At 33.1% G+C, this 127992-nt stretch overlaps 3 protein-coding genes across 15 annotated transcripts; 1 reads left to right on the top strand and 2 right to left on the bottom strand.

The window, feature by feature from the left end:
• Positions 1–20452: 20452 nt before the first annotated feature.
• Positions 20453–66670, bottom strand: LOC148610480 (uncharacterized). The gene is made up of 13 exons (XM_088595518.1): positions 66601–66670; positions 59275–59357; positions 53262–53485; positions 52154–52288; positions 43036–43152; positions 40738–40901; positions 37325–37571; positions 36449–36574; positions 35768–35959; positions 30394–30626; positions 23718–24926; positions 22537–22639; positions 20453–20849 (listed from the first exon to the last, which is right to left on the bottom strand). The coding sequence occupies exons 2-13, from the start codon at positions 59336–59338 to the stop codon at positions 20508–20510; spliced, it is 3156 nt and encodes a 1051-aa protein (XP_088451644.1). The 5' UTR covers positions 59339–59357; positions 66601–66670; the 3' UTR covers positions 20453–20507.
• A 1737-nt stretch (positions 66671–68407) lies between these two features.
• LOC148610479 (liprin-alpha-1-like) lies at positions 68408–121448 on the bottom strand. Of its 12 annotated transcripts, XM_088595513.1 has the most exons (26): positions 120882–121448; positions 116738–116842; positions 114498–114662; positions 107634–107708; positions 105685–105810; positions 104632–104853; positions 103211–103357; positions 102201–102419; positions 101166–101360; positions 100002–100078; positions 98933–99026; positions 98203–98414; positions 93116–93296; positions 89682–89774; positions 87812–87975; positions 86956–87134; positions 85627–85720; positions 85255–85336; positions 84238–84438; positions 83442–83617; positions 81903–82000; positions 80404–80579; positions 78161–78229; positions 76562–76577; positions 76207–76252; positions 72965–73105 (listed from the first exon to the last, which is right to left on the bottom strand). In XM_088595513.1, exons 1-25 carry the CDS (start codon positions 121119–121121, stop codon positions 76221–76223), a joined length of 3438 nt encoding a protein of 1145 aa, XP_088451639.1. In that variant the 5' UTR covers positions 121122–121448; the 3' UTR covers positions 72965–73105; positions 76207–76220. The 12 variants fall into 12 exon arrangements, with proteins under 12 accessions (XP_088451635.1, XP_088451631.1, XP_088451634.1 ...); XM_088595509.1 differs by lacking the exons at positions 76207–76252; positions 76562–76577 and adding an exon at positions 96378–96407 and having other exon boundaries at positions 68408–73105; positions 93239–93296; positions 105676–105810; XM_088595505.1 differs by lacking the exons at positions 76207–76252; positions 76562–76577 and adding an exon at positions 96378–96407 and having other exon boundaries at positions 68408–73105.
• A 1495-nt stretch (positions 121449–122943) lies between these two features.
• On the top strand, positions 122944–127038 carry LOC148610478 (uncharacterized). Of its 2 annotated transcripts, XM_088595524.1 has the most exons (4): positions 122986–123073; positions 124938–125077; positions 125702–125895; positions 126763–127038. In XM_088595524.1, the coding sequence occupies exons 2-4, from the start codon at positions 124957–124959 to the stop codon at positions 126859–126861; spliced, it is 414 nt and encodes a 137-aa protein (XP_088451650.1). In that variant the 5' UTR covers positions 122986–123073; positions 124938–124956; the 3' UTR covers positions 126862–127038. The 2 variants fall into 2 exon arrangements, with proteins under 2 accessions (XP_088451651.1, XP_088451650.1); XM_088595525.1 differs by lacking the exon at positions 124938–125077 and having other exon boundaries at positions 122944–123073.
• The last annotated feature ends 954 nt before the right edge of the window (positions 127039–127992 follow it).

The raw sequence follows: 127992 nt of genomic DNA, 5'->3' as shown, positions 1-127992 counted from the left end.
AATCTTCAACTTTCTGTTCCAATCAGAATCTAAATAGTCAAGGATTTCAAAACGATCATAAATAAAAAGCCAACATATTGTACAATAGACGATGGATAATAAATTCCTGACCAGTAACATCAGCTTAAAACAAATACATGATTAATTCGCAGGAAATGAACTTTAAACTTCGTCTTGACATCTAATCGTAGAACACATAGACGTAAGTTGAAGTACCACATAACGAAAACAAAAAAACAGTTTATGAATTTTTTCCTCATAAACTTCATTGTTTTTTGTAGTATATACCATTAAATGGCTGATGTTAAGAAACTAAAAGAATTGACACGTCAAGGCTCACTCTATCACACCTTAAAAAAGACACGAATATTATTATACCATTTTGATATCTTAGTAAACGAGTGAAGATTTGCTTTGCAAGGCCTTATATGCTGTGTTACAAAACGATATCTAATTCAAAGGACAGCAGTCTTAAAGAAAGACGTAATGTTGTCCAATAATGTATTCTTTTTATGAGGAATCAATACATAAACTTGCTCCCTTGTAATAGATACAATGATAACACTCATAGCAATATTGTAACTTTCGGTATGCTGTACACTTGTGTCTAGAAATTACCTCTCATCAACAGCATAAAACTAAACACATGGAAAGATACTACAAAAATGAATTATATAAAGAAGTATTCAAAACCAAAATTCTCGATATGTGAAGCTTAATCCATCTAAGAGATTTTTTTATTATAATACAAAACAAGGCATGAATCCTCCGTGTGTTAGCGCCTTTGAATTTTGAAATACTGCAAATTCGGTAACAAAATTGATGACGTAAATCGTGTCATGTACGTCTGACTACTTTGTTGGTGAGTACTTTCGAGGACATGTGGCCTTTAAAAAGAACACAGCAACGCTTGTAAGTTTACTGAAGGATTGTTTTTTTTCCAAAATATGCGAATAAACCAACCCTAAAACAGTGTGTGCCTTTTGAAACGCGAATTCAATTAAGGAGGTAGTTTTAGGATAAGGGACACAACTCTTACAAATCATTGGAACGTATGTATTCCCCATTTTACATCAATCTCAAGTAAGCATGAAAGTAACCTGGACGAATTTCATTCTGTTTCAAATGAAAGCTTGAAACGATTTGGTGATATTAAATATGAAACAAATATATCACTGATTTCAAGGGTTATGTCCCTTATCCTAGGTCTACCCCCTTAATTCAAACGAAAATCTATATACAAACATAACATACAGTTCACAGAAAGAGTAATCAAGGGAACCAAGGTAATCAAAATAATGTAATCCAGGGACAAAGACCAGACATGGAAAACAGACACACACAACAATGAACATAAAGTAACTAAAATCATACATACAAAGTAACAAAAGTAAATCAGCAACTCGGACTCCACTAAAACTGGGAGCATAGACCAGGTGCACCGGTAGGGAAAGCATCCTCTGCTTTTCTAGAAACACCCTTCGAGTTGCTCATAAAAAGTCAAGTCCGGGGTAGACAAATGAGGAAAGGAAAACTTTGAGTTGTGATATGAACACTCCATACGCAGGTGCTGAAGGGATGTTGCCACAGATGAAAGGAAAGTTGACAGTTCTGAATGAAAAGTCATCACGTTTGTCGTAAAGTTTGGTCAATAGTTTTCCTTTACTATCGATTTCTAAGTGTAGGTCAAGATATGAGGCCGACCTCACAGTGTCTGTAGTATCCTTTATCTCAAGTTCCTTGGAGAAGATGCGATGTATCAAATCCCCGAACTTAGGATTGTTTAAAGATAATACGTCATCTATATAGCGGAAACTGAGATAAAAGACGTCAAGCGACAATTTGTTATATTATGCAATATTTTTGGTGAAGCCTGAAAACCTAGCCAAGACAAATTATACATAACGAAACTATCAAAATATGTGTTGTAATGCAAATATGAAACTGAATCCTTAAACATGTTAAAAGCACATTATCTTAATTCCAAAACTACGATGGTGTATCCCGTTTGACCAATTCTTCAAGCTGGTTGATTGGTAGGAAAGGACTACAGATGAATGCATGGAAATCGAGGTTTCCTTGTAACAAATTAAACTAGTACAGAATTATTGTCTGTATCAGTCATTAGTGAAAAAATATATTTTAAGCATTGTTGTCAATTCAATTTCCTTCAACTTTAAAATTAATGAGTACTATTCTAGGATTACTCAGAGCAAATTTTTATGTGTGACTGGAAATAATTGAGACACAACGGAGGGTAAAGTTATATCTAAATTCTTTGCATAAATAATGTGCAGCCCTTAATCAACGTAGGATAATTAGGGTCGGTGAAATATTTGCAGCAGTCTCATGCAGAAGGCAAGCGCCTTTCATATGATTGAATTAAGCAATCAAAAATACACTTTCTTTCTTTTATAATTGTTTGCAGATTTTCTCTTTCCTCTACCCCTGACTTGACTTTTTATGCTCTTTGTTGTGTGTGTCTGTTTTCAATGTCTGGTCTTTGTCCCTGGATTACATTCTTTTGATCTCCGCTATAACCTTGGTTCCCTTGATTACTCTTCCATACACTAGACATCTAGAAACATTTTGGCTAACATTTTCTACATATTTTATTGAGTGAAAACACGATTGCAGACAATGTTTTTGTGTGTGAAAAGATAACCATGTTGAATTTCTCCTTATACTAAATCTGTAATAAGATATTGTGGTTAAATGAGTTTATGGTATAAACAAATAATTAGGATTGCGACATACATTTCCTACTCTAAGGCTTTATGAAGACTCTTGTGAAGAGTTTTGGATATCCAATTGAGGTTCTGTTTTCTGTCATTTCTTAATTGTTCTGTGTTTGTTATCTGTTCAAGTTTTAGGCGTTGGTCTTACAAATATCCATTACTGTTTAAAAGTGGGTTTTTTTCTTATTGTAATCGAAATTATTTTCGATGATACTGTGTAACAATTTCAAATCACTTATTTCTTACATCATATCTTTATGAAATGCAATGTATGCGTCTATGTCGCGATTCGGATTCGCTTTCTTGTCCACAACTCCACTATCAAACACTTAAATAAAGGGGTATGGTGTTTTATTAACAATCAAATGCATGCAGAAGAGTTTAAAAGTCAGGTTTACCAGGAAGAATAGTCTAATATTAAACGTTGAAAAGATAGTTGTTGACATTGTGTAATTTTATGTGCGTTGCCGTTTAAGTACCAGTCCATATAACATTCAGACATTGTCTGAGTAAAGGACATTTATGGTATTTAACAAAACAACCCACAAAACATACGAAGCTTATACAATCCACATATGCTATATTTTCATGTAACGATAGTCCTTTCTAAATGCAGATCTGTATTTTTGAAGAGGCCATACATTCATCTCCCATTGATATCTGCCAAATCAAGCCGAAACTAAACCAAACTAAACCAAACTTCTTGCAACGTGCCTATTTCATAGACTATCTATATACTTTTATCTTGGGAGTGCAAAAACTGAATATAAAACGAAGACTGGTTGTGCAGTCTGTAAACCTTTCTGAATTAGAAATAAGACCGAGTTTGGTGAAAGTTTGATAAGCATGATTCGGCTCTTGACTGGTTTTTATTAAGACTGGTATTTCAGTATCCAGCCTGTATTCATTTCACAAGAAAAGGTTAATAAAATTATATCCTTATGGAATTGATGGTAAACTATTATAGCTCGTTATTACTCTATCAAATACAGAGCTTGGTTGTAAAGGAGAGGGATTTTATTTCCAAAGGCGTATTATTTGCCCATATTAATTCGATTTATTTCCTATTGTGGACTGCAGAGTATTTTTCTTCGAATGAAAACTAATGACTCCCTAAACGTAGTTAATCTTTCGAATTATTTGAAAATAAATACAATTTTGCATTCTGTATTCATGTAACTAGATAGGCGTTACGGTGTAATTTTAAAGCTATTCTATTTGAGCTATTGCTAAAGCAAGCCTGTTCATTACGAAAAAGTTCATAAAGCATTTGCCACGTGTATCTGCATATGCTCTTAGACCGTACTTTGTATTCAAAATTAAAGCTAGGAGTAATTAGTATCAGTTCGACGGCTCTCAATCTCATTTTTTCATTTATCTATCAGACAAAACTATTTCATTTTTCCATACATAAACGGACTTAAAAATGGGAAGTTTTGCAATTAAACACTTTCACAATCAAACATTAGAAGTTATTAATATAAATATGTTTCTCTGATCGTAATTTTTATATTTTGTGAAAGTCAAATTGATCCCATTTTTTCTATACAAAACAGATAAATAAAAGTGGGGCGTTTTTGCAATTAATCAATTTAACAAGCAAATGTAAGAAGTCATTATATCAGTAACTCGGCTTTCCCTGCGTATTTTTCATGTTTTTTAGAATCAAAATGATTTAATTTTTCCATGCAGTATTGAAATAATTAGTGGTACGTATTTTGCCATTGTCAAGTCTTCTGGGCCCTAAATTTCTATTTAATGATTGTAATAAATATGGATAGAAGTTTTAATTACTATACCACGGCAATACATTAAACGTCATTTATTTATTGAAATATAGACACCCTGAAATCAGTAATACAGACATCTAAGGAAATACAACAATAAATCATGGTGAAAAATAGATATATCAGACACAAAAATCCTGCATTTTTCATGATACATGCTTTTAATTCTAATATCTTGTAACATTTATTATGTTAAACTTTTCGGTGATTTACGGTTTCAGTAGCAGGCTATAGGAGTGTCTTATGCATGCCAAAACAAACAGAAATCCCTTTTATTCTAAATTTCAAAGTTACGGACCGACCTTGGTTTGACATTATGTTGTTGCACTTTTAAGATGCGAATTATTTAGATCGTACATGGATTTTTGCACTGTACAAGAATTATCGTTCTTGATTGGATGATTAAGGTGAGAAATAGATGTTAAGTTTTCCAAAAGAAATTCAGATCTATTTGCAGAAATGACTATAGTCCATAAAAAATATTGCATATGTTGATTGCAAGAACACTGGATTGTAACATATACCATTTCAGTGTCTGCACTTGAAGTGTATTGATACTTAAATAAAAGACAATAAATCAATATTGTACAAACTGTTAAAGTATGAAAGGCATTATCAATATTTTATTTATTTATTTATTTTATCATTTTTATTTTATTTTTGCTCTTTGTCATTTCAAGATATTATGTTATTAGGAATCGCCGCCATCTTAGCGTCGGTGGTGACCTGAATTTTAAGTTTGAAAAAAAAGAGTACCTACATTTATCTTTGATGGAAACAAAAATGGGTTTTATAACTTAGGAAAACTGTTTATCTTTGTTTGAAAATGTTTTAAATTTTAATGGATGAAACTTTCTTATCAGTTTGGAATTCAATGAAGTCATTACCACGCTATTAAAGTAGGCTTAAATAGATAAAAAAAAAACCTCAAATGTTGGAAAATTGAACGTCTAGAGAACAATTAAATTGTTTAGCATCATTAATTTACTATAGTTGTGTAAATTTTCATAAAAAATCTACGTTACGCAATTTAACGAGTAAACGAGCAATGAGAATGTATAATTAAACCGAGGCTAAATAAGACACATGTCATTCCAAATCGAGGCTTGGTGTTGACAACGCCAGAAATATCTTATTAAGCAAATTTTCTGTTGAAAATGTAGATATAATGTTTTCGCTTTTAATATAATTGTAAACCAACTAGAAACAGGATCTTAAACTTGTCAGGTTTTGTATTACAAAGCTCTGCGATTCAAAATTTAATCAAAATCTGCGCGTGATGGGTAATAGAGAAAATTGACTTGTGAAATTCAAGCCAGACTCATATAAATTTCAATTTATTCCAAATTTCTTCTGATAGGGGAGATTTTAATTGAATTTTCCTCTGCCATGCATTAAATTTGAAGACCTTTACGCTACATTTTTGTGAAAATAATTTCCGATTTGATTTAGCATGTCATCAGGACTGTTCAGCTAATTGTCGCTGACATGCTTTTTCAAATGTCTTGACATCGATGTGTTTCCTCACACATTTCAAACACAGATTATTAATTTACAAAAGTGCCAATGTCCTTTATTAGTTAGTTGGAAAATCAGTCGCAAAACTCGAGAAGATAGTATTTTCCACGAACAGGAATACTATTATTTTTATTTCAGAAAAAAAAACAAATATATACAATATTTTGAAATCACGGGATTTGACATACTTCACAAAATAGCATTCAGTTCAATCGTTACTACCAGAAGTAACTCTCATGACTACATGCCAAATTGATCGTATTATTTGTATTTCAAGATAATCGTTGTATGAAAATGTACCCCTGGTAACATAGAAATGCATTTCCATCGCAGAAACATCACGGTCTAAATAAAAATGATCCAATGGGGGTAAAAACCAAATTTACTCCTCCTTTACTTATATTATTATGTTATTTTGTATGTTTTTTTGTTTTGTTTTGTTTTGTTTTTGTTTTTGTTTTTGTTTTTTATTTATTTTTTTTATTTTATTTTATTTTATTTTTTTTTTTGCTATTTTGTTCTTTGTTGTCTTTGTCTGTTTTCTATGCCTGGTCTTTGTCCCTGGATTTCATTCTTATAATTTCCACTAGAATCTTAGTTCCCTGGATTACTCTTGATCAATTTTATACATTATGAAATTGTTTTACTTGTAAAATTTGATTTTCTCAATTTGCACTATCAATATCAGTATTTTAGGCCTTCCGAAAAGTTTTCATTCACACTATTTTTTTTTATTAAAGAAAAATGTGATTCTGAGATATTACTTAAGGAGTTAGACCTAAGATAATGGATACAACTCTTACAAATCATTTGAACGCATGTATTTTGTAACTCATGGAAGCATCAAAGTAACTTGGATTGATTTCATTCTGTTTAAAATGAAAGCTTGATAGGCTTTAATAAAATTGAATATGAAACATATCACTGATTTCAAGAGTTACGTCCCTTACACTAGGTCTACCTCTTTAATACATATATATGTAGTTTTAATACCACACAGAAACTGGATGCTAATATACAGAAACATGACGCAAATGTTCCACCTCAATTCTACCTCAAATTTGAATTTATTTTCAGGTACTCTTGTACGGTTCCAATTTGTATCATGTCGAAATTAAAATTGAATTGTAACTTCGACATACGTTTCGTAATGGACCGATTCAGAAGCTGTATGGAATTCTGTAATTGCTATTTGGTGATACCTAACAAATGCACCAATTTTTATAAAAAATAGTACCACTTACAGCGATCATCAAAAGGTCTTCAATAAGTGTAAACACACCTTTATGTAAGCTCTTAAAGGCCCCGATGACAAAAGTAATGAAATCCATGGTAACAGAACGACTTCTTGAATGACACTTCTTCAAAATCAACTAAAAAGTCAAATAAAGACACAAAAACGCATTAATGACCAACATCTCCTAACTGTAGACAGACGCGTGCGATGGGGTTAAACTAGTTTTAAAATGCCATGAACATCTCCCGTTCTTTGTAAGGTCAAAAATGAACTGTAACAACGAAAACCTTGAAGGACGAATTTTATTTTAGAAGCAACACTCAACTGAGGTTACACATCTTGAGTGGAATTAAAACTGAATTTGAAAGTCTTGAGTGGAATTAAAACTGAATTTGAAAGTCACTTAGGAGGAAGACCTAGATTTAGGAACATCACTCTTACTCTTACAAATCATTGGAACGTTTGTGTAAAGCATTTTACATCCAGTTCATCTAAACATCAAATTAACTTTAATTTCATTCTATTTCAAATGAAAGCTTGATTGGCTTTGATGAAATTGAATATGAATGATGCAAACTTATCACTGACTTCAAGAGTTATGTCCCTTAAGACATGTTTCACTATACATTATCACAGGAGTTTAGTAACATTAACATGTCGCCAATTTTCTTTCAATGCCATATCCACCCCATTAATTTCAATCTCGTAGACACCCATTTATTTTGTAACCTTTATTATATTACATGCATTAAATAGTACACATTGAAACCACAATTAACCGAAAATTGTTTTTTTTCTAGAATGGTAATGAATTCGTTAGTCACAACGATACCTTGTTAATTAGATCATGTGTCGATGAAATATGCCTTACATCCTTTTCATAACGTATAAACAATGTTGTATATGTCCAATTAGCAAACCAATCATGAGATCTAACTTAAAACTGATCATGCATTGTAACAAACACAAATCAGTGCTTTCATCACAGTAACCGTGACCTAGTTTTAGTTTCTGAGGTCCTAATATTTGATCTGCATAATTAGTGAGATGGACAAAAATAATTTCTAATATTTTTTATACAGTAATTCACGATATCCAATCCAAGCTACAATATGCATTTAAAACTGCACCGGAGTACACGATACCCTCTTTTATGTCCCATCAAACTATTTTAAGGAAACTTCGAAAAGCAATAAAAAAAAGAACTTGATCTTTTTTTACCATGTTTTAAAGTCAAACATGGCGTCAGACGGACGGACATCGGTACACTATAAAAAGTCCATCAAAGGATATACATATAAGGACGTCTTATCTTCTTTTGTTTACATGACTGGTTCAACATAGCTCTAAAAAGAAACCAAATCTAAAAGGAATGTAAATGCCAGTCTCTGTAAAAGTCTGGCAGTGAGTGAAACACGGTATAAGATAATGCATCAAATAAAGACGAGATTTTCCATTTCATTTTGGTAGCATGGGTTCTAATTTCATTGAAATGGACTGCCTACAAACATTTTCGAGGCACAAAACTCATAAATTTTTTGACATATTTTTATGAAAAAATAGACATACAAATCATCTGATACAGAGATTAAATGGTGATCATTCAAAATAGAGAAAACTTCTTCGATTAAAAGAATATTGACTGATCAATGGGTTTTTAACATGCACATATCATGGATTTTCCCCATAACAAAAGTTTATACGCAGTCGCGAGAGGTCACTCCTAGACAATTAGCGACATCTATTATATTTCCGCCATTGTTGATGTGCAACATACAATTTTCTTACTTTCAGACGGAACCGATTAATGACAAATTGATTTGTAATCACAATAAAATTGCCCGTAATCTAATTGCTAAGATGGTTTAAGTGTTAGTATTTGCAAGAATCAGGCAACATGGGAAACATCAGAATCATTCATGTCAAACCCCACCCATCTGACAATATAATTTCACTCAAGGATGCCTTCTCTATTTGAAAAGATCATCATTTGATCTCTGCATCATTGGATTTGCACGTAATTTTTTGAATAGAATTTTAGAAAAATGAAGTTATTGACAGAGATATCTGCCCTTTAAATGTTCTTGTACAATGCATTTCAATGAAATAATATCTCAATGCAACAACATGATATGGAAAATCTTGTTGTTTTCCCTTTGTTTCTGATCATACAAATTGTCAAATTACACTATTAAAATGATGGGTTTTTCTCATACCACTGCTTGATTTTTACAAAGACTGACATCTAGTACTTTTTCGTATAGCATACTTGTCAATGCACTTGGTCAGGTTCAAATCAAATCTTCTTCAATGATTGTGATTACCGTTTAGGATTTTTATAGCTTATTTTTTTTAAATGTGTATCTTGGCATGGGTTTAAAGTTTTTTGTTTCCATTCTTTTTTCTTACATCGGCAATAATCTTATTAAGAAAACTTAAAAACATCGGTATAATGTCTTTATCAATTCAGTAGATTAATATTGTTTTTTTTTTTTTTTCATCTAGTCAGACGTGAAGTCATGGAATTCAAATGTTTCAATGCTCTATTGATTTAAAAATGAAATTAATTTCGTTCTTCATTTGTTAAATTTTCTGTGATCTATAGCTTATATCTTGTATCATCATTATTCACCATTGGATATCCTTTATTTTACAACCTTTACTCACCATCGAATATACCTATTAAACATGTTCAGGTACAGTGTTGCTTCAATGTAGAGTATACATTGACTTTTGCAGAGAAGGATTGATCGGCGAATTTAAAGTCATACGCAGATGTTTCATACATTTAAGGAGATAGACCTGGGGTAAGGGACATAACTCTTCAAATCAGTTATATATTTGTATCATATACAATTTCACGAAAGCCTTTCAAGCTTCCCTTTGAAACAGAATGAAATCAGACCAAGTTTCTTTGATGCATGAGATGGGTATAAAATGGTGGATACAAACGTTCCAATGATTTTAAAGAGTTGTGTCTCTTACCCCAGGTCTACTACCTTAAGGACGAGAGCATGTGATCAAACAAACAAACTGTGCTTTATACTGGTCCGACACGTTAAGTCGTATCTTTATTTTGCTTGCTCATAAAAGTAACGGCCTGCAGATATGCATGTCACATAACTCAGACACTTAATTCTGAATACGTTTTAATATTCAAATTTAAAGAAAAACACGTTGAAATATTTTTTCAAGTCATCTTTCGATGTAAATGCACAACTATAACGATAATTTATTTAATCTCATCTTTGTTTTTATTTTATTTTATAAGCTGCAATTTACTCATATAATTTGCATATCCGTTCTGGTGACCTGAGTCTATATTTTTAGCGATCCTATGGTCGCTTACGATATTGACCAGGAAACCGGATTACAAAGAGGACAAGTATTGAAAATTGCTGACTTTTTACACTAACATGAAGACGAAGTATCTTTAGTAAAACGCATTTCAATATAATATCTAAATATATAAACCACAAAGGCAACAAAAATGAATTAAATAACGTAAAAACTAGACAAATAATTGCATTAACTCTTAGTAAAATCGTCTATAAAAACAGGATACGCTGCAGCAAAGATTGATACTATCATTATGTAAAATAATATCAAATCATTGGAGTTCTTTTACCCGTTAGGTACAAATCTAATGAATTCGAAGAAGAAAACTAGAAATAGAAAGGCTAAAAATGTGATTTATCCCGACCTTAATTTCCGTCTTGCTTTTAAGACGCACAATTATTTTATTCGAGTTATGATAGACGAAATATTTTATAACCAAAGGAAAAGAGAAATGGAGACCGTAATTGATCCTGCAATTATTGAACACAATTCCAACCTAGCTTCCGGTGACTGTTTCGAATTATACAACTGAACATTCACTATTTAACGAAAGAGACATCTTATGTCTGTAGAGTGAAAGTAAACTAAAAATAGGCCACTTTTCTCATCCAAAATACATGTGTTACCAGTCCATAATGTTTGAATTTGTCTCAAATTCGCTAACCTCATAAATAAGCCAGAAACAAATACAAAAAATATTGAAAATCTTCAGACAGCAGTGGTTGTTTTTGAAAAAAAACGAGTTCTAGAGAAAAAAAACTATAATCCAGGAATAAAGTCTAGAAAAGGAAAACTGAAATAAACAAAATAAGGCGTACAAAGAAACAGAAGTAAAGGAGCAACTCGGACTCAAATTAAACAACGATCATGGACAATGTGCACTGATAAAATAAGCGTCCTCTACTGTTCTCGAAACAAAAAAATTCAGATAGTGCATTTTAATCTACAGTTGAAGAAGGTAGAAATACTGAAATGGGAATACACAAGATACAAAATCACCAGTCGAATATCAGATTACAAAACACCAATACAAGGGTCTAAAAATACACAGATAAACAAAAGATAGTGATGTGGAAAACACATTGATAAAGCAAAGTATCAAAGTATCAAACTGCTCGATCACAACTAAACCCGAGATGAACTCAGATGCAGTGAAATTACATAAAGTTCATTTTGATTTTTTTTTCGTGGAGGGTTGACCCTAGTTGCTTAGTTCAAATAATATTATGTTGAATTGCTTAAGACAATGATAATATGACACTGCAATAAAGAAGTAAAATTTTGCATAAAGTTTAAGCATTTGAATATGTACACCTGAAACATTCCTTTGACATTCCAAGCCTCAATAAATGATGGGTTATAACAAAATTACCGAGTTGATAAACTTTAGTTTAAGTAGAACTCCAGCTAAGGATCGTGTAAAATGTGATTCATGGGTAAAAAGCCTACATATTTTTATTTTTAATATTTTGTTTGAAATGTCATAGTAAACAGAAATAAGCATGTGGTTTTTCATATAAACCGTGCTCTTAGGAGATAAAAATTATATAGAATACACTGTAGATTTCAAAATTAAGGGAGATAACTCTGTAAATGGCATTCAAATACAATAGAATCTATTGGATTTTCAATGTTGATTATCTCCTAAGAGCAGGCAGATTTGAATGAATAATTACACATTTCATAGTATAGACCCATAACACAACTTAATTATAAAATAAAAATATGTAGCCTTTTTTGGGGTGTATCACATTTTTCAGATTTTGCATGATTCTTACAAAGACAACTGCTTAAATAGTCAAAAGTAAAAATTATAAGAAAATTCCGTAATACAAAAGACAATATCAGGGTTAAAACCTCCGCAATGGTCCTGATTGATACAGGCATTTCCGATAAGAATAGTGGGTTCACGAAATATCTAAAGCATTTAACCTCTCGCTTCTTTTCTGCTTATTTATGTCCGGCATATTTCAGCACAAACGGGTAGTCAAGAAAAGAGGTGTCTTAATTTTCAGACATTTGAATCACAAACTCAGTGAATATAAGCTTATTTTACTTTTCCTTACAGTTTTACCTCAGATTATGGATACGGCTTATTATTACACATAACATTGTATGAATTTTAATCTTGTTCATTATCATTGGAAAGGTTTTTGACTGAGATGAATAGTATGATCCAACTTTCCCTGTATTTTCTATATCCATACGGTCACAATCGCATCATGCTTCCTCCTGCCTTTAAGTACCATTCTGTGTAAGAATCAGGCAATGGCTGGCACATCGTATTTCTCAATTTGGTCTTTTTTCTCTCGAATACAGTCAATACATCTAGAAATTAACTGAACAACTATTTAAATTTATCCTGAAGTATTGGTGATATAGATAATTTTTGACTACTTAGTTTTTTCCATAGTGCATGTCAACTAAATTTGTCCTATCAATATCTTAAAAAGGCAAACTTTTCAAAAACTTTGACAGTAATTTCTTGAGGTAATGAGGTATAAGTGCTTGGATTATGCAGTAAAATGTGTGTATTTTATCTTCATGCGCCACACCTTATACACATTTTGCCTGATTCTTAGGCCGAGAAGTACTTAAATTTTCTTTCATTCTTGTCAACAGCCCATCAAAGTATTGGGGCCTTATAAAACTATGATAATGCGCGTTTGTCCACAGTCATGACATGTGGGTCATTAATGTGTCTTTGTGCGGTTATTTTACTTTTTAGTTTTATTTTGAAGAATTGTTATGTTTTCTGTGTATTGTATTACCTCTGTTGTCCTTTCATATCTATTTTGTATTTAGGTTATATGTTACTGCATTTGTTGCGTTTAAATACTATTCCTTCTTTTTTATCTATGATTACGTAAGCTCAAGAATACTTTTGGTAACTAGTCTGTGCGCTGAGTTGCTCATTTAAGGAACTAGATTGAGTTTCACTTTCTCATTTATAACAAGTCAATCATTTGATCTGTACTTAATACATAAATCCCCGAAAGTTCCGTTTTCCGTTTATCGTAACTTCCTGTCACACTGACATCACCCTCTCAATGCATGTAAGATTAAATTTTAAATTCCTGTTTATTACTGTTATGAGATCTTCGTCCTCTACAATGAGTTTATTTCTTACATTGCTCAATGGCGATATAAAGCGTTAATCATATTTTTAAATCTTAATTAGAATAAAGAGTAAAACTATAGGTCAGGTAAAAATGAAAAAGCAAGATAACCATAACGTGTGAATTTATGAAACACAAAAGGGGTAAATGGGCATGTTTTTTTATGAACAACTCGGCGGGTGTTTCTAGAAAAGTAGAGGATGCTTACCCTACCGGTGCACTGGTCCATGCTCCCAGTTTTAAATGGAGTCCGGGTTGCTCATTTGCTTTTTTTACTTTGTATTTATGATTTTAGTTACTTTATGTTTTTTGTTTACTCTTCTACAAGTCATTTAAGATCTGATGTAAAAGTAAAAGATGATATCATTGCGCAACTACCTATTAGATTAAAAGTAAGACGATCATTTTTAACTGGACATGGATTTTATCGTGTATTCATATAATAGTGCACTAGTAAAACTATAGCAAATTATTTTCACACAAATTTCATAAAGATTAATATGTGGTGGGCAAGTGAAATGTGTGACAAGAGTTCGCGTTGTCTTGTAGATCGAGCTATGAAGTGAATAGAAAATCACGTTAATTCCATGTGAAGCCTCATTCTTATTTTCATGTGAAGCTCGATTCACAAAAAATTCATGTAAACAATATTTGCTTTTGTACACAGCCAAATGTGCCACACACAAGAATCATATAATTTGCAACTTATATCCAAATATCCATATGATTATCGTATGATTGCCATATGATAATCATATGCTTTTCACAACCGAGCCAAAATTAACCATATAAAAATAATCATCATATGACTATCATACATTTTTGTATATAAATTAACATATGATTATCATATGTGGCACATTTGGTTGTGTACAGATTTTACTCTTCATTATCATACCATTTTATATGAATGCGACTGATCAAGAATATTTTGTTAAATTTATTTTTTTCCCTGTAAAATGCAAGAAAGGCGGAACGGTCAGTTCATGATAATTTTCTGTCTTCGTATGTACTTAATAAGAACTGTAGATAAATTGAAAAATTCCTTCCTATTTAATTAGAACGTGTATAATTCAAATGTTTCGAACTGTGAAAACAAGAAATTGAATATAAATGAATAGGTAATTTTTGAGTAATTAACTTTGAATAATAAACAATTAACAGTCAATTCTGCACTTGGCGTACCATAACTCAAGTTTGCCTAGAATGTTTTCTTTTAATAATAGTTTCGATTGCGTTTAGTTATTTTCATAGGTAAGCTTTATTTTATGCCTTTATGCACCACGAGTGTGGAAAATGCATAATTTACATTCCAATTGATCTCAAAATATTAAGTGTCAGTTCCCAAAATATTCATGTAGTCGGTGAAACATGTTATGAAAAGAAACCTATCATTTTAATAGTGTAATTTGACTATTTGCACCATCAGAATCAGGATTTCTAAGATTCTGTTTAAAGATTTCTGCGCAAAGCCAGTGATGCAGAGATCAAATTATGGTCTCTCCAAATAGAAGAAGTATCCTTGAGTGATATTACATTGTCAGATCAGTGGGATGTTAACATGCATGTTTCTGATTTTTCCCATTTTGCCTGATTCTTACGAACACTTACACTTAAAAAGCTTAAATAAAATATGACCTGAATTAAGAGGATTGAAAACGTAACGTTGGCTGCTGAATGGTTTTGAAGTTGTGTGTGTGTGTGTGTGTGTGTGTGTGTGTGTGTGTGTGTGTGTGTGTGTGTGTGTGTGTGTTGGAGGTACAACATTTTGATATACTTGTTTATGAAAAAGGATAAGTTTTCATTGTTACTCGACTGACTGAAATTTCAAATTATAAAAAAGGTACTCATTGTCAACATTCATTGCGTAGCATTGAACGAAATATATGCATAAGATTGGAACTAGAAAGAAAGAAACCAAACTTTAACATCAATAGTGTATTGGGACATCAAAATTAATCAAACCTTCTTTTTTTAACTTAGTCTTTTTTACATATAACACAGTACAAAAACCTCTCGCATAGTTAATGATATTTACGTAATTACATGAGTAGATTTGCTATCTGAGAGATACATGGAATCAAAAAACTTTTTTTTTTCATTTACTCTTAAATCTAAGTAGAGGAATTTGTAGTACGTCTACTAATCATAAAACCTGACCAAGGTTCCTTTGTAACCCAACCGGTGCACCTTACATATGCTTTAAGTTTTTCGTCGTCAGGGTTGTTTATTTACTATCACAATGAGGCTTCATTTCTTGTATTGCATACGGTAGAACCTCTCGGTGATGGATTTGATTTCTTACGTCGATAGTTTTGAGTTTTGATAGTTCAGATACTTCTTGTAAACAAATGTTTTGTTTTTGTTTTTTTTGTTTTTTTTTTTGTTTTTTTGTTTTTTTTTGGGGGGGGGTATTCAGATCTTCCTACATATTTTATTATAATGCTGCTAAAGAGAGATAACTCCTTGAAACACGTGAACAGCATATCGAAATTTGCAATACATATGATTGGAATTTTTACATTTATTTTTTTTTTGTTCGTGTTTTCCAAAAGCAAACAACCCATTGAACGTTATAAGATTGTTTAACCACTTGTATATACAATATACAATTTCATCAATGTACATTTGTTTAAAACATTACTGTATTGATATAATCATTTCCTAGTGGAATTAAATTAAGAATTAACCTAGTTACGTACCATGTCATATTATTAAAATCACAAGCTTTTCATAAACAAAACGAACCAACTTACTGTAATTCTACTTCCGGTTCGTCAAGATTGTCGTCTTTAACGATGGTCAGGAACAAATAACACGAATCTGCTGTTCCTGTAGAACGAATCGTATAATGGAAGGCATTCTACCTTCCCTTAATTATGACTAAATATGTCGTGTATATGTTAAAGGTGCTACTATGAATGTTAGGCCGAATTTTTACAAGTATGAATGAAGTAGTCTTTATGCTGTGTCGAAAATGAAATCAGACGAATTGTTTCGTTTAGTGCTGACGTTTGTAGCACAATTTAACTTGTTTAAATCGAACACAGAATTCAAAAACCTATTTAAACTAAACACTCTTGAAATCAATGATATGTTTGTATCATATTTGATTATACCAAAGTCCCTCAAGCTTTCGTTTGAAACTGAATAAAATCAATCCAAGTTAGATGCTTACATAAGATTGATGTAAAATGCTAAATGATTTTAAGAGTTGTGTCCCTTATCCTAGGATATAAGTTAAAATGAATTTGAAACTTGATTAACATCTAACAACTATCTAAACCTAACCAATTTTTAAATCTAAAGGGGGTTGGTTGAAACAGTTGAGAAAACTTCAATATCCTTAATTTTGACCCCAGTAGAATCGGGTTTACCACATTTTACAATAACACTTTTTATTTTTGGGCTCCAACAGAATGAAAAAATAAAATTACATTTTAAAACGTCAAAGGCTTAATTATGTATTAATTTTATAGATAAAGATATTAATCAATGAGAGAGAGAGAGAGAGAGAGAGAGATAATAGTTATAAAAGTTTATACTTTACTTATTTACTCTTATGTCAATGCCAGTGGTATTTTGGTTATTTCGTGTCGTGTCTTTCTATTCGTATATTATTTTATTTATTTATTTATTTATTTATTCTTTTTGATTGTCTAATCAGTATTTTTGTAATATTTTCTTTTTTATTTTACTGTTCGATTCCTGGTTTCCTTGATTTTTAAACAGTTATTGTTTCACGATTTCATAACAAGAAGCAAAGAAGGAGTCACTTTGCTTACGATGCCGTTTGAATAAATCACAAGTGTATTCTATGAATATAGTGCATTGTCGCTGCATACCCCTTTCATCTTTTCACAATTTTTAATCAAATGTTAAAATAAATGAAGTTTGTGTGTATGCATGTCATCACTTAGTCCTTATTGAATAAATATTTTTGAAAAGTGAAGTAAATCTGGATTTGTTGTTTTAAATTGGATCGGGAACGGCTCTGAAAACAATGCTTGACGTTATCTTCGTTAACCATCTGATTAAAATTCACTCGAAGACTGTTCGAGTGTTTTTGCAGATCCATAGAAATGGCAGAAAAATTAATGGCAAACATTCTAATCAAGTACATGTATTTTGACACTTCAACATTAAGGATAGTTGGCGTTGGCTACGTAACTTTCATTAATACAGGTTAGGTTAGAATTACATCTGAACTGGTTGGAAAGGATCAAATACCAAGATTTATATGAAATGATATAATCATTTGAAAATTGTTTTGAATTTGTGGTTAGATTATGGAATTTAGACTACTTTGGTCGGTTTACATTGCATAAACCGCGCAGCGTAAACAGACCTAAAGTCGTTTATATCCCATTATCTAACCAACAATTGAAAACAATTCTTATATTTTAATTTAAAACTCCATATAACAGATATATGATATAACAGTATTATAAATTTTAAAATATTATAAACTCTGATCAATACTGTAAACTGTCAATCGATATCGCCATTTGCGGTTTACACGCATTTTTGGGATACCCCTTGAAGTATTTCCGTAGTTACGGGGCGTGGCTATAACACCATGTTAGGATATACGAAATGATAACGCTGAACTATTCAGAATTTCACAAAAAATTAAATATTAAATGATAAGCAACCACCACTTTGGGCATTAACCACAGGAGGCTAATGACGAACTTGAATTTAGGAAATTTATGAAACAGGGGATTAATGAGATATTAAGGCAGCTTTTATCTAATCTTTCTAGTACAATATGTATAGATTTTACGTCTTTCTCAGAAATGACTTTGAATACACATACTTTAGAATTCAAATGTAAAAAACACAGGTCTCCGAACTTAATATGGAAATATTTAAGCCTTTACAATGCATTTTTTACAGCATTTTATATGAATTATGTAGGGAATTTTCATTAATTTACAAAATATTAAAAATAACTTGTTTATAGATTTTTTTAATTATATAAACATCACTTAACTGACATTCTTTTATACCTCAAAAAGAAATTTGGGTCAACGAACCCTTTTCCATGTAATGTTAACAAAATTAAAATTATAATTGTATTTCTATAGACCATTTCCTCGCCAATAACTCCCCTTGAAAAAGGATTTTTACAATTACTGTTTGTAGTTTTACCATTCAAATTGCTGTCACAAATTGTTTTAAAATAATTTACTAGTAAATATTTTATCTTTACATCATATCAAACACTACTAGTTGATTAAAGATATCTATATGTCTGTATGTCTGTATGTTTTTGCAAGATGACAGAAAGGATGCTCCGTGTAATAAGTATGATTTGTCTGTACAGCAATTACTTGTATGACCTCAATACTCAGATTTGACCTTGTCTGAATTTTAAAACTTGTGAATATTAAATATACCAGAAATGTTGAGCTTCATCAAGTAGTAAGAGCAAATACCTACACCTATTATAACCACCAAAAGAATTTTTTTTGCTTATTTTAATTAGTTTTATATTGGAAACTACAAAGAAAAATGGATTTCATTGTAATTTTCATGACAATGTAAACTTTTAGCATTTGCCGAAATTATATTTCTTCAATACCCCTGATTTTTGTTAAACACCAGAATACAACAGTTATATCCAAAAAAAAACACTTGAACTGTTGAATACGACAATTTTAGTTTAACGATCTAATTTTCTTACTTGATTAGTTTTATGTGAATGTTTTATATTTTTTTTGTTTTATGTGTGTTTGCAAACCATTTAGTTTTTGAAGAGAAGTCTTTGTAAAAATTCAGACACGAGGTGATTCATGCATGTCACCGAATTCTTATTCAGACACTCACAGAACAAGTAATCTTAGTTCCTCTTCCGGTAAATGACTGTCAAAATAAACTGTATATAGATTCATTGTGTATAAAATTGACAATGCTCAAGAGCTGTCGTTCGTTGATTTGAGTTGTAGGTCAATGCATGTTTTTATTTTCTCTAAAATATCAATTTGTCAGAAAGAACAGTGGTTACATGAACAAGCAAATATTACATACGTTTGAAGATTGGAAAAAATATCGTTTTATTGAGTGGAATTTTTTTCACACCATGAATCACCTATACCAATGCCATTTACAAAATTTGATTTTTACATAATACGAAAGATATTTGCATACACATATTCTGCCGCCTTTTAGCCATTTGATTACCTGGATGGAAATGATACTTTTAATACGAAAAGAAAATATCGATTTCGAAAGTCTTTTCCATTTCACTTAATTGCCAAGCAAACCAAGACAAAGGTCACCTTTGTAAAAAATAGACATTATATCCCTCATAATTGTCTTCTTTTTATTAGGTCAAATTAACAGCGCTATTATAAAAACGTTTGTGGTGAATGTTATCATATACTAAAATAGCATTTTTCTATGTCAAAATCACCACTTCGAACAGCATGCAAAAATATAATTGTTCAGTGCAGTTAGGCAATATTGAACAAAAGCTAAGGACTCCTCGACAATGCCTAACGCTGCGCTAAAAAATATAAAGCGGTGAGTTAACATATTGTTTTCGATGTGCTAATTTATGTGTATATCTTGAACTTTCGGAGAACGTTTATCCTATTAGTGACTCTTTCCGGTTTGTTGCTCTTGCTAGGAATTTCTCCTTCTGACTTTCACGTTTCATGCGTTTCCTTGCAATTCACTTTCTAAACATATAAAAACGTTAATAAAATATTAGATCTACATATCTTTTTTATTTGATGAAAAACTCCAGCAGTATACATGTTGTTCAAACTTTATATTCCTTAAATTGATCTTTATTTACAGAGACCAATTGACTGTCAGCCTCCGTTGATGTCGAACGACGCAAGCGAAGAGCATTGGTACCACATGTGATAGAATGACGTCGGTCACGTGGTCCTTGAGCAGACGATAATACATCTCTTGACCCAAGGTCATCAGTATGCCCGTGGTCATTCTGGCTATCATATCCAAGATCAGTTGAAAGACTCAGCATTGACTTCCTTGGGGCACTTCCGAAGATCCCATTGGAAAAGTCGAGATTATTTAACGATATTGCCTTCCCAGTTTGTCCTTGACTCAGGCCAGCTTTGTGGTGTGATATGTGTGGCTATAAACAATTGATGAGAAAAAGAAGTTTATGTAGAATAAACACCAGTTTAAATGGATTTACTTTAGTAGATAAATTAAAATCGAACATCGACAAACCTAACTTAATTTGATTGGAACTATACAAACATGTTTAATAATTTAATAATTAAGTATAGAATAAAAAAAAACAGTCAGCGAAAAGTAAAGGATACCAAAAAATTTAATTCTACTATTGACAAAATGTACAGCAGATAAATCGTTGTTAACTAAGAATAATAATTCACTGATGACAAAATGAATTCATTTTTTTAAACATATTTAAAATAGATTTGTACACGAACAGAATGAGTTTTGGAACAGTTACAATTTCTATTACTTCCATTATTGGTTCAAAGTTTACCAAATACGTTGAACATATGAGCGATAAATATGAGCGAAAAATTAAACCATATAACATGTATGAGTTGTTAACTAAAGATTTGCTCACGTTAGTTTTGATATAATTGGTACGCTAGATTACGTATTATCGTTATACAATCTTGTTTCGGGGATTCGAAACATCGCATCTACCCCAAAGAACTTGAGATAAAAAGATACTGCAGACACTGTGAAGTCAGCCTCATATCTTGATCTACACTTAGAAATCGATGGTAAAGGAATACTACTGACCAAAGTTTACGACACACGTAATGACCTTTCATTCAGAATTGTCAACTTTCCTTTCATCCGTAGCAACATCTCTTCAGCCCCTGCGTATGGAGTTTCATATCACAACTCATACGTTATGCCAGAACTTGCCGTAATTACGGAGACTTTTTGTATCGCGCTAGACTTCTGACAATTGGGCTTCTGGAACTGGGTTATGTTGCTACAAGTTTGAAGTCATCACTACAGAAGTTGTATGGTCGTCATCATGAACTCGTGGATCGTTACGGTGTTTCCATCTGCACCATGAAAACTGATTTGTTCAACGTGTCATAGTTTTTCTTTCACTACCCCGGACTTGACTTTTTATCAGCAACTCGGCGGATGTTTCGAGAAAAGCAGAGAATGCTTACCCTATCGGTGCACCTGGTCCATGCTCCTAGTTTTTAGTGGAGTCCGATATGCTCATTTACTTTTGTTACTTTTTATGTATTATTTTAGTTACTTTATGTTCTTTGTCGTGTTTGTTTGCCATGTCTGGTCTTTGTCCCTGGATTACATTCTTTTGATTACCGCTATAACCTTGGTTCCCTTGATTACTCTTAAAGTAACTTCTGTTTTTCTTGTCGTTTATATTTAGGTTAAGTTGTTGTTGGTTTTTGTACCAATATAATGGTCTGGATGGAGCATCAGTGACGTCATATATATGCAGTTGCTAAAAAAAAATCGTTCGGTCAGCTGTGACGCATTTCGAAAACAATTACGTACTGCCGACACATTTCAAAAACAATTACGTATTGTAGACACATTCCGGAAACAATAGCGTATTGAAGATGGGAAGTGAATGTTTCAACTTTTAACAAAGACAAACAGCGTATGATGAAGGTGATGAAGGAAGTTTCACACATTCCGGATGGTCGAGACATCGGCGATATAACAAAGTACCGGTGAATTATCAACAAAGCCAAATGATATTTTTATACAGATTCCGTCCTTTATTCAAAGCTTAAAACCATATTAATATTTAATGTCGCGGTCTACAAATTAAAAGTAGAACATACTTTGGTTTGAGAATTCAACAGCCCTTCAGTTGCAGTCTCTACACCAGGTGAGCCTGCTTCTAACTCTATTGTCTCTGGGGAGTTTGATAGATTCCATGACCTTCTGCAATAAAAATGATGCTATTACCACAAAGCACTCAACTAAAATTATGTCGTTCACATTGTCTTTAGTTTTTATTAAGCAACTCGTGTGAAAACGTCTTAATTAGGTTGAAGGTTTTTTTTTTCTCTTTTTTCATCAAGGTTATGTCTTTGCGAAATGAATAAGACAATTGGATGTATCTTGACCTTTGTTGAAGTCTTTTTGTTTTAATGAAGGCGTAGATCACATTTTTAATTAGAATATTGCTTAATTTCATGGGAATTTACAGAAATTGCAAGAAAAAAAAACAATGCCTTCACAATAAAACACAAGTATATTGTGACACACAAGTGCTTATAAGAATAAGCTGCAGCAGACGGACAATAAACAATGATAAATCGTTGTGCAAAAAATCATGGCCGTCTAAACAAGTGCAAGGGGTGCAATTACATCCCTTATCCAGAATATCGAATTCATAAATTTCAAAAGCCGGCAGAAGTGCCCAAATTTATTTCAGTTGTCAAAAACGATTTTAACATCTTGGAGCGGGGTGTTTCCCTCCTCCGCACCCCTTTTGCAAAAACTTTGCAAAAAGTGCAGACTTTTTGGCGATTAATTACCTGAGATAATATACGTTTAGAGTAAAAAAGGGAGACTACTCTACTTGTACAAATGCTTTGTACTTTATAGCTTATGATGCTTATATTGAAATATATTTAGGTTGGAAAGCCTACATATTTTTTTTATTTTTGATATCTTGTTTAAAATGCTTTAGTAAACAGAAATTAACATATGGTTTTTCATATAACACGTGCTCATAGGAGATAACAATTGTATAGAATGCACTACAGAATTCAAAATTAAGGGAGATAACTTTGTAAATGACACTCAAATACAATAGAATCAATTGGATTTTCAATGTTGATTATCTCCTAAGAGCAGGCAGATTTGAATGAATAATGACACATTTCATAATATAGACCCATAAAACAATTTAATTACAAAAATAAAAATATGTAGCCTTTTTTGGGGTGTATCACATTTTTCAGATTTTGCATGATTCTTACAAAGACGGCTACTTAAAAATAGGAATACAAACCTATTTTTGTATTTACTAGCTATTCTTGTTACCGACCGTCGATTGAAACTGTCTCTTTCTTGTCTTCTTGGCTTCGAACTACCTTCTTGAATAAGTAGATCCTGACTTCTTTTTTCGTCATTTTCCGGATTTGGGTCGTCTTTGAATAAACAATCGATACTTCTTTCTCTTGAATGTTTGTTGTAAACAATAAAATCTTGAGACGTTTTCTGAAAACCTGACGTACCAACTTCTCCTTCTTGTGTGCTGTTGCATGGTTGGTCTGATTTTATATCAGCATCTTCAACTCGATAATTGTCTTTAACATCAAAACACGATGGGCCTCCATCTGCAACGGTAGAATCAATGCTTTCCCTTGAAGACATTTCACTTGTTTCAGGAACAACGGAGATTTCATCATCCTTCTTTAAATTCATCCGACTGCGTAGATGGGCGTTTGGGATATACAACAACGACTTCGATTGGTCAAATGAGTCGAAGTTCGTTCCCTTTATATTAAGGTCAATATCTAAGATGTTATCGAGGGAACGACATAGTCTCCGATTAAGCTCAGCTATGTTTGCTGAAGGCTTCTTTTCGACTGCAGAGTTTTTGCGAGATAGTTTCCGAATAACCTTAGCGGAAGGTGAATACCGCCTTTTGGGGCGTTTCGGAACATAATTCTTTTCAGTGATATCATCGAGATCCAAATTAAGTAAAAGTTCAGACACATAATGGAGCTTCTTTTCGCTGCTCATGGAACGTGAAGATGTTAACTTTTGAATAAATTCTATGACATTATCCAAATCATTGTCCTTACTGACTTTAGGAGCATGGTTCAATGAAATCTCACTGAAACACTTGCAATTCGACTTCTTCAAAGTTTGATTAGCAAACGAATCATTCGTGGTGTTTGTATCTACTTCCGCTGATGACGTTCTTCTGAGTACTTCATGTTGTCTAGGTTTGTGATACATAACAGATCCTCCTTCTCTGCGACTAAATGCAGACCTATCTGGGTGAGTAACTCTACCGGCTCTTCTTTTAGGAGGTACATTACCGTGTTGAAGTCGTCGGTTAGACTGCAGATTAAAATCACCTATTTCGTAGTCTTCTGTAATATATAATTCTCCGGTGTTTGACATTTTCTCTATTTTCCAGTCATAAACGTGACAGAGAAGATTAGCTTCTAGTCTACTGTTACGGAGTATTGAAATTATTAGTCGTAACCTAAAATATACAAACATAGCATCAATAATTTGCAGTCAATCTTGCTTTAGGTTAAAAATAAAATGTATAAAACATGCAATCTCGCAAAAAACGTTTGATATGTCTTAACGTGTATTGCATGCAAGTATGGATCTGCCTGAAAGAGTAAAGAAGGGAACCAGTATAGCAGTAATCAAAAGAATGTAATCCGACATGGAAAACAGACATACACAACAAAGAACATAAAGTAGCTAAAATCAAACATACAAAATAAAAAAGCAAATAAGCAACTCGGACGCCACTAAAAACTGGGAGCATGGACCAGGTGCACCGGTAAGGTAAGCGTCCTAAAACAGGCAGGAGGTGACTCATCATATCTTTAGATAATCCATGAAACTGTATTAATACATTTGTTCTAAAAAGTCTTCCTATGTTCATATGGTTGGATGTGCTACTTATCGTGAAATATTTTTTGACGGGTTATAGTGTAAAAGTTCTGACGGGAAGTATTCCGGTGCTTTTTCTGTAGTAGACCATAACCAAACTCTAAGTGGTAAAATCTCCAGAGGGCAACTTTCGCACTTTTATTTTCAAATACAATTTCTCTAAGGTCTACTGAAGGATTACCTAACAAAAAATAATTGAGATCTGCTATTTAATATCTCCAGTAGACTAGTTTTATTTGCACTTATATTTCCTAATACAATTTCTGTGGGGCCTACAGAAGGATTTCCAAAAAAAACAAAAATGGAATTAAGAAATGCATGATTCACTTAATATAAGATTCTGTCTGGTTTTTAGGCAGAGCCGTACTTAAATATTCAATTCTAAATAGGTTCATCACGAATGCTCAGACTTTCAGTTGACAAGGACTTGAGCATCAGGTGTAGCTTACAAATCTTAAATTATAAGTGGTTCGTCTTGAGTATGAATGCCAGAGCTAACTTTCCTTGCGCAGTATATCAAAATAAGTCGAAAATCTAACTAGTTCATCTTCGAAACAGTAAGTAATTTTTTTTATGATTTGTGATTATTCGTTTCCGGTCCATTTGCTCAAAATCTGTATCTTGGTAACAAACCAAAAGAAATGAGATGGTATATAATAAATAAATTAAGGAGTTAGATCTAGGGTAAGGGATACAACTCATACTAGTCATTGGAACGTTTGTATTCAGTATTTCACATCAACCTCATGTAAGCATCAAAGTAACTTGGACTGATCGCATTCTGTTTCAAAGGAAAGCTTAAAAGGCTTTGGTGAATATGAATATGATTCAAACATATCACTGATTTCAAGAGTTATGTCCCTTGCCATATGTCTACCTCCTTAAATGTTTCCACTCAACTCGTGTTTGCAACTTTTGATTTGTACCTCACAATACATATTTTTTCTTCCGAATCTTTAGACGTCAGAGCGACCGACCACGTTTTTTACTGTTTCTATTTCCAACTAGACAAATTGATGTTTTTAATGATGTTCTTTTATACCTTTTATGTTTCATACTTTTAATTCGAAAAAAAAGATGCCAATCAGCAACACAAAAAGCGTTTTATTTAGAAGTATCTTGAGGATATAAAATCTAAGAGGCACTAATTTTGTCTGAAGTTATTTCAATTTCTTTAATAATGTAATTGCTCAATTGTGTCAATTGTGTTTTCGAAGTATCTTGTTTTTCCTTTTCAAACGACATCTTTATTACTACCGCCACAGTGCACACTTTTTGTAATAGTTTCAAAACTTTGATTACAAATGATGTCTACACTGAACCCTGAATACACCAAAAACCTGTGTAAACCATGCATCTAATAAAGTGATTTAAAGGCGTTTTTTACATGTATAAACCAAACTCTGTGTGGTAACCAAACAAAAGCTTGGTTCCAAGAGGGTTTCGCTTGAGACAGGTTTCAATGTGGTATAAATCATTCTTGAGGATCTATACAATCTATTCATCTCGTTCTCGTTTTCCTTACCGGAATTTCTGGTGTAGAACGTATTGAAATCCAAAGACCGATCTGCCTTTTATTATTTCTTCCGGGATATAGAAACACTACATTACAATGCACAATTTTCTATTTCATTCTTTTTCCTTACACTTTTATCATGTAGAAATAGATATTTGTCATTTTTATCGGTACTTTTCTTCACGAAATAATGCTGTGCTTTTAATACGGAACCCATCGCTCTATAAATAATAAATCTCTATGCATTTGAATGATAGAGTAGTACCCATTCTCGTGAAATCACGAAGTCACATGACGAGACTTTCATACCCTGTCCTAAATATATATAACCGTATAAAAAAACAACAACACGTGATTGCTTTGCATTTACAGGTCTTACAGTCAGACGTGTGTAATATGCTTGTCTGCGAATTTAGCTACGATCATATACTGATGTTTAGTATTTTGGTTTTGTCTGACGTCTAACGCCACACAGTTATGTCCAGCATACGCTGTAAAAATGTGAACACACTAATCAGCCATTTCTTAAAACGTGATTTCAAACTATATCAAAGGTATTTCTTAATAACCATTAAATAAACTAGGCTATATATCTGTAACGTACAGTCAGAGTATGTCAGGAAAGTGTGATGTAAAACTTAATTACCTATTATCAATAAAAGTGTGTCAAACGTTACATGACAGAATATTTCGTATCGAATTGAAGAAATAGTAATACCGTATAACGGTTAAGTTTCGCAGGTACCAAATTGCACGATTTGCTCTATGAATACGGGTGTCAAATTTTCGTCGTCTTTTTTTCTTGCGTATTCAGATTTAATGGAATTAAAGTTAATACATAAAACATGGACTTGAATTTGGCGAGAATTTATATTCGCTTGGGTTTAACCCGGATTCTAAGCCAAATTCGTGTATGTGTGTATTGTTTCTATTCCAAGTCAAAATACTATCATTGTCAATTATAATGCCTATAAATGGTGCATATGATTCTCCTTCATTTACAACTGGTTTAAATTATTTGTCAACTCTAAACAGTGGAGAAATAGTTTAAGTGTCAGTCCCTGAAAAAAAATCAGGCAGTCGGTGAAACATGGTATGAAAAAACTATCATTTTGACAATGTAATTTGGCTATTTGCACCATCAGAATCAAGAAAAACAGACAAGATTTTCAATATCATGCTGGACCGTTGAGTCAAAATTTCATTGAAATACACTGAAAATGAACATTTCAATGGCAGATGGTTTTGACATGCATGTTTCTGATTTTTCCAATTTTGCCTGATTCTTACAAACACTTCCCTAAAATCAAGAAAATGCTACTCCCATGAAACCTGCAAAAAATGGTCACCAGTGGAGAACCCATGCAGAAATTTATTCACCATACGGTGTTTATAGGAAGAACGGTACTATTTCTCATTATTTTAGGTTGGCCTTTTGTGTACCCTACTTCCGGACACTGTGATTGGACAGTGTGCTGATACCCAAATTGTTTGATGAATTCAAGACTCTAACATTATAATACTTTTAAATAATTGCATTATATTTTTGAAAACCGTTTTATATAAATTATGATTATTTTTAAAATTTATGTGCCATTCGCAGAAAAAGGGAGAAAATTTGACCCAAAACATCATCTGCTTAAAATACCAAAGAATCGAGACGGTTATGCTATGACTTTGATCACAATTTTAGTTAGAGAATTGAAGATATGACTGGAAGCTTATCGATCCGTCATTGTTTTAAAGGGGTGAATTTTTCAAAAGTTTTACAATTGTCGCCTATGGAAAATAAATAGTACCGTTCTGCCTTAAACGTCATCTAGCTGATTTTTGTGTATACTGGAATAGAATGAGAGATAATCTTTTAACGTATGGTGAACTGTGAATATAAATGATTTTGTACGAGTTTAAGGACGATTGGCTTTTTTTACAATCCATCCTTTAAGAACTATTTATTCTTTTGATTCCTATTGTTGTATTTCAGACTAGACAAATCATTCATTTCAAAAAGTGGTTTTAATATTTATTGATTTGATTGCTTTATAGTTTGACTTTTAATATTGAAATGACATAAAACTTGCATTTTACGGATGTCTTCCGGATCGCAAACCTACCAGCCATGACATTTTATGTCGTAATTTACAACTTCCTTTCAATTTAGTGTTTAGCGAATATTTGGCTTAGAATCGTTTCAGTTTTTATTGTTTCTTTATTGTTCATAACAATGGTGTTAAACATAACGATTGGACATTAGTGAATTATTACTCTTTTGTAGGGCTTATAAGTCTCGTCACGTGGCTATGTGAATTCACGAGAATTGGTGTTTTACTCCCACTCAAAAGTATAGAATATGCTACAAACTTATCAACAAAAACGTCTTCTACCTGAATAAGATAATCTACGACGCTTAATTTTTTCTGCGTTATAAAATTTAGGGAATGACACAAAATAGAAAACTATAAAAAAAAAATAATAATAATAATCATATTGATGTACCCGGAAATTACAAACAAATTCGGTTTTGAATGCTGTTAACAACAGAAATTCAGGATCAAAAATAATTCTAGATCAAAGCAAAACCTATGTGTTCGTTCAAAGGTGATAGATTTTACTATATCATTATATATAAAATAATGCATTTTAAGTAAGGAATCATTTCAACGGGAAAACATGTGTAATGTGTCAAATATATGTTTAAAATGCCTGGTATTACTTTTTTTTTCGGTGTGTAGGACTAAAAGATGTCAAAAACACTTTCTCAAGAATTCAAATCATTTCTTGAACTTTTTTATGTTTAATTTATTCATTATATTTGTCAGAAACAACCATACCGGGAAGCAAAATAGCCAAAGCTGTCCTCGTAAGTATCATTCTTTGTAAGAATCGGGCAGAGATTGAAACAAGGTATGACCAAAAAAACTATTTTGAATGCGTAATTTGACTTTTTATACTATCAGAATCAAGGGAAAAAAGACAGGATCATCCTTATCATTTTAATAAATTGAATTATGATGTCATTGAAATGCACTTGACATGAACATTTCAAGGGCAGATAACTTTGTCAAAAAACTCATTTTCTAGCATTCTATTGACATAAAATCTGAGCAAATCTTGTGATGATGAGATAAAATAACGGTCTTTTCAAATAGAGAAAGTATCCTTGAGTGTAATTATATTGTCAGATCGGTGGATTTTCGACATGCAAGTTTCTGATTTTTTTTCCTTATTTTGCCTGATTCATACAAGAACTTACACTTAATATCATAATAAAGTTATCTGGTCATTTTCATGTCAAATACAAATCAAAAGATCCATTTCATGTGTAAAATGAAGCTTTCAAGACTGTTGCTGGTATGAAATATTTCACATTTCATATTCATATACACCTGCATTGGAGGCGCTTTACCTTTCATATACTTAGTTGGGTGAATTTGATGAACTTCGAACCCACGACTTCGTGGACTTCAGGAGTGAAAATCGACCTTGAGACTAACAGTAATAATACAGTGTTAGAGTAGAAACTTACCTGTCTGCCAGTACTTTAGCTTGATGAATAGTCGTCCTGTCTACTATGTCAGGGATATTTACATCAATGTGGGCAATATGGTCATCTCTTGGTGGTGGATTCTTTCTCAGAAATGTCTGAGTTGACAATTTCCAGCCTGCTGGGAGAGTCAAGATGATGCTGTCACCATTGGCAGCACGACTACAGAGTGACGTTGGTATGGTATCAAGAGCCTTTTGGTACCATGCCAAAGCCTAAAAAAAATACGTATAGTTTCATATATTTGCACCCCGACACTGTCAAGTACATGTATATGTTAAACCAAGCATAACGCAAAGGTAGGGTTTTGTTTCCTCTTTTCAAGCCGCTGCAGACAAGCCTTACGAAATTCTTCAGAGCTTGAAGTTTTACGCAAAATTAATATGTAAACACGTGTACCAGGTTTCGATATATCATTATTAAAACAATAGTGAAGCCATTTGCTACACTTTTAATAGCAATACCTTTCAAGCCAAAACCAGAACCGATAACACAATAGTTTCGGTGCATTTTCCTCCAGACATTTTAAAGGTTTTGTGTACATTTTTGTTAAATGCAAATATTCAGTTATAGAGTATTTACTGTGATGCTGATGCACAGGGTATTCCCATTAACCTTGTTTGCTCTATTCGATTTTGTTCTATGCGATAGATAGTAGATATTTCATTTTGATATATAGACTCAACAACTCAAGCATTGTTGTTGACAACTGTTTTCCGTTCATCAACTTCTTATTCTCTGCATGCCTCACAAGTCTCGTCACGTGACACAAGATTTCATGTCAATGTGTCCCTAACCGTAATCCAAACGTACGGGAAACAAGTATTCATTCATAGAATAAAGACTAAGGTCTTATCAATGAAATCCTCTCATGCTTAAATACAGTAATGAAAATATGAGGCTTAACTTTTCTACACTTAAATTTGTTCGGTAATAAAACTGAAAATTCTTATAACAGTACATCATATCGATGTACCCGCAAATTGCGAACTAAATACAGAAAGGTGTTCGATTTTGATTGTTTTTAACAAAAATTCCGGATACAAATTACTTGTAAATCGAGACCAAGATTTAAAGAAACCTTATTCTCTGGCCAACTTCGCCTAATGAACAATGCTGCATGTATCGAATCAACTCGATTAAACATTGCAACATCATTTATTACTACATGTATAAAAATTTAATATTTGTTTTGTATAATTTTCATATTTGCAATATGGTTTTCGTAATCCAATTTAATTCAAAGGAATGATACAAGAGTTTTCATAACAACAGGCAGAGGGATTGGAAAGAAATTAATGACAAAAACAAATTATAACATATAGCTGCTACAAGTAGGAATAAGGATAGATGAAAACTGACTTCATTCAGTGCATGCTCGGCCTTTAAATGATAAATTTCTTATGTCATATCACGTAGTTAGTTTTTTTTTTTGACACGGAAGTGATAAAAATAAAACATCTTCAAGACAAAAGCGAAAAACCATGAAAATATACCTTGATGCCCATGCATTGCCCAGTACAATATACCTTTTGTGCAATCTTTCAAAAAATCTTCATTTCATTCTGCATAATCCCGTTAATTTGTCCCATCGCCACCCTTTTTCATTCCTCTTTTCCTTTAAAACCAAAATTTTCGTTCCCATGTCCTCTTTCCATCCATTTCTGTTCGCCGTTCCCCTGTCCCCTTACCACCCATTTCCATTTCCCTTCTCTTATTTGTGTACACAATTGTTGAAGACCTTTTGGTGAAGGCTGACAATTTTGTTTTAAGATTACACTTTTCACCATATCCATTCTTTTTATTACTAGTGTTATTCTCATTTCCAGCATTCCTTTTTTTCCTATCCTCGTTTTCGAGATTATTTCTTTCCTTATATCCATTCCCGCCATTTTTTTTACTTCCACGTTCACATTCCCAGTATTCTCAATATCTTTCCCGCCATTCCCTATCCATGACATGCAATCGACCTCCCCTTTTAAAAAAATACTGAACGAAACATGAATTTGGTTTCCCTTTCAAGGAACGTTTTAACATGGCATACTCCATGTTCACCTCATGTAGCCCTATTTCTCTAGCAAAAATTTCTTATTCTTATAATGTCAAATATTATGATATAAACAATCACTTTAATGTTTTGTAAAGATCAATATATCATTAAAATTGATGGCTGCAGTTTCCTGTTGATTTCACGTGACAAAAATACAAAACTCAGGGTGTTATTTTTTCATCAATTTTGTCTCAATCTAAAGTTCTATACACGTCTTCCTTTTGTTAACAAGATGATGCAATATTACTTTGCTTTGATAATAACTTTAAATGAGCAACAGTGTTTACAAATACTCATCGAGTTACCAAACGAGAGGAGTTAATTTCCTCAATCAATGTGATTTATATGTGCACAAATATATAGTTTCTATTTATATTCGTAATAGAATAATTATTTACATTATGTCGTAAAAGCAACATTTATAGACCACAAATACATCCTTTTGTTTCCTTTATAACCAATTTTAAGATTTTAATACAAAATTTGCGTGCACACTACGGATCTTACTTTTTAAGAAGAGCTAAGAAAACTTTTACATTAACTGAAAGATTTCATAATATCCTTATTTCCCTAAAAATCAAAGAAATAAATTTGGATGTCTCCATCTAACCTATTTCATAGTGTTAATTTTGGTCAATTTTTGTTAATTTTGTTAATTTCGCTGCGATGTATCCATCTGCGCCATGAAAATGTGTTTAATGTGTCATAGTTTTCCTTTCCTCTTTCGTCTATTCCGGACTGACTTTTTATGAACAACTCGGCATGTGTTTCTAGAAAAGCAGAGGCCGCTTACCCTACCGGTGCACCTGTTCCATGCTCCCAATTTTTAGTGGAGTCCGAGTTGCTCATTTGCTTTTGTTACTTTGTATGTATGATTTTAGTTACTTTATGTATAACTGTTTTCCATGTCTGGTCTTTGTCCCTGGATTACATTCTTTTGATTACCGCTATAACCTTGGTTCCTTTGATTACTCTCTCATAGTACCTCATGAATACAAATTTCTCAAAATTCAAAAATAATACTAATATCAATATTGCAAAATTTCTTGTACTGTACATGTATCTCAAACATCTCATCGACAACAATAGAAGAAAATACATAGGAAAATTCTTAATCCATAAATAAATTAAGTGTCAGTCTTTGTAAGAATCAGGCAGTAGGTGAAATATGACATGAAAAAAAAAACATTTTGATAATGTCATATGACTATTTGCACAACCAGAATCAAGGGGAAAAAACAAGATTTTCTATATCAAGTTGGTGCATTGAGATAAAATTTCATTGAAATGCACTGTAAATGAACATTTCAAGGGCAGTTAACTCTATCAAAAACGTTATTTTACTAACATTCTATTGAATAAAGTACGAGCAAATCCAATGATGCAGAGATCAAAAACTGATCTTTTCAAATAGAGAAAGCATCCTGAAGTGAAATTATATTGTCAGATCGGTGAGGTTTTGACATACATGTTTCTGATTTTTCCCATTTTGCCTGTTTCTTACAAATACTTATACTTGATATATGATATACCCAAAACCATTATATCCGAAATAGGAAGCCAAATCCAGAATCAAAAAGTTCTACTAAATGCAATACAACAAATGAAGCCTCGGTATTTTAGCGCTTTGATTCTTTTAATACTGCCAATTTTGTTAAAATGACCTATTACTATAAAACGGGTAAGACAAGTCTGACTACTAGGCTGGTGAATATCCTCGGGGACCTTTGATCCACCAGCAGCGGCATCGGCACAGTGGTTGCTAAATACAAAATTACCACTAATATCAGTATTGCAAATCCTGAAAGCTTTACACGTGTTTCAATGAGTAACCTCTTGACAGCAGCAATAGAGCTAAATACATAGAAATACCAAAATCCAAAAAAAAAAAAAAAAACGATTGCAAACAGGACGAGGCAGCACCACCATATTGCAAGTAAAGCTCAGTACCAAATAATAAAAATACCTGACTGAAAAATATATGAAGAACCAGATTCATTAAAAACACGTGTTTTCCACTAGAGTGTGAATAGTGTTTGAAACGTGTCGCGGAGCTACAATATCGTTGTAAGATTATTATCGGGTTATACTCGCTTGCAATATGGTATGGCGTGTGTCGCTTGCAAAGCAGGACATGCTTCCTCGTCCTGAGCACTTGATGTCACTCCCGTTTTTTGTTTCTTTTTTTTTTTTTTTTTTTTTTTTTTTTTTTTTTTTTATTTTCTGGTTTTTTTTTGTTGTTTTTTTTTGGTATTTTTTTGTTGTTGTTGTGTGTTTTATGTGGTGAGTTCATATTACTAGTGCTTCATTTTTTTTTTGTTTGACGTATGGTTTTCCTGGTCTGCAGTTTTTATTTTAATAGTTTTCATTCGGTTCGCTACTATGTGTTTGTAGATTGTCTATGTTTTATGTGTTCATATTTAGGCCATGGTTTGGGATTTTGACATATTTTCCCCGTGCTGAGGCTTCGGCATTTTTTTGCAATTATATTGTGACTCAGGTGGTTCCATTGACGTTTCCTCGATAGTTTCCGTTTTGTTCGACAATAACCAGAACATAATTAAATTTAAATTGTCAATTTTAATCCTTTTTATGCTGTTCGCTTGTAGAAAATAACTTTAACTTTAAAGGAAGATGTGTCAGTGGGCAATACTTATACATTTTTTCTTACTCTGTGAAATATTCTTCTAAATATTCATTGACAGAGTTGCAAGGTTGCATAGGTTGAATAACAAGCGATAAATAAAATATCAATACGGAATGTTTTCATAACCCCCCCCCCCCCCCCAAAAAAAAAAAAAAAAAAAAAAAATAATCCTTTAATTCAAATTTTTATCACTCCATAACCCAAAAAGAGTGTAAATGGGTCATTCAAAAACTGACGGCGGTATCAAAGGGCTGTCTGAGGAGAGTTGATCAAGGGGAGGTAACTCCATAACAAATCACTGATCATGTGATAGGATTTCCAATACAATGCTCAGTGATAATTTATGAGTTTAACCTAGACAATTGTATCAAACAACTCTCAAAACTTTCAAAAGTTCTGTGTTATTACTTACTTGAAGTCGTTCTTTCAAAGTTTTTTACAGTTTTTGCGATTTTAAGAGCCGCTGGTGTCACTAACCCCGTGGATGCCACAAGAAGTCACGCAACGCATACTTGATCGGGATAAATCAGTAACGAATATCCACCGAGTTTCTTGCCTTGTACAAAAATGAATGATTTATTTCATGCGTCACTATATATTTGTTATGCATAATTAACTAAAATTCGATACCGTCCAGCCATAAAAAAATATATATTTACCTTTTCAAATACTAGAAAGAATACATGCATTTCGACATAAATTTGGTTGATTTCATTGAGCTGAGAGGCGAATGGGTGAATTGTATTGGTCAACCTCTCAACAATGTTCTTAATGCTGTCCTGTTGGTCGGTATCGCTGACATGCATTCTTTGTAAAGTTTCCAATATACTCGTTGCGTCACCTATTATATCCTACAAAACATAAACAAATCATTGAACAGTGTTAAAGTATTATTTTACCAAAATCAAAGAACCATAATATTAGACCATTAAAAGAACAATTACAGTAAATTGTCTGATTCGTCAATCCCGGGTTTCCCTAAAACAAATCTAAAATTGAGAATTTCCTCAAATATTGGATTTCAAACGACCTATTTAGTTAAAATTTGACTCGGAAGAAAGTTTTGAAGAAAATCTCAACTATTTTTTCTTATGAAACTGGGATTTAACCCTATCAATCTGGAACTATACTCAGAAATACTTACTGATTATTCTTTTAAAATTACTAACAATTTATAATCATAATTATGTGGAATTTTGAATGTAAGGGTTTTGATTGAACACCAATAGTTTGGCCTTGAGCTGACATTTTTCATACCGTGTCGGGTTGTTTTCTCTTTGGAAAAGTCACAATATTCATTTTCGTTATATTTTCATTTTTTCGTGAGTGAAAATTAATACCTTTGCAGGATCGTACATCGTAGACTTGAAGTGAGCCCTGTATAACTCGGCTTGGTTGAGACTGGTTCCCACATTTGGATGTTGAGCCATCGAAGGCCAGAATCGTTCAGTTATTTCCATGCATAACTATCAAAAAAGTAATAAATAATTGATTAACTGATTTATCTTTTTATTGACCAGTTTCAGGAGGTAGACCTAGGGTAAGGGATACAACTCTTACAGATCATTGGAACGTTTGTATTCAGCATTTTACATCAATCTCATTTTAGCATCGAAGTTACTTGGACTGATTTCATTCTCGTTTTTGAAAACAGCACGTGAGTGACATGTAAACTAAAATTGACATAAAATGAATGGAAATATATTTGATGAAAATTAGCTTATATTAAATTTTAAAATATTTACAACAAATGGTATCATTAACTTATGAATTTTGCAGTATTGGATATTAAATTTCCCCACCATTACTATCGTAAACTCATCTGCATATAAGGTTTGTAAATCTTGTCACGTTACTCTGAGAAGGCGTCGTAATATTCCATTCAAATGCATTGAAATTTGTCATTTATAGAGCTTTGAGTTCAATATTAAAAAAAAACATTTGTTTGTTTAAGAATACAGTTAAAAAAGACAAATCTCTATTTACATGATAAAAGTGTTAAGAAAATGCATAAAACAGGAGATTTTGCATTGTAATTCTCCAGAATTCAGTACGGTCTACATCAGACATTCTGAAAAAGAAAATGAAACTAGAACGAGACTTACAAATCCTATTAACATTAGTTTGTATTACAGTATAACGTTTCTTTCAATTCGAACAACAACAAAATCAAAAGAGTGCGGTTATCAAGTCGAATACACTACGTCAGAAATCACCTTGTCAGCTTCTTCTTTGTTTTCCTTTAAACTGATTTGTTTCTTGAATTCTATATCCACCGATTTCCATGCCTCCTCAAGCTCAAAATGCGTCGTTGAAAGTTCTGTAAACGCACTCCTGATTTGGGATATTATTTGGAATAGTAAAGTCGGATGTACTTTAACGACAGGGCTATCCTCATCCGGGTCATCAAGATGGTGCAATGTTTGTTTACATTTTTCTACAGTAAATTCGATGTCACTGTGTCTGTAATTGAAATTGAATAAATATAACAACGTTTTTACAATTTCTAAAAATGATCATTTGTACTTTAAATGACTCTCGTGCATTAAGCATTTATTCTATGAAATACAGGAAGTTGTTATGTATGGTCATTTGATACACGTGCTTTTTTGTTTTTAAACAGATGAATTTCTGTTATTCTCATTATGCTTTTTTTCAAATTGGAACGTGATTATTTTTGTGACAAGAACTTCTGATTATTTTTAATGATCAAGAAATTCTAAATATAGTAATATATGGCTGGATGGAATGGTAACCTATTATAAAATTACGTAATAAATTTTTAAAAAATAATGACATTTGTTTTTTATAATCAAACTAGTTTTTCCGAAGATTTAATTCAAGTAACATGTATGACAAGAGATAAGTCAATCCTTCAGGACGGAAAGAACGGAATTTATTCAATTAATTCCTGTTGAGCATTAATTTCTAAGACATCTACGTGGTACCTTGCATACATTTAATAAACAGATCGTTGTGTTGCAGTTGATCGAAAAAAAGTTACCAAAAAGCGGAAGAAAACGCAAAAAAAAAAGAGAAACTATCTGAAAAATGACAAGAAAAATAGAAATTTTGATGACAAACCTTGTCCCATTTCGATTCAAACGTGCTTTAATCAAAAAGAGTGAAATAATAGCCTACTAGCATATCTAAAGTGGTGCACATGCATTTGTATAAGACAAATCACGTATATGACAACAGATATTAAACGTGGGTTGTTAAAAAGCTCGTTTTAATGATACTTTCTGCAAATTTTCTTTAGAAAATATACAAATATAGCAGTGCTCAATTACAACGTCACCTTCAAGTAATGTATGTCATAGAAATACACAATCTTTGTAAACTCAAGTTCACCCAGATCAGATTTGATACAGTATGCAATCTATGTGAATCCGAGAAAGAAGCGACGAAAAGACCTTTATAGTAATATAAAGCTCTTGGCAATCATGTAACACACATCACATATACAAATTTAACTTAAATAAAGGGCCTACGTCCAGCTTCCAACGTCCAACCTTACACTCACTACCCAAGAACAATAATAGATGAAAAGATAATAGGAACAGAGTCTAGAAACTCGGTAATTAATGTTCGCATTCTCTACTTGTAAAGAAACATGCACCCACCGAGAAATAAGCACGGTACCATTGCAATCTAAAGCGTCAATTACTTACAGGTGCATTTATAAACAGCTGGGTTTTGGAATCATGTTTAGTGACATTAACTTACATGTACTTGATCATATATTTGACCTGCATTTTTGTTTTCGAACAGAAATACACAACGAAGAACATAGAGTAACTAAAATCATACATACAAAGTAACAAAAGCAAATAGCAACTCGGACTCCACTAAAAATTGGGAGCATGGACCAGGTGCACCGGTAAGGTAAGCGTCCTCTGCTTTTCTAGAAACTCCCACCGAGTTGCTCATCAAAAGTCAAGTCCGGAGTAGAAGCATATTCCATTTTAGTTTTCAGCTAGAGTTACGTCACACTATTTTTTTTGGTTTCATAATGACTACCAGTATCACACGGTTATTAAATCGTGTAACTATGTTTTAGATGAATAATATTCACTAAGTTCAATATTGCCTCGTTTGGAATTCAGAAGCATCAAGCACCATCTTTGTTCACTTTTCTCAATCCGGTATTTGGTCAGACCTGAATTTCTGCGGAAATGAATACATTTAATGTACTGTTGAACTTACAACCAACCATTCAAAAAATCCAAATGCCTAACATTTTCACAAATTGGTATATTTTATGCTTTCAGTAAAAGCATCACAAAGCATGTTTGCAGAAATAACGGAAGTATTTATCCACCATATTTTGTGCCAACTATCTGAAATCCGGAAAGAGACTCAACAATGACCACAAATTTAAACTCACATTCGGGTGCAACACGTGATTATTTACTATAGGTACATGAAAACTAGTAATTTCTACGTGTAAATAGCGTGTTTCTGTAGGTCCACTTTCTGTATCTATGAAACACAGCACGGACAAAGACAACGATAGTTTCTTTCAGTAACTTGAAGTAAGCTTGTACACTCACTGTCTTAAATTAACTATACGCAACCTTATTTGCTAACGTTGCCCGATCCCTTAAGGTCATATTATTGTGTTTTCTGTATATTAAACAGACGTCACACACATTACAAGCAAATTCTAATGGAATGGTCACTTCCCAAAGTAAGCTGTGAAAAGTTACTATGCAGAATAATAAACAGCTAAAATCACTAGGTTTTTTTCAACCGTGACTATTAACCTACCCCTTTATTGATAACTATATTTGAATATGTAGAAAAAAACAGCTCTTTTACATATGTAAGTCCGATTTTCCTTTTTGTTCGTAATTTCATTTTAGTATGTTTGTTTATTAATGTTTCAGTATTTTTTCTCTCACTATTCTCGTTTCTTCTGAACGTTCTCATAGAATTTTTCACATCTTTTCGACCTAACTGATGTGAAATCAGACCATAAATAAACTCTTGAACAAAAAATGATTCGTTTTGAGAAAGAAATCAAGTAACCAAGATTTTAGCAAAAATTAAAGAAATATATTCCAAGATAAAGACTAGACAGGGAAAAAGACATACACAATATAGAACATATGAAATATCCAAATAAACTCGTACAAAGAAACAAAAGTAAATGAGCAACCTGGACTACACTAAAAACTGGGAGCATGGAACAACTACATCGGAGGGGTAAGTATCCTCTGCTTTTTTTTTAAACATCCGCCGACATGCTCATAAAATATCACGCCCGGAGGAGACAACACTATGATAATGAGTGAATTGGTTATCATGGTGCAGACGGTTACACCATAAAGAGTCATGAGTTTATGATGAGGACCATACAACTTTTGTAATGATAACTTTAATCTTGTAGCAACATAATCCTGTTCCAGAAGTTTAATTATAAGAAATGCACGTTACAAAAAGTCTGCGTAGTTACGGCAAGCTCTGGAATAACGTATGGGTTGTTATATGAAAACTTAATACTGAAGGGATATTGCCACATATGAAAGGAAAGTTGACAATACGGAATGACAATTATCGCGTTTGTTTCATGGTTTAAATTGCTCGTGAGTTTCCCTTTTCCGCCGATCCTACACCTCCCTACCGTATCAGAGAGTTGAACTGATCTTCAAGTTCACAGTGAAGTGTTTTAAGAACTTCTGCAGGTTGACCAACAGTGTCGTAGTCCGCCATTAAAAGTACTTTATCTTTGACATCACGGAGCCTGTCCTTTACATCCTCTGACTGAGCTAGAGTGGGTAAAATTTTCTGCAAAATATCGAATGCACGCATTCAGTTTATCATGAGAAATTAGGTGGTTACTTAAATGTAAGGAGACAGTACGTCCAACAAGTGCATCTTCTTGTTCTTCAGCGTTATATTTTTTGCAATGACAATGATTTAAGCAGATAATATTTGTTTAGTTTTCAGCGGTATTGCATCAACCAAATTTGCTATCTAAAAGCTTATACATCTATGAAACACTACTAAAAAATGAAGCAGATTTAGATGTGTAGTGTTCACCCCTACTCTTGTGAAACAATTAGTACTACTTATCCATTCGCCTTACAAAAAAGAAAAACCTAGTATGCAAAAGATGGAAGATTCTGCCCGGAATGTATCCGATCTGATTCTAAAAAATAATATGAGAAAGGTGAAACTTTAAACATGAAAACTGATTTATTCAACGGGTCATGGTTTTACTTTCCTCGTTTGTCTACCCGGACTGACTTTTTATGAGCAACTCGGCGGGTGTTTCTAGAAAAGCAGAGGACACTTACCCTACCGGTGCACGTGGTCCATGCTCCCAGTTTTTAGTGGAGTCCGAATTGCTCATTTGCTTTTGTTACTTTGTATGTATGATTTTAGTTAGTTTATGTTCTTTGTTGTATATGTCTGTTTTCCATGTCTGGTCTTTGTCCCTGGATTACATTCTTTTGATTACCGCTATAACCTTGGTTCCCTTGATTACTCTCAAACGCTCCCGAAGAAACATATGAATTCCAATACCTATGTCTTTTCATAATTTGGTCAGCCCTGTTGTCAATAACTTCCAAATTGATCAAATATGTCATGATATACGGTTTTTATTGTCCCTATGCATTCTCCTATTGCAATGGTCTGAAATTTTTATGGGCCAAATGTCCAGCTTTCGGTAAGGAACTGCGGTTTGTCATTGTCCTTAATGTCTTTGGGTCGAATTGTCCGGTGTTGATAAGCTGATTACGTAATTTTCGTAAACATTCGGGTGCTATGTTTGACCATACTTTTAGAAAAAGCTCAGATTCGATTTGTATTTAGTCATCAAAGCTAGTTAATGTTTCTTAAACCGGTGTGGTCCTCAATCGCATTAACATGTATACGAAAATGAAGCTGACATTATACTGTTTTTAAGCTCCCGATTTTACATGCACAAACCGGATATTGATGCTTTTTTTCTACCCATAAATATGGAGCGCCCAGCTGATAACACAGACATTTACACTCCATCCAGGAGCGCATTATAACTGGACGATTTTTTTACCATAATTACTAATTTTCTTACATCCTTACTTCGCGCTAAAGTTCTTACTTAAGGCTAGTAAAACATAACTAAAATGTTTAGAACCACCTGGTAGATGGACTAATCACTACAACTCAAGCATGTTTCACCTCTCTGTATCCGAGGTTTTCCTTTTGTGTAATGAGAATGGCCGAGTAGTTCCGGTTGTGACGGAGTGATACATAGTTAAGCAAGAAGCAGTTATTTGGTCTTCGCTGGCAATTGCTGAAATGAGTTCAGCCAGTTTCTAGTTGACTACACGTTGAGTAATCCACCGACATGTTCAACCAGACATCATCATCTGATGGTTGAAAAGTATTCATCAACCATTTTTATTGCTTCCTTAAGGAGGTTGATCTAGGGTAAGGGACACAACTCTTAAAAATCATTGGAACGTTAATTTGTATTCAGCATTTTACACCAATCTCATGTAAGCATTAAATTTGTGGACTGATTTTATTCTGTCTCAAATGAAGGTTTGATAAGTTTTGGTGAAATCGAATATAATACAAACATATCACTGATTTCAAGAGTTATGACTCTTACTCTAGGTCTACCTCCTTAAGTGAGAGACAGGGATTGAAAGACTCTACTGCACTCACAACTCCAAAACGAACTAATAATAATAGATACTTTCAATATCCTTCGCTTACCTATAACCGCTTCCTGACTTATTATATATCACTTCGCTAGCTATTTAGGATGTAAAAAAATCACAAAGCACGATCACAACTCATTACAAAACTGTTTCCGGTGTACTGTACTCATTTGCATAAAGGGTAGGGTTTAGTACCGAGTATGACAGAGGTGTAAAGCTTTGAAATAGCGCGTACATATCCTCTGCGCAGGGGGTTTACATACTTTATGTAGATACATCCAAGACTGGTGGTTATATAGTAGGTGTCCACCATAATCTGTTGTCAGTTCTTTAGAATCTATCTGTGTCAATAATTCAGCTGGAGACTTCACCATTATCGTCTAGATTTTAAAAAAAAATGTTACAGTGTAAACAACCACTTCTACCCGTTATCAATGTCTCCTTGTTAATTTATAAAAATTGATAAAAAGAAAATGGAACGAGTATGGTGGAACGAAACAAATGCAACAGTGTAAAATACTTCCAGAGATCACCAAAACGTTTTAAACAAGTGAAAAGACACCTTCAAAACAAAAGGTTTTCTGTTATGTCAATTGATTATTGAATATGACAAATAATTTATTTATATTCAAAGAATGCGTCTACTGTTTTAGCCGATCTGTTCAAAAATGAAGAACATTCTTTATAATTTTAATCGATTTGAGTCCAAATAATAGTAATTGACCTGTTATCAAACCTTATTTTTGAATCGCACCAATCGGCGACAACGATGTCACAGTACCAAGCAAGATTATACAAAATAACCTGGTTTGCTCAAAGGGAACCATCCAATCAGAAACCTTGTTAAATGTGCAAATCAAATTAAATGTCTTATATTACGTAAGCAAATCCGAAACCAATATCAAAGATTTTCGAGTTCATCGTTGAAACACGTTTACTTACTATTAAAAACAACAGTTTTGAATTTTCATATGACCATTATGTATAAAAGCTTCAAAAAAACTTATTTGATTATTTGGTCATACAAATTAACATTGTACGATTTTTATTCAGGATACCTCATGACCATGCCTTTGGCAGTGCATTATCATTGAAATTAGTGGTTTCATACTTCCATAAACTTTCAACGAGTCAACGTGTTACTTTTTAGCAGTTTCAAACACAATTTGAAGCAACTATTATTATCATAAAGCTGTATAACGAATGCTCTTAGGTCTGGTTGGCTCTGCACTTGATTTTGGTTATTCTGTGTTCTTTGTTGTGTGTGTCTGTTTTCCATGTCTGGTCTTTGTCCCAGGATTACATTATTTTGAGTTCCGCTAGAATCTTTTATAGGATTTAATGTATTTTTTTTTTCTCTTTTTGAAATTTCTTTTCTCTGAGTCGACAATTTTGTATTCCTGTGTTCCAGAAAAATGTTTTCTGCAATCCCATATTCATTCACACCTACAATCTGATGATCTTACTGAAAATATTATGTACCCCATCTGCTGGGCGTCTTGTAAATGATGATAATCACGAAAATAACAGCAAGTCACTTTGTCAGCATTTCAATTAACTTGTGTAAGGTGATTGAACGGATTCCTTAATGTTGCCATATTTACGTTCTGTTCATGCTGACCAATCACGTGCCACTTTCAATTATTCCACATGCCCAATGCTATGTCCAAGGACCAATCAATTATTTTGTTAACCAATCAAATTAGTTGATACTTGAGTGGTCATACCGAATTAAAACTGCGTGTTACCTTTCCTTATGTTCAATTATTGCAAATTGCCAATGTAAATGGGGGCGTCTATTAAGGAAAACAATTTAAAATATCGTTGCAACGATACAAAGAGTGACGCACTCAGTTAAATCGATTACAATTAAAACTAATCTTGTTTCCTTCTTAATAATTCATAAGTATGGCCTAAACATCTTAATTGAGGGGCTGTCTTTGTGCAAAGTATATACTTCCTCGACGAAACTTCTTTTGTTCTTACCAAGCCATTCCTGACGGAAGTGTTTGTCACGCATGCCCACCATCTACCCCGCAGTTTAGACAATAGAGTATACTTATAAAGCTAACCCGTTTACACCATGTCGAAGCATTCTCCAAGAAGTGCATCACAACAGTTTTTTTTCTCATTAATGTCAAGCACTTGTTAGTCTCTATAAGAGAGTGTATCCGAAGCGAAATCTCGAACGGAAGACATCATAGCCTTTCTATCAGAACCTAATTAAAGTATACCCCGGTCGTTCCCACTCAATGTTCGAGAAAGCCTTTACAAGGACTGTCCTTCTGTGTAAAATGTATAAACAGACATCGGGGACACAAGTGCATCATATTTTGATGTAGTACAAACATCTCAAAGCTTGTATTTTAGGATGATTTTTTAGATATCTTCTATACAAAAAGTATTCCGATTAATTCAATATGCGCAAGCATATTCCATTTGTAAATAGTTTAAATTTGTTTGTAATTATACACGTTCTGATTGGTTGGTTCTCTTTGGGCAACAAGGATTACTTTGTAATAAAATAATCTGGCACTATGATGTCATAAACGTCGATTGGTCAGCACTCTGCGATTCAAACTAAAAACTATTTTGATTAAGGATCGAATCTTAATTTAGATTGAAACACTTGAGAAATTAGAGCAATAGGATTTTTTTGGATATTTTGCCCAAGATAATTATGCTTGCATAACTTACTTTGGGCCAACATGTTTACGCTTGATGATACCGGTAAACCACTTTGCGGTTCATAAAGCGTAATTAAGGAGATAGACCTAGGTTAAGGGACATAACTCTTGAAATCAGTGAAATGTTTGTATCATATTCAATGTTACCAAGCCTATCAAGCTTTCATTTGAAACAGAATGAAGTTAATCCGAGTTACTTTGATGCTTACATGAGATTGATGTCAAATGCTGGTTACAAACGTTCAAATGATTTGTAAGAGTTATGTCTCTTTACCCTAAGCTTACCTCCTTAAACTACCCTAATGTTTGGTATAAATAATTGCATAACTTTATTGAAATTTCTTTAAAAATAATCCGAAATCGAAAATATTCATGGCATTGTTGTATTTGTTGCTCCGTCAATACATATAAACTTTTCGCTGAATACGATAAAAAAGAACTTGAGATATGTTTCTGGTGCTAACCTGATTTTTAAGAAAACCTGTATACCACAATCCTTTTTGGTATTTAGGAAAGTCCCGACTTTTGCCCACTATGTTCATTATCTGTATTCAACTTTTGAAATTATATTTTTAGGTTATTTTTTAAAGTGTTAGCGCTTCAATAGGTTGTCAGTTTCTTCCTCAATTTACTAGTATCAAATACTTCAGGTTTGAGTCTTTGGGTCTAATTACTTACATCTTTTAAATATCTTTCAGTCATAAGATCCATTTCTGCTATGTTATGGTCGATATAAGTACATGTACATTTTTATTGTGGTGATGTCATGATATTGTTTGTCTTTTCCATGTTTCTATAAATTTGTAATTATTTGTTCACCAGAAAAATCTTATAGGCGAAGCCACTTTAATTCTGAGGAAAAATGTAGGCTTAATATTGTTTTAAATTATTTCTTAAAACTACGAAGTTCATATAATATTTACGGTGCTTTGCTGTGGTAGCAGTAGTAGTGTGTGAATTGAATGACACGTTGCCATTCAGAAAAAAAACACATACTACTTGAAATAAATTACTTCAAATCATGTTTGTTGGTGTACAATTAATATGATTTTATGCTTTGCCTACAAGGAACAGAGCTATTTGTACTCGAGTAACATTTGACTTAGTTGATAATGCACTGCTATGATATTATCTCAACCAACGTGAATGTGATACTTTCTTATAGGAAGTTCCTATAACACACGCTGAGGGCCTGCGTCAATTACTTTCTTACTGCATACGTCATTTCCGAAATATGTCACTTCCGATAGAGCACGATTTTGACCCATTCATGTTTCAGAGCATCTACATATGGAATGTCGCTCCGTCACCATTATTTAAGTTACTATCAAGTAATTTATTTAGTGTCTTACGTACCACTAACTTTTAATTATAAAAATTATGATAAACGCCTGTATGAAAGCCAACTTTACGCATGACCCCTTTTTCCGGGCTTGTAAAAATACTTAAGACCCCTGAAACGAATAACCAAGAAACAATGAAAATCTATCACAGAGACAACAGTACTACCAAATCATTTCTTAACCCCAACGACCGTTTGGGTAAATAGTGTTACAAGACGTGTGTATGAGCCCGCGAAAACGATTGGGACTCATTTGGATACAAGTAACAATCGGGAATGTCGCAAAACATGAATAAGCAGGGGTCGATCCAGAACTTTTAAAGAGGGTTCCGATACAGATTCCAATCCCTGAAACCCCACTAGATTCAGCACTGAATAAGGAATATTTTATCGAAATATAATATAATTTGAAATGTTCGGCACCGAAGTCCTAAGATCTAAAAAATATGAAGTGGTATTAAAAGCACTTGACCAACAAAGGACAGTGACAAGTACTCCGTAAGGATGGCCACTGAAAAACACTTGACCAATATCTGACATTGAAAATTACTTGACAAACCTTAAATTAGACCGAGAAAAGCGCTCGTTTGGATATTCTTTAAGTATGACGCCTTTTAAGAAATTGTTACAACAGTATACAAGTACAAAAACATTCAAGGATTGAAGCAAGAAGCGTACAAAGCAAGTCTGTCAATTTATATTATCTTTTAAAAATCTAAATCCCGAAACAACAAGTATGATTGCTAAGATTGTTTTTATTGGAATTTTTAGGAGATAAAAATTATATTTCTTCGACAGCTAGGGCCCAGTTCTTTAAAAAAAAATAGTTTTCTGGGCAAAACTTATCCACTGGATAAGTTCTCTTCAACCTAATCTATACAAGTTATCCAGAGGATAAAAGATTGACAGAGAGGGCTCAGGGGACGGAGTCATGTTGCCTATAAAAGCTCAATCTGCAGGACAAAAGTTATCCATTTGGTAAGTGTAGTACAATCAGTGGATTAAGTAGTTTTGAACAATCGTCCACTGATATACCAGATTTTTCACGAATTGATTTTAAGTGCAAACTTTGCCTCATCCATATAAAGACTGGTATTTTGTTATAAATTGTCCATTGCGACTTATTTTCAAGAAAACGGCCAGCAGCACAGGTTTTCCTGTCTGACTATTCTAGTAAACACCTCCTCTTCACGTACAATAATTGCGTTTAAGGTGATGGTAGGCGTTAATGGTTGCACTATGAATACACTGAAATATTTGGATTTTTTTTTAAAGTACTTTTAAATCAGTACGTAATCTTTTTCTTCTTGATTATAGGCATACTTGTCGGGAGAACAACAGTGAGTTCTATGCGAGTATGTAATTACAACAACATTGACTGTAACAGGCGCGGATTCAAGTGCGGGCATGTCGGGTATACGCCCTCCCCCCTTTAAATTTGGGGATGCAAACATATCTTGCATGATTTTTACAGAGTCAATCACCTAAAATTGTCTTGCCTCGCTTCTATCGGCATTTAATTCTATCAACGCCAAATTTAAGCTAAAATCCTGGATCCTCCTCTGTATATAATGAGTAGAACACTATGGCACCCCTCTAGGATAATTTCACCTCATAATAACAGTTAAAAGCTTCAACCAAACCTTAGGCTTACACACGTATATGAATATATAAATAGACAGGGGGACAAACTGAAGAAATTACATTGTAGTCCAATAAGAGTTCCGATCAAGTTCAATAAATTCCAAAGCAGGACTGCGTCAAAGAAAGCTGATTTATGGCGTTATCTGACAGAGGTGTAAGGGTATAAGGCTATGGATATTGCCTAAAATATTAATAGTGATGTAAAAACATAAAAATTGTTCATAACATAGTAAAACATATAAATATAAAGAAAAGTCATTTTTTGTGACATAAGTTCGTTGTAATGACGTCATAACTATGCCGCAACTAATAAAACACTGCAGAGAATTTTGGTAACCTTCAAGCAATTCTTTTCTCCTTTTAATGCAAGAATTATTAAAAGTTGTTATGTTTTCTCATTTGTCATGAATTCAAGTTTCCAATTGATCTTTCAACACTTTATGATTAATTTTCAGTTGTATTATAAGTGGCGTAAATGGAATTTTACATGCCGAGCAAAGCGAAGCAAAAAAATTTTGGGAGGTAGAATTTGTGAAAAATCAAGATTGAATTAAATAAACCCTTATTTCCCCCAATTTTAGGGGGTACGACTGCGGTACGCCCGTTCTTGAATTCGTCTCTGATACAGTCAACATTTTTGTCATTACATACTTTCATAAAACACAAGATTGTTTTCTCAATAAGCATACCAATAACAAGATTATTATTTTCGGGGTATAGAGTTTGTGAAAAATCATGTTTCGTGCAAAAAAATAACCTCCCAATTTTAAGGGGGCGTATGCCCGGCACGCCCGTCATTGGGTCCGCATCTGTTTTATAATGATGTACACCTTTGAAAAATTAAAATACAACAAAGAAAAAATTATATCAACTTAATCTTTTCTTCTTATCAATATCACTATTTTCATTGTTCTTGCTTATTTGTATTCGTTTAAAATTACAAAACTTGTTTTTCAATGGAATTCATTGGGTTTTTTTTCTAAATGATATTCCAGCCAATGGGATACATGGCATAGGTGTAACTAGAATAAGATGCTCGCTGCATAAATTCATCCAGAGAACCATGTATAGTTGCGAAATTCATTCATGTAATTATGAAAATGTTTTAAGTAGTTAAGTTATCATTGCCGTGGCCATTTTTTTTTTAAATTTGCTTTCTGAGCATGGTCCAAATGAGGTATTGGGTGAAAAAAATCATTTTTAATGCTTTAGTAAATGATATCGCAAAAAATAATTGTTCATAAATTCGTTACTAAACTTCATGTTATTTTTTTTTTCAAAAACTCTCACTGATTTAGAATAAACTTTGGGGGCCTTGAACTGACATTTTTCATCCCGGTGGCGTTTTTGTTTGTTTGACATATTCACTATATCCATTCTTGTTATATTTAGTTCACAATGTGCATAGTTATTAGAAATACGTTCAAAAGTTTTGCTAGCAACAGACCAATATTCCTATAATAGAAAAACAACTCAAAAAGATGATGTCATTTTTGTGTACATGAAATGGTCATAATTTTTCGTAACATTTATTTATGTATATCCTACTTTCCGGCAACTACTTCCGGTAAGGATGTTTTGTCTGTCAAGGAGTATAAAAGCCATGTCAATTTCCGGTAGAAATATCTACGTCAGACTTTGAGGTGGGAGGATAAATATTCATATGTCGGTCATTTATCCTTGAGAAACACCAGTACAGTAAAATACAGCGAAACCAATTGAAACTTCATTGCGTTCAACTTAAATTAGCACATGATAAAACATTACAAATATTTAGAACTGCATCTACTCTACATAAACTTTTGATACGGATGGTCCCCCTTTGAGTATGTATATCGCGTAGTAGTGTTTCTTTAACTTTTTTTAGATAATCCAAGGAACATGGAATTAATTATACGATGGTGCATTTGTTGCTTTTCACCATTTCTGTTCCTCTTTCTTTCGTTCCATTAATTGCATACGTTTTTTTTTTATTTTTATAAATATTCCTTGAGTATTCATTACAAAAATCATGATTCTGTGTCTTAATAAATAAAAAAAGTAATCGATTTGGGCGATAACTAACAGCATACCTGAAGCAGACCGGTAAAACTAACTTACAACTTTCTTGAAAATGTGTGGTACAACTTAAAACTTGAACGGTAAAACTAACAGCTGATCTTAAAGTATAGCGTCATTTAATAGCTGATCTCAAAGTGAACGGTAAAACTAACAGCTGACCATTAAGTGAACGGTAAAACTAACAGCTGGCCATTAGGTGAACGGTAAAACTAACAGCTGGTCTTAAAGTGAACGGTAAAACTAACAGCTGGCCTTAAAGTGAACGGTAAAACTAACAGCTGGCCTTAAAGTGAACGGTAAAACTAACGGCTGGCCATTAGGTGAACGGTAAAACTAACAGCTGGTCTTAAAGTGAACGGTAAAACTAACAGCTGGCCTTAAAGTGAACGGTAAAACTAACAGCTGGCCTTAAAGTGAACGGTAAAACTAACAGCTAGCCATTACATGAACGGTAAAACTAACAGCTGACCTTAAAGTGAACCTTAAAATGACCCGGTAGAACTAACAGCTGACATTAAAGTGAGGGGTAAAACTAACAGCTAACCAGAAAAAGATTGTAAAAACTAACAGCTGATCACGACCATAAAGTAAGTGGTAAAACTTCTGATCATGACCTTAAACTGAGTGGTAAAATTAAAATCTGATCTTAAAATGAAAGTTAAAGTGAACGATAAAACTAACATCTGATCTTAAAGTGAATCGGTAGAACTAACAGTTGGCCATTAAGTGAGTGGTAAAACCAACAGCAGATCTTAAAGTGAGTCGGTAAAACTTACAGCTGACCTTAAAGTGAATCTGTAGACCTAACAGCTGACCTTAAAGGTAACCGATGATCGCCACCATAAACTGAGTGGTAAAACTAAAAGCTGACCTTAGAGAGAACCGTAAAACTAACAACTGATCTTAAAGTGAGTGGTAAAACTAACAGCTGATCATGATTTTAAACTGAGTGGTAAACTAACAGTTGACCAGAAAGTGAAATGGTAAAACTTACAGCAGACCTTAAAGTGAACAGTAAAACTAACAACTGACCTTAAAGTGAACAGTAAAAGTGGGCGGTAAAACTAACAGCTGACCTTTAACTGAGCGGCAAAAACTAACAGCTGAACTTAAAAGAACGGGAACTCTAACAACTGACCTTAAGGTGAGTGGTGTGGTGAAACGAACAGTTTAGTTTAGACTGGTAGAGGTAAATAAACAAATGAACTCAAATCCGGAGGTAAAATAACACTTAACTTTAACTCGTGGATCGTTATGGTGTATCCATCTGCACCATGAAAACTGATTTATTCAACGGGTCATAGTTTTCCTTTCCTCGTTTGTCTACCTAGGACTTAATTTTTTATGAGCAACTCGGCGGGTGTTTCTAGAAAAGCAGAGCACGCTTACCCTACCGGTGCACCTGGTCCATGCTCCCAGTTTTTAGTGGAGTCCGAGTTGCTCATTTGCTTTTGTTACCTTGTATGTATGATTTTAGTTACTTTATGTTCTTTGTTGTGTATGTCTGTTTTCTATGTCTGGTCTTTGTCCTTGGATTACATTCTTTTGATTACCGCTATAACCTTGGTTCCCTTGATTATTCTTTAACTGAGTGGTACCGGTAGAATTAACAACATTATCATATTCCGCCTTTGAGGTAAGGCTTACCTTGAACTGTGTGGTAAAACTAATCGAGTCTTTCTTTGGTGTCCTGAGTCCCAGTAGCTTTTTAACCAGATTTGTTTTGACTCGTGATTTGGGTTTAACGACGTAAAATACAGCAACAGCGCCATGTCTTTCCATCTGTAACATTAAATAGAATTGAATAGACGAATGAAAACTTCTAAGGGCGACAATTCGATTTTGAGGGGGATTACTCGAAAGAATTTTATATGACCTTAAGCTGACATTTTTCCTCCCTGTGGGGTTGTTTCTTTAATATGTTCTCATTATATAAGAAATGTTTTGACTCAGTGGCCGTTTTCACAAAAAATCCTAAGAGTAAAATTAGTCGTAAGTTATGACGTCACAATACTTTTATTTACTACGACGTCATAACTTACGACTAATTTTACACTTACGCTTTTTTGTGAAAAGGACCACAGATCTTTTTGAAAATACGTATTTTGATCTTGAAGATGGGAGAATTTGTTTTTATCCTTTTAAGTCATTCTGATCCGAACATTTTGCGTTTGCATATATATCAAAATTAATAATTTGATTCGATGTATGTGAAAAATAAATATTTTAACCGTTGGCATGGTGAAAATAAATATTTTGATCCGAAGAATTTTTTTAAGCCCCACCGCCCCTCTTTTTGGTTTGTAAAAGACCAGAAAAAAACATATCAGTGACTCAACGGAACTCTTTATTCATTATCAAGAAATAAGTCTAAAACTTAAATGGGCTTGATGGATATAAACGACAGAGGCTAAACAGCCGCTAGTACATAACATGCATGTAAAGTGAGACTAGAAAGTCGTTCAGAATAATCAATATTCCTGGAATCCAGCAAGGGCTCGTTTTGGCTTTCTTTTCATATATTCAAAATAAGAAGCATAGAATGTTTCTGCTATATATATATATACAAATTTCAAATTTTATCCTCAACTTGTTAGCATCGTACGTCTCGTGTAACTGGGATATATATGTCAATCAAAGAACATAACAGTTTGTGGCCTCGATCCGATATATATTATTCCATCGCACTTTAATTCCTTGCAGCTGGAATCCAATTACCGTTCATAAAATAAGATAATTATATTAATGTCCTTACCTCTAAATGCTCCAAGGCCTTAACAATATCAGTTATGACATCTTCGGCGCAACCTTGACGAAAATTGGCGACAAAAGCTGCAGTTTTCCGTTTCATAATTAGATAAATAACATCCTGAAGGTAAACTAAGTATCTGCAAGCACCGTCAATTTCCCACAATCTCTCCGGAACTAGGCTTTTGGTGGGAAATGTTATCAAGGGGTTTCCTGCCAAATCTGTGCCACCTACAAATGGAATGGAAAATATTGCAAATACAGCATAAAACAAATGAGTGTGTCAACCTGATTTATTTACCATCAGTATTGATTAAATATTCATTTCAGCTTTTCAGTGGCAGATCCGGGGGTTCCGGGGGTCGGAATCCATCTTTTGTTGGAAAATTCTGTTAATTTCAAGCAGAATTTGGGCAAAAATGAGCAAATAATAGCCAGCTGGAACCTTAAACATCAAATATGCTAAGATTATCTTTATTATAAAGAAAACAAAAATCGTCCGTTTTACACGATGTACTTTAGATCAATGTACACTTTTATTTTCACTTCACAACATGTACAAAACTCTAGAGGCGTGTTGCAACTCTCGTCATGATAGTGTAGCACTCAAGTTAAAATCTGTTTGAAAATATGGCCAAGACGATTCATGCTGGTACTTTAATGTGTGTTGTTTCTCGCCATCTTGAAGTGAGCAAACCAGTGAATGTACAAGAAGCCATTAGTAAATCATATGCACTCTGTAATTTGTTATGACGCGAACAATATTAATCTGTCTGTTTACCATTGACTCAAAATAAATAGTACACCGTAATTTAAAGAAGAATGTACATGTTTAAGAACAATTAAACGCATTGTACCAGGTGAAGATCCAGATATTTTGGAAACGGGATGTCAAGGCTATTTAAGTTATTTTTTTTTGGCCCCCATCCCACCTCCCAACACACACAAAAGGGTGTACAACTGCAAGAACTCGAACCCAACGTCCCGGATCCAGTTTATAGAAAATTGTATAATGTTCTACTTTGGTGGTCGTTCACTTCATGTATAAAGATAAACAACTCTGTTTAGCCTGAAACTAATATCAGAGACTGAAAATATAACATAATCTTAGTAGTGTAATGGCCATGTCAGGGTCGGATCCAGACACTTTGAAAAGGAGGGTGCCAGCCGAGGTTCCTCAGAAAAAGGGGGTGCTAGGACATTATTTGCCATTTTGTGTCAATTTTACACATGAAAATGACAATTTTTCCAAAAAAAGGGGGTGCCCTGCAACGTCCTTCTGGATCCGCCACTACATGTAGATTGTAAACTTCTGACTTTTCTCAATTAATCATCTAATCTTGTTTTGGAGGAATGTGACGGAGAACTTTCCGGTGGGGTCAATTTAAAGGGAGATTGTCAGTAGAGTTCTTCAGAAGCAACGATGTTGATCAATCCACGAACTGTCGATTATAAGGCATAATTAGGAAATATTGTTTCTTTGCATTGTCTAATTTCATCTTTAATTTAAGTTTTAACAAGTTGTCGACGTTACATAGATATGTATGGACCCTTTAAGAATTCAATATTTCATTTTTGATGTTTCATCGGTCTGTTAAAGTGTTGACCGTAGCACATCTTCAATTGAGCGTACTAGCTCTTAATGTATAAAATGTGCGACCAGTCAACATTCAAGTTTTATACATTTTATTTGTCTCTCTTATTTTATTTTCAGTATACATAAAAATAGGGTATGTAAGTTTCGTTCTAGTTTCAGTTTTCCTTCCGGAATTTAGGTGTAGAACGTATTGAAATCCGTAGGCCGGTCTGCATTTTATTGTTCACTTCCGGGAAATGAAAACGCTGTATCACTATGCAAATCTTCTATTTCTATGCTTTTCTAAACAGTTTTATTCAGTAGAACTAGATATTTGTTATTTTTTATCAGTATTTTTTTTGCAAAAATATATTTTGCTTTTAACTTTGAACTCAAAGCTATGCTAATGACCAATCTCTATGCATTTGAATGGGAGATGAGGACCCCTTCTCATGTAATCACGGAGTCACGTGACGAGACTTACATACATGTACCCTATAGTCAGTGATCAATAAAGTAGTTTACTTAATTGTCTGAGTGACCTATTTGATCTAAAAGTAGTTCACTTTCAAAATTGTGGCCTATTTCAGTAGCTAGAAGATGTGTTTCATCGACTCATGAATCATCTCGGGTTAAGCCGATTATCCAATGGAATTAGCGTATTTAAATGATATGCACACAAAATGTACAAGACTTGTGACCGGAAATAATCGTTTGGAGTAAGCTTAAGCATTATATGTGTCTTAAACATAAAAAAATTTAAAAATCAGTATTTCAGTAATACTTGTAATACTGTTAAACTTGCCTAAACCGAACCCAGAATAATCCGAAACCCTGTCTTAACCAGACACTTTTTAAGTGTAAAGCCACTTAAAATTCAGACGCTGCCAATGGTGAAGTGATTCATGGTGAAAAAAAAAACAAACAAGGATTTTTCAGTCTACATATGCTATACATTCACATAATAATAATCATTTCTGTATTCAGATCTGTACTTTTTAGAAAATCATACATTCATCTCCCACTAAAATTAACCAAAAAAATCAAACAAAATCAAGAGCGATAACTCCTGCAGAGTGCCAATATCATACACAATTTATGTAATTTTTTATCTCAAAAGTGCTACAACCAAATGAAAAACTAAGACTAGTTATGTGATCAGGAACTGTTTCTGAACAAGAAATAAATATGAATTCGGTGGGATTTTGAGATGCATGTATCACCTGTCTGATTTTTAGAACAACTGCTACTCCCTCAATAAAGTTAACTTTAAAAACAAATTTAAAGTTTAAAAGAGGTTCGATTAATACAGGTTTCATTGTAATTATCGGGCAGGAGACGAAACACTTTTCGCTTTAATTTCCAATTCAGCAACATAACCAATCTTAGTTCCTCATTTTGGATTGTTGCACTTTTGAGATGAAAACTGTATCGACCGTATATGAGATAGGAACTTTTCAAGAATTATCATTCAAGATTTAGTAAATTTTTAAAATATAGAGATGAATGTATTGTTTTCTAAACAATACATATTTCTATAGAAAACATTGCCGTATATAGATGGACCAAAAAAAGACATCCTTTGTTAGGGAGATTTCCAGCACCTTGTACAGTAGTACATTAAACAAAATTATATGTAGATGACAGCTTTCTCCATCCTACCGGTTCACAAGGTACATACTTAAAAGCTTTGGTAAAAGCAAATTGTTCCTTTACTCTATTTGTCTGAATGAGTGTAACGCTGACAAATATGATACAGTTGTCAAATTTGGTACAAAATTACTGTGCAACCTTGTCTGAATCCGAGCTAATAAAAGTACGCACATGTAAGCGTTATCGTGGCTTCATTTTCAGATATCGTTTGCGGTACTGAAAGTGGAATTGTACAGATTCAGATTGACAGGTACTGAAAAATTGGCAACTCTACGTCACGCTCTTGCCCTCGAGTGTTATGTCACTTTTAATAACTGTATAAAAGGTAACGACTCATGGCAGGCGAATGTTAAAAAAATCAAAAAAGAGGGGGAAAAAATATGAACAAACAAATGCAGGAAAAAACATGTTTTTACATGTATGTCAATCATCTTTAAAAATACAATCGCCGAATAAAACACCTGTCGCCACCGGAAATCAAACAAACACGAACGAAAATGACAACAAACGCCCACACCACCATGTCAGTTTCGCATGTAATGTAAATATTTAAGTTGTTATGGATTAAGAAATGATTGTAATTAGAAACTTATCAGCCCGTGGCCAGGATAAATACAACTACATCTGAGAATCAGGAGGGTCGTTTTATATTCCAACATGCGGTTCCTGACACATGGCCATTGAAAGAAATTTATCCAAAGATAACCAATCAAATTATCATGTTTTTTTTTTTTTTTTTTTTTTTTTTTTTTTTTCTTTATAGAACTACTTTTAAAAATTGGTATTTAAATAACCTCGATGTTTTAACCTCGATTTAAGGGTCACTATTTTGTCTCAAGGCTGACCTTTCACGATGCCTAGACTTGGCTGTAAGAAGTTTTTTGTCCGCATATACGATCAAGAACAGCATTTTATTTAAGAATATTAAGTAAGAGTTTGGAACGTACGCCAAAAATAGATGTTTTCTTCACATTTTTAAGTTAAATACATGGCCTCCAGTTTATATATTTCTCTCCACTTTTTTTTCATAGTTTTTTCTTATACACTTTTTTACTGACAGACGCTTGCCACTCGATCTCGCTCTCCATTCCCCTAAAATCGAATCTTTTTGGCCAATGTCAGAAGTCCAACCTTACATGTAACAACACGATGTGTAGCCCAAATTTGTGAAATTATCAAACGAACTACCTTGTTAGTGGAACTTACGTGGAGTTATACATTTACATATTTGGATGTGGATAAAAGAAAGAATTTTGTGGTGTTACCGCGTTCGGTTCAGCTTATCAATAAGCGATAATAGAGGATGAACATTACATGATCTGGGTGGCTATTGTTTGGTAATGTTTTCGAACTTTCACACTTCTTTGATAGAGACGACAAGCTTTTATTTTTCAAAAGTTCTGTCAGGAGAGTATATAAGATTGTGGCAGGACGGCCTACCTGCGTTGTAGTAGGTAGTGAGATTTAACATGTTTAAATAGCCAGTTAATTGTCTTAGCTAAAGGATTAATTCTTTGGCCGAATCGGTTTGTAGCTAGCTTGTCAACATGCAGTCTAGGGTTCCATCCTCGGTGGCGGAGTGTAATTTTGTGAGTCAAGCCATGCTCTTCGTTACAAGATGAATGAATATTAGGATAAGGACGTTTTATGAACACAACAACTAATACTATGGCAGTTACACGAAAATGTAGAGCTTTGGTGCCTGTATTGCGCTGAAACAGCACGAGCAGCTACAACTGGTCCTCATCAATGATTAGGCAAGACTTATAAGAAGCATATATTTTTTAAGTATAAAGTTAATATGGGTTTGTGTAAAAAAATTCCCAGAGCTGCTTTAAATATTGTCTAACTGGGGCGCAAATGTATGCACCCCACATAAATCCGTAAAAACTTTTCTGCCAACGATATAAATGAATAATAATATCAGTTCGTCTACTAGGCATTTAATAGCAAGTAACATGTGAAAGCCACATGAGTTGGTTAAAACTATTTTATCGTGTCCAAACCACTAAGGAAATAAAGATCGGATATGGTAGAGAGAGTAATCAAGGGAACCTATATTCTAGCTGAAATCAAAAGAATGTAGTCCAGGGACGGAGACCAGACATGGAAAACAGACACACACAACAAAGTACATAAAATAACCAAATTAATACATACAAAGTAATAAAATAAATGAGCAACTAGGACTACACTAAAAACTGGGAGTGTGGACCAGGTGCACCGGTAGGGTAAGCGTCCTCTGCTTTTCTAAAAACACCCGCCGAGTTGCTCATAAAAACGTAACCACTACACCAGCGTATAACCTAAATCCAAAGTAGTAAATACTTTCAGAGATCACCAAAAGGTCTTCGATAAGTATAAACACACCTTTCAGTAAGTTCTGAAAGGTCCCGACAACAAACGTATTAGAACGATGACAATATCTCCAAAATTAAATTAAAAATTCATATAACGACACAATGACACATTAACGATTAATATCTCCTGCCTATGGACAAGCTCGTGAAATATGCGATGGAGTAAAACTAGTTTTCATAAGGCACTTACCCGTCCCCCTTTTATGTAAGGTCAAAAATGAACTTATCAACAAACATACACACCATAAAATTCAGTCCATTATACATCAAAAAAATTTCTCTCCAAGAAATAGCTCAATGTACACTATATAAACAAAATGAGAAATCTACTTAAATAATGCTCGCAACTGAAAGCTAGCTCATATCTAAGATAAAATGCGAAAACAGTGGGTACATTAAAAATAATTTAACTCTAAATATGGGTACGATACCTGACAGAATAGCAACTTCCGATTTCAGTAGTTCCGGTTCTATGGCGCCATTTTCCCGCTGCATTCTCCTCGTTGAGGCCTTCCTAAAACACAAAGGAGAAAATTAAGTTTTGTGATTCAGAGATTATCCCAAGTCATTAATAATTTGTCCTTATACATCTTGTCTGATTCATGTTTTGGCCAGATATACTTAGCTCGTAGCCAGAAGTGTATGGAGTACACCTATAAAGTTTAGAGGTATCATCTTAAAAAATAAATGTCAATTAATAAATTTAGTGTATTTTACGATATCCCATGATATAGTTTACCACTTTGTTAAATATTGTTTATATAGTTGCATGCGTCAAGCAAAAACAGAAACAAAATGTACAAAAGTACCTAAATCTTCGGGCTCTTGGTTTCTTTTCTTTTTTTTTACGAATCAACGGCATTTTATTGTATCTCTATTACATGATACAACCACCAAATGTAATAACAGTACATCAAGATGGAAGAGAACTCGTAACACACATGGGACTCATTTTTTTTTTTCAATTCTATGAATCTTTATAGCGTTTTGGCAAAAGTCGGGAATGTTTTCAGATGATTTAGAGGTAGATTCCAATTAAGAAGATAACGGTTCTTGCCATTTATTATATTTTCTGTTGATCTTAGTGTCCCTCATTTACATTACTTAATTATATATTACTGACAATATGTGTGGTTTGCTCAGTCTACAACCTCTTCCGTGTTACTATTACAAATACAACGTAGAAATTTTTCAAATTCATGAAAACCAATTGGCGTAGGTCGCGAGATATTTCAACAACCCGGTAAGCAGCGACATCTGTGAAGAGGTGAGCACATTTTGTATTCTGTTTTGCTTCTAGCTTTTGTTTGGTAGGTTTTTTTTGTGGTTTGCTATATAAGCAGCATGCAGTTAAACCTTTTTTGTGCACAAGTGAGCCCATTTAGTATTATATTTACTTTTTTTGCTTGGTTCCAGCTTTTCCTCTTGTCATTTTGCTCATGTGCGTCATAGGTTAAGGGAACTACAATATGATTTTATGCGGCTATAGGATGAAATTGGAGCAAACGACAGGATGGAAAATGTCCAAGACATATAACACAGGACAACCCATAAGAAACCAAAAGGCAGTATCTACTATTATCTTAATATTTCTTGTTTATATTTAAAAATGAAAGGCAAGAACTAGACTTTCTATTTACTCAAAATAAAAAACTCATCCTAGCCCCCCCCCCCCCCTTACACCTTTTAATGTATTTAGTGTCTAGTTAACATATGTATGTGTAATTAACATATGTGTTTGTAGTTAACATATGTATGTGTAACTTCATGAACAAAAAACCTACCTAGACCTATCTCTTGGAAAATTTATTGTCCATGTCGAAATGGTACCATAAATGATCATTGGCATTTCTATTAGCATATAATGATTGACAAAAGTAGGTCATTACTTCCTCGCAGGAAATTATAAATTTCGGGAATTTTTCGCCATTGTTTTAGCAAGGATTATTGGACATACACGTATATGAAGAGCTCTGAACTGTTTCAGTGCGCGAATCCTCTTGAATTGAAATACTAATTAAATATGAATAATTTTATATCATATTTTTTATATCAATCTTACATGGTCCTCCTTATTTGAATGAGATCCTGTGCATGCCGGGTGTGTCACGATGGCGTTTCATGGTGGCATTCTTATTATCTTTAATAAACTTAAACCTCTAGGCCAAATATATGGTTTTATAGAGCGAAGGGCAGAATATATATACATGTATGTTTGAGCTCACTTAAATACATATGGAATTACCTTGTCCCTTATTCACTTATAAGTAATTATATAGGCAGTTGCAATCTCTTGCACAGAGGGTTTATTTCGTCTGAATATAGCTGAAATATTGCTGCTCGGACGTTAAACCCCAACAAACAAACAAACAAACACAGAGGGTTTATATAGCGGAGTAATATATAGTTAACCAGGAAGCGGTTATAGGTCTGCGGAGGAGATTGATGTAGTTGACATTAACAAACAAAACCATGCAACTGTTTCCTGCACACCACCATTGTATTGTGTTATTGTACAAGGAAGTCACAGGTGACTTTGACACATGCAGGAATTTATAGATCTCTTAATGTAAGAACTCGTAATTGATTTAAGTACACCGCTTATTTTGAATAAACTACAATATTTTGATCATCGTGTCCGCAAATATCACTATATTTCTTTAGTTATGTCGTTTATTCTATCAAAGTGTTGACGCAAATCGCCATACGGCCGTTTCACTATCCCTTTACTTTGCTTGTGTACGAGCCCATTCATAAAAGTTCGTGACGCAAGACTATAAATATTTCAAACTTTGACATAACCATGTAGATCACTCTTTTTAGGGCGAAATCTTGTACATTTGCATAATTTATGTTAAGAAATAGTTTACACAGCTAAGTGTTACTTGACATCTTAAAGGTCTTCCTATTGCAATTGAAGACCAGATATATGTACTACAGTAAAACTTCAGGGGCGTATCCAGAGATTTTAAAAAGGCGGGGTGCACGAGGGTCTCAGAAAAAAAATAAGGGTTTCCGGACTATTAAATGCTCATTTTGCCAAAATTTTGCTTTGAATTAACAAAATTTTCCACAAAAGTAGAGGTGCAACCATCGGTACTTAAAGCCGATTGCTCCAAGATCTACTTGTTAAAGTCGTCCCCTCCCGAAGATCCTCTAGAATTTATCTCATCGTCTTTATTGAAAAATGAATGAGTGCATAGCTTCAATAAAAAAAATCTCGAAAAGTTGACCTATTTATGGAACATTTTAAATTAAGTAGCACAGGAGCTAGATATTTCTTCTTTTTCATGTTTCCACATAAAAAATGGGACTTTTTTACAGGTTTTACTATTTAATTTACATTCTATTAATTATTTTATTTCATTTTTTGGTATTGGTTAAAATTTCCCATAGTTCTTTGCCCTTTCTCTTTCTAATAAAATGGTTACTTTCTCACTCCCGTTGCGTGTAAAAAAGGGGGTAAGTTATATTTTTGATAGGGTGATGAAAAATGAGAATGAAATTATTGACTCTTCAAATGAATTCAACAACTCTTTACAGGGGCTTGCATGTCAGTCTTTTCAGTTTAATTATTTCAAGAATATTTTCTCTCGAAATCTTGGTTGGTTTATAGATTCCTCTACAGTAACGAGTGGTTTAAATTGTTTTTCTCCCCATTTCCCAAATTCAAACCGTTAATTCCAACAAATTCAAACCGTTAATTCCAACAGTAGTGCACGTTTTTTTTTATCGTGAATTCGTTGATATGCAAAGTATGTTTTTAGTTGCAGTATGCTGTCTTATTGTTTAACAGTAAACCTAGAATTGAATTTTAAAGTGTTTTTGGGCAACATATGAATTTTTATTAGTGTTCACGTTTTACATTTTGTATCTATATAAAAATGTGCCTATGAAAATAAATACATAAGCTACAATTTGAAAGTAAATTCCAGAAAACAATCTTTACTATTTTACATGTAGCTAGCTAAGCCATCCATCAAAATACAGATACTCGGGGCAATTAACTTAACTAATCGGAATTTACTGGATAGAACTTCTAAAAACAAAATACCTATTTAATTTAAATACAGTAGTTTATATTCAAAACTGTTTATTCATATCACAATTACGATTAAATAAAAGAGATGGTTTTCTCTTACCTGCTTCCACGTTTCATATTTCCCAAAATTTTTGCAATATTTTTCTACGATTTTACAAATTCTTCCGGATCAAAGTTTTACGTATAACACCACAAACATGCCAGAGATCGCCTGGGTCGTTACAGTCGATTATTTGATGGTAGTAAATAATTTCACCTTTAGGGCTCATGTTCATATTACCTGTAAACACGCATTTTATTAACTTCTTAGACAATACACAGGTGTATATTTTGTGTATTGGACTGTCCATTACAGCATAAATAAAAAAAAACCTCAAAGAGCAGGAATCGTGTGAAAATGACAATAGCATTGTTCCGAGACATTACATGGGTGTAAATGTTTGTGTATGGCATTGTCCGTTTAGACATATAATTCACCACTAATGGGAAAATCAGAAAAAAATTGCCATTAGAGATAAATTAAATGATTGTTTCCCCAACGGTTAAATTACATTTTTATACCTTCAACAGTACATTTCTTTAGTCATATTAACGGTTGATGAATAAAAAATAAATGTTAATTCATTTCGCATAGTATTCAGTCGGGAATAATATGCTTTAGTATATTTAATCAAAGGGAAGATGAGAAGTGTAAAAGCATGTTTCAAAATGATGCGACCAGGACATCACTAGCTAGGACAGAAGACATCCTTACTAATGAAATAATCGGAATTTAGTGCGTTTCTCTTATGTAATTGGTCTCTGACCTGTAATATTATGGCATGTAAATCCCGCGTTTTTTTTACGTCACCATGAGAAGGGTACTAGTTTTACCAGAAAATTTTGACATGGCATGAATTATACATTACTGAATTATTCAATGATGCATCAATGCATGTCTAAAGCTGGTGCTACAAATGTATAGAGATGATGCTATACGTGTCTAAAGCTGTTGCTACACATGTCTATAGCTAGTGTTTTTCGTGTCTAAAGCTGTTGCTACACATGTCTATAGCTAGTGTTTCTCGTGTCTAAAGCTGATTCTATACACATGTCTATACATTGTAGCTAGTGCTATACGAGTCTAAAGCTGACGCTAAACATGTTTTAAGCCGATGCAGTATATGCACATGTCTAAAACTGATGCTTCACATGTATATAGTAAAGTAAATGGAATTTAGTGCAACTTAAACTGAACTATTATTATTACATGTACACATTCATGTACATCCCATTTTTTAAATCACAAAGGTAACTAGTTTCGCCAGAAAGTTTTGATACGGCATGAATAGTACAGTCTTGAATTATTCAATTATGCATGCATGTTTAAAGCTGATGCTACACATTTCTAAAGCTGATGCTACACGTCTGAAGCTGGAGCAACACATGTCTGAAGCTGGAGCAATACATGTCTGAAGCTGATGCTTCACATGTCTGAAGCTGGAGCAACACGTCTGAAGCTGGAGCAACACATGTCTAAAGCTGATGCTTCACATGTCTAAATCTGGGGCTACACATGTCTTAAGCTGAGGCTACATATGTCGAGAGTTGATACTATACATGACCTAAGCTATAGAACCTCATGACTTAAGGTAGAGCTACCCAAGTCTAAAGCTGATGCTACATTTTTCTTAAGCTGGAGCTACAAATGTCGTAATGTACAGCGACACAGGTCTAAAGCGAATGCTATACATGTTGTAAGCCGATGCTACACCTATCAAATTTAAAGCTGATGCTACACACGTCTGAAGCCGATATTACATATATCGAAAGCTGATACAAAAATTGCAAATAGAAAATGAACTTGCTCGGTAACTTACATAGTTACATCTTTGTTTAATTAAGCATGAAAATATTTTCATAAATACAGTATAATATCGTTTTGAGGCGCATCTAATGCAGTTGTCAGGTTTGACCCAAAACCAGTCTAATCCTTATTTTTTCCATATCTCTCGGCTCTAGAAATAATAAGAATATACAGTAAAAGGTGTCATTTAATACCACCATGTAATTATCACCTAAATTAGTATTTTATATATTCTGTGATAATAATCTGTTCGAACACGGTAAGTTTGATTGACGGCAAATTCATCGGTCGATCGGTCATTTGTCAGTTTCATTACATTACCTGTCAAAATGATGTATACCTGTTAAATTCTAATGCTCAAATATATACTTTTTGGCATACTTATCTTCGTTGGAAGAGAAATCGAAGGGATGTGCCTCCCACGTTTTTAAACTATTTTAATTTATCTTTAACCAGTAGCTTAATTTATAGAATTTTTAAACAATTTAAAATTTGTACTCTTTGTTTCATTAATTGTGCAAATGCTACATGCCAGGACCGAATACAATTTTTTCCCGCTGTTTTTCACCGATTTAAACTTCCGTCCTGAAATATTCTTTTTGTGTAATTTAAAAGATAAATGGAGAAGCAGTCACTGTGAATATCAGACAGGAGGTGATATGCATATCAAAAACCCACCCAATTCACTTTTATTTCTAATTCTGAAACAGTTACAGACCACAAAGCCAGTCTTATTTTATTATTTGTTTGTTGCACTTTTGAGATAAAACATGACATCGACACTTTACAGGATTCTCGTTATCGTTCTTAATTTGAATGGGAAATCAGGGTCAGACCCAGACACTTTGAAAAGGAGTGGTGCCAGCCGGGGTTCCTCGGAAAAAAAGCGGGTGCTATATATATAGGACATTATCACTTTTAGTCAATTTTACACATGGAAATGACAAATTTTCCAATAAAAAGAGGGTGCACTCCCCTGGATTCACCATTTGAAAAGAATGTCTGGTTTCTAAAAAAAATACAGATCTGTATGCAGAAACGATAACAATTACCCCTACATGATGTGAAATAATCATGACGACTGCACTATGCGCGGTCGCGCAGCTGTTAGTTCCATCCTCTCCCTGAAGTTTATTCGTCTTAACATGAATATACGTGGCGTAAGCCCCAGCTTGTTCTTTTCTGGTATCAGTATTGAAAGGGGGAAGAATTTATTTTAAAAAGGGAAGTCCGGTGCAGAAGTCTAAAGAAGGGATCCATGGTATAATGTGCCATATTTTTTTGCAATTGACAAAATTTTGCAACAAAAATGGATGGGTCAAACCTCCGATAACCCCGGAGCATAATATAATATCCACAGTCGTAACAACTGCTTCCGGATTTACTATATCACTCCGCCAGTGCCGAAATTGCGAAAATATTTGGAGATTGAAATGACCGAAAAAAAAACAAATAGTAGAGTCCTACATAATAAGTTTAAAAAAAATGTGTTTCTGGGGATTAGTTCGAAACGTTGTACATGTGATTTCTTCAAGCTAAAATATTCGATATGAAATACCTGCAGGATAAGTATATTGTTCACAAAAATGATGTAAAAAATTTAAAAAATGATAAAGCCGTATTCATGCATGCACATCAGGGCCGGATCCGGACACTTTAAAAAAGGGGGTGCCAGGCGATGTTTCTTAGAAAAAGAGGTGCTAGGACATTATTTGCCCTTTTTGTGTCAATTTACAATTTACACATGAAAATGCCCCATTTTTCAATGAAAAAGGGGATGCCAACCCCTACTGTCTCCTTCTGGATCCGTCACTGCATAATCTACCATTAAAAAATAAACAAAATGAAGTATTTGTATTGTTATCATACCTTAACCCGCTTCTTTCAACCAAATGTAAGTAACGAACTACAAAGAAGATAATACGCAGCTGTGACTTCTGAATTGATTTCACATCATTATGAGTTATAAGAACGTGCAATAAATTGTTTTTGATCCTCTGTTACGACGGACTTTATTGTATCTGGACTGATAGAAATCATTGCAACCTATTGTTTTCACCGGCGTAGCTATGTGTAGTTTTCATTGTATAGTGTTTTATGGTTTTTACGACACCGGTTGGGATTCGAAATTCGTCTAAAATACTACAATTAGAAGAATAATTTGCTGTGGATTTTCATGCATGTAAATGCATTCCACAAATTTAGCTGAAACTCGTGTAAAGCAACAAGTCCTTTAAACATCTACATGTACATCTGGTAAAGGTTGCCGTTAATACATTACATGAAAACATGTAGTTTGAATACGTTAGTATGACGAAAATTGACAAATATTGTCGTTTAAGCACTGAAAGAGCTATCTTGGGCTATATTTTGAAGTCTGACACACGGAAAAAAATTTAGTTGCACCCCATAGGTTTCATGATGTATTATATGTTCAATATTGCCGTTAATCAAATAGTGAAATCGAAAAAAATGAATTTGCTGGTAGACGAAACCTACCATACTATTGGTACACGAAGACAAACCAGCTAGATTGAGTTGTATGTTGAAATCATCTGAACCAGAACAAAGTACATGTAACTACATCAATAAGGTTTAAGATGTACTACATGTAGTGACAGATCTATATAAATTGCCGCGAATACAATAGATGAAAACGTGAAACTAGAGGCTCTAAAGAGCCTGAATCGCTCCCCTGCATGGCTTAATTAGCCACCTTGAATTTTTTTGTAAAAGCGGACATTTTTTTCCTGGATAAAAATTCTTAACATACATAAGGAAAAATCATATCTATTCATTGAATTATATCCAGTAGTTTCACGGAAGATTTTCAAAGTAATAATAACAAATAATTTACAAAACTAGCAAAAAAAACGTCAATAAAAGACAAAACAGTTCTAAGCAGAATACCCCAATGAACATGTATACCAAGTTTGATGCTAATTTGTTTAGTAAAAAATGGTCATTGGTGCAGCATGTTCTTGTTTATCTGTAATCGATGATCATATATAGTCCTTGCATTACAAAATTAGGTTCACCTAGCCGAATAGAAACATTGCTATGCTTTCTTTTTTTTTGCACATATGCTACAACCATTTGTAATCTTGGAACAATATAAAATATTGAGCTATCTTCTTCAAGTGGCAGAAAGCAAAGCTTGTACTTTTACATGAAGCTGTTTGACTGGCCATGGGCTATATAAAATATCTTTTTTATGGAGGGGGAAATGGATCCCTTGCTCTATGTCTCATTTTGCTTTGTTGAGAAGCAGAGACTGCTGATTTTAAAGTCTTTGATATAACTCAGCCTGGCATCTAATTCTTGAGCAGAAACAGCACAAATTAACTATTTAGGAAGGGAGTTTCATTGCAGGATGACCAATTCTGATTGCCCCATTATAATATCAATTAAGGCCACCCAGACAACTAAATTTTTTCATACATTAGTGTTTTTTTTGTTTTCTGTACAGGATATAACAAGAATAGGTATGATGTATATGTCAAAGAGACAGCAACCCACCGGGATGAAAATGTCAGCCTAAGGCCACCCTTTGTCTTCAATGAAGAAACCATCATAACCTCATACCGCATACCACTGGATATTGTTTTAACAGCCTTCAATCTTCAAAATTTTAACCATATTTGAACACAAAAAGGCATCAATGCAAACTAAACAATTGTTTGTATCACTGTATTTGCATATTTGTTCAGACATGCTATACAGTTTATTACATGTACATTCTGATAAGAAATAAATATGAGATAAAAATGAGGCATGTACCACACACACATATACACAGCCCTCACAACTACACATTAATACACATCATAATCATCAACTGAAAACCCATTTACACACACATTATACACTAAATACATGTTTATGCCAATATATGAATAATCTGAAAGTAAAGTACAGTACAGCTGGAGTAAAACATGCTAGTTCCACCTGTTTACGGTTTTCACATTTAAGAAGTACAATACATCCTCAGTGATCCCTGTCATTCCCACCTGTTCATGATGGACACATTTAGTCAGTATTTTTAAATTCAAAATTCATGCCGACATTTAGGACATAATTTTTACCTGCCAGCTAGGGAATTGGATTTGAAATTACTTAAAGGTTAGACTGTTGCATGGAGCTACAACAGCCATATATAAAATAAAATATCTCTACCAAGATGTTAACTTGTCAAGTGTAATTCTCTTTGAAGAATCATAATCATTAGATCAACGAAAAGTGTCAAAAGCAAGTTTTAGCAAGGTTGTAGTGTATGCAGATATAAATAATGGAAAAATCACATAATTTTTCTGTGCCTCTCTGCTTTATTTACGTTTTGTTCTTCAATCTTAACAATTGAACTATTCTAAAAATCAAACAATGACAATGGATGTTGAACAATTATTTATTTTTATACAGTGCTGTCAAGAATTCAGAGTATTGGTGGTGTGAAAACAATTCACTTGATGATTTCCAATATAAAGTACATATATTTTTTTGTAACTGAACATGAAAGCATCATTTAATGCCGTAAGTTTTCTTAAGCCATAAGTATCACTGTAAGTAGTTTCATAAAAAATTAAATTCAAATGACACTGGTCTCTAAGGATGAATGCTTGATAAATGAAACAATAGCACCAAAACGATGTAGCAATTGAGGATTTCTCTGTAAATGCAGTTTCAAAAACTATCTTTTACCTGATGAAAAAAACGCTATATTTCTTTTGTCCCAAAACATTATGATACTCGATGACCAACTTTTGGTTGCATCTTTCTTTTTTTGAATTATCATAAGTCCTTATTCTGACTTAGTTTAATACTTTAAAAAAAGTAATCTGTGTTAAGTTTTACAATACCATTTTAAGTTTGCAATGGATAAAAAAAAAAATCATTACTCAAAGTGCAAACTTTGTATTAAGTAATTGAAGGGTGAAGTAAGTAACCAAGGTCGTTTCTAATTGGGTTATAACTTTTACTCATGGAAATATAACCTTTGACCTATGGGTTTGATTTCAGTCAGAAAAAAAAATCCTCCATCAGGGGACTCATGAGCATTCATTTCCAAAGAACATGTTTCAACATCGACTTACTTTACCTAAACTATATCTGAAAAAGCGTGAATTGGATTAGGTTAATATGGTTAATTTGAAACCAATTCTTTCCGTGGTGACTTTGATTTCATTCCCTTAAGGGTTGCACCTAATGCCATTTATGTACCAGTAGAGTTTTAAATAAATTGTAAGATAAAATATATTTTGCTTTAGCTAGACAAAGAGATTAAGTTATTAAAAAACATGAACTGAAATGAAATCACTTTGTTCATCTCTATCATTTTCAACAAAGCATTCATATTCATGCAAACACTCAGATGATTATGATGTCTACTATGGAATTGTGGGTAAAAAAGCAGTCATACAAACGTTTTACTACATACTATTCATTACACTGATATCAAAATGTGCTCTACACAATGAGTGATGTAATTGGTCTCCTAAAACATGACTAAATGCAACAAAAAACCTTGTACTAGATTATTGCTAGATGCTACTTCTCTTACATGAATTCTGCAAAACATTGCAAAAATTAGCACTTGACACCAGTACTTAATATAGATAGCTTCTTTTTGATTAGATATACATACATATAAAAGACTTTTCTAGGTTACATTATGATTTTCTGTGTCATTTGCAATTTAGTTTATAACTGTTAAGACATAAAATGCAAATTTCAGCTGCATACATAACACCATATAGAAAACTTCCTCTCACCAAATTAATTATGTCAGTTATATTTTCAGTCATTTTTTGTCATACTGTTATTAACCTAATAGTTTTGACTTTTTCCTAAATACCATAAACTGACAAAATTATCACAGGGTATTATTTTTGCAAATTGCTGGGTCAAATAATTACATGTTAGTAAATTTTGTGGTCAGATTCCAAAATGACTTTAAGAAATTGACTTTTTCACAAGAGAATTATACTTTTCATAGATGTTTTATAGTGAAAATTATGCAATATTCCTAATTATTTTCTTTGAAAACAAACACTATTCATCAAGGCCAATTAACCATGTGACAATCCATATAACATTAAAAAGTTAACCAAAAATTGTGAAGTGATGAAAGATTGCTGTAGAAGATCTTCCTTTAGATTATATTTAAAGCATTTTAGCATTGAATTTTTTCAATAGAAGAATAAAATTATTTATCAGAAGAAAAAATTCAATGTAAGGGCTACATAAAATGGACTACGGCAACTGAACAGAGTTTTGAAAAATGACACATAAAGTCATGGCGAGATTTATTATTTACTGTTAACCAAGTGTCATGTACTTAGATTATCTCCCTTAGCAATGGTTCTGACACAATATCATTCAGAACTACTTGGCCATTTCAGCTACACTAAAAAATAACCTCAAATGCAGAAAGGAGATTTTTTTTTTTTGAAAAATTTGCAAGAATTGTAGTCATAAGCGAATCAAACACCAGGTGGTGCTAAAAAATTGAGTTAAATAACACTAAAAAGAACAATAACTCATTCATGAATTCTGGCAGGAATTTAAAAACCATGAAAAAAAAAGTAATTGAAAAAAATTCAACCAGTTTAACTATAACTTTAGAATTGGATTGGTCAAAATCCAGACAGATTCTTCTGCCACTGCTGACGAGGTTTTTCTTATGTGTAAAGAGAAAGGCTGACGAGTTCTTGATTGGATACAACATTTCCTTAATTAAAATTGAAATGATTTTTTGGCAGGCAAAATATATGAAGCATGATACTATATGAATAAATGTCAGAGTACAATTTCTATCACAGTACATAAAATAAAACAACCTTTTAATTTATATAATATGGTCTTGGTTTTAACAAAACAAACTGAATTAATGATCTGCCTAGAGCTAAAGAATATTGTTTCAATTAAGAGAAGGGGCATGTATCAATTTCAAAAGTCTTAAGAGTATAGCTGCAGGGATCGACACTAACAGTAGTCCAGTAGCCCTGTGCCACCCTAATTTTGGAGAGGACTCCTTAAAAATTTCCATGGCAGTCCTATGGATTATCTAAATTTTGCCTTATTTTCATAGGATCTAAGAACAGAACTGTCATAACCATCTGCGGACCACCTGTTTTACTACTGAATTAGTCCTGTTGACCACCAAACAAATGAAATTAGTGTCAAACCTTGCAGCTGACTGTAAATAACGATGTCATAATTGATGTAATTAACTAATGATCGATTCAACATTTCCAAATTCTTGTGAAATTGAATACAGATTGCTAAAATAAGTGTGGTTCAAGTCATCGTATGGTTGGCTGGTTAGGAATTTTTTATTTAATTTTTTTATTTCAAAACTCACGAGGTCCGCTTGAAATGTTGCTTATTCCTGCAAGATGAATGCATAAATTTCACTAAAAACATTAATTACAAAAACTTATTTCTAAAAAATCACCCAATACACATCAACATGCTGAAATTTATGGCTTTCAATTGTCTTGTGGCCACAGCTGCAAGCAAGTGCACATCCATTGTTGTTTTCTATTGTAGCTCATGAGTCCTGATTAGAGAAGTTACAAAAAAATCTGAAAAAGTGGGTCCAGTCAGTTGGATTTTTAATTCATTTTATTTATTTTTTTCATTCTGGCAAAAAAAAGTCTAGGGTCAGTCGGATGACTTTAACCACACATACTTTTTAATTTGGCCTAATAAACTTTAACTAGGTAATTAGTACTTCAATGAAATGTTCTAGGTGATTAATGACTTTGGCTTGGCCTCATCGGTAGGAATTCTATTATCATGCAAAAATTTAGATATGAAGTTTTTTTCAACAAAATGAATTTGTGGGTTAGATTAAACAGGTTGACCATTTCAAAATAAAATTCTTCATAATACAATATTGCTAGAAACTCGAACGACTAAAGAGTAAAGCACAAACTTAACGAGACAAGCAAATCCATAGAGGAAGTGACATATTCCCATGATGCTCAGTAACATGAAGTGATGCATTCCCATAATGCTTAGACACAGGAAGTGATACATTCCCAGAATGCTTAGTTACAGGAAGTGATGACACAACAACCTCAGTCTAGCTACATTTCACTGGAACAACATAGACTTTGAAATGAAAAGATGACACTATCAAATATGTTGGTCTGAAATTTGAATATCAAATTTGTATAAATAGTCCCTATTGTGAAAACGTTCTTCCATTTTCTGTGTTCCTGCGCTCGGCAGAATTTTCCATTACACGACGTGGATGCTGTGGCGATTGAGATTCCGTGGGTTCTGCTTCGTCACCACTGTCCTTGCTTTTATCCTTTTGTCGGAACTTTTTCCTCCAGGATGGTGCTCGTCTCAATTTCCCTCCATCACCCTGACAAAAATAACCAAAAAATTGCCGTTTTAAAACTAAATAATAATACTAAGTCTAGCACACTTTCAAATATATAATAATTCAATACTAATTTCTTACTAGCAATTTTTTTGGCACATCAGCAAATAACGCTCTATTTAAAGTATAATTTAGCACAGCAAAATCATCAATAGGCTATTACACAAAGGACGTTGCATGAGATATAACATTTCAGAGAAATGTGCATGACCTAGATTAGCATTACTGGTAGCCATTAGCCATTGCAAATTCAATTATGCCCAGGGAAAGTTGTAGAGCATATACAGTTTGGCAGGTAGATTTTATTTAAATGACAGTTGATTTTCAAAATTTCTTGCATAACTTTCCCATCGAATAAATAAAATATCTGAACTTTTTTTTTAGAGTATTGCAAGATCATCAGACTGCTTCAGTCCTTTGTAACCCCTAAATCTATGTATAAGGTGAAAACTTTTAGATACATGTAACATAACTTTAATAACATATCCCCTTTCCAGAAAATGGAGGTGTCTAATTCTGTATAAGTACTCCTACATGGTAACTAGTGTTGTACCTCATGACTACCACCTCTCCCTCAAAACAGAAAGAAAGAGTCCAAAGAACACCCAAAAGCAACCACCAGTCAAATCAGAGTGTGAAATAATACTTTTTAGAGGAAACCCACACATCACAATTTGTTTATATACAAAGAAACCTGACTAAGCCAAACTCCCATACCCGTTAATCTTTGGATCAGTTCTTCCCCATTGATACATGTAGGAGATTTTAATGTAAAAGCAAATTTTCAGGCGAAAGTGTAAAATTTCAATTTGATAGTACTTTTTACAGAAAATATAGTAATTTTAACCAAAAACCACCCACAAATGTTAAATTTTGTGTGGGAGATTCTAAATGTTTCATTTATTTTGTGAGTCTCCCCCTACTGTGGCAGGGTCAACAAGTAATATTTTATTTTGATTTGTAACAAGCTTTCTGATTGGTTGCTTCTCTTTAAGCAACCCAGATTATATTGTATAACTTGCCTATGACAATACTAAGGGCGATAGGTCCACTCCCCGTGATTCAAATAATCCAAAACAAAATATCTTTTTGATAATGAATCAATCCTTAATATTTGGACTTTCACAAACTAGAAATTATACTATAAGGAATGTTTCAAATTTTTGAACAGGTTATACGAAATAACCTGGTTTGCGGCAGTTTATACTTATTCATAAACCATGAACTTAATGATCTCCTTTAAGACTTTCAAGTTTTGTGATTTATTTACTGTCAAAATTTGCCGAGACTGACAAAAAGGGACTGCAGTAGCTGTCTGGTTTTGACAAATTCTAATTTATTCAGTTTGGTTTAGAGAGGTTCTGATTTATTCAGAGTTTGGTTTAGACATGTTTCACTGTAAGAATCATACATAGTACAAATCTTAAATGGGCAAAATATTTCAGTATGACAAATTTATTTAGAGTGGTACAACTCTCAAACACAATCCCAGATTTAGTTTATTGGTGGTAAAGTAGCTTTCCAGGTAGATTCTGTCCACCATAATATCAGTGAGTCGTACATTTTTACTGAAGAACAACTCTTAGATCATTTGGTTACACTACAAATTTTATCATGCCAATATTATGCACTTTATAAATAATAAGACATTATTGCAAAGGGAGACAACTTGATCACTGCCAAATTTAGAGTATCGTGTTGTGCCGAATTTGATCTCTTAGTTACTGAACTGGAGTTGCATTGAAAATGGTACCACTTTAATTTGATTCACCATAATGTCACTGATTTTTTATCACATCTATACTTAAAGCATGTCTTCTAAATTTTCTACCCTAGATTAAATAGCCAAAACACTACTTCTAAATATTCTAGCTTGTACAATACTAGCTGTAGTTATTAGTCAATGTAGGCACACTATTTCACACAATTATATTAATTTCTCTCCTTTACAGTTTGTTAACACCATAGGCCAATTTAAGCACAAATAAGCAACAATTTAATTGTTTTCTACTTTTCAAAACAAAAACATTTTCGTCTCCTTCCACCACAGATTACCAAACTGATTTCAATCCTTAATTTTTTTCTAATGGCATTACAGAGTGCAAATGTGCTCCTAATAAATCACAGCCACAGATACAATGTAATTACAGGAAACAATAGAAAGGGCAGTGTCTACAAAAAAAAAACAATTTTCAAATTACAGGATGGAAAAAACAATTATGGAAGCCAAAGCATGCTAGAATCTGTTGTCATGCCAACAAGGTCAAGACATTTCTGGAGGAAGCATTCAAAAAGGAAGAATTTTCAGGAAGCAAAAGTTGGCTTACCATGCTGGTAAAATTCCAGTTAGGAATTGTTAGTCAGCCATTTTTTTTTGGGGGGGATATATAATTAAGCTGTCCTAGATACATGTATTACTTGTTAAAGAACTTAAAATAGTGATGAAAATTGTGAAAAGAATAAACAAGAACAGTTTTAGTCAATTTCAATATTGATTTAAATTCCACTTTCACAATTGATAAAAATAAGTCATGCTTAAAAATTCTGGGATATAGGTCATTTTTCAGAACCCTTAAAATAGCTACAACCAAATGGAATTTCCCTCTCTATAAATAAATAGCATATTACAAGGTTAGCAAGCATGTTAGTAAGGAGAGAATGACACAATGTGTACACAAAAGGTCACAGTGATGCAATAAATATAGCCTGCTTAAATTTAGGGTCTGCTTGAATGGTAAGACCATGTAAAATGCTAAAAATATCCACACGTAAAAAGCTTGAATATAAGACCATAAGTATTAAAATCCCAGATTATCAACCATAAATGTCAAATCTTCAAACCTATGAAATTACGTAAAATCTGGATTTATACTTAACTTAAGATAAGTAATTGGCTTGATATCATGCATCGTTTTTGTGTTTCTTCCCATAATTTGCATTGCTACAACAATTACCAGTGAGAACTTCAATTTAAAATTAGTCATCAAACATGGATGACATATGAAAAGATAAAAATAAATTGCCCCCCTTCTCACTCATTCGGCTGATAATCTAAGTTCTTTAAGATTATAGTCTAAACCTACTTTCTTCGGGTTCCTTATGTGAACTTGAACAGCAACTTACTGCTGCCTATTTATGTAATGAAAAAATTCAACTAAACTTCAGATTGAAATGACTGAAAAAACTTTGTATACTTGAATTCTAAAGATAACTTCACTGTAAAAGGCAATAAAGCTTTTTATAAAATGGGAAATTTCAGATTTTTCAAATTTAACAAATTTTCATTTAGTCAATTGGAAAAGACCAATTAATTGTATTTTATAAAAAAAAATTTTAAATCCAATTTTTTTAACAAATATTTCACATGATCCTCTGGTAATAAAGTTTCAGACCACAGAAACATGTAAGTATAAGCAGATAAATTTCTGACATTCTCACCTTTGTTAGATTTTTTCTGAAAACAAGCAAACTCAGAGTCACACACAGGAAAACATAAACTATACTACTATTCTACTACTTAGTATCACACATAAATAACTTAAAATCTCAGAGAATAAAACATGTAAGAATTTATGAACCTATTTCTTTTTGGCAATTTTTTTGACAACTTAAATTTGTTAAAGTTGTTTAACACATTTGTGAGTGTATAAAAACAGCGTGAATTTCATTGAAGCCTATGACATCAAAGGCTGTGTAATTTACTGGTTTTGTAGGCATCGATTTTAATCAATATTTAGTTAAAAAAAATCATATGAAAATATTACACATCAATTAACTTCCTAATAACTCAAAATTTAGTGTTTTGAATTACATAAATCATAAAAGTCAGTACATATCATGGTAACTAATTTATATCTATATCTGTTATTCACTTTCAATGCTACAAATTTTGTAAATATATTTCAACCTTAAACAAGAGCTAGTCATAAAAAATCACAATGGTTAATTTCCAAATAACGGTATATACTTGTATACTGATGTTTTACCCCAGACTTATGTAATTTAAAATCAGTAGACTATTAAAATATTACACTGGCATATAAATTTCAGCAGTCTTATGTGTTATTACATATACATTAAAATCTATCTGATTGGCTGAAGTGATATTACAATTAATCAATTAAAAAGCCCATCTAATTGGAAAGGGTTCCCATACTTCTACAATAATTTCAAAATCCCAACCTTTATAGATGTTCTACCCTACCATACACAGTGCTATTCAGTCATCACTTTGTGTGACATTAAAGGACGAGACATAAACTACGTGTACAGAATCAATCATATGCATCCTAAACTATGATATCCTACTTTAACTAATTTATGATCATTTTCACTTTGCTATCTAACTTATGCAGGACAAAGCTATTTTTTATATAACTTTTAATCACTACTTTATTTTACATGCAAATATTGGGATACCTATTTATTTCTTGGCTTGATGTATTCACTCTCTCAGGAGAGTGAACTCATTTCGCTTTGATTACCGTGACTGCACTTTTATTCAAGGTTATCACATGTACAGGCTTGTCAAAATTTTATACGTGAACAACCACAAGAATTTGTAAATCAAACACTGTTAGACAGAACGAAGAAACAAAACTTAGTACCCTGCATTAGCATAAAGTTGGAAAATTTAATATTCTGAAAATTCTGTGAAACACCATTGCTACTTGAAAATGTGTAGTCCTTTTCAGAAAAAAAGTCAGATAAGTGAAAAAATAAAAAGCAGCACACCAACCAGAATGAAATAATTTACATCTGCATCATGTATTGAATATTTTTTTAAATCATTAAAACTATAAAAAAAATTGGTAATACCTTAATTCATTAAGTCTTGTCATTCTTAAACTGTAAGCTTGATAACATGTACATAAGACAACATTCACCCTCCATCAAAATCACATGACAACATCAATCATCATAGTAATTCCCTCCCTTTATACAACATTCACCAGTCATTGGCCAATTATTTTATGTAGCCCCTCCCACAAACACTACAACATTCATTACAAATAAGAGTAATGTCCCTTTACTAACCTCTTCTAGTCTTCTATCAGTTCCTACTTGTAAAAGATTATTGAATTCCCTTTCTAAAACTTGACGAGCCTGAAAGATAAAGTCAGTATAATGGTATTTAATCAAAGAAAAGTGTTTTTCAATGTTTTTCGCTAGATCAAACAATATAAATTACCAGTTTGGTGAATCATTAATGAACAAGACCAAACTGGACATCAGTGATAGCTACTATACAAAGAAGTGATCTCATTTTTATAAAAGATTTTAAAGGGAATATTGCAGTCAATAACCTTGTAGCTTCATACTGAATGGTTCAAAATTTTGAGATTTAGAGGCAAAAAAGTTCATGGATACTAAAACATTTGGCATTTATAATCTTTGTGGATGCTAATGTGTGCACTGAGTACTGAAGCCCAATGTCAATATTTTGCAGAATAAGCACATACAAAAATTACCAGCTATACCCAAACACAAGATCTTGTAATTATATATAAAGAGTTATTTCTTAAAATAATAAAATTCAGCATAACAGGACTACTTCTGTATTGTACAAGTTGTTCTTTTTTTCTTCCATGACAACTTTTTACACATTTCTAATTTGCAATTACTGTGAGCTTTGAAAATGTTCAAAGGCTGTTATTTTTACATTTTTTTGGGGTTCAATAATTTCACAAAACTTCAATACAAAAAGCCTCAAACCAATAACATGGCCAAAACAGTAAGCCCTGTACCAATGCCTCTGGCAAAATACAATAAGCATTGGACCAATAACATGGCCAAACCAGCAAGCCCTGTACCAATGCCTCTGGCAAAATACAACAAGCATTGGACCAATAACACGGCCAAACCAGCAAGCCCTGTACCAATGCCTCTGGCAAAATACAAAGAGCATTGGACCAATAACATGGACAAAACAGCAAGCCCTGTACCAATGCCTCTTGCAAAATACAACAAGCACTGGACCAATAACATGACCAAAACGGCAAGCCCTGTACCAATGCCTCCGGAGAAATACAACAACCATTGGACCAATAACATGACCAAAATGGCAAGCCCTGTACCAATGCCTCCGGAGAAATACAACAACCATTGGATCAATAACATGGCCAAACCAGCAAGCCCTGTACCAATGCCTCTGGCAAAATACAACAAGCATTGGACCAATAACATGGCCAAACCAGCAAGCCCTGTACCAATGCCTCTGGCAAAATACAAAGAGCATTGGACCAATAACATGGACAAAACAGCAAGCCCTGTACCAATGCCTCTGGCAAAATACAACAAGCACTGGACCAATAACATGACCAAAACGGCAAGCCCTGTACCAATGCCTCCGGAGAAATACAACAACCATTGGACCAATAACATGACCAAAACGGCAAGCCCTGTACCAATGCCTCCCGAGAAATACAACAACCATTGGATCAATAACATGGCCAAACCAGCAAGCCCTGTACCAATGCCTCTGGCAAAATACAAAGAGCATTGGACCAATAACATGGACAAAACAGCAAGCCCTGTACCAATGCCTCTGGCAAAATACAAAGAGCATTGGACCAATAACATGGACAAAACAGCAAGCCCTGTACCAATGCCTCTGGCAAAATACAAAGAGCATTGGACCAATAACATGGACAAAACAGCAAGCCCTGTACCAATGCCTCTGGCAAAATACAACAAGCATTGGACCAATAACATGGACAAAATAGCAAGCCCTGTACCAATGCCTCTGGCAAAATACAAGCACTGGACCAATAACATGACCAAAACGGCAAGCCCTGTACCAATGCCTCCGGAGAAATACAACAACCATTGGATCAATAACATGGCCAAACCAGCAAGCCCTATACCAATGCCTCTGGCAAAATACAAAGAGCATTGGACCAATAACATGGACAAAACAGCAAGCCCTGTACCAATGCCTCTTGCAAAATACAAAGAGCATTGGACCAATAACATGGACAAAACAGCAAGTCCTGTACCAATGCCTCTGGCAAAAAACAAAGAGCATTGGACCAATAACATGGACAAAACAGCAAGCCCTGTACCAATGCCTCTTGCAAAATACAACAAGCATTGGACCAATAACATGACCAAAACGGCAAGCCCTATACCAATGCCTCTGGCAAAATACAACAAGCATTGGACCAATAACATGGCAAAAAGCAGCAAGCCTTGTAACAATGACTCAAGCCAATAAAGAAATTGATAGGAATAAAAATCCTACAGCATAAATTCATAGATGAACAAGAGATATGATTTACCTGTGGATTTTGGTTAGGAATCTGTAAAGCTAATGCCATACTATTATGATCAAAACTTTCATCTAATGCAACAAGTGAACCATGAACTCCTGATTCTATTAAATTATTTGCATATTCTTTAAGCCCTATTGACTGTACAAATCTTATAACACGTTCATTTGTCCATACTAAAACATCTGAAAAAGATTAAAAACAAGGTAAAAAGTTCTTTTTTTTCTTTTTTTAAAAACAAATTTTAAGGATGTAGACCTAGGGTAAGGGAAACAACTCTTAAAAATCATTGGAATGTTTGTATTCAGCAGTGTACGTCAATCTTATGTAAGCATCTAATTAACTTGGATTCATTTCATTCTGCTTCAAACAAAATCTTGATAGGCTATGGTAAAATTGAAGATGATACAAACATATCACTGATTTCATGAGTTATGCCTTTTACCCTAAGTCTACCTCCGTAAACCGAAGGTAAAAATATTACATATGATATTTTCACACATGTACAATGAGTTCTCTAATACAATTTTCAATAGAATTGAACATGATAAATAGGTAATAATACCTCTAAAAGTCCTGAAATCAATTTGGCAAGTATTTTGCATTTTCTCCAATGTGCCTAAAATTACACTTTCAGAAGAGATGCAAAAGGCAATAACTCCTCTAAAAGTCCAGAAAATGGATTTAGAATGTATTTAGCATTTTCTCCAATGTGCATGATGCATTCAACAATTAAATATGTTAAATATTCACATAAACATTAGAAAAAATTGTTTTTGTAAAATATCTTTCAAAAATGATGCCCTGAATTGAACTGTTTTAAAAGAGATTTTATAAAAAAATATTTTATTAATTCTTTTATAAAATTTCTTTATAACAATCCATTTTGTGACATAATGTTTGAAAGCTTGTCAGATATTTTTTTTTCATTGCTACACATTCTCCTTTCTAGCATTCTTTATATTTTAAGGCTGAAAATAAAGCTAAATGTCTGTAACTCTTAAACATGCCTTGCATTCTTTCTTTATTCTAGTCTGATGTCACAAAAATTATCTGGCAAAATATTCCCAAAAAACATTAACAGTAAGGGCATGTACAAATTCCCATTTGATGACAGATTGCATCTTCATATTACTTGATTCATCCCCTTGCCCTTCCTCAACAAGAATTTAGACCATAATGGTCCAGCCTGTGATATAATGAAAAAACACAACTGTGACATCCAGGAATTATGTCTTAATCTTCACAGGCAAAATTAATTCCATGTGATTTTAACCTGAACTGAGCAGATACAATTTTAGACAAAGTTTACATGAAATTCATGTGAATCGAGCGGATAAAAAAGTTTACATGAAATTCATGTAAATTGAGCCTTCACGTGAGTTTGATAAGTAAATTCCATGTGAAAAATTCACATTTAAATGATGATAAGTGAAATCATGTGAAAAGCACATGAATTGTCATAATTCACATCAAAAATATTAGCCTATGTACAAATTATTAATTACCTTTAGTATCACTAGAACTTTCATCTCTCCGTCGTTCCAATTCCTTCTTATCATAATTTAATCTTTTTAAACAATTTATACCATATTGTAAACTAGTTCTGTAAATTGAAAAGAAATCGTTTTAAAATTAATTCACAGTGAAATCAGCAAAATCAAAGAAGTTTACATCAGAAATACATGTATTTATGTGGCCTATAAACATTTCATTAGCAGTAATTTGTGAAGTATGGAATGTTAATAGCAGATAGTGCACCTACCCATAAGAACTTGAGATAAACAATACTACAGACACTGTGAAGTCAGACTTATATCTTGACCTACACTTAGAAATCCATGGTAAGGGAAAACTATTGACCAAACCTTACAACAAACATGATGACTTTTCATTCAGAATTGTCAACTTTCCTTCCATCTGTGGCAACATCCTATCAGTATCTGCATATGGACTGTTCATATCACAACTCATTCTTTTCCCAGCAAAACTGACTTTTCATTAATACAAATCAATTGATTTTTACTTATGGTACAACAGATGAAATTTTTTCCATAGGAATGAATTGTTTTGCAAGTTTAGACCAAGTGGCCACAGAGCCGTCTTTTTTTTTTCTGTAAGGCTGGCACACATTTTTCCTTTAACAATACAATGATTCATCTTAACAGAACTAATAAGTCACAAAGAAATGTGTCTGTAGATGACTACTTCAAATATCAGTTCTAATGTAGATTTCTGAGTTTAAGTTTAAGCCAAACAAAAAATATGGCATTAATGGTTCATTAAGTGATAACCCCCCCCCCCAAATGTAACCATGCAAAAAGGGGGGTGGCAAAATGTACAAAATTACCCACTCAAAAAGTACATTTTGGATTTTGCTTAAAATTGAACTTCACCTGTATTTTAAGTAATACTTAAGTAGCAGTCTTTGTAAGAATCATGCAAAATCTGCAAATTGTGATACACCTAAAAAAAGGCTACATATTTTTATTTTTGTTATTAAATTGCTTTAAAGGTCTATATGATGAAATGTATAATTATTCATACCAATCTGTCTGCTCTTCATAATTCATGTTGAAAATCCAACAGTTTCTATTGTATTTTAGTGTTATTTATGGAGTTATCTCCCTTAATTATGAATTCTACAGTACATTCTATATAATTTTTATCTCCTAAGAGCACAGATTACATGAAAAACCACATGTCTATTTCTGTTTACTATAACAATTTAAACAAATTATCAAAAATAAAAATATGTAGACTTTCCAACCATATATCATATTTTGCATGATTCTTAGGTGGAGTGCAACTTAACAACTATTCGAAGTTTTCACTGATCCGTTCTAAAGTTTTTATCATCCCAAACTGTCATTGATGCACAGATAAAAAATTCAAGGATTGCATGACATGTAACATACTTTTCTGAAAATAGGAACTTCAACATTACTTTGAATTGAACAGATTATTACATTTACCAACCTTCACCTGTCCAGAAAATATTGGCTCCTTTTACCCAGTTTTGAACACATTTAGAATAATGACTTTACCTATGAAAACTATCAACCATTTTAAGTTGACCCCGTAAATCTTTTTTAGTTAAATGATCCAGCATTCTGGCATCAACTAGACATTCCATGAAATGACTTCTATACTGAGGTAGACCTATACTGGGTAACCATTCATTACCAATCCACTCATGGTTCATATCACCAAAGGCTAAAGTCTGAAATAGGAAAAAAATCACCATTTATATCACCCTGATTACGGTTTATATCACCAAAAGTTTGGAGTAGAAAAACTCACCAACCATGATTCTTAAAAGGATGTATCCCTAAATACTAAACACACATACTACTTCATAGAAAGAAAAAAAATACATACATGCACATCTTCTAAAATCTTACATATACACTTTAGACAAGCAATCTATTGATCAAAGAAACTCCTGATTTCCAAATTTTCAACAACAAATAAAGGGTCATAACTCCTGAACTGAATAAGAAATAAACACATCTACCCCCCTTGACATGTGTTTAATGGTCCACCACAGAGTGGTAAAATTTGAATTGGTTGGAAAGCCCTTAATTATTATCTGAATACCAAAAGACGGATAAATGACAATATATATCCAAAATTAGTCGACAATGGGTGTAAAGATGGAAATCTTAAAGCCCAAATTGCCTTACTTGTAATACAGTGAACCCTTTTTGGACCTTAAAAATTGGTTTAATTTACTATAGGTTCAAAAATCAACTTTATCTGAAAAAAAAGAGACTTTAAAAAGGGTCTGATTTAGGCAGGCTAAATTGTACCTAAATACACATTAACAAAACTATAACTTACTGTTCTGGATGTTTTAGGTGCTGATGGACTGGTTAGACTGACCATTTCCTGAATGGCGAGCCGTAACTTGAGGCGATGTAATGGATTGCTGATACCGATCTCTCGCTGTATCTCCTGGTCTGACAAAGCAGACATTATTGCACCAGATTTGACATTTGCCCTACATGCAGCTACATACCAGGCAGGCATACCAACCCATAGCTGTAATGAAAAACATGGGTGAATTAGCACAATAAAATACAAGTAAATACAAGGCAGAAATATCAACCTACAGCTCAAAGGGTAACACATGTGTACCAAGCAGACATATGAACCTACAGCTGAAATGGAAATGTGAACCAGGCAGACATATCAACCCACAGCTGAAATGGTAACATTTGTACCAGAAAGACATATCAACCTACAGCTGAAATGGAAATGTGTACCAGGCAGACATATCAACCCACAGCTGAAATGGTAACATGTGTACCAGGCAGACATATCAAACCACAGCTGAAATGGTAACATTTGTACCAGACAGACATATCAACCTACAGCTTAAATGGTCATGTGTACCAGGCAGACATATCGACCCACAGCTGAAATGGACACAAGTGTACCAGGCAGGCACTGGTATTGTAGTACATATAAACTAGGGTAGTGATGTATAGCAAATCAAGATGTAGTTACTGTGAAAGTGATATCATTCGTGGTGTATCAATTTTCATTGTTTTCGTGGGTAGGCCAAACCGCGAAATATGTTTCAGAACAAAAAGGAGATTCCCTTAAATGTGTAAACTGAAAGACCTCAAATCAATGAATTCAAAAATCCATGCACTTGTGTTTCTTCCCTAAAACCTGAAACTTGGTGTCAACAAATCAAAGTACTTTCATAATATTAGGCCTCCAATAGAGACAGCGATTTTACTATAAGATTTCAGAAATCCCTTGAAGTTTGTATGACAGACAGACAGACAGACAGACAGACAGACAAAGGTATACCATAGGACCTATAAAAATGGGCATATAATAACCTACCTCTAACCAGGCTACAACAGTAGGACCATTCCATAAAGCAAATGGAGTTCCAGCCTTCATTGCTTCCTCTAATAACTCATGTCTAAAAATAGAAAACTTAAACTTAGTCCAGTTTCTTAAGCAGATAGTACCTCTAATCAATTAACAAGCAAAAACATTCTTGTATTTTTTTTTTTTTTTTGAAGTAAAAAAATTCAAAATGAAGAGAATAATTTCATATCCTTTAATTCATAATGGCAATATGGCAATATTAATTTAATTCATAACGGCAATATGGCAATATTAATTTAATTCATAACGGCAATATAAGCAAAACAATATCTAAACTGAAGGAGCAAAAGTCTAACAAATCAATAATTTTGAACTCATTACTTCTTTTTCTTCCTCCTGTCATATTCTGATTGGCCGAGTCCTAACGTTAGTGCATCTCCAGCACCCACATCACCCATCTCACCAAAACCTCCACCTGGAAAATAAATCCAAAAATTAATTTTTGTTTGAAGAATTAAACAATTTACATAACATTTTTTATACCTTCAATATTGTTACTTCATTGTATAATAACAAACATAAATAGTTCTTTCAACACATGAATATACAGAACTGAAGCAGATCATTCTCAATACTCATTTAAGAAATAAATCACTGACACTCCATTTTATCATTGTTTTACCACAGGCTGGCCATTTATGACACGTTGATTGACCCAGAGCGATAGCGAGGGGTTAATTAACAATATAAATGGTCAGCCCATGATAAAACAATAAGATGGAGTCTCCGTGATATATTTTGGAGTCTATTTTGATTCTTATAGGTCTAGTTCCTTCATATTTTTGTATAGATACAGCACAAAATGTTCGTCATGTGATCATATTTTTGTATAGATACAGCACAAAATGTTGGTCATGTGATCATATTTTTGTATAGATACAGCACAAAATGTTGGTCATGTGATTATCAATTTTTACCATGGCTGTGGTCTAACAAGCTTTGAAGCACATCATATTAGAATTCCCAAAAAACACAATACTGCTGCAGTTCTTTTCCAAAATATCACATATACATGTTTATACCAAGAGGAGTTACTTCACTAGTTACTAAAGACCATCTGGAGTAAGGTATGATTTTATGAGGTCAAGTAACAATGCGGAAATTGGCTAAGTCAGAATGAAATACATTGTAAAAAAAAAAAGAATTGTAACGGTAAAATCCTGATTTGAAATAGCAGAATAAGGCTAAAAAGCAGAAAAAACATCATGTCTATAGAGTCATTTCCATAATTATCTCAAACCAGTGAGTCTTTTCCTAGTTACCACATAAACATGCAAAAACAAAGTCCTTTCCTTAAATACAACATACCAACAGAAGTCACTTTCATTATAATTACATACCCACAGATGACATTTCCCCTACTATTTCCCTGTACATACCAACAGAAGTCATTTTAATTATCATCACATACCCACAGATGACATTTCCCTAACTACTGTAAAAGTACTCATTTTTGCTAAATTTCGAGGGGGACAGAAAATCATGAAAAATAGTACTCATAATTTTGATTTTATATAAAACATAACATAATGCTAATAATTTTCTTTAAATCATGAAAATATGTACCCATCGAAAATGTTCACTCAACAGAATCCGCGAAAATAAGCAACCATGAAAACTAATATGTTTATAGTAATTGCCAGTACGTACCAACAGGGGTCATTTCTCTATTAATGCCCTCCTTTGTTTTGCCCTTTTTTTTGAAGAAACTGCCCAGAGAACTTTTAATTCCCTTCTTCTTCTGTTGATTTTTAGACAGAGAATCCTGACTGCTACTGGTAGAACTAAATGGACTAGCTGTCGCTTGCATTGTGTCTATCACAGATCGGCTAAAAAAAAAATACAAGTTGCATGTCTATTACTATCATGAAAATGAATACTGTATTGGGGGTTATTTTTAGTGGTTGTAAACTTTGGCGACATATACAAAAAAATTTGACATTTTTTATTTTTGAGGGTGCTTATAATTAGTGGTGCACAAAGTTTTAAACCCTGAGTAAATGTTTTGCAGAGTTTATTTTGGCATTTTTTGACAGACGGCTAAAATCCAACAAAATAAGCACCCTGCCATAATTACCCACTATATGGTAGTAGAAGACATGCCTCTAATATATAATAAATTAGCCTCTTTAAGATCCATATTAACTTTATAGATCAGAGAGTAAAACATGCACATTTATATACAAAAAAATCATTTCAACCAATTCAAATGTCCATCTCCGTATTTTTCATTAAAATAGACGTCAGTCCACTGTTAATTTCATTCATTGTTTGCATGTTCAGAGAAACCTGTCTAAACTGAAACTCTTTACGGGGACTGAAGGAATTGTTTGGTTTTGGAAAGTGTTCAGATTATACAGGTTCAAAATGTATTAAAATTGATATGATTAAGACTTCATACCGAATCTGGTTTGGACAGGTCACCAGTTTATTCAGGGTTCAGTTTAAACAGTTTTACTGTACATGCTGTTTATGACTTCCATGCATCTTCCGGTGTAATACTTACTTAGGTATAGAGGAAAGCGTAGAATCATCATTGGTTGGATTAGAAGCTTGAGCTATCGCAGTGGCCACACGATCAAGACGTAATGATCGTGGTGTCGGGGGACTAGATTCACATTTTATGGTCATCGACTCTTCATTCACAGCTGAATCATCTCGACTGTACTGCTGCACAAGATATAACAATATATTCATTAATCATCTAGAAAACAATGACAGAAATTACAGCCCATACAATAATGATGTTCAGGAAATAGAGATATTCTTCCATTAATAAAATGACAATCACCCCATGAAATTCATATGGTAGTTATGTGGACAATTGACAAGGAGATTTAAATATTCCACAAATTTAGATTATAACACCAGAAATGATAGAAATTTAATTATACCTATGACATTTCATCAGGCCAAAGGGGAAGAACAACTCTATTCCATGAAGTTAATTATGTTACTCCCTGTAAGAAAGATCACCACAAAACTAACTTTCACCCATTCATAAAAACAGATGACAAATTATTGTCAAATATTTATACATATAGACTGTGAAAATACTATTGTTTATGGAGTACGTTTAAAATTTGCTTTTACATTTCTGTAAAACCAGAACAAAATAAAAATCCGAAGGATTTGTTAAATTTCAGCTGAAAAGTACAATAGTGTAATGAATCTATAATATTAAGAATCCATTTTAACAAACCACAAAAATTGGAGCCCAAGAATAATAAGTGCTTTCACAGTAACTAACAGATCACCAATTCTTGAAAAATCTCTCAAGTATTCACAGATTGTCATATTACTGACAGTACCAACATACTGTCACATTACAGACAGTACTCACAGATTGTCACATTACTGACAGTACTCATAGATTATCACATTACTGACAGTATTCATACATTGTTACATTACTGACAGTGCCAACATATTGTCACATTACTGACAATACTTACAGATTGTCATATTACTGTCAGTACCAACATATTGTCACATTTCTGACAGTGCTCACATTACTGATAGCTTAACAGAAGCTTGTAAGTTGAGACTATCACCAAATGATATAATATTATACTGATCTTGATGTATCTAGCTAATAGCAAGAAGCTTTCCATTAATGTGTACATCAGTAGTAACAAGCATTCTGAGAATATTGCATGGCAATACAATGTCCCCTACCAGAAGAACAAACATTCTGAGAGTATTGCATGGCAATACAAAGTCCCCCTACCAGAAGAACAAACATTCTGAGAATAGTGCATGGCAATACAATGTCCCCCTACCAGAAGAACAAGCATTCTGAGAATATTGCATGGCAATACAAAGTCCCGTTCCAACTAAAAAATCTGTCAAATAAAACCATATCCAAATTTCATGCATAATTGGTTTACAAAAAAAAGGGTGAAAAATTGAGTCAGCATTTAAATTTCAAAGACCAAGGACCATATCTCATCAAAAACTCAAAGGAACAGAACGAAATTCCAACTTTATCTGTATTTGTCATTTTAAAGCAATATACGAATTATATCAAATGTATAGCTGCATGCATGACCAAAGAAGTGAGGAAAACTAAGTCTTTGCATGAATTTTTAAAGTCAAAGGGTAATATCTCAGCAAAAAAAACAACAGACCAAAAAAAAACACTTGATCTGTAAATTGTCTTGGAAAGGTTATGTCCTAAACATCAAATATATATCAGCATGAATGACAAAAAAGGTGCAATAAACTGTGTTATTGCATGAATTTTCTATGTTCAAAGACCACAACTCAGCAGAAAAAAAAAACAACCGACTAGTACAAAATCTGAACTTGACCTGAATATCTGCATGCATGACGAGAAAAAGGTGAGGTGTAGGTATACCAACATATGTATTTACCTGGTTAATGGATTCTGCAGTTGTAGCAGTAGCTAGCTGTGGACTAGATGAGGAGTAAGTATATAGGTGTGAAGCTGACATTCCGGCAGGAGCCTGATGTTTGATAAAAGACAAGTTAGTAATATGAAAGTTAGCTGCTTAAAAAGATGGAAAGAATGATTGAGCAATACTATACATCAAACAAAATATTATTTGTTTTATAGAAAAGCAAGTTCTATCTATCTCTGTCTACTGTTAGAATATTAATTTTTATGATTTTAATTTTCACAGATTTCTCCATAAAAAAACTCAAGTGAGTAAAACAGTTCTGACTATTTGTTCAAAGTGATGTAGTGTATTTGTTACTAAGATGTTTCTTTAAGCAGGCATTTCCATCTTAATTAGCACTCCAGCTAAGAATCATGCAAAATGTGATTCATGGGTTAAAAGCCTACATATTTTTATTTTTGATATTTTATTTGAATTGCCATAGTAAACAGAAATAAACATTCAATTTTTCATATAACCTGTGTTCTTAGGAGATAAAAAGTATATAGAATGCATTGTAGATTTCAAAATTACCGGAGATAACTCTGTAAATGACACTGAAATACAATAGAATCTATTGGATTTTCAATGTTGATTATCTCCAAAGAGCAGGCAGATTTGAATGAATAATTTCATAGTATAGACCCATGAAACAACTTAATTACAAAAATACAAATATGTAGTCTTTTTTGGGGTGTACCACATTTTTCACATTTTGCATGATTCTTAAAAAGACTACTACTTAAGAACTCTTTCAAGATACAGATGTTTTTGATACTGAATGCAGATTTCAGGAAAATGTAACAAAAAAACTACAATGTAACTTTATATGACTTTGCAAATAACAGCTATTTAACATCAAGCATGATACAGAACAGCCAATTTTTGTTCAATTTTAAGGAAAGCTTGATCAATTCATTTACTTTTAATTTGCACTTTTAAATAGATGATTAATGAAATATGAAATAATTATTACAAGCAGGCAGTTCACAACATCAAGCTAAAATGAACAGCTGAAATTAAGCCCATGATAAGCCTTTTTTTAGAGTTAAAAAAAAACCATAATTCTGAAATGAGTATATTTCCCTGCTGACAAAAAATTGTACCAAAAAGTTGTTTAAATCTCTCTAATCTTTTTTGGACTAATGGTACATTGTGTGGGCAGAGAGACAAGGATATATCATTACACATCTACGGGTACTGACAGACATTGAAGTTTTTACATGAAGCTCTATGTGTTGTCAAGCAAGGAATACTCACTCATTCAGGAGGTTGTTATTGGAAAGCTACTAAAAGTCCCTATCCATACAAAGCAATGTACCAAATTTTAATTTACTCAAATCTATTTTGAGTCACATTTCGGACAGACAGCAAGAATGTGATGGATGGACAGACCGATACAACTGCCATTCGTTCAGTTGGGGTATGATAAAAGTATGGCCATCATGACCATAAATCTTGTCTATTACCAAATTCTGACAGTATGAGAACCTGCCCTTGAAACAGTTCCATAATATATATACACATGTAATTAAAGAATATTAGATGTAAGTTAAAAAAAAAAACACAAAAAAACTACCATACTTATCCTACCAAATGTTAAAGAAACCAACTGATTCATTAAAAGATTTTAAAATTGGTAGAGAATACTAAATTACTGATGTTATGCTGGGGTAAAAATACTAGTTTCTAGTTGTCTTGCAACAGATAGGTCACAGGTCATAGGTCATCTTGATGTTAGACAAGAATGGTGAATCAAATACTTGTTAGTTACACCTACACACCATGGATAAGACTTTTGGAATAAAAATCAGTCATTATCAGGTCATTAAGGAGGTATTTTAAGGTATCAAGCTTCTTGATTGTGCATCAGGGTTTTAACCTAAATTTTTGGCCTGGTAGCTCACAGCTTAAGTTTTGGTAGCCAATATATGCAGTTCTTTACAATTTAAGAAGCCCACACCAAATTTTATGGGCCATTGGCAAGAAGGCCCTGCTAACTGCAAACCCTGAATGTTAATCATATGAAATGGCATGCCAGAATGCAAAGCCTTATATACCAGTAATTATAGAAAAAAAGTCAATTATAATTACAGTGCAGATGATAATGATGTTCATGAGATAAAGGTTGTCTTCAATTGTTTTAACAGCAATCACCTGAGGAGATTCCTTAGGTTGTTGGCTGGGCAATTGAGAAGATTTCAACTTTCTATCAATATCTATTGAATTGCCTGATAGAAGTTAAAAACTCCTTGTTAGTTGTCCAATTCACTACCTAATGAAGCTCATCAGGTGATTGTCATGTCATCAACAGAAGACCAACTCTTTCCCTTGGACATCATCATTGTGTGTGCTATAAAACTTCATGTGGAATACATTTTTATCATGTAAATGGTTATTACATATTTTTTGGCTTAGCATGCTACTCAAGTCAGTTTTGGTATCACTATCTCTTTTAACTACATTTTATCTAATATACCTAACTAATCACTAAGAAATTCTACATTTTACTAATGCCAGCAGAAGGAGGGAAAGGGGGCATAACTCTATGACTTCGAAAAAAAAAAAATAAAAATGCCATGTAATAAAATTTGAAAGATAGCTTATGAATTTGAGTACATTGTGAAAAAATATACATAAAACAAATTACAAAATAAATGTTTGTATATAAATTACAGAGTTACAACATTCATGCTAACATGAATGAAAATATGCTCTATCATGCAGAAAATTTTACATTATTTAACTACACAGGCAAACTTCAACACAAAATTCTAATGACTATTACCTGAAACAAGCAAATAAATCTTTTGACAGAGTTCAGGTGAAATTCTTCTAAATTGGGCCAAAAATTGTGAATTTTTCACATGAAAATCAAACGAATTTGATTCATATAAACTCCATGTGATGCTGGAATCACATGAATTTCAGGTAAACAAAATATTTGCCCGAGTATTTTTTTATTGGCCTTGCTAATTTTTTAAAATACATAAACCTATTATTTTTACGTTGTTGAAAGGTGGAAACATTTAATTTCACTTGCTGTAAAAAAAAAAATGAAAATCTCATAAAGCAACTTTACATTGACCTTTGACCTTTAATTTTCTATCAATCTTAACAGTTACATAAAATTAAGTAATCACCAAGAAGTAAAAACTATTCAAGACAGAAAGCAGAAACAAAAATCATAAATCAACTTAAAAAACACAGATGTTTAAAAATAAATCAAGCAAAATAGAAAAAGATCAAAGCGTGAACAAACATAAAAAAAAATCAGTGCTAAGCTTGACAGCATTTGTGTAAAATTCTGAATGACAGAGCATGTTGTATCTATATATACCAAACCAATGGAGCCAGCTGTGGATAGAATACACCAAAGAGAAAAAAAGCTGACTCCATGGACTTACAGTATGGTATTTTTGTAGATAATCTCGGGACAATATCGTCCTGGGAGTAGGGGTAGAGCTTCCGCTCAGAGGCGGAGATGTGCGCCATCTGCTGGCAATAGCGTCTAAACTGCCGCTGCCTACCCTGCTTTCCAGCTCCTCAGCTCTTTGTTCTGTCGACTCTTTCTCCTCTTGAATTAACCTACAAAACAAACCAGAGTTTATATGGAAAATTTCAGATTTCGTGAATTCCCAATTAAACCTTGTGCTGACTCCCCCTAGCAATGGTGCCATTAAAAATCATACTCAGACATAAGACAGGAGAATCACAATGATAAATAATGATGTCTAAACTGAATGAAAACTAATTTGAACTTTCTACAGGACACATGCTACTTTTGAATTTACTGAAAATGAATCATGCACTAATAAATGAGATGAGGAAAAAAAAAAAAAAAACTCAAATGAAAATGAAAATGATAACTGAAAAACACAATACTTGTAACACTTATGAGTAGGTACAATTTGATGCAATTAAAATTAAAACGTTCACAATGCAAATCTAAAGGAACCAAAATGGGGTAAAATATACCAATATACAGATGTAACTGTTAATCACAAAAAAAAAAAAAAAAAACACATTCCCCAAACTCTCTCTCATCAACAGATCTTCAGTGAACGGGATGAGAGGGGGCCATATGCTTTTTATCAGATTCCTGCTGAAAATGTCCTATTAAAATCAGAAAATTTTACAAAGAATGTTTATGAATGACCCATTGAAATTCTGAAGATCATTAAAAACGGCCCATTCTCAAATTTTTAATCCCAATATTAGATCTTGAAATAAATTTCCTACCATTTATTAATGGTCACTTCAGATAATGTAACATATTTAATGATTTTTACATGTATATCTAGTTACTTGTAAATACTAATAAAAAAAAAAATGCTCCCCATTTTCCACCCAAAAAAAAAAAAATGCGTAAGAAGCAGGTCACAAATGAAATGTTTGGACAGGGAAAAGTAATTTGTAGTTTGCAAAGTTTAATTTCTGTCGTGCTCAATTCAATGTTTGTGTCAAACTTTCCAAGTAGGCACTTTCTAAAATTCTAGAGAAATGAAAATACAAATAAATGCATTCTCACCCCAATATTTAGTGTCTTATCAAGGTACTACATTTCCAAATACAGTAATAATGGCATTTCTAACAAAAAAATTATTCAGTTTTGATAAACTTATTATCTGTATTGAACTGGGTCAAGACAGAAATTAGCGGGTTGCTGTAAAGTACCGAATCCACACAAATTGCATCCCATGATTTAGAGCCCCATACTGAAGAAAGTTGTGTTTAAAATTTCTAGTGGCTGAGATTTTTAGTTGCTGAGAAAAATGTTTAGAAAAGTTTAACATTTGACAGGAAATATTGAAAAATACACTTATTCAGTAAACAGGAAGTAGAAGTTTAAGAGACCTAAAAAAGCATCTGACATTATATGGGACCTAATACTGAAGTTGCGTAACAAAAATCTAGTCTCTGTGATTCATAGTTGCTAAGAAAAGTATTGCAAAAACATTTTCCCCGCCTGCCCACCACACAGACATTCACCATTCTATAAGCACAAGTGTAATCCAGCCAAAAAGAGTAAGAAAAAGCCCAATGATACATAACCAACACATTTTTCAAACAAACCATATGATTACTAGCATTTAATAACATATAAGTTTAACTAATAATATAAATACACAGCAGCCATGTTAAAACCACTACACAGCACACACAAAGCGTATAATAAACGAGTAAGTGTATATATAGAGAGACGGGTATACATTATACAAATGAAGAAGTTTAGAAAACAGTCCTAATATATGTGTACATGTAATAAAGATCAATAAAAAAAACAAACAGAGTAACTTTAAAATAGAAACATGCCTATATTGAAACATGTTAAATTTATGCAAATGTTCATATTCAATATAGAAAGCATCAAAATATTATTCTAGCTGGCAATGCTAATCTTTGTCTTTAATTACAGATAGAAAATAGAAAAGGGCGTTCAATATTATAAAATCTTGACCATTTCTATGGAAAAGAAAAAATATTCATTTTTGCTAAAATTTAAACTTGGTGAAAACAAAAATACAATTGAAAAGTTGAAAAGTAAATGCAAAAATCTTTATTTAGTTTTCTTATACACAGTGAAACCTGTTTAAACAGAACCCTAAATGAGCTATATAAAACTGTCTAAACCAAACCCTAATTAAACTGAAAACCTGTCTAAACCAAACCCTAAATAAACTGAAAACCTGTCTAAACCACACCCTAAATAAACTAAAAAACCTGTCTAAACCAGACACTAAATAAAATGAAAACCTTAACCACACCCTAAATAAAATGAAAACCTGCCTATACCACACCCTAAATAAAATGAAAACCTGCCTAAACCAGTCCCTAAATAAACTGAAAACCTGTCTAAACCACACCCTAAATAAACTGACAACCTGTCTAAACCACACCCTAAATACACTGACAACCTGTCTACACCACATCCTAAATAAACTAAAAACCTGTCTACACCACACCCTAAATAAAATGAAAACCTGTCTACACCACACCCTAAATAAACTGAAAACCTGTCTACACCACACCCTCAATACACTGAAAACCTGTCCCTTCACATCATTTTTAAATATATTTTGAAACTGTGTGAACCAAACATCAGTCTAAAGTACCAATCCATATAAAATTCAGACACTGCCAATGGTAAACTGATTCATGGTGTAGAAAAACCCACGGATAAGACTATTTTTTTTGTCAACATATGCAATATTTTCATGTGACAATAGTCCTTTCTGTACTTAAATCTGTACTTTTGAGCAAATTCCACTTCCCACTAAAATCAACCAAAAAAAACAAAACAAAACAAATCAAGAATGATAACTCTTTGCAGAGTGCAAATTTCATGTACTGATTTTGGTGGGTCTTTGACATGCACGTATCACCTCCTGTCTGCTTTTTATAGACTCCTACTTAAATTCTTCAACCCAAAATGGGTTTTGTTAAACAGATGTCACTGTATATACATGTAGTTATTTAGTTTCTTTGAATTTAAAAATACTTTCTTTTCTAAAGGTGAAACTGTGTTTCTGTTCCAAACCCTCACATTTTACCTATAAGCATGGTACATAAGGTTATTAATTAGGACAAACAGAGGTTAATGCCCTTGTTAGTCCATTGGGACAAGACAAAGATTTAGAAGTTGATATACAATGAACTACAAATTACCCTCGTGGATTTGTTTTTTCATTTATTTCACTGAAAAAGATGATTGATCGATTGATTTATTTATTATGGTTTAAAGTCCTTTGGCATAAGTTTCATGCATTTCAGGACAAATATGATTTACCAATCAAACAGACCCTGCTTTGTACTAGTCTGACACGCTGAGCCAATCAAACAGATCCTGCTTTATACTAGTCTGACACGCTCAGCCAATCAAACAGACCCTGCTTTGTACTAGTCTGACATACTGAGCCAATCAAACAGACCCTGCTTTGTACTAGTCTGACACACTGAACTAGATTTTTATTGTGCTAGCTCAGAGAAGCAAGTCTGCAGATAAAAGAAAAAAAAACTTTCTTTTCAAAATACAACTGTAAATCTTTCGTAAGAAAGTTTTCTTTCTAAAAAATATGCTACAGATCAAAGATTAAGATTTATAATTTGTAGGAAAATTTAACTTCAAAATTAATACCCAATGTTTATATGCCTTATTTATTTATTATGCTTTACTATTTAACCAGAATTTGTCAAAATCAATCCCCACAGAACAAAAACGATTTGCAATTGTTCCCCCCCCCCCCAATAAACAAAGAATTAATATATAAAGTACAATTTATATTGGATATCACACACTATCAATGGGAAATACCATGTTTATTGGTAAATAAATAATATAAAGAAAACAACACAAAGCATAGCAATAACATTAATGAAAGGGATACATCAGAAAACTCCTATTTACACATAGGACTATTCCATTACATATGGGGGTAGGAAGGTAGTTGACACACAATATTTTCCCCTAACATTAAATGCCTGGACTTGAAGTAGATCATACTTATCATTTTTAATACATAGATTTTCATCATTTTTCTCAAAGATGACCTTGCACAAAATTACAGCTAAATAAAAAAAACATAAGTCAATAAACTTAATTTTGAGATAATTGAGCCAAAATACTGGTCATTTTTAAAAACATTTTGGATATTTTCACTATTTTGCAACTCATAAACACTAGTATAAAATTTCTTTAAAATTTGTACACAGAACAATTATCTGGCATTCTTTCATATTTCACTGGACTTTTTTTCTTGATATGTTAAAAAAAAAAAAAAAATTTCCATTACATTCCTATAGAATTTTTTCCCACCAACTATCTCCCTCTTAAGGAGGTAGGCAGAGGGTAAGGGACATAACTCATGAAATCAGTGATATGTTTGTATCATATTCAATTTCACCAAAACCTTTCAAGCTTTTCTCAGAAACAGAATGAAATCAGTCCAAGTCACTTTGATGCTTACATGAGATTGATGTAAAATAATGAATACAAACGTTCCAAAGATTTCTAGGAGTTGTGTCCCCTACCCTAGGTCTACCTCCGTAAAGGAGGCTGATTCTTTATATCAAATTTGTGTTAAATCACTTAAAGACAATATTTTATAATTATTTTAAAATCTGTTTCTTATTAAAAATTCATAATTCTGCATGATTTTGCAAGATAACAGAAAAGAATGCTTTGTGTAATATGTATGATCAACTTTAAGAACATTAGCCCAACAATAAAAAAGTATGTGAAATAAAATATAATGCCTTCCCTGTCCACCCCAGACCTTTTCTTCTTAGTTCTTCAGTGTCTTTGAATTTCAGCACTAGACATTTGTTACTATTTCCAATGTTTAAACATTCTGTTTTACATCTTCTTAAATCAAAAATGGCTCCCAATTTTTCCCCTATCCAACAAAGAATCCTCTTTTAAAAAGCTAATCCAAGCACAACATGTTTTAACATATAGGACAAGCTTTTGAAACATTCCCATTGCCTTTCATACCTAATTTCATTATTAATAGCATCGAGCTGTTCTTGAAGCATGCAAGCCAGTGTCTGTGCATCTGTGTGTCCACTGGGTGAAAGCATATCAAATGTGCCAAGAACTGATTCACTGTCCTCCTCTGTGTCACTGACATCAAATGCTTGCTGGACGTTTGCCAGAACATGTTGCTGCTGCAGTTTCTCCCATTCCTGTTCATTTAAGGTGTTTACCTGTGAAAATGTTGGTAGATTCTTCTTAATAAGTAACAACACTTTAATTATAAATCATTCTAAACCACACTTCCTTTCTTAAAATAGCTGAATCAAAGTTTGGACTAAAACCTAAAGTACCTCCCTCTTGTAAGACATGAAAAGTTCAAAAGAGATTAAGAAATGTTGCTTAGTCTTAACAGAAGGAAAATACTGTAAAAGTACTTTTATTCGTGAGTACCAAATTTCATGGTTTAGTCAAATAATATCAGTTCATAGATTCTTGAATTTGTGGATTTCAAAACGCTATCATACATACATATTGGGAATTTCCAACTTTCAATGGACATCAATGTTCATGATAGTTTAGAAATTTCTTAGTTGAAAAAAAAAAATTTCTCACACAAACCAATACCTTTTACTTTTTTTTTCAATTTACAGCTACACTCACTAATAACCGACAAAGTTAAGACTATCCAACCTTAAACCATTCATTTTTTTCGCAATATTTTTTCCATACTCCACCACAATTCAACTACCTTGGTAGGATCTTCACCAAGAGCTTGTTCCCTTCCTCTCTTGTCCCTCCTAGATATATCACTAGGGCTTTGTAACAGGTAACCAGATCCTGGCCTAAAATGGACAACAAGATATAAACTCTTCTAGTTACAACTAAAACTTTGATATTTCCTGCTTGCAATGTGTTAGCTAAAACCTTGTTTCATGCATTACAGCATAACTACACAAGATCAAAATCTTTCGTACAAAGTTTCATCAACATCCATTAAACAGATTAGAGGAAATTTAGCTAACAAGCTTTTACAATGCTTGAAACACCATTGTAAGTCGTGATGTTGGATTATCTCCCCTTGCATTCATCACACAAAAAACACACCTTTACATTCATCCTTCATATAAAGTTAATGAAAATTCACTTTTTCATACATTTAATTTTTTTTTTATACATGTTCTCTCATGTACATTTCTTAAATAATTCCTTTATTTTCTTTTTCAAAATTGGAAAGAGAAAAAAATTTGAATACCGACTAGTGATATGCATGATTTATTTAAAAAAAATTACACAAAATATGTAAAGTAAATAAACAAGGTCATTACTACCACCTGATGACTGAAGGAATGACAGACGGTATAATCAAATACAATATCACTTCACCACTTACGGAGTCCAGACATCTTGACATACAGAAATCTCTGATAGCAACCACTCAGCCCGTAATGAGAATTATCAAATTGATACAATTTTTAAGAATATTGTTTAAAAATCGGTGTCATTAGAGCATATTTGTGAAATTCTGTATTGAGGTTGCATTTTAATCCATCATGCATCCATGGCATTGGCTGGTTCAAATTTAACAGTGACCATCTGTGACTTCCTATGATTCCCATTTCATCACTAAAATTATTGGCAGTTATTTAAGAAAATGTTTTCAGATACTATTCAAACAATAAATTCACCAATTATTGAAATAAAACAAGTTCAAGAAAATTTTTTCACAGGCCAAGTACTGTGGTGGCCAACTGGTCACAATTTGAGATGTCTGCGGGCCAGGAGGTCCATTATTTATAACAAATATAGTAAGAACAAACCTTGCTAGATGCTCAAGTTGCTGCCTTAGTGTATCTATTTCTTTCTTTTGTCGGAGTAAATCATCATTTAATCTTTCCTGAAAGTAAAAAGTTGGGAGTAAGTACAATTCCTCTTTCATCTTCACTGCCTTTTTAAGGAGGTAGACCTATGGTAAGAGTCATAACTCTTGAAATCTGTGATATTTTTGTAACATATTCAATTTCACCAAAGCCTAACAAGCTTTTATTTGAAACCGAATGAAATCAGTCCAAGTTACTTTGATGCTTACATGACATTGATGTAAAATGCTGAATACAAACGTTCCAATGATTTATAAGAGTTGTGTCCCTTACCCTAGGTCTACCTCCTTAATTGTATGAGCATGACAGGAATGAGAAATTCCTTATTAATCCTAGAAACAGCAATAAAAATATACTCAGACTGATTGTATTCACCAAAAAAAAAAGATCCAAAATTCTTACAACAAGTGAAGTTATCTCCCCTGGCCAGCCTGTAAAATTGTCATCTTTGTTATTGTTTCAGTGAAATCAAGATGGTATAAGATGATTTCTATTTCATATCCTTCCATTCTTACAATCTCATCTACCATGGTATTATATTTCATGGTAAGATCATTGTATTTACATTTGCACTAAAATAATGGACTTGATACATGTTTAAATACAATGATAATTTTCTTTGTTTCAATTTTCCCAAACTTAAGGATTTTTCTTCGATCCTCTACGCTTCAAAACAAATTTTCAGTCATGAGACAAGACTTTAAGGCCCCGGCGCCACAAAGATTTAAAAATACTTGAATCTGAGAAAATTCTGAACTTCCTTGGTAACTCCAATCAAATTTTTTTGAGCATGCTTACCATACCGGTGCACCTGGTCCATGCTCCCAGTTTTCAGTGGAGTCTGAGTTGCTCATTTGCTTTTGTTGCTTAGTATGAATTGCTTTGGTTGCTTTATATTCTTTGTTGTGTACTTCTGTTTTCCATGTCTGGTCTTTGTCCCTGGATTGCATTCTTTTGATTTCCGCTAGAATCTTGGTTCCCTTGATTACTCTTTGAAATCGATGACCTCATAAACAGTTAAAAATTTTCTCTGACATAAGTAATATTTCAATTTTGTGCCACTGGGGCCAGGTCTTAATGTTAACATTGCAAACTGGTACTAACCTTTTCATTCTGGATTTCTTCTAATGCTTTATTAACATTCTCTAATTCCTGTGTTAATTGATTTTTTTCCTCTAAAGCCTGCATCCTTTCCTTCAAATGTAACTGTAATCTTTCATTTGATTCTGATAATAATTTATCTACAGTTTGTGATAGCCTAGCATTGTGTTCTTCATTCAGTTTCTCTCTCTGTCTCGCCTAAAAATAGAATTGAATATGGACATCATCTACTTCAGAACATAACCATTTTTCACATATATCTTAAGGCAATAACAAAGTAAATCCTATCATAGGATCCACCTATTTTAAATATAAGATCAAGGACGATGGATTTTTTTTCTATTTTTCAATTTTGCATCAGGGAACTTTTTCCTGACTTTATCATAAAAATCTATTCCGGAGTGAGCAAGGAACAAATACATATAAATGATCTAATGCTTTTCAATATAGGATTTACTGAACACTAATTTACTGATGTAGAGTTAACCAATTAATTTTTGAGTTGCAGGATATCAATCATTCCATTCGGCTACTACATATTCTTGTGAATATCACTCTCTTAAACTTGTATTCCATAATGAAATAATTTAATATGATATGTAACAAGCTTTCAGGTTAGTTGGTTCTCTTAGAACAATCTAGGTTATTTTGTATAACTTGGCTTGGTACTATGACATCATAAACATCAAATGGTCTGCACCCCACGATTCAAAATATCTCTAATAATTAAAATATCATATTTAAATCTGAATTGGACTATTATTCACTGGAAATTAATTTATAAGAAATAATTCTTATTTTTGACCAAATTATGCAAAATAATTGGGTTTGCAGCAATTTACACTTAAAAACTGTATTGTGGTTTATAAGAAGGGTAAACTGGCCCAAACCAGGTTATTGAGTAAAAATAGCTCTTTAAAGGACTTCAAAAATAAATCCCTCATGAAAATAAGTTGTAAACAGCATTTTGAAAACAAAGGTTCGTAAAAAATAATTACCACCCGTTTTATGCAGCCTTTCCATTAAATATATACAAACCCTCTGTAATTCTTGTTCTTTCTCATTGAGCTTTGACTCGGTGAGTTGTATCCTTTCCTCAGCTGACCCATGCCTCTCCTCTGCCTGAGTTAATGCCTCCAGCCTCTGAGCCAACTCTGCCTCTACTGTAGGTAGGGCCTCTGCTTTCTTCAGAGACTGTTGAAGTTTTTGTTCGGCAAGTTCCAGCTTTTCTTGGGTTGCTCTAACTTTTTCTTCGGTCTGCAATGATCACAAGTATTTTGAAATTTTAATTTACTCTATTTAGATGACCTTACTTATGAAAATTTTCAATGGTAACTTCATGGTAATTAAAAGTGTAATTTCGAATTTAGTTTTAACTTTTAAACAGTAACATAACTATAGTTCATTTAGGTTAAGTGTAACATATATATAAAGCAATGTTTCATTCCAATCAGCCTGCTCTCAGGAGATAATCCACATTGAAAATCCAACAGTTTATATTGTATTTTAGTGTCATTTCCCTTGATGTTGAAATCTACAGTACATTCTTTATAATTTGTATCCCCTAAGAACAAGGATTATATGAAAAACCACATGTTAATTTCTGTTTACTATATCATTTTAAACAAAATATCAAAAATAAAAATATGTAGGCTTTCCAACCATGAATCATATTTTGCATGACTCTTATCTGGAGTAATACATAAATATGTGGATAGGCAAATGGAAAGTCTTGTTTCTTGCTACTAGGCAGAAAAAATAGGGTATGTATGTACAGGAAGCATTTTTCAAAACATTAAGTTAATGATGGAATCAGACTTTTAATGGTATGATGCTCGGGACAAAATGGCCATAAAATGTTTTTGCTAGGTACAAAGAATATAGTTAGGGTAGTGTGAAATTGACATAATAGTTGGCCTAAGTAAGTTATATACAGAAGATGGCTTGTGAAAATTTAACAAGGGAGATATGTGCACTTTGTAAAATATATATATACCGTTAAATCTTTCATTAAACAACCCTATTATTGATATCTAAACACATCTTACACTCTTTAATTGACTCTCTTTTGTGGCTAACTCCGATTCCAGTTTATCATTGAGATCATGAAGTGATGTGGATTCCCTCTGGGCATTCAAATATCGTTTTTCTAACGTGGCAATTCTCTCCTCCTGATCTTCTCTCTGGGCTAGAGACTGCAGGGGAAAAAAACAATCAATAATAAATAATTACTTCATTGATAAAGATAATAGCATTATTGGATAATAGAAAATGAATAATCCAATATATGTTTTCTGTGGATGTTGACGAATGATGTATTATATAATTTCAATTCATGTATTTGTTTAGTTTGCTGAAGAGCAATCTCCCTTCTTTGACCTCATGTTTGACCTTACCTGAACAACATACATCAACATCATTGGAGTCACTGTTTCATAAGTCTTTATGATGATACAATGAAACCAGTGTAAGCCAAAACCCTTTTTATTTCAGTTTAGTTCAGACAATTGTTTGCTTGACCAAGGTTCAAAATGCATTTTAACTGATTTTAAGGGATTTTAAAAAGTGTCTGGTTTAGACAGGTTTTCATAATTTTTTTCAGAGTTCATTTAAAACAGGTTACACTGTATCATTATGAATGTGTATTAAGTTTAAGTATTTGTAAAAATCAGTAACATGCATGTCAGGACTCCACCGATCTGACAATGTAATGTCACTCAAGAAGACTTTCTCTATTTGAAAAGACTATTATTTGATCTCTGCATCACTGTCTTTGCTCAGAAATTTTTCAAAAGAATATTAGAAATAAATAGGTTTTTGACAAAGTTATCATTTTCAATGCATTTCAATGAAATTGTAACTCAATTGTCCAGAATGATATGGAAAATCTTTTCTGTAATCCTTGATTCTGATGGTCAAATTATACAATCAAACTGATGGTTTTTTTTTCATACCATTTTTCATCCACTGCCTAATTCTTAAAAGACTGACAGTTAAAGACTTGTATAATGTATGTAGGTGACTGGATATTTTAGTAAACTGGTCGTACCTACCAAATATTGGGTTGACTTACAGCTTGTTTTATTATTATTTTAATACAACCTTATTACCTCCCTGAACTTGTATTTAACAAATTATTTAGAGTTACCAGATATTTTTCTTCGGCAGTTCAATTTAATTTAGAGTTCAATACCTTTGATTTTATTGGCAAAATCTTTTTTCTTGGGTAAATATTTAATGTAATCACGGACTCAGAACGAACCAAGATGTATATTTTACCAGTAAATCTAAAAACTTTTCTTTGTAGAGTAATCTAACTTGGAATTCTGACAACCTGCTCCTGAGATGTCTTGCAATCCCCTCATACATTTATTAGCACCTACCTCTAGCAAAAATCTTGGGTTACTTTTTCTGAAATTTTTGCAAGCTCTGCAGAGATATTTCACTTAAAACCTATATCACCACCTACCTCTCTCAAATCTCTTTGTAATTTGACAACTTGTTCCTGGGATTTAATGAGATCCTTTGAAGTAGTAGTTAACGATTCCTCAAGTTCCGTACACTTATTTGTCAATTCTAACAACTTAGTCCGTGTAGAGGTTAATTCACTATTTTGTTTCTCTACTGTGTCTTGTAATTCTATTATTCTATTCACTTCAGAATCTGGATCTATAGATCCATTGGATAATCGCTGTGGAAATAAAAGTTAGTTTTTTTTTACTCAGAAACATCCTTGGATTTCCTAGTGAAACTGTGTTCAATTTCCCAACAGTGTGAAAGTGTAAAAATAGTTTTTCATCATTATTTTGTAATAGAAATTGGCACAGTGATGTTGTGACTCACAATCAATTTTACATTTTTGACTGTTTATATGTGAAATTGACCACTCGTGGATCATGAATCACCAAATCACGAAAGAAACCTTTTAAATTCACATACATGTAAATATAAACTAGAAATACTGTGAGCAAGATCACAAAAAGAATATCCCCTGCTTCAAATGAAATTAAATATATAACCCATAAGTTCAACTTTCTTCCTTTAAAGTCCTCTGACTTTCTTCATGCATATCAACATATGATGCCCAACCTTCCTATAAAGTTTCATCAAAATCCCTTAAGCAGTTTAGGAGGAGTTGCACTTACAAGAAATGCGAACAGACAGACAAACAGATGGGGTGATTCCTATATATCCAACCCCAAACTTTGTTTGTGGGAGGATAATAAATTTAAATTCATTCATAATGTGTCTTGCACCTCCAGGCACTGTACTGATATGTAACCATACGGTCAAAATATAAACGTAGTCATGAATTTGAGGCCACTTCAGTATAAAATCAGATCCCACGATGCGGCAACTCCATAAAACCTTCGGTCAAAATATCAAGTGGTTTTGGTAAGTAGTTACAGAAAAAACTATAACGAAAAAGATGCAAACAGACAACTGGACAAATATCAAGATCCAAGCGGGGATATAAAAAAAAAAGAAAACAAATAATAAAACTCATCCACACCATTCTGACCTTGGGAAGAGGTTCTGGTTTACTGATTTCTTCCTTCTGTTCATTTTTATTCAATAACTTCATGGTTTCCTCTGTACTGCCGCTGGAGTGCCTGGATTTACTCTGCTGCTCACGTAACGTAAATAGCTAAAATATACATGGAAGTAATCAAGAAAGCACAGTATTGGACAGCACTGAAGGTACCAACATTCTTCACGGTTAAGAAGTTGTGCGAGGCCCAAGGCTCGTCAAAACAGAGGTGGTCCTGTAAAATTAACTACTACAGACCAACAATCACTATATAAAAGTTTCTAAAAAATGTATTTCGGGCCTGTGAACTTGAAAGTTAGTTGTGAAGACTGGGTTCATGTGTATGAGATTATCAAAGACATTAAAATTTAGCCTAGAGGACAATAATCTAGAGGCCCAATTTTCTGGTACACAAATACATGTGCATATACATTTTAAGATTAAGGGGATCAAAAGACAAGACAACAATACTTTTTGGCCCAGAAACATGTTTAACTCAGTAATTTAAATGCTAACTTCTTTGTTCTAAGGCCACAAAAACAAATGAGGGAGGGAGGGAAATATTTTTAATATTATTTTTTTTATTAGTCCTATTGACATGGGCAAGTGTGGGGTGCTTTCTTATTTTCATTTAAATGATATGAAATTAAAATAGATAATGAGAGGGCAGAGAACCAAGTAATTGACTTTGTGTGGCCTTAGCCCAAGAGTGAGCCTGCGAGCCAAGTAATTTACTTTGGGTGGCCTAAGTCCCATTTTTTTTTATTTCATGCCTGGTATTGTCAAAAAGATTGAGCTTTCCATAAACTTTGAAATGACTCATCCTTGCAGTGAAATTTAAATTAGTACTTAATTCAAGAAGTTTTATGAGCACATCATCCACACCAACCCAAATCCCCAATATATACAGTACTAAATGGGATGAGCAGTTATATGATAGTTAATCACACAGTGTATCATAGAACAGATATTTCTCTTAATTAGTATGTCTTCCATTATCATTCAATTTTCTGTTTGCAGATAAATTCTCCATATACCACTGAAGTGTTAGTCTATGTAAGAATCAGGCAGTGGGTGAAACATGGCATGACAAAAAAAAAAACCACAATTTTGACACCTTGCATCATCAGCATCAAGAAAGAAACACCTTACTTTCCACATTTTTTTGGTAAATCGTTATAATTACTTGAAATGAACTGTAAATGAACTTTATAAGGGCAGGTAACTCTGTCAAAATCTTCATTTTTTTTTATTGAAAAATGTCTGTATAAAAGTAGTGATGCAGATCAAATAACGGTAACTTTAAAAAGCGAAATCATTCCCTGAGTGAAATGATATTGTCAGACTGCTGGGTTTCTGACAAGCATGTTTCTGATTCTACTCATTTTGCCAGATTCTTACAGAGACTTACTTAATACACAACTTAGATAATTAGTAGGAACACAACTTAATTAACCACTTGTTAAAGATCAGGAAATGGCAAAGTCGTAGTAAAATCTTCACATAAAGAAAATTTCCACTTATTCTATTTTTTTCTGTAATTAAATTCTCATTTTTCTGACATTCTCAATAATAATTTGCCAAATGTTAACAAAACAAACAGATGTGCACATTAACCTTAAATTTGGAAAATACCAAAGCCAAAGAATATAAACTGATTGATGTAACATACATCTTAAAAGTAAAATTACAAAAAAAGTACAGGAACATGAAATTTCCCTAGGTATAGTCAGTGACCTGAAGCTGCTACCACAAATCATCACAATGCTAGTTAAGACAGGGCAGTTATCTCACTGCTGAGGTTATAAAGGTGTTGACCCATCAGATATAAGGTAATATTCTATCAACTAAATTACAATGTTTCCACTGCCCCATATAGTTTTATAAGCTGGACAAGAATCACATAATAAATTTGGTGTGTCCTAAGTTTAAATAAGTACCTCCTGGTTGGCATTTTGAAGTTCCTCTTCTAATGCTGCAACTTTCTCTAATGCAACTCGTAGTCTTTCTCGAACCTATAGAAAAGAAAACAATGCCATACGAGTTAATACATATGTAAATCATCAGAATATTTTTTATTTTGGCTAAAAACTTAAAACATGTGATAGAGATATTAACATACAGCATGTAAGGCAAAAACTAAAAATAGTCGTTTCCTGCTACCAGCAAGAAAAAATAGGGTAGGTAGGTAGGGAAGTTATTATATATATATATTTTTTTTAAATATTTAACATAGAGTTAATGGTGATGCAATCATCCGAAATGATTTTACAAGGTCTACAAACAAAGCAGAAATGCAAAATCTGAAGTAAATATACAGTAAAAAAGAATTGTAACGGTAAAATTCGGATTTGTAATAGCAGAATTCCACTAAAAAGCAGAAAATTATCCCTGAATCAACTCTTTAACCATGCCTGAGCCAAAATGGCCATAAGCAGAAAAAATAAAGTAGGTAGGGTAGCAGGAAACATACATTTTATTTTTTTGGCCTAAAGAGTTACTGTAAGTATACCAATACAGAGAAACCTATCGAAACTGAAATTTTTTTGGACAGTAGAGTATGTTTGGCGTAGACAGGAGTTTGGTTCAAAATTAATTTAACTGATACATGTATGAAGGGAAATTTAAAATTATTTAGTTTAGACATGTTTCCAGTTTATTCAGAGTTCAGTCTTGACAGATATCACAGTTGAAATGTATCATACATGTAATTGGGGTACACATATACATTAAATGGGTTTTTAATAGTGTTACCAAAAAATTTTATTCCTTTGACTCAAGAGCACCAATCAGATTATATTTCCCAGTGGGATGATTTCCAACTTCACTTGGTTTCTCAAGAAATATTTGTCAAGACAAACATAACAAAGCGGTCACAGAAAGAAAACCAGTTGATTTGAAACTTGAACTTCATCTGAGAAAGCCTCAAGACTAACAGAAACAGATTCAAACACAAAGCCTTCCAAACATTTTCAGGCCAACACAGATGTGCTCAATTGGGCAGCTTCCAACTTTGCCAATAATTCAAATCATCAAATTTTATGCAAAAATCCATTCTGGAGAGCTATCTGGTCAAAAACTTCCCTAAAATATAAAGTCTCTCATTTCTAAGGTTAAGTGCTTGTGCAGCCTGAACACTTTTAACTTGTGAAATTCAAGTGTAATTTTTCTGCATTTATAAGACTTCATGACTTTAATATAACATGTTTTGGCAAGATGTATATTTGTAGAGTAATTTCACTTAAAAATGAAATTACAATGACAAATTTGTTGTTTTAAACAGGAAAATAACTCAGGTAGAGTTCAAACAGCTGAAAAAGAAAAAAAAACATTGCAACACTAATGAAGTCGAAGCATAATTCACTGCATATTATAAATCAAAATTATGTATAATCCGATACTGGGAGCAGCCTCATTTTTAATATTAAGATAAATTCCCCCTACACCATTTTATACACAACTTATAAAACTAGCAGGAACACAACTTAAATAGGATGCCCTAATAACCATATGCATTCCTAACATGTAAACGATAAGTTGAATTATCTCCCCTTTTCTTCATGTACAACTACATGTATGACACCAATCTTTTGTAATTTCCAACAGAATTTACTGAATGGTTATCACAGAAGTTGCTTCTCCAAGGTACAAAGTACTAAAGAGAAAGTTGGACTAACTTTGTGGTATCTACATGTATACACATGTATAAATTGTACCGGTATATGCCCCAAAGACATTGCCTGCAGTAGGTATACATGTATTAATGAATCAATGTTCAAGTACAGCATCCAAGCCACTCTATGTACCAGTACAAAAATGGATGAGCATTGCAACTCCTTATAAATGTTGAAAAAAATATCATATTTGTGTGGTTCATACAAGTTTCTACAAGTACATTGTACATGTGAATGTTAATAAAAACAGTCAGCTTCTTTGATTTTATCATTACTTTATTCAATACAAGTTAGTTGTATGTATTTATACATGTACATGAATAGATAATTGAAAGGAAGATTTAGCCAAGTGTTTTAAAGTAGGCAGACAGACAGACAGAGAATGAAACTGTGGCAGTGGTAGAGCCATTCAAAAAGTTGAGGTACACAAGTACCATACATTGTCTGAAGTAAACATCAACAATAAAATAATTCAACAATTTTTTAATACATTATGCACAATGATGTATAATGGAAAATAGCCTTAGCACCAAATAGCAACAGAATTATCTCCCTTGGCTAGACATCTTTCGAGTCGAAGCAGTTGCTTATGATATAAATCAGCAAGAATATAGCATGCATGCATACACCCCCCGTCACATTCATAGTACTGATTACGTACATTAAAACCTACCAAAGATACCACACTACCACGACAACACATGATATTGAACCTCCCTTCAAAACCATAGCTTTGCATGTATTGGATAAAATTGTGCAATAGTATTCTAAATATCGTCTTACGATTATCGATATTCTTTCCCTAATCATAAATCATTCTATTCGACCTTCTTACTACATGTCTAATTTGGTATTTGGAATACATCAGTATGAAGCATGGTGCACTATCCCGCCAAAAATCAATAAGTTGAATTCAACTTTATCGGAGACAGGGGTATGACTCATTCCTAGTGTCTATACATTTCCATTAGCACCAACGAAAAGTTCCTGTAAATCGTTAAATCCGCTATTTTCTCCCAAGATGACATTGATCAAAGTAAAACTGTGATAGAAAAGATTCTGGCTAGCTAGTTAATTTTATTCTACTTATCTTAGAAACTCAATGACAAAAAGATATCCATATAAAGTGTATTTCCTGGGAAAAAAAGTCAGATGGGAATTCCTTATGTACATGTTCAGTACTTAAAGTTCAAATTAATATGAGGGTATCGTCTAGGCTTGCTCTTGGAAGTTATTTTCAAGGCTAGGGCTAAATAGTACATTTGTATAGTGAAACCATGCCTAAACTAAACCCTTTAGGATTTTTTATATTGGTTTTGTTAAAACAGGTGTTGCTTTACAAAGGTTTAAAATACATTTAAAATAGTCTTTAAAAAAACTTAGAAACATTAAACAGTGTCTGGTTTAGACAGGTTTCTTATTTTTCAGGGTTCTGTTTAGACAGGTTTCAAAGTACTTATTTCTCTAACCTTTGACCTTTAACAGAGATGCTGAACAGGAGCATTTAATATTCTATTAATTTCAACTTTATTTGGTTGACCTTAAGTTCTTGGAACTACATGTTTTAACATTGGAAAATAAGTTTTCATAAATTTAACAGATTATAAACAATTACAAGAGAGAATGGACACTGCATACCACAACTTCATATACAGAAATTAAAAAAAATACACTGAAACAGGTCTTCTGGTTATTCAGGGTTTGATGTAGACAGTAGAATTTTATTTCAAAGCCAAAAAAGCAAGTTTTCAAAATTTGCATCGAATATTTTCAGCAGATATTCCTTAACCGAATGCAGCAAGACATTAAGGATGTATTGTCTCCAAAGCACTGAAAAGTCAAGAACTACTCTTAATAACAATTACTTCCAAGAGAAAGAATAAGCTCTTAAGATACTGAGGCTATTTAAAAGGCAATCCATTATCAACATCCAACACAAATTATCAATTTTCTGAGACTTAAGTGAAAGACTTCAGAACCCATCTACAAACTATTGAACCTAGGACTCCCAGGCTCCAATGTGGTAACTGAAATCTCCAGTGTTACTTTATACCAACATTCTCTCCAATTGTTTTCCTGTCAAGACACACTTAAAATTGTCCACAATGACCAATAACTGAATTTACTAATAAAACAAGGAACTGGGATCAATAAATCAATACTCCAGCAATGTAAATATATGGAATCATTAAACACCAGGTGTAGTAAGACCTCATTAGTGAGACCTGATTCCACTGAAATCTATATAAGATACAATCAGGAAAATTTTACTACAGGGTCAAGTTAACAAATACAATACATGTACAAATATACATATATACAACCATTTAACATTGTTTTCAACCATAGGTGGCACAAGTAAAAATTGAGTACCCTGGTAACTATGGTATTTCCTTCTAATGTAATACACTGCATTTTTCATCTTCTGAAGAAAAAATGCCCTAATTTTTTGTTAATACACATGAAAGCTACATGTACATTATATGTACATGAACAAAGCAACACAATTTCAATTTGTACCATCCAGGCCCATATTGTTTTAAATATGAATCTGTATGAAATTCAGACAGTGCACATGGTAGAGGTGATTTATGGACATATAAAGGTACAGAGAAAAGAACTTCTACATTGCAACATTACCGGTGCACCTGGTCTATGCTCCCAGTTTTTAGTGGAGTCCAAGTTACTCATTTGCTTTTGTTACTTTGTATGTATTATTTCAGTTACTTCATGTTCTTTGTTGTGTGTGTCTATTCTCCATGTCTGGTCTTTGTTCCTGGATTACTCTTTAGAACAAGTGCGTTTTAGTAACTTGTGGAAATCTTCAAGTTTATCCAACAATTTTCAGCCATTTTGTAAAAAGAATAACAATATTCTTCTCGAAGCGAACTACACTGACAATGCAGATCAAACAAGACATTAGTTTTTATATATTATGTCTTATATATAACCATGTAAAAAGCCTTAAGCAAGGAGAAAATGTTTGAAGCTACAAATTCATTTGAATCTGCTTAGCAATAAACCATCTGAGGTCCATTTGTAACTACACAATGCGTAAAAATAATGGTACATGAATAGTTTAAGATATGTTTACAAAAATTTACAAATTAGGTAAAAAAGAAATAATAGTCCAGTTTCCTGCTACCAGAAAGAAAAATGTACAGTAGGTATGTAGGGAAATTATTTTACTTTCACTGAGGTACAGCAACGGGGAAACAATCTAGACTTAAACCATGCTTAAGCAAAAATAGCCGTAAAATGTTTAGGGTAGGCACAAAAAACTAGGGTAGCAGGAAACAGACATTTTATTTTTTTAGCATTATATACCTGAACATATGAAACTTACTAATTTGTTATTGCAGAAAAATAATAAAAACCTAGCTTAGAAAAAATGTAAATATAGAAATTTCTCCAAGATTAAATGTATTTCTGTCATTCAAGCCGATATGATTCTAGTTTTGTGATACATGATTCAGCATAAACATAGCAATCGAACAAAAAACTACAAGAATTTCAAAAGAAATGTTCCTACACATGTACATGTATATGTACATGTGTAGTATATGTGTATGTAGGCTATTATGAACATGGGTATGAACAAATTGCAATCTATGCAGTAGGCTTATATGCACATTTTGTATGTCGGAGACATTTGTGTAATTCATATATAAAAGTACATATACCAGCAAATGTCCATGTACAAGGGTAGGAAACTCACTCAAATTCCAGCCAGTCCTGTATACAATTATTCAATATATTTACTAAATGGCTATATAGATTTTTGCTCAAATTAGCCTGCCCTGTCAAAAAATAGCCAGTCTCGGACTGGAGGGCAGGCTCAATACTTCTAACTCTGCATGTACATGTATGGAGATTTGTACATGTACATGTAAACTTGAATAAATGTCCCATCACCAATCAAAATCAAGCACTTTTCCCACATCACATAAAATGAGGCAAAAAAGTGAATAAAACAAAAAGGATTTTTGGGGGACAACTAAACAAAAACGGGACCTGCAGTCAGACATAAACCTTCTCACCTTAATCTTAAAGCATTTCAAATCAAGGAAAATAAATTGGGAAATAAATTTTGAATTCTCAAAATATTTACTCAGCATTACCCCTTTTGACTGAAATTGAAGAGAAGAATTTTAGATCACGACTACATGAGCTTTAAAAGTTACATTAGAGTTAGACCACGATTAGGCCAAAGAAATGTACATGTGTGTTTAAATGTCATTAAATTACTCCAGCAATGCTATTATTTACAGTTTTGGTGTCATCCCAAGCACAGAATTGTAGGAATACCAAATTAACATGACATTAACCTGGCTTTTTCTTTCTCATCAAAAATCTAATATTTAACAATTCCTCAAATATATTACTAATTACTTCATATGTGTTTATCTTGATCCCAAGTTAATTTTAAATTATAGATAAATATATGAAATTCAACAGCCAATCTTCATTTTTACCAACTTAGCAAAAAAGTTTTTGGAAGTCTGAAACTCAATTTCAACATTTTTTGCTGCATGAGCAGTTAAAATATATGAAATATCGACAGGACCAAAGGGATGTTGTCGCTTCAGACAGAAATATCGACAGGACCAAAGGGATGTTGTCGCTTCAGACAGAAATATCGACAGGACCAAAGGGATGTTGTCGCTTCAGACAGAAATATCGACAGGACCAAAGGGATGTTGTCGCTTCAGACAGAAATATCGACAGGACCAAAGGGATGTTGTCGCTTCAGACAGAAATATCGACAGGACCAAAGGGATGTTGTCGCTTCAGACAGAAATATCGACAGGACCAAAGGGATGTTGTCGCTTCAGACAGAAATACACATGTACAAAGTTGGACATAACTGCTTTTTACACTTTGCTACTTAGTCTGTAGATGGGTTCACTACATATGGTTATGATGTATATGTGTAATCTACATTTATAATGTACATGTATATGTATAATCTATAATTATAATGTATATGTGTAATCTATATTTGTAATGAATATATTGTATGTGTAATCTGCATTTATAATGTACGTGTGTATTCTACATTTATACATGAAATAAGAATATACATGTACAATATACATGTGGGAATCGAACAAAAAAAAATAACTTTACCTTTTCATCCAAGGCCTTGTGGTGTTCAAATAATGATTTTAGAGCTTTGAGCACCTCTACTTCACTGGAAACACCTGCTGGAGATGAGGCTTGTCTTTTTACCACTGTCATCCTCAGAGATCTCTCATGCCTAGACACTAAACATTCTAGATGCTCCAGCAATAACTGAAAAAGATTTTTAAAAACTTCTATATTCATACATATATCCTAAAAGGTGGAGTACAGTCCTGATCTTGAGCTTTGTCCGAAAATGACAGGGGGGCAATCCACTTCATTTTTGGTGTTGTCTTAGGGTGAAGTGAGTAACCTCAGGAGCATGAACCCTGAGTATCAATGTTTATTGCCAATCAGGTATTCCCCAGTGTTCAAACAAGTGGTGGTCCAAGGTATGGACCTTAAATTTCTACCCTACGACTTTTGAAATTTCATTTACCTACATGTATATCTTGAACCTTCAAATGTTTTCATTGGTACTTTCTGGAGGACTTTATTTTTTCCTCAAGTGGGCAATTAGTCATTAATTTAAAAATGTCAAGAACCCATCATGATGACTCATCTTCAAATCTTGAAAGTAAATTCCGACCCCTGGATCCAATGTTTGGCAAGAACAGATTATATACATGTATGTACATGTGTAGCATAGACATCAACTGATTTTCCGCATCTACAATGAAAAATATATTCAGATGCTATGCTTGTAGACTAAAGCATGAATAGGTTAACCAAAGATATTTTAGGAAACCCAATTCCCTACATATGAAATCTTCCAGGATGGTCCTTTAAAATCAGAATTTCTTTATAAATGTTTCACTATCAAAGTCTTCACGATTAGAAATACAGTACCAATATTACACTGCTTTAACCACAAAATGCAAAATGCATCAGTAAATAAGTTGGATAAAAACCAAAAAAAATAATCTTTTTCTCAATCTTACATGATTTCACCTAGATACCATGTAATATAAAGTTTACATGCTATAATGCAGATGATATTTTGTGATGTGCATAATGCACCATAATGAAATTACATATCAATTTATAAGCAATGTACATGCAGATGTAAATTTGTATCTGTCGCCTGTAACAGAAAATTTCAAATTTTTGTGATACAACCCAAACAAGTGAAAATATTGTTAACAAGACACATTACAATTCATTCAAGGTGATATAAGAGCCTACCTTACACTCGGTATATAGATACAAAGTCTCCCAGTAAAAAAGCAACAATTTCATTTTGGATTTAGTGATAGATAATAGACGAAAATTTTACAGATAAACACTGTTAATTGCCATAAACACCTGTCAAAATGGTTTCTTGTTGAAAATTAAACTTTATGAAAATAATGATAAGGGGCTGGTACATGTATTTCACAGAAATAGAAATCTCTGTTCCGATATTTTAACTACTTATCAGATAATTTTTAGATAAATAATATTTTAGTTGCCATAATCTTTCAGGTTCTAGAAATTTTAAGAAAATTTTACTAATGATGAGCAACTGATTTACGATGTACAATGTACATGTAATTTGTTACAGTCAAATGTAAACATAGATTTACATGCTCACTGAGGTCTACTCCAAAGTGTGGATAGGTACAAATTTCTAATAAACAGTATTTTTTTAAATACACGTACAAAACATGAACAGGTACATGTAATTACAGTAATAAGTACATGTATACATGTATGTACATGTAACAAATTTACTGATGATTTTAAACAGTGAGCACTTTCATAAAAGTTTGTGTCAGATTTTCTTTGTTGAATTGTTGTTTAATTACACATACATTTGTATGTACATGTAGTTGACCTTTTCTAACATATTCAGTATGGTTTGACTTTTGGATCAGAACTTGTTGCAAATTCAAAATTTCAGTACATAAAATCAGAACTCCACAATTTTTATAAACAAAATTTACTTATGAATTCAATATTGCAAGTTTAATAAAAGTCAATTTTTGAATTTCAAGTTTAACAATGTACATGTAACATGTATTATACTGCAATTTTCATTCATTTATCTCCAGAAACACCACAGTATGAAAACATTTTGAGTTCTCACTCAAAACCATAATATACAGACCTGTACAGTGTACAAAATACAGTTTTGTACTGTTACTGTACATGTACATTTTACTTCTGCCAATAATTGAATGATAGAAGAAAGCAAGCAAGGATTTAAAAGAGTGACAGATTTCCCTAAGAAAAGCCTTAGGGGAGACATTATTGTATTAACCTACCCTGGTATTATTTCTTTCTGCTTTGAGTTCAGCAACCTCCTCTTCTCTTTCCAATAACTGGTCCCTTAAAACATTGACCTCTTTTGACAAGGAAACAAACTCTTGCTGCAAAAAAAATCATATAAAAATGATATCAATTTATCTTCAATTTGTTAGATGACTATTACAACCTTGCCTCTAAGCAATCTCTGAAGACTTACAAAATTTACTACATACATGTACACAGTGGATTTACAATGTACTACATACATTTATATATGTAGATGTACATTGTAGTTCAATAAAAATTGCTATGGGTGGTCTGGCAAAATGAAGTTGTGCATATTGTTCACAGATTTGTGCTATTGAAATTCTGACCTACATGTACATGTATAATATTGTAATTTTCTAGTCCTCATTTTTTTCAAATTTGCATCAACTAATTTTACCATACACAATATCAATTTTACTCACTGCTACATGTACATGTATATATTTTTGTGACTCCCATATTTAAAAATAGAGGGACTTATTCAGAGAAATTAATAATTTTTGCAATTTTCCTTGCTCACAAAATCTGCAAAAATAAATCATATGCGAAAATAAGATGATTAATGGTAGTCATGTCAGTAATATTTCAGGCCAAAAAAATAATAGTCTTGTTTCCTGTCACCAGCAAGAAAAAAGGGTAGGTACACTGTATATTGTACATGTACATGTAAATGTAGGTAGGGAAATAATTTTATTTTTCAGAAACATTTTACATTGAGTTAAGGGGTAAACAATCTAGACTTCTAACAGTGCTTGAGCAAAAATGACCATAAAATGTTCAGGGTAGGCACTAGACATGCTACAAGTCTCTCTGTAATATATACATGTATATTTTATTTGATTAAATATCATTACATGTACTATCAAACATTCATTCACTATCCAACTGCTGTATTGAGTTTTGCTGGGATAGGAATATGGACATGTTTATTCCTAAAACAAATGCAACTCATTTGAAAAGGCATTGGTATTGAGTTTTGCTGGGATAGGAAAATGGACACACTTATTCCTAAAAAGTACAGCAGCTGGATAGTGAATAAATATTTGATAGTAATGATATTTAATCAGATAAAATATATACATGTATTACAGAGAGACTTGTGGCAAGTCTAGGTAGGCACTAAAAATTAGGGTAGGTACAATGTACATTAGAGGTAGCAGGAAACAGACATATTATTTTTTTGACCTCATGGTAATAACATTTCTTTTCTACATTGAAAGTCAGTGTTCAATCACAGTACTTTCCAGCAATTGTTACATGTCATGTGATTCTGTTGGTTATTCTGATATCTATTCATAATTTTTTTCCACCTACAATGTATATGTATCAGAACTAGTGAAAATATTGCAGAAATAGACTCTCATAGAGAAGAAACACAAAATCACAGCATCAGCACATGATCTTAAATAAACAATTGACTCTGCAGCTGAACATCTGTTTGAAAGACAATATTTTTAACTCAGATATTATGCATAGAATCTATCCCCTCATATCAGCTGTAATCTCTTAATTTCATTCTACTAGAACATAGATTACATGATCTTTTCTACAAATGTGTTCAATTTTATTCAAACACAAACCCTAAAAAAATGTACAAAATGTAACTTTTATTACATGTACAGTAAAACCTGTCTAAACCAAACACTAAGTCTGAAAACCTATCTAAACCAGGCACTTCTTAAAACCCTTTTATACACATGTACAGTGTCTTTGAAAGTAAGACCTGGACCACCAGCCAATGCTGGTAAAATTAGTGACAGGCTTGCAGAAATTCTGCTTCCAAGCCAATGTATCCCAGGGTAGGAAACTCACTCCAATTCTAGCCAGTCCTAAATACAATTTTTCAATATATCTACTATATGGCTTTATAAATTTTTCCTATAATAAGCCTGCCCTGCCAAAAATAGCCAGTCTAGGGCTGGCGGGCAGGCTACTATTTCTAACTCTGTATCCTAAACAAATATCAAACTTTTTTTAGATTAAGAGTAAGGGCTTGCTGTCTGAAATTTATACAGCAAAGACTGCCGTACATGTACAAATGTACATGTTTGAGTTAAAATGCATTTTGAAATCGGGTAAACTGAGCACTTGTCTAGACCTAACGCAATTCAAAGTAAAAAAGGAGTTCTGTTCAAACAGGTTTCACTGTTCAGATATGTACAAATTGTACATGATTTCACCTTTGTTTTCACTACTTAAAGTTCATTTATTGAGTTTCTCAGTACAATTCCTGTACATGTACATGTACATTAATTTTATCACAAGTACACAGTGTACATATCTAATAGCTCTGCACTATCTGCATTTTTCTCAGTACAATTTCTGTTCATGTACATATACATTAATTTTATCACAAGTACACAGTGTACATATCTAATAGCCCTGCACTATCTGCATTTAACAGTAGGCTCACCAAATCAAAAAAGAACCTTATGCCCTTAGCCTGATTAAAATGAATCCCTTTATATCAGTCTGCAATCTGTTTTATCTATTCTGAGAGGAGCAGCTGTGTTGATAGGGATAGTTTCCTGAACAAAACATGATTTTCTCCCTGTCATTCAAATGCATCCGTGATATCTGATCTTTCTATTGGTTGAGGCTTTATGATCACTGTAAGCCGCTTTAATTCAATCGTCTGTTTTTCTACTTTAGATGGTAGAAAATACATTTACATGTACATTTTATATTATCATTTTTACAGGCTTTGAATCTTATCTAGAATTAAAGAGAATGTTATACATGCTCATTACCAATTGGTAACAGGTACATTATATGTATCTTTTTTTTAACATGTTTATAGGAATGACGCATGTTTAATCAAATGAACATTCAAGATGACCGACATTATTTCATTTCCTAAAGTTTGTAAATCTCTAAAGGATCTACAATATTCAATGTACAATGTACATGTACATGTTCTTTTTGTATATAAACTTATACACAAATGTACAGACTGTGTAGTTGAGATGAAGAGGAATTTTAAAGACCATGAATATATAAAGCAATGGAGCAAGGAAACAAAATTTAAGAATATGTAAACATTTGTATATGTGAGAGCAGCAAAAGTAAATCCAAAATAAAAAAAAATCTACAAGAAATAATTTTCAACTGCACAAAGGACATAGGATTTTTAATACATGTACATGTATTAATGTTATATTATGTTATATTATAGTTTGAATTCTTCAATTTCAAACATTTATTTAATAAATAATGTAGATGTGCTACAAAAAAACATGTAGATCATCATAGGACCTGCAAACTGTTTTATTTATGTGCATGTTAAAAAAATACAGTGAAACCGGTCTAAACCAAACCCATTTGGAACTGAATGATGTGTTTGGTTTAGACAGGTGTACAGTTTACCTAAGTCAAAAATACCTCAAAATTATATAAAAAAGTATCTTATTTAAACAGGTTTTCAATTATTTGAAATTTTATTTTAGACAGGTTGTCATTTATTCAAAGTTCCTTTTAGAGAGGTTTTACTGTATTTGTATTGTTAATCTTAAAGTTTCTGTACTTGAAAAATACAGGATTTCTTTAGTAAAACAAATATTAATATTGTCACACCTTTACTAATAAACAGTGGACTGTCAATTAACTATTACCTATATACATTTGTACCCCCAAGGTGTGAAATTAAAGGATAAAAGAGATTAACTTGTAAGTGATAACAGGTGCTTGATAATTAATCTTGTTAGTTAATAAAGCCCTTTGTGTTATCATGATCAAAGAAAAACATAAAATATTTTAGTAAAAGACATGTTTCTATTCCTTTAACCTGTAAATTATGTTTTAAAAATCATATCAAATATAATTTATTACAGATATAATTGATTTTAAATAAATATGTACTATCTGCAACAAGTTATAGTGCAGAGCTGTGATATTTTATTGACATTTGAAAAAAAAGTTAAACTGTTATGCAAAACAAAACATGTTTATTTAATCTAAATAAATAGATTTTTAATGAATGAATCTTTTCCATGTGACTGGGGTTAATATATACAAAATGGCTGGTTAATTCTATTCTTATACAAGATGATGTCAGTTTTCTACATAATAATATATTTAAATGAAATGGGCGTGACTTTGGCAGGAATTTTTTACCTGAGGGGTGGTAGAATTTAGTTGGTTTTGAAGGGCATCTCTTTCCCTTTCAACGTCTTGAAGTTTTGCCTGTGTGAGGGATAGTGTATCTTTCGTTTCTCGTAAACTTTCCATCAATTTATCTCGTTCATCCAACATGTTCACCATAAGATGCTCGAAGTTAGCATCATCTGCCGACCCCTGGGACTCTCCATCGTTCGACCCGTCCTCCGAAATCGTGGGCATAACATCACAACTCATTTTGTACAAAGTTATTCCAAATTAATCCAAACAAATATAAAATATAAGCAACATCAACATCTGATTTTCAACCGGTGATGGCATAAGCATCCCGGGTTACTCACAGTTTCGATAAGTTACCGGTCTATGAAAAAATGATCACTACATATTTACAATATAATTTGGGGTCCAAATAAAAGAATATTTAATCCTTTTCGTCTAGTATAACAAGTATTCCAAACATATATACACTTCATGTTTTACTAATGCATTTTATGCGACCCATCACATCTTTTATTTGGGAGCCATCTTTCTTTTCGGGAAAGTGTGTCACTACCCATAATCCAATGCAATAAGTCATCGTAAGGGGAACAACTCTAGTCATTCATGAGAAATAGGCCAGGCTAATTGAGTTTTTAGTTTCATTTGCATGAATAATAGGTAAAGATAACAAAATCAGAACGAAAAGGCGTATGGCGTACTTTTGAATTTAATTAGAACTACAAGCGTCACTTTATTATAAAAAAAACTTAAAAATGATAATTGCAGGGGCCTGGGATTTTATGTTGAGTTAGAAAATTGGGAAAAAAATGTTCACATTTGGAATAATTTTATTTTTTTCAAAATAATACCATCCCACCCCTCAGTATAAAAATGGTCTTTGCCTTAACCTCCTTTTCTTGTTCACCAAAACCAAAACACGAATGAAAAATAACGACAATGAAATTAATTAAGACTGTATTATTACAATAGGCATGTTTTAAGCAAGAAAAAAAGTCCGATGAAGATTTGGAAGGTGCTACAGATGATTTGAGAGAGGAGTCACATACAAAAAATATTTTAAGTTAAGAAAACAATTATCATCAAACATACCCGATGTTTTAATAAATTAGGTATACGTGCATGTATTTCTCAAATCTTACACCCTTCTGAAGGGTTACAGGGGCTGGTCTAGGATATCAGGTTAAGGGTGTAGATAGAATTAAAGGCCGAGCGACGCAAGTTAAAATTTAAAAAATATTTTTGGAGAGAGGATGAATTTGTGAAAAATCAAGATTTCATGCAAAAAATGCGTTTTTCCAAATTTAGGCGAAATGCGTACGCCAGATTCGCCCCTATGAAACCGCGCCTGTTGTATAAACATATTTAATTGCATGATGGAAAATAAATTAAATAATATCAATTCCTGTCCAGACTTTCTGATATTCCTGTCAGACAACATTTTTATATGTCCGTTTTCATAACAACAATAATATAATGCTAAATATAGTTGAAATATAATTTATTTTTATATGGCCAAGTTTAGATTTAGTTTGTCCTATGTCCAACCTCAACAGTAAAATAACCGTTAGGTTCAGTTTCCATTTGATAGTTATTGTAACCAGGGGCGTAGCTAGGCCTGTTTTATTTGTACGCAAAATAACGGAGAGGGGTCTTGGGGGGGGGGTCGCTCAAGGTCCCCAGTGAGTCATTGCATAAAACCTTTATTTTATCTTCAAAATCTGTGTTTTTAATTTTGTTACTTTTTCCGAAAGTGCGCAAGTGCGTATTTGCGTATAGGCAGCTACGCCCCTGGTAACCCACGGTAACAGTCGGACAAGAAGCTAATTTTTATGTTTTTTCTGGGGGCGGGGTTGGGGAGCGGTCGGAACCCCCCTTTTGTCGAAAAAAGGTTTATTCCTAGAGTCTCCTTTTTTCATTGACCCCTTTTTTCTATGGATGCGCCACTGATAATTAAATATATAGACCGCGATTAGGTTGAAGGCAATGAACCAGAAAACATTTAAAGACTTGCTCCATGTGAAGCAAGAATGAAAAACAAAAAAATCTAATTCATATAACAAACATACCGGGTTTTAAATGTAAATATAACCCGGGATAATCACGGTCAATATAATTACGTTTCTATTGTAAACATTGAAAAGTTTCTACATGACAGTGTTCACGACCGGAGAAAGGAAGAAATATGTCGGGTAAGGCAGGCTTACAAGTTTATGTGAGATAAAAGAGATATGAGAAGTCATAATTTTAGTTAACTTTATTTAATGACGAAAGTACAAAGAATGTTAACTGTTATAATTCCTCTTTACCGTATACGATATGATCACTGAACGTGTGGTGACAATCGTCAAGATACAAATTTAAGTACAGACAACAGTTGAAACACACAAAAGCCGTAAACAGCGTCGTAGCTAGGGTGGCAGGGTGTGGCATTCATTCAGCTGCTTTTTTACCTCTTTAAAGCTCTAGCTGATACTTGCATTCCTGGTCGATTTTCATGGAACTGAAATAAAAAGGAAATTGTTTACCCTTGACAAAGGCCGTAAAGTCGCAAATTTGGGCCTCACTCTTTATTTTTCTTCGTTTTATTTGTATTGTATTTGTAATTGTTTCCTTTAATCTTTTAAATGTGGCTATTTTCCCTTGTTCATGATCCTGAAATAAAAAGGCCAAAAGTATGTCAGTTAAAATAACACAAAATAACCACAAATGAATGTTGTATTACCTTATAGTAATTATCTCAGTTTATTAAGGGCGATTTATAACCCATTCTGCAGTGATTCCCAAATAGGAAGATAGTTTTTTTTCCACTGGGGCTTGAGTTTACGAGTCAGATACCAGTACTAAAAAAATCCAAAAAATTGTACGAAAATACGTTGCTTAATAATTTTTAGTTTTCCAATCCTATTTCGTCTACCCCGTACTTGACTTTTTATGAGCAACTCGGCGGATGTTTCTTGAAAAGCAGAGGACGCTTACCCTACCGGTGCACCTGTTCCATCCTCACATTTTTTAGTGGAGTCCTAGTTTCCTCATTAATTTTGCTTTTGTTACTTTGTATGTATTAATTTAGTGACTTAATATTCTCTGTTGTGTATGTCTGTTTTCCATGTTTGGTCAACCTTGGCCATAAACTATAAAAAGAAATTCGCCGAGCGCAGCATGATACGAACACAGCATTTTGAACTAGGTTCACTTGAGGCAAGTTGGGACACAAATTAGCTATTGAAATGCACTTAAACGTGAGGACTTACAGTTTATTAGGAACACAACTGGTTAATTGGAAATATATAGCACAACATTTGAAATTCAGTGAAAGGTCAAGAAAGTTCTGCTTTAAGGGTGCTAATCAAACACCTTAGCCTTCGATCCCTGTAACTTAAAAACTTTATGAAAAAACGTAAAAGATGTAAATCTGATAAAAAAAAAAAATAAAAAAAGAATCATATAAAAAAATTCAAAGTCGGACCATTTTTCAAAAGTTGATTTTAGGGCGCGGTCCCTTTCGGATAAACCGTAAAATTTATCTGAAATCTGATCGTAAAATGCAGACAGGGATTTTCATATGAAAGAAATTCAATGAAACAATTTTTTAAAATCGGACCAGAAATAAACCAGACGCCCCTGGAGACAGAATTTCTCACCTTGTTCATTTTTTATCTTTCAAGGGCAATGACTCTAACAAGGAGTCGTCCTACAACTTCGACCCTACGGATACTTTTGTAGGCCCTTATATACGGATCACTTCGTCAATTATATTTTTTTTTCTTTCTATTATGGTTTTCTAGATATAGGCTAAAACTGCATAAAATGCCAGTTTTTGCGTGCAAGGACAATAACTCGAATTTTAACAAGGACTCGTCATACAAATTCGACCAAATGCAGACTCTGTAGAACTCTTCAAGCCGAAGAAGGAGGGCCACTCTCATTCTTTTTTTAACCCTCATATTTTTAGGGATACATCTTGAATTGAGAGGTTTTACCCTTATGTTCTATAAATAGACGCGGCGGCCATACTTTCAACGGATCAAAATTCAAAACATGCTTTTTGTGCAGGAAACCCAAATAAACGTTCATGTCAACTTTCATTAAAATCGGTCTAGTAGTATCAGAGAAAGAAAAGTTTACAGATGTTGACGTCGATGACGACGACAGACGCAAAGTGAAGACAATATTTACCTCACCGAAAGGGCTAGGTGAGCTTAAAAGTTTAGATTTTTGGGCGTGGCCAATTTTCGAACCCCTTTAACTCCAAAATGTGTAAAGACAAGTTTACCCTGTAAACAAATTAAAACAAATTAATAAATTTCAAAACAAACACATTGACACCTGAATTCTCAAAATCGGGTCAACGTTAAACTTTTTCTATCAATTTTAATGGTTTCACGCCTTTCCCTCTTTTAACCCCCTTTTTCAAGTTTGGGGGGTGCAAAAATCTCGAAAAAAAAAACTTTACGGACCCTCCGTCATGTCCCTAGGAAAGATGTGTTGAATTTCAAAAAGTTTTGCTATTCAGTTATTGCGTAAATACATGCTTGTAAACGGAAGTTAACGGACGCCAACAACAAGGACGACGATGAGAGGGTACTACCACTAGATGATCAAGAAAACATTTGCGGTCATATGAAAATAAACGCTTGTATGGTCGTGGATAACGACACATGAGTAGTAAAACGCAAAAAAAAAACGTTAACACTTAAGTACATGTTGTCGGGGGGGGGGGGCGATTTCGTGCATATAACTCATGAACTGAAGCTACTGAGTTTTGTACAATTACTCTTTTTAAATAATTTAAGAATTGGCCTTTTTTTTAAAACTAGGGTGGATTGTTCTCAGGGATTTATGGAAAGACTTCATCACTTGTGACGGGAAAAAGATTGAGATACAGGGAGGATTCCGAGGTTTCAAGAACATTCCTGTTGGAAAACACACTGTGGAAAACTATGGCGCTACTCAGGAATTTGAGATAGAAGTGGGAGAAGTACAGGTGTATGTTCTGAACAGCGAAAAGAAGGTATAGACTTAAGCACGGAATCATGCGCGTATGCCTTTTCACGTATACATATAGGTCGTGATCCAGTAAGTCCTAAAGAAGTGCGCTCATTTGATTTCTATTTTTCCCTATATAATCAACTGAACTTCGAGCCGAGCATTATGGGGGGCGGGGGGGGGGGGCGTGGGCGTTGGATCCACCTATGATATAGTAAATAAATTGACGCAGAAAAGATGAAATTTCCAGATACTACTATATGTCTTTTTTGTAGACCTTAATATACATTTTCTAGAAAAGCAGAGGGTGCTTACCCTACCGGTGCACCTGGTCCATGCTCCTAGTTTTTACTGGAGTCTGAGTTGCTCATTTGCTTTTGTTACTTTGTATGTATGATTTTAGTTACTTTATGTTTTTTGTTATGTATGTCTGTTTTCCATGTCTGGTCTTTGTCCCTGGATTACATAATTTTGATTACCGCTATAACCTTGGTTCCCTTGATTATTCTAGCATTGGCTTCAACTCGTACAATGTATGCATTATGCTTCAAGTCAGTTATAAAAACATATAACTTTTATTTATTCATTATTTTTAAGGGTCATTTGGAAGGCTGAGGGCCTTCCATGTAGAGCTCGCTAAAAGGTGTGTTTATACTTGTTGAAGGTCCTGTGTTGACCTTACTTCTACAACGTATTATGTTAGAATTCCGTTCCTCCATACCCTAACCAAGTCAGAAAATAGCTTGCCAGACAACCTCTAGCACTGCTGGAGTAGTTTTGAACTCTGAAGGCATTAACGTTTTTTTTAAATTTTAGTTATAGGTGGTTTCATTTGTTGCGTTTCACAACATCTTTTCTTTTTTTTTTCATCATTACATTTATAACTTTCCAGATTTTTACAAGGTTATTGGAGAAGGATGATGATTTCGGATTCCATCAACTAGCTAAATCAGGAGCCATGGATCATGCCTTAAAAGATTGGCCAGCATAGCATGCTACTCAATTATATATGTACTGAAATATTACGATACCTACTTTTATGACTTTAGTGTTTATACCAATACGAGTAAGCCTGCGATTCAACTGGACTGTTTGATATATAATTGATTTAACTACGATGTGTGAGAAATGCAATTTTTTAAAAAAAAGTTTCTCTATTTCCTTTGAATGGACCGTATTTTGTGCGACGCCAACTTTATACTTTAACTAAATATTCAAAACTGTGAAAGTACCTGTTGCATAATTGTACGCACCTTTTCAGAATTTATAAGTGCCATCCCTCATAACAAATACGGATAAGTTATAATATGATAACAAAACGCCGTTTACTTTATTATCCCCGACTGTATATATTGCAGATGCTGTCTGAAGTCCCGAGGCCCGACAGGGTAGTAAAGCACGTGAACCCCCCCCTTCAGTTAGTCAGAGGTCCCGATTCATGCAGCGGAGTCTTTCATTGCCGTTAAGTAATAATGGGATAATTAATTTGAAAACAGTGAATAACCACGATTGCCGAAGAACGCCTAGATTTAACGAGTATGCATAGCTAGCTTGTTCCGCGCACGAGTTAAAATCTTTGTGCGCTCTTGGCACGAGTGATCATATTTTGGTTATTTACGATAACCAATTGATTATACTATTTATTATGTATATTTTCCTCCATTATTCATTGCTATTATCAATGTGAATTTTATTTTTTGTGAACGGCGGATTGATTTTCGTGTTGTCAAGTTTTGGCGGGAGAAAGTGCGAGAGTAAAATTACCGAATTTACTTCACAGTGTGAATTACTGCTATCTATATGATAAAGCTTATCGTCTACCTAGTCCGTCAAATCAGAAGCCATAGACAGGGACATTGTACACACGGCACGTACTTGGAAAATATACGAAGCTTACCCTACCGGTTCACATGGTCCATGCTTCTAGTTTGAAGCTGGAGATATATCGTGGTCATGTTGTCTGTCCGTTCACACTTGTTTCGTTACAGTTTTGATAGAAATGTTGTGTGGGTATGCCTTAATTATAGTGAGATTCTATATTTCAGACTTATAAGCGTCATCAACTTTCTGTTCGATGTTTTTTGACCAAACGGTTTGAATGCAAAATTTTCATTTATCAATT

This window comes from Perna viridis, chromosome 8, assembly GCF_037379345.1.
Source record: "Perna viridis isolate PV_CMFRI_1.1 ecotype Kerala chromosome 8, ASM3737934v1, whole genome shotgun sequence".
Taxonomy (NCBI): domain Eukaryota; kingdom Metazoa; phylum Mollusca; class Bivalvia; order Mytilida; family Mytilidae; genus Perna; species Perna viridis.
The sequence above is the reverse complement of the archived record's forward strand: the minus strand, read 5'-3'. Positions and strand labels throughout refer to the sequence as shown.

What these genes read in the sequence shown, in the direction of transcription:
- LOC148610480 (XM_088595518.1), bottom strand. Translation starts at nt 59,338, where the DNA reads ATGCAGCGGGAAAATGGCGCCATAGAACCGGAACTACTGAAATCGGAA. An exon ending in GGAAGTTGCTATTCTGTCAG is followed by an intron (nt 53,486 to 59,274) that starts GTATCGTACCCA and finishes TTCCATTTGTAG; the next exon opens with GTGGCACAGATTTGGCAGGA. An exon ending in TGTTGAATTCTCAAACCAAA is followed by an intron (nt 20,850 to 22,536) that starts GTATGTTCTACT and finishes AATTGTTTATAG; the next exon opens with CCACACATATCACACCACAA.
- LOC148610479 (XM_088595505.1), bottom strand. Translation starts at nt 121,121, where the DNA reads ATGAGTTGTGATGTTATGCCCACGATTTCGGAGGACGGGTCGAACGAT. An exon ending in CTGCAGAATCCATTAACCAG is followed by an intron (nt 87,976 to 89,681) that starts GTAAATACATAT and finishes TATCTTGTGCAG; the next exon opens with CAGTACAGTCGAGATGATTC. An exon ending in AAGTTCTAGTGATACTAAAG is followed by an intron (nt 80,580 to 81,902) that starts GTAATTAATAAT and finishes AATCTTTTTCAG; the next exon opens with ATGTTTTAGTATGGACAAAT.
- LOC148610478 (XM_088595524.1), top strand. Translation starts at nt 124,957, where the DNA reads ATGTCAACTTTCATTAAAATCGGTCTAGTAGTATCAGAGAAAGAAAAG. An exon ending in TACCTCACCGAAAGGGCTAG is followed by an intron (nt 125,078 to 125,701) that starts GTGAGCTTAAAA and finishes TTTTAAAACTAG; the next exon opens with GGTGGATTGTTCTCAGGGAT. An exon ending in TTCTGAACAGCGAAAAGAAG is followed by an intron (nt 125,896 to 126,762) that starts GTATAGACTTAA and finishes ATAACTTTCCAG; the next exon opens with ATTTTTACAAGGTTATTGGA.